Source organism: Chiloscyllium plagiosum, unplaced genomic scaffold (genome assembly GCF_037043375.1).
Source record: "Chiloscyllium plagiosum isolate Xiang-an unplaced genomic scaffold, Cpla_swu_hap1 HiC_scaffold_46, whole genome shotgun sequence".
Lineage (NCBI taxonomy): Eukaryota > Metazoa > Chordata > Chondrichthyes > Orectolobiformes > Hemiscylliidae > Chiloscyllium > Chiloscyllium plagiosum.
The window spans coordinates 31,718,963-31,863,141 of record NW_028270184.1 but is presented as its reverse complement, the minus strand read 5'-3'; positions in this window follow the sequence as shown (position 1 = coordinate 31,863,141).

The following is a 144,179-nucleotide window of genomic DNA, read 5'->3' as shown; positions in this document are numbered from 1 at the left end:
GAACTGGCTCAAAGGTGTAAGACAGAGAGTGATGGTGGACGGTTGTTTTTCAGACTGGATGCATGTGACCAGTGGAGTGCCACAAGGATTGGTGCTGGGGCCTCTATATTTTGTCATTTACATAAATGATTTGGATCCGAGCATAAGAGGTAGAGTCAGTAAGTTTGCAGATCACACCAAAATTGGAGGTGTAGTGGACAGCGCAGAGGGTTACTTCACGTTCCAACAGGATCTTGACCAGATGGGCCAGTCGGCTGAGAAGTGGCAGATGGAGTCTAATTCAGATAAATGCGAGATGCTGCATTTTGGGGAAACAAATCTTAGCAGGACTTATACATTTAGTGGTAAGGTCCTAGGGAGTGTTGCTGAAGAAAGCGACCTTTGAGTGCAGATTCATAGCTCCTTGAAAGTAGAATCGCACGTAGATAGGATAGTGAAGAAGGCGTTTGGTATGCTTTCCTTTATTGGTCAGAGTATTGAGTACAGAAGTCAGAAGGTCATGTTGTGGCTGTACAGGACATTGGTGAGGCCACTGTTGGAGTATTGCGTGCAATTCTGGCCTCCTATCTTTCGGACAGTTGTGAAACTTGAAATGGTTCAGAAAAGATTTACAAGGATGTTGTCAGGGTTGGAGGATTTGAACTACAGGGAGAGGCTGAACAGTCTGGGGCTGTTCTCACTGGAGCGTTGGAGGCTGAGGGGTGACTATATAGAGATTTACAAAATTATGAGGGGCATGGATAGGGTAAATAGGCAAAGTCTTTTTCCTGGGGTCAGGGAGTCCAGTACTAAAGAGTGTAATTTTAGGTGGAGAGGGGAAAGATATAAAAGAGATCTAAAGGGTAACTTTTTCACACAGGGTGGTATGTGTATAGAATGAGCTGCCAGAGGAAGTGGTGGAGGCTGGTACAATTGCAACATTTAAGAGGCATTTGGATTGGTATATGAGTAGGAAGGGTTTGGACGGATATAGTGGGTTTATTTTGTGTTGGGAAATGTGGTAGGCATGGATGGGTTGGAGTGAAGGGTCTGTTTCCTTGTTGTATGTCTCTATGACTCGATGACTCTAAATGAGAAAAAAGTCAGATTTTTACAAAGAGTGTTGTATCAGAAATCATTGATTTTTACAAAGAGTGTTGTATCAGAAATCATTGATTTTTTTTTATGTGTGATGATCTGAAATAAAATGGATTTTTATTTCACTGTATTAGTACAAGGGAACACTAGATTAAATTCAAATATGAAATTCACTATAATTGTTAGCCAGAATAAGTTAAAGTTTTGAGTAAATATTGTAATGCTGATGACTTATTAATTGCTGTTAGAATTCTGAAAAAAGAAAATGTTATACTATTTGTCCTAAGAGTCAATAAATTAAATTGATTTATGAACCACACTATACTTGTTGGCAAAACTAATTTAAATTATTATGCAATTATTGTCATGGCAATGACTTGATAGTTAGTGCTAGTATCTAAACAAATAAATTGATTCAATATTTTGAAAGCATTTTGCTCTGAAATTGATTGAATATTTATTTAGATCGGAAAACGGAGGGAATAAAATTTAATAGCTCGCTTGATAGGATTGAAAAAGAAAATGAGACAGTCCATGTCAGTGTCGGTGACCACAGCACAGTCCTTTTGGAGACAGGTCCCACCTTCAGATAGAGCTAAGCGATGCAGCATCCAACAGATCAGATCTAAACTCTACATTCATTCCACATCCAGTCGAGAATGGTGGTGGACAATTGAACATCTCACTGGAAGAGGAGTTTCCACAAATATTCATCATCAATGATGCAAGAGCCGAACACATCAGTGTAAAAGATAAGGCTGAAGCTTTCTGGGAGCTAAATATTGAAGAATGCACATCCAAATGAAAAGGCAGGCAGGTGGGCAGAGTGGCTGGGGTTGCCTAAACAGTAAGAAATGGAATTAAGTCAACAGCAATAGATGACTTAGGGTCAGATGATGTAAAATCTGTGTGGGTGAAGATGAGGAACCGCAAAGGTTACAAAAGCATAATGGGAGTTACCTGCAGAGCTCCAAACAATAGTCAGGATTTGGGCATAAGTTACATGAGGAGATAGGAAAAGCGTGTAACACTTGATAAGGGAGCTAAACGTAAATGAACCCTGAGGAGGCAGGGACCATATTATGATAGAATTTACTCGGCAGTTTGAGAGGGAGAAGATGGAATCAGATGTAACTGTATTACAGCTGAATAAAGGCAGCTACAGAGCCATGAGGGAGAAGCTGGAGAGAATTGACTGGGACAGCAGCCAAGCAAGAAAGACAGTGGAACAGTGATGGCTAGGGTTTCTGGGAGTAATCCGGGTGACACACTAAAAAATCATCCCGAGGAAAAAGCAGCATGGATCAGGGAGGGTGAGGCAACCATGGCTGACTCGGGAAGTCAGGGAAAGCATACAAGCAACGTATCGCATGGCAAAGGGCAGTGGGATGTCAGTGAAATGGGAAGCCGAAAAAGACCAATGGAGAACAATGAAGAAAGACATAAGGAGAAAGAAGATTAAGCATGAGAGAAAGCTAGTCAGTAATATTAAAAACATGATTGCCAAAGTTTCTTTAGTTATATAAAGTTCAAAAGAGAGGCGAAAATGGGCATTGTGCCGCTGGAAATTGAGGCTGGAAGAATAGTAATGGGGAACAAAGAAATGGATAAGGAACTGAATAAGTACTTTGCATCAGTCTTCTCGGTGGAAGACACAAATAATATCCAAAAACTTCAAGAGAGAGTCGGGGTGGGGGTGGGGGGTGGTTGTGGAACAGAGATGTGTGTGGAATACAAATCACGAACAGATCAGGCTTGGTCTTATTGAATGGTGGAGCAGGCTCGAGGGGCCGAATGGTCACCTTCTGCTTCTCTCTCACATGATCCCAGGACTGAGAGTTTTGATTAAAATTCATTCACTAGATGTAGGTGCCATTGGCTAGGGAAAAATGTATTACCCAGAGAGCAGTTAAGAGTCACCAAGGAGAAAATGCTCGAAAACTGAAAGATTTGAAAGTAGATAAATCACCTGGACAGATGGACAACACCCCAGAAGATGATAGCTGAAGGGATAGTGGAGGCTTTAACTGTGAGCTTTCCAGTATCACTGGAGTCAGGGAGGGTCGCAGAGGACAGGAACATTGCTAATATAACCCCCAACCACAAGAAGGGAGTATGGAAAAAGAATGGAAATTACGGGCTAATAATCCTGGCCTCAGTCGTTGGTAAATTGTTGGTAATATTTTGTCAGTAATATTTAACTAACTGGTTGTTTCAATTATAATGTAATCTCTACAAAAAGACCAAGTATTTTTTAGGTGACAACAAATTTTCTAACAACTTATCTCAATCTATCTCTCCTTCCTTTTCATTAGACAACGTAGGGAGGCATGGAAACATGACAGTGATGTAAGCTATACGTAATGCAGTGAGACAGGAAAGATGGTGTGGCTCATGTTGATTCTTGAAACCCAAACAGTGAAGCAACACATTCACTGCATAATAAACATAAGACAACATTTCAACCCCACTCATACCGGTATGACAGAAATAAAATGTGGATCGGTTGGACAGGCTGGTTTTGTTTCAGTTGGAGTGAGGGGTGACATGACTGAAGTATATAAGATCCTGAATGGTTTGATAAGGTGGATGTGGAAAGGATATTTCCTCTTGTGGGTCATTCCTGAACTAGAGGGAACTGCTTTAAAATTGAGTTCACACTTTCAGGACAGAGATAAGGAAATTTGTTTCCTCTCAGAAGGCTGTGCAACTTTGGAACTCTCTGCCCCAGAAGGTGGGTTCACTGAGTATTTTTTTAAGACACAGGTTGATAGATTCGTGTTAAGGGGCATTGGGACAAGATGAAAATTAAATCACTACAGATCAAGCTTGGTCTTATTGAATGGTGGAGCAGGCTCGAGGGGTCGAATGGTCACCTTCTGCTTCTATCTCACATGATCCCAGGACTGAGAGCTTTGTTTAAAATTCATTCACTGGATGTAGGTGCCACTGGCTAGGGCAACGTTTATTTCCCAGAAAGCAGTTAAGAGTCAACCATATTGCTGTGGGTCAGGAGTCACATGTAGGCCAGACCAGTGAAGGATGGCAGATTCCTTCCCTAAAGGACATCAGTGACACAGATGGGTTTTTCCTGACAATCAATAATAGTTTCATGGTCATCAACAGACCCATAATTCTAGATGATTATTGAATTCAAAGTCCACATCTGCCGTAATGGGATTGGAATCAGGGCCCCCAGAATATTCGCTGGGCCTCTGAATTAACTGTTCAGCAATGATAGCACGAGGCTGTTACGGAGCTACAAAGGGACAGTTTTAAGGGTGGAAACCAAAACCTTGGTAAAACTGGATTAAATAAAGGAGAGCTGATAGAATGGAGGGGAGTTGAAGGGATTGGGGGAAGAGAATGACCAAGTTTATGTTCAAACCAGCTGAAACTAAAGCCACCAACAGGGAGGAGATTAAAACAAGAAACTCACATGCAGCTGGAATTGGATAAGTGCAGATACCTCAGGGAGGTGTGGAACTACACAGGGAGGACAGGGTGAAGGCATGGGTAGGTTTAAAAGCAGTGAACCAAATTTTGAAATTATATTTCTGAACATAATGTAGATGAGGTTAAAATGGAGGTAGATGTCTTACGCGACTTGCTGTTAGGACACAAACGGTAGAATCTGAGGTGGTCATGAGCATATGGAGGTAGAATGTGGGAAACAAGCTGGGACTGTATTAGAATAGTCATGGTGACAGGGAACAAATGCTGGACGGACAGTTTCAGCAGCTGATGGACTGACGCTGAGGTGAGCCATCAGAAACTGAGCAAGTGACCACCATCTAATAGGACATTGAAACTGATCCATCAGCCTGAAACTGACTGACCACGTGGCTGTCAGTGACACTAACACAAGTGAGTGGAAACATTGGTCAGAGCCTGTTTCTGTAACATTCAACACAACCAGGAAATAAAAAGTGAATAATTAGCTGATAACAAGGCCACTGTTATGTTAGTGTCAAAATCATTCAATGTTCAGTTATTGAACATTATTGACTCACAGAATATTCTAACCTGCTGAATCACAGTATAAGGGGAAAGTAAACAACATTCTTGGCAAAGACAGAATGAACCAAGTGCTTGTATAAAAATAGTTCAAAACAAAGGGGCTAAATCATCCACAAACTGACAAATACAGATACCATCGGTTTATAGATATACAATGAAATTCTTCAGAAAAACACTTCCCTGCTTATGGTGTGTGTTAGAAACCATTATCAGTGTGAACTGTCACTTACTTCCTTTGAAAAGAATCTCTGTTTCCCCTCAGAAAATCAAGTGTGTCACGCATTTACAGACTGACTTACAAACAAAGGAAACCTGATCTGAGACTCGCAGGTTAATTAAGCTATTAGTGACAGTCCATTTCACACAACAATAGCTCAGACCACAACAGATTCTAGTGAAATCAACAATGCAATGAAAAAGGTGAATTAGTCTTTATAACCATGCAGCCTCTCTCAATCAAATAGTCCTAGTCAATTTACAAACATTTAAAAACTATTAATACCAATGTATACATATTTATTTCCTTTCCTAATTTTCCTCCAAAAAATATATCTGACTATTCTCTTCAAAATATATTTTAAATGGTCAATTCATAATCACTATTCATTTCCAATTATTCTTAGAGCAAAACAACTTGCAAACTAAAATAGTTTTCACGTCAATAATGACACTGGAAACTTTGTTATGTAGTTCAACCGTATTTCCAAATATTGTTTTGGTCCATTATTACAGTGAAGCTAAAATTAAAGTCTATTTATTTTCTGTGATATCCTTCCATTACTTTATTCCCTAATAAGAATGCATGGCGTAATGGGTGACAAGCATTAAATAAAATTGAATTTTCAATGCAAGAACTGGAACAAATAATCACATATTATTCAATTCATTCATTGTCATTGATTATCACGATTATGTTCACTGTATGATCACGTTAAATTCACTTAAATAACCACAGTACAATTCTCACTTCTATAGATATGTCAAGTGAATATCAAATTAATCTTATTTCAAGTAAAAGCAAATTTACATTTTGCTCTGTTTTATTCCAGGAATGATGGAATATGTTACATTATTATGAGAAACAGGAACAAGTCAAGATGGTGGCTCTCAGATGTGAAGCCTTAAAGCTAAAGGGCCAGGTGGTAGTTACAGTGGGTGGAGGTACCGAGTCTCCCACTCTCCTCAGAAGGCAGTGAGGAAGGTGACACTGACTGGAACGGGTTAGATGGTGAAGCGCCCACGTATGGACAGAGGGACGGCAATGGATGGGATGACCCACCGCCCTGTAAGGCCCAGAAGGCCGTGTGTAAGGCATCGCTGGGCATCAAAGCTCAACTTGGACAGACAGTAGTGAGCAACAAAGGGAACTGATAGAAACTAAACCTGAACCGTTCACCCGCTGAATGACAGATGTTGGTGAATGAACAACCAGCCTGATAGAGAAATGGTAATAATGGGTCTTATTGGGACAATATGGATGAATTAGTTGAGGTACAGTCTCACCGATGACGAAGTCAGGTCAATATCTTTCAGGCCAAGGTGCACTGAAGTGTACAGCAGAACATGTCCCTTCAATAAGAGGGTGAAGGTGCGAGCTGGTTCCCCCCAGTGCACAGCCAATCAGTGGCTCCAGGCATTTACAGATATTATAGGGACACACTCGGGAGTGGACAGGCTGAATGGGCTGAAATAACCTTGGTGACTCAGGGACCCAAGGGTAATATAGAGAATCATACAGCGAGGAAGCCTGGAGTGTATAAGGACCACGGGGAATTACCAAACCCCAGCCTGTGATGATGAAATCGGTTTGATGTATTTAAAAGATGACATGGGACCCTATTTAACTGTAATTATAAACTTGGGACTCCCAGTGGGACATAATTCTAACTACATTCTGAATTGAGCCATGAGAACTGAGGCAAACGCAGAAACACAGGGGAATAGCTGCAATACAGGGCGGGTAACAGACCGGCAATGTTACAAGTGAAGCAGGAAAGGGCACATAGCCAAGGAACGTAGGCAGAGAGAGGGAGATAGATGTTCACAATGTGTGTGGCCTGTGTTCACGTGCATATGCACGTAGGCACATGCATAGCCCATGAATATTCATTGATGCTGTGTTTGCTGTATTAATAAATATTAATACAGGAGCAGCTATATCGGTTACCGATATGGATTTGCCCCCACCCTCTCAGTTACTAAAATGAGAGCAGTTGGAGAGGGAATCGAGGAAACTGGATGAAATAAACCTGTCCCGATGCCGATCACCGATATGGCAAAATATATTCAGATATGGGAGTGTGAAACTGAGGAAGGGACCATTCTGGGAGTTGCCATTTTAGAACAGTTAGGAGCAACTATTGATGTAGAGACACGAACTGTAACATGGGAACAACCTGGCCAGGCCGGGGACAGGAAGCAAACGAGAGATGACATCTCCAGAGTAGTTACCTTGCAGGGAGACTGGAACAGTCACGGAATCTGGGGAGTTATAGCTTGGACCCACTCAGCGGTGTGAGTAACTCAAACAGGAGTTTGGGTTATTATCTGTAGATCCTGTAAAGGTCGAGGGCCCTCTCAGTCCCCACACAAACAGAATCACATCAAAGCTGGGGCTGAGGAGGCAGTAATTTTGACAGTAACAGATTGACAGAAGCAGGGAATAGTCAGACCGACAGTATCCCAGGCTCTTTCACAGAAGCCAGATGGCTCATCCCACCTCACTATTGATTATAACTCTCTAAATAAACCCGCCACTAAAGAGTATCCTGCAGTAGCGAACCACACCACTGTATGTAATGGATTGAAATCGCAACAGGATATAGTCTCAGCTCGTGATATTGTGAATGGGGTCTGGTCCATGCCTATGGATCTGGAATGGCAGAATAAGCTGGTGTTTAAACAGTACATCTGGATCCAGTTACCTCAGGGATCCCATAATATTCCAGTATATCACACCGATGTATGGCTGATGGAGTTAGTCACATTGATCTTACCAACACCTCATCACCTCAGTCGATGAGAAAGAACATATCCAGATATTAAACAGAGGTCAGGCAGGCTGGACTTAAAATTAACCCACAGAGAGTGGGAAGGTAGGAAGGGACATACCTAGGACATCATGTCAGGGAGAATAAGTCAGGAAGTGAGAGGGGACAATCCCAGCGGAACGAAAGACCATGATTTTAAAACTATCCACCCGCACACCGTGAAGGGGGTAAGGCAGACTTTAGGATTGTTTAATTATTGGAGGACTTTTGTGGAGAAGTATCTAGAATTGGCAGAACCATCACAAGCCCTGACAGAAGCATTGACATTAGCCAGGGGTCAGGGAGTCAGCATATACACAGACTGTCAGCATGCCTTTGGTATTGTTCATGACCATGTGTTGGCATGTGCTCGGTGAGGGTACATCACCCTGTCTGGAGGCCACATAGAGCATGAAGAACAGGTCAGAGAGTTAGTGATAGCAGCTAACCTTCCCAGTGAAATAGCAATAATGAAGATTAGAGCTCACAGGAAAGTAGAAACCCCACAACAACGGGGTAGTGGATATGTGTGTAAGGCAGGTAAAATACTGACTGAAACAGTGCAGACATTTGGGGAAGTGGCAGTAGCTGCAGGAGCGAGAAAGGAAAGTTTGTAGACATTCCAAGAAATAGTCCCACAACAGGAGAAACAGGACCGGGAAAAGGGTAGGTTAGTAATAGGACAAGACAGAGTCTGGATGATCCAGCAGTGCCAGTACACTGTATAAGACAAACATTATTAAAAACATATCATGGGCTAATCCATATTGGGCAGGATACAATGCAATATCAGATAATCCACTCCAGACGTGGCCTGGAACAGGGAGAGACACAGCAAGGTTTTGTCGAAACTGTGTAGTCTGTACACAGTGTGAGCCAGGGAAACAAAATCAGGATAAAATAGAGGCAGCGGCAGCGACTCAGGGGCTCATGGGAACAAATACTGATCGATTTTACCCACGCCCCCATCCCGTGGGGCGGCACGGTGGCACAGTGGTTAGCACTGCTGCCTCGCAGCGCCAGAGACCCGGGTTCATTTCCCGACTCAGGTGACTGACTGTGTGGAGTTTGCACGTTCTCCCCGTGTCTGCGTGGGTTTCCTCCGGGTGCTCCGGTTTCCTCCCACAGTCCAAAGATGTGCAAGTCAGGTGAATTGGCCATGCTAAATTGCCCGTAGTGTTAGGTAAAGGGGTAAATGTAGGGGTATGGGTGGGTTACGCTTCGGCGGGTCGGTGTGGACTTGTTGGGCCGAAGGGCCTGTTTCCACACTGTAAGTAATCTAAGTAATCTAATCTAATCTAATCCCATGGAAGGAAATCCTGATGGGTCTTAATAAATAGGCTCACTCAGTGGGTGGAAGCATTCCCCTGCAGATTCTGACCAAGGGAATTTTGTTTGTCCTGTTTAATACTGAACAGAAATCCCATCCCCATACCATCCCCAAGAGGTCAGGTACAGTAGAAGGAAGGAAGCAGACACTAAAGCCCTGACAGAGACAGGCAGGGATGGGTTATGATTTGGAGATGCCGGTGTTGGACTGGGGTGTACAAAGTTAAAAATCACACAACACCAGGTTATAGTCCAAAAGGTTTAATTGGAAGCACGCTAGCTTTCGGAGCGGCGCTCCTTCATCAGGTGAAAGTGGAGGGCTCGTTCGTAACACAGAATTTATAGCAAAAATTTACAGTGTGATGTAACTGAAATTATACACTGAAAAATCGATAGTCTATTAAGCCTTTCATCTGTTAGAATACAGTGATAGTTTCACTTCTTTCATGTGTAAATCACAAAACCCTTTTGTGATTTACACATGAAGTGGTGGGTTAGTATACTCCCCACCATCCTAATGAAACTAAGGTTCAGTATAAATATATTTAGAAATATATTTATAAATTTATAAATATGTTTGCAAATATTTTTATAAATCTATAAATACCTAACATTTTTGCATTTTTGAATTCTTGTTTCAAAGTGTTGTGCTTTGACCTGTGTTCAGGTTTCGATGTATTTGTAAAACAATGGTCCGAATTCAGGAAGGATTTTAAGCTTAGAAAGAACACAAACCCTGTTTTATTTATTCATTCTTGACATCCTTTGTTGCCCACTCTAGCATTTATTGCCTGGACAAGGTGACAGTGAGGTGCCTTCTTGAACTACTGTCATCCTTGGGGTATAGACAAACCTACATTGCTGTGAAACAATTCCAGGATATTCAAGTTGCACAATATATTCCAAGTCAAGATATTGTGCAACTTGAAAGGGAACTCAGAGGATGATGTCCTCATGGTCCAGCTGCCATTGTCCTTCGAGGTGGTAGAGATTATAGTTTCATGAATTGCTTTTGAAGGCGTGTGGGGAAGTTGCTGCAATGCATTGTGTTTTTCATACAACCTACTACCACTTTCCACCAATGATGAGTGAAGTGAATGTACCAGGTGGCTGATGGAGTAAGATTCACAGGTCGTGCAGTGCATAAGGAAGCCATTTGACCATTGTGTCTGCTTCAGCTGTCAGCCAGTGCAATCTCCTACCTCCTCTCTCTTAATCCGTACATTGCTCACTGTAAAGAAACAGTCTTCAGCCAAATTGCCCTTGTTATCTCCTGGAAAATCTGTCTAATTCCACATCCTCCAATTCTAAATAACCTGTACAACCTAAACCTTCCTGTATCTATAAACATCTACTGTCACGACTACCCTCCATAAGTCTGTATGTTCTTCCCATCTCTACAACCGTCTTTATCTCTGTCATCTGCTCCGTTCCCTAATCAATCCCTTCCTGTGTAAACCTCCCCAGCCTAACAACATCCTTATCTCTGTAAAGTACACCATCCTCCCAACGTCATCATCTCCATGTAACCAGGGCTCACCTCATCAAAGACTTCGTTTGGAATGTTCTGTATTTTAATATTTTTAAGTGGCAGTTACGTGAGATGCAGTAATCGGGGAGTTTCCATTTTGAGAGAATTAAGCTTTTATCATTGACCCTGACCCATGCAATGGAGTTTTGTGGATTCTGTTGTTATCTTCAGTCTGTCACTCGGAGGATTGTATTAGCAGGGAATCTGAGTGCATGCGGTCTTTGCTTGGACGAGTTTGAATTTACCAGTTAATGTCGCCTAGGACACAGTGTTCCTGGAGAATGTATAACTGTGTAAATACCACACCGACTGGTTCAGGGGTGAGTGCACTTGGCCTTGAACACCAGGATCTGGGAATCCTCATGCTGTTTGTATGTGGGGCTTGGCACCAGACTGGGTGAGAGTAGTTCCCTGAGTAAATGACAGGTACGGAGCTTAGGAGCTTAGGATCCTCCTGCTGTGTTTGACCTTGTGCCATATCGTTATCTCCCTCTCATGAGTGAGCGTGTCAGGTTCTCCAGTCCTGACAGTGTCCACTTCCTGTAAACCCTTCCAGCTGTTGAACATCTCCCTTCTCTCTCACTCCCTCCATCGCTTCTAACGTGGCCTTCTTCTCGTATCTCCTGCAGTCCCAACGGACCTTGCTCTTTGTTATCGCATTGTATTGCTTTGAGCTGTATGGGAACAAACCTGGAGTAGGTTTGGGCCAGTGAGAGAAAGATAACTCCCCTTTCTCCACTTGTGTCCAACAGAGGCTGCTTGTTTGTGTCTCTCCCATAAGAGGAAGGAGCATCCACCCTGTCCATTCCCCTGAGGATCTGTACATTTTATTGAGGACAACTGTATTCCTGATGACCCTCAGTGACACAGCACCAAAGTGACATGTTTACGTTCCTCTATTCTCTGCGACCACTTCCTTTTGCTCTGCCCCTCCTTCATTCTGAACCTTCCCCGAGTCTGGACAGTGCTCCAAACCACTAATTACTAAGAAGGCACCACTCTCCCTATCTCTGTAAACCCCTCATACTCCTACAATCCTCCTTATGTGTGTGTGTGAACCCCTCCAGCTTCTCCAGTGCTTCCAAATTATTGCATCGCCTACAGACCTCACCATCTCTGTTTCCTCCAGTTACTATATTTCTCCATGCCTCTGCAAACTGCTCCAGCCACTCCAAATCTGCCTATCTCTGCAAATTTCTGAAGTTCCACAAAACATCCCTCAATGTGGAACTTCCACCAGAGACCATTACCCTCCATATCTCTGTAATCCCTGCTGATCCCTGTATCTCTGTTCCCAGTTTCAGTCCCGACAATCCTACCTCCACGTTCAACTTCATCAAGTCCCTGTAATCCCCGTGTGGAATCACCAGCAGACCTTGTAACTCTCTCATGATCTCTGACTGCCTGCAGTACTCTTAAACGTCCGCAATTCGATAACATCTCCAGTCTCCGTGCCTCTGCTGATCATGGTGAACTACTCTAAACCCCTCAAACCTTCCTGCCTGTGTATATCATCAAGTTGATACAACTCTTCTCATATCTGTAGTGCCGTGCAGACTCTACAATCCTTCCCGTTTTTTTGAATTCTGCCTATCACTAGTACTGTCCCAATCTGTGTAAATGCCTCCAGTTACTAGAACTCCTTTACTGTGTAGCCCCCAACAGACCCAAAAGCCATCGCTATGTGTGTGTAACCTCCTTCAGGTCTATATCCTCCAACTTGCTGAAACCTGCTCTCAACATTGCAACCGCCATTATTTCTTCAAATTGTTTAGTCTCGAAATCTATCCATATCAGTGTGTTCTCCTCCACTGTGAACAACACTCCCGGTCTATGCAATGGGCGATGCGTGGTTTTATAAAAGGGGAATACTTCTAAATCTCTTGGATTCTATATTTTGGTGTGACCATAAATGGCAGAATAGATAAGGATGGGGGAGGCTAGTAGCGGTCGAAGCATATTTGAAATTTCGGAAACATTTTGACATGTTTCAACAAGGGCTAAAGATTAGTGAGGGAGAGAATAGGGCCCCTGAAAGATCAATGAGGTTGTCTGTTTGGAATCACTGCTGATGGGGGAGATCCGAAACAAATATTTTGCGTTCGGATTTACTGTGGAGAAAGACATGGAAAATACAAAGTGATGCCATGAACAGAGTTACATTTGAGAACAGGAGGTACTGGATGACTTAAAATCAAAAAGGTTGATAAAACCTTTGGGACATGATCAGATGTAGCTCAGCGCCTTGTGAGAAGCTAGGGAGGAAATTACAAGACCCCTCGCCGAGGTATTTATATAATCGACAGCACGACAGACCATTGAGTCTGATGGCAGCGGTGGGTAACTTGTTGGAGGAAATTGTGAGAGATAGGATCATCATGCATTTGGAAAGGCAACGGCGGATAAGCGATAACCAGCAGGGCTTTGTGCACGGGAAAACATGTCTCACAAACGGGATTGAGTGTTGGTGGAAGTAGACAAGTGATAGATCAAGTAGAGCAGTAGGTGATGTCTCCATGGACTTTAGCAAGGCCTTTGACAAGGTTCTGCATGGCAGATTGGTTAGTAAGTTTAGATCACACATTGCCAGGGAGCACTCACCAACTGGATACAAAACAGGATTGACAGTAGGAGACAGAGTGTGCTCGTAGAGGGTTACTGCTCAGCAACAGGTCTGGAACCAATGGTTTGCCATGGGGTTTAGTGCTAGTCCCTGTTGTGCATCATTTATATAAACGGTTTGGATGATAATACAGGAGCCATGGTTAGCAGGTTTGTGAGTGAGACTGAAATTTGTGGTAACGCGGACAGTGACGAGGGTTATCTGAGAGTTTAAAAATAGCAGGTGGAGAAATGCACAGTGTTGCATTCTGGTAAAGCAAACCAGGCTGGACTTGTACAGTTAATGTTCGGGCCCTGGGTAGTGTTGTCAATCAGAGAACTCGGGATGTAGGTACACAGTTCTTTGAAAGTGGTGTCGCAGGTAGACAGGCTGGTGAAGCAGGCGTTTGAGATGGTTAGCTTCATTGGGCAGAGCATTGAGAGTAGGGGTTGGGATGTCATGGTGTACCGTGACACTGGTGAGGCCATGATAAAGCATTGTTGATCTACCCGAACAAAGCCCTTCAGAATCTTGGACTTTGCATTCAATTTCTCTCATTTTTTCTAAACGTGAATGGGTTCAACCTCAATCTACGCCACCTCATATTGGAAAATTTATCCATTCCCAGGATGAACCGAGTGACCCTTCCCTGACCTGCCTCCAATAGAAGAATATCTTTCTTTCGGGCACTCACACTGTTCATAGTGTTCTGGGTGTGGTCTGTCTCGTATCTTGTATAGTTTTAGCAAGACCTTCCTAGTTTTAGACTCCATTCCCTTTGTAATAAATGGCAGCATTTGATTTGCCTTCTCTATTACCTGCGGATACTGCAAGCTAACATTTTTCAGATTTGATAAACAAGAAATCCCATAACGCTTTCAGCTGTCAGTCTGAAACCAAATAGTATTTGCCTGACACTAAGTCAGGAGCATGCTGAAATACGTTATAATGATCTGGTAATAAACAGTAATTGGACCCTTAGAAACACATTTTATAAAAGAGAGTATGTTATTGAACCTGTTGAATTTTATTTGTTTGTGTAAATATAAATGGCAGTATAGATTATGGTGTAGGAAGGGCGTGAATTTTCAGAAGCCTTTACATAAGGTCACGTATGTGTGGAACCAGGGGAGATGGGTGAGATCTTAAACAAAAAAAAATCTTGTCAGTATTTACTGTGGAGAAGGACATGGAAACTCAGGAACTTGGGGAAAAAATAGTGATGTCTTGGAAAGAATCCTCAACAGAGAAGAAACAAATGCTGGAATCTTAAGACAAATAAAGGTAGATCAATCCTCAGTAGCTCATTAGGTCTATGCTAGAATATTGTGGGAAGCTAGGGAAGAGATTGCAGTGTCCCTAACAGAGATATTTATATTATCAACAGACACAGTGAGATGTTGGAAGACTGGAGGGCAGCTAATGCTGTTCCATCGCTTAAGGACTGCAGGGAAAAGCCAGGAAATTACAGCCCAGTGAGCCCTGCGATGGGGAAGTTGTTGGAGGATATTCTGAGAGAAAGAAGCTGCGTATATTTGGAAAGGCTTATTACAGATAGTCAGCATGGGTTTGTGAGTGGAAAACCGTGTTTCACAAACCGGATTGACTCTTCGAGGGGATGGCCAAGAGATAGATGAAGGCAAAGCAGTGAACATTGTCCACATGGACTTTAGTGAAGCATTTAACAAGTTTCGAAGGGATGTAGAACATCTAGTCAAGAGGAAGAAGGAAGCTTTCTTAAGGTTGATGAAGAAAGAATAAGACACGGCTTTTAAGAGCTACATGAAGCAGCAAGGTGGTTCAGTGGTTAGCACTGCTGCCTCATAACACCAGGCACCCGATTTTGATTCCAGCCCCGGGTGACTATGTGGAGTTTTCACATTCTCCCCGTGTCTGCATGGTTTCCCTCCAGGTGCTCCAGTTTCCACCCACAATCCAATGGTGTGCATGTTAGGTGAATCAGTCATACTATATTACCATATTGTTCAGGGATGTGTAGGTTTGGCGCATTAGTCGGGGCAAATGTAGAATGATAGGGTAGGGAATGGCTCTGGTGGGATACCCTTCAGAGGGTCGGTATGGGTTTGTTGGGCCAAATGGCCTGTTTCCACACTCAGGGGACTCTTGAATGTAGCCAGGAAGGAACTGAAGAATGGACTTAATACAGCGAGAAGGGGGCATGGAAAAGCTTGGTTGGGAAGGATTAAGGAAAACGTAAGGCATTCTCCACTTATGTGAGGAACAAGAGGATGGCCAGAGTGAGGTTAGAATCGGTGAGGGATAAAAGAGGTAATTTGTGCCTGGAGTTGGAGGCGGTAGTGGAGGTCCTTAATGAATACTATTACTCAGGATTCACTCCTGAGAGGCGCATTGTCATTTGTGAGGACAGCGTGAAAAGGACTAATATATCTGAACAGGCTGATGTTAAGAAGGAGGATGTGCTGAGAATTTTGTAAAACATAATGTCAGATACATCTGTTGGACCAGACGGGACATATCCAAAGTTATACACGAAGCGAGGGAAGAGATTTTTGCACCTTTTGCCATAGCCTTTGCACGCTCACTATCCAGTGGGGTCCAGAAGATTGGAGAGGGCAAATGTTATTCTCCTGTCCGATAAAGAGAATAGGGTTAATGGTGGGAATTACAGACCAGCTAGTCATATGTCTGCGGTGTGCAGATTATTAGAGATGACTCTGTGAGATAGGATTTATAATTTCTTGGAAAACCCATAGCTTGATTAGAGAGAGGAAGCCTGGCTTTGTAAGGCCAGGTCATACCTCAAATCTCATTGAATCCTTTGAGAATGTGACAAAACATGTTTATAGCTCATTCAGAAAGTGTGGAAGCATGGGATAAAGGGAAACCTGGCTGTCTGGATACAGAACTCCTGGCTCACGAAAGGCAGAAGATAATGATGGATGGAAAACACTCAGCCTGTTGTGCAGGAATTGGTTCCGGGACCTCTGTTTTTTTATGATTATTAAAAAATTACTTGAATGTGGGATTGAAAGAGTGAGTTAGTAACTTTGTCAATGTCATGAAGGTTGGTGGAGTGGTGAATAGTGTGGAGGGCTGTTGTAGGTTGCAACGGGACATTGATATGGTGTCGAGCTGGGCTGAGAAGTGGCAGATGGAGTTCAATCTTGAAAAATGTGAAGTGATTGAATGCAGAATAGTGTTCAAGGCAGGATATTTAGCAGTGTGGGCGAACCGAGAGACTTTGGGGTCGACGTCCAGAGAGCCCTCAGAGTTGCCACACAATTTATAGGGTTGTGAAAGCGGAAGATGTTGAGTTGTATTTCATTAGCTGTGGGATTGAGTTTTAAAGCGGTGGGGCTATGCTGCAGCTCTATAGAGCCCTGGTTAGACCCCACTTGGAATATTGTGTTCAGTGCTGGTCCCTTCATTACAGGAAGGATGTGAAAGCTTTAGAAAGGGGAAAGAGGGGATTTACCAGGATGCTGCCTGTACTGGAGACGATGTCGTTTGAAGAAAGGTTGAGGTAGCTACGGCTTTTTTTCATTGGAGTGAAGAAGGGTGAGGGGCGACTTGGCAGAGGTTAACAAGATGATGAGAGGCACAGAGAGAGTGAATAGTCAAAGAATTTTTTTTCCTGTGGCAGAAATGGATATTACAGGGGGTGTAATTCTAAGGCGACTGGAGATTTCAGAGGTAGGTTCTTTGAACAGAGAGTGATGGTGGGTGCAATGCACTGCCAGCTGTGGTAGTAAAATTAGAAACATTAGGGACATTTAGTAGACTCTTGGATAGGCACATGGATGATAGTAAAATGAAGAGTATGTAGGTTAGTTTGATTTTCAAGTCATAGAGTCATAGAGATGTACAGCATGGAAACGGACCCTTCGGTCCAACCCGTCCATGCCGACCAGATATCCCAACCCAATCTAGTCCCACCTGCCAGCGCCCAGCCCATATACCTCCAAACCCTTCCTGTTCAGACACCCATCCAAATGCCTCTTAAATGTTGTAATTGTACCAGTCTCCAACACATCTCTGGCAGCTCATTCCAAACACGAACCACCCACTACGTGAATAAATTGCCCTTTCGGTCTCTTTTATATCTTTCCCCTCTCACCCTAAACTTATGCCTTCTAGTTCTGGACTCCCCGACCCCAGGGAAAAGAATTTGTCTATTTACCCTATCCATGCCCCTCATAATTTTGTGAACTTCTATAAGGTCACCCCTCAGCCTCCAATGCTCCAGGGAAAACAGCCCCAAACTGTTCAGCCTCTCCATGTAGATCAGATTCTCCAACCCTGGCAACATCCTTGTAAATCTTTTCTGAACCCTTCCAAGTTTCACAACATCTTTCCGATAGGAAGGAGACCAGAATTGCACGCAATATTCCAACAGTGGCCTAACCAATGTCCAGTAAAGCCGCAACATGACCTCCCAACTTCTGTACTCAATACTCTGACCAATAAGGGAAAGCATACCAAACGCCTTCTTCACTATCCTATCTATCTGCGACTCCACTTTCAAGGAACTATGAACCTGCTTTCCAAAGTCTCTTTGTTCAGCAACACTCCCTAGGACCTTACCATTAAGTGTATAAGTCCTGCTAAGATTTGCTTTCCCAAAATGCAGCACCTCACATTTATCTGAATTAAACTCCATCTGCCACTTCTCAGCCCATTGGCCCATCTGGTCCAGATCATGTTGTAATCTGAGGTAACCCTCTTCGCTGTCCACTACACCTCCAATTTTGGTGTCATCTGCAAGCTTACTAACTGTACCTCTTATGCTCGCATTGAAATCATTTATGTAAATGACAAAAAGTAGAGGGCCCAGCACCGATCCTTGTGGCACTCCACTGGTCACAGGCCTCCAGTCTGAAAAACAACCCTCCACCACCACCTTTGAGCCAGTTCTGTATCCAAATGGCTAGTTCTCCCTGTATTCCGTGAGATCTTGCTAATCAGTCTCCCATAGGGAACCTTGTCGAACGCATTACTGAATTCCATATGGATCACATCTACTGCTCTGCCTTCGTCAATCTTCTTTGTTATTTCTTCAAAACACTCAATCAAATTTGTGAGACATGGGTTCCCACACACACAGCCATGTTGACTATCCTGAATCAGTGTTTGCCTTTCCAAATGCATGTACATCCTGTCCCTCAGGATTCCCTCCAACAACTTGCCCACCACCGAGGTCAGGCTCACAGGTCAATAGTTCCCTGGCTTGTCTTTCCCGCCCTTCTTAAACAGTGGCACCACGTTTGCCAACCTCCAGTCTTCCGGCACCTCACCTGTGACTATCGATGGTACAAATATCTCAGCCAGAGGTCAAGCAATCACTTCTCTCGCTTCCCACAGAGTTCTCGGGTACATCTGATCAGGTCCTGGGGATTTATCCACGTTTACGTGTTTCAAGACATCCAGCACTTCCTCCTCTGTAATCTGGACATTTTGCAAGAAATCACCATCTATTTCCCTACAGTCTATATCTTCCATATCCTTTCCCACAGTAAATACTGATGCAAAATATTCAATTAGTATTTCCACCATTTTCTATGTCTCCACACAAAGGCTGCCTTGCTGATCTTTGAGGGGCCCTATTCTCTCCCTAGTTACCCTTTTGTCCTTAATATATTTGTAAAACCCCTTTGGATTCTTCTTAATTCTATTTACCAACGCTATCTCATGTCCCCGTTTTGCCCTCCTGATTTCCCTCTTAAGTATACTCCTACTTTCTTTATACTCTTCTAAGGATTCACTCGATCTGTCCTGTCTGTACCTGACATATGCTTCATTCTTTTTCTGAACCAAACCCAAAATTTCTTTATTCAGCCAGCATTCCCTATACTTACCAGCCTTCCCTTTCACCCTGACAGGAATATATTTTCTCTGGATTCTTGTTATCTCACTTCTGAAGGCTTCCCATTTTCCAACCATCCCTTTACCTGCGAACATTTGCCTCAAATCAGCTTTTGAAAGTTCTTGCCGAATACTGTCAAAATTGGCCTTTCTCCAATTTAGAACTTCAACTTTTAGAGCTGGTCTATCCTATTCCATCACTATTTTAAAACGAATAGAGTTATGGTTGCTGGTCGCAAAGTGCTCCCCCACTGACACCTCAGTCACCTGCCCTGCCTTATTTCCCAAGAGTACGTCAAGCTTTGCACCTTCTCTAGTAGGTGCATCCACATACTGAGTCAGAATATTGTCTTATACACACTTAAGAAATTCATCTCCGTCTAAACCTTTAACACTATGGCAGTCCCAGTCGATGTTAGGAAAGTTAAAATCCCCTATCATAACTACCCTATTATTCTTCCAGATAGCTGAGATCTCCTTACAAGTTTGTTTCTCAATTTCCGTCTGACTATTGGGGGGTCTATAATACAATTCTAATAAGGTGATCATCCCTTTCTTATTTCTCAGTTCCACCCAACTACCTTCCCTGGATGCATTTCCGAGAATATCCTCCCTCAGCAAAGCTCCAATGCTCTGCCTTATCAAAAATGCTACTACCCCTCCTCTTTTGCCTCCCTTTCTATCCTTCCTGTAGCATTTGTATCCTGGAACATTAAGCTGCCAGTCTTGCCCATTCCTGAGTCATGTTTCTGTAATTGCTATGATATCCCAGTTCCATGTTCCTAACCATGCCCTGAGTTCATCTGCCTTCCCTGTTAGGCCCATAGCATTGAAATAACCGCAGTTTAATTAATTAGTCCTACCTTGTCCCTGCCTGTCCTGACTGTTTGACTCACTTCTGTTCTCAGCTGTCCCCGCCTCAGATCGATCTCTTTTCTCACTACCTCCCTGGGTCCCCCCTCCCCCCACCTTAATAGCTTAAATCCTCCCAAGCAGTTCTCGCAAATTTCCCTGCCAGTATATTAGTCCCCTTCCAATTTAGGTGCAATCAGTCCTTCTTGCACAGGTCACTTCTACCCCAAAAGAGATTCCAGTGATTCAAAAATGTGAATCCTTCTCCCATGCACCAGCTCCTCAGCCATGCATTCATCAGCTCTATCCACCTATTCCTGCCCTCACTAGCTCGTAGCACCGGGAGTAATCCAGATATTACTATCCTTGAGGACCTCCTTTTTAAATTTCTACCTAATTCTATGTAATCTCCTTTCAGAGTCTCAACCTTTTCCCTTCATATGTCGTTGGTTCCAATTTGGACATTAACCTCCTGCTGCCCCCTCTCCCTCGTGAGAACATTCGGCACCCTCTCTGAGACATCCTTGATCCTGGCACCAGGGAAACAGCACACCATTCTGCTTTTCCTCTGCTGGCCATATACACGTCTGTCTGCACCTCTGACTACAGAATCCCCTAACACAATTGATCTCTTGGGAGCTGACGTACCCCTCGTTGCATTAGAGCCAGTCTCAATAACAGAAACTTGGCTGTTTGTGCTACGTTCCCCTGAGAATCCATCACCCCCTACATTATCCAAAACAGCATACCTGTTAGAAATGTGTATATCCACAAAAGACTCTTGCTGTAGCTGCCTACCTCTCCTACCCTTCCTGGAGTTAACCCATCTATGTGACTGTACGTGAGACTTCGCCCCTTTCTATAACTACCATCCATCACATACTGTTGGTGTGGCAAATTCCTCATCGTTTCTATCTGTCTCTCCAACCGATCCACTCGATCTGAAAAGATTCGCATCCAACAGCATTTGTGGCAGATATAATCCGCAGTAACCCTTAAACTCTCTTTAAACTCCCACATCTGACAAGAAGTACATATCACTGCAAAGGCCATTTTTGCTCCTTCACCATCTACAGACGCAGAAAATAACACTGTCTTATTCCTCTACAAACAATGCCCAGGTTAAATGAATAGTTATGGTTTATATTTTAAGTTTAATCAAGAGACTTATCTCCAAAAATATGTAATCAAGAAAGAATGCACTGTACCCACTGGTGCAGCCTTTCTCTTGGACAGACTTAAATCAACAATTAATTCAATTAATTTATCTGATTCTATGCTATAAACTTCGCCCAACAGCTCCTCCAAGATTGGATGTGAATTTCACTGTTTGTTAATTTTCCCAGATGCACTCCGATGTCCAGCGATACACGAATTCAAACAGCAAAGGGGTAACTGTGCAGGTTTTCTCTCTCTCTCTCTCTCCTGCACTGTCCTCACCATGTGCTTCCTTTGTCTGCTCTTCTCCCTTTTAAACTGCTGTTGTTTTAACTTTTTTTTCCAAAGTTCCAAAACAATGCAACAGCGTATAAAACAGTAACTGCTGCCCCGGGAATTCTAGGAAATCACCACCAATCCCCCAAAATTGCTCAAAAAATGGAGCAGCTCTAACAGCCAGAATTTTTGTTCCCATCCTCTGTCTTGGATTAGGATAAAAGATTGGCATGGCATCATGGCCGAAGGGTCTTCTGCTGTTCCGTTCTGTGTTCTACGTTCTGTATGGAAAACTGGGTAATAAGGCCAGATCATTGTAAAGGGATATGGCATTCAGGAGGAGCAAGTGAACTGGATACACAATTGGTTTGATGATAGGAGACAGAGGGTGATGGGAGACATGTTGTTTTTCTGACTGGAGGCAAGTAACCAGCGGTGAAGTGGGTCCCATGTTGTTTGTCATTTGGATAAATTTATGGATGGGAATATTGGTTTCCTGGTAAGTAATTTTTTTGAGTGACACTGAAATTGGTGGTAAACTGTACAGGGAAGAAGGTTATCTATGAGACAACAGGATGAACAGTACTACTGGGATAGTGGGCTGAAGAATAGCAGATGGAGTTTAATTAGATAAATGTGAGGTGTTCCATTTTGATGAAACAATCCAGGGTGGGACTTGTACAGTTAATGTTCTGTCCCTGGGAGTGTTGTCAGTCAGAGACCCGGGGATGCAGGTACCCAGTTAATTGAAAGTGGTGTCACAGGTAGACAGCTGGTGAAGCAGGCATTTGGGATGATTACCATCATTGGTCAGAGCATTGAGAGTAGGACTTGAGATGTCATGGTGTGGCCACAATGAAACCATTGTTGATCTGTAGGAAAAATTGATCTAGTTCACTTACCTCCTTTAATCTAGAACATCTGACATTCTAACATGGTGTGACTGACATGTGAATCCAGACACACAGTATGGCTGACTCTGAGCGACCCTCTGGATAATTAGCAGAAGGGCAAAGATTCCTGGCTCAATCACTGACATCGTCACCCCATGAATGAATAAATGAAAGTTACACACCTTCCTTTCCTACCTCTACAAACCCCTCCCTCTGCAGCAATCTTTACTGGCTTTGTAACACCGTTCAGGCCCTGACCACTCTCTGTAACACTCTCACCACCTCCAGCACCGTCACCTCTCCCTATTCCTGCCGTGTCAATGATTCCCGTTCCCACTGCACTCCTCCTGCTAGCAGACCCTTTGCAATCCCTTTAAAACTTACTCCTAAAACACTCTCACACTTCAGGATTTTAAGAAATGTTTGGTGATTTTCTCGGCCTGATAATCTAATATGATCCATTTTGTCTTGAGTGAGGGACAGGTGGGGATTTCTTGCTGAGGTTTGTCTGTTTCAGTGGAATATCCTTTTGTTAAATGTTTTACACTGTTTCTTCAAACGTTTTCTACTGTTCATTTACAGACACATTTTTCAGTCTGTTTCGCCTGTATACCTTGGTCAGTTCTCCTCTCAAACCCATGTCATTGGCTATTTTTGTTTCCACTTGTAGCTTGTCCTTTCTGTGAGTCACTTTAAAACTTTTTATTTCTTTAAACGACACTTTATCAAAATATCCCAGAAGGTTTTTCTGTGTAATATTACTCATTCACTAACTTTCATCAGACAACAGTTGGTCTGAGGTAGTTATGTCCCTAGCCAGTTGCACAATATGTTATTCAAAGATACACAGAAAAAAATCTCCGCACTCCCTTCCAATATCACTGTTATCATTGCGATTATCTCAGATTATATGAATATTGAAGTTTCCCAAAATTATCATAATGTGTTTATTTTTAAAAATTCCAATTGATTACTTTTTAATGCAGTGATGAGCAATAAAGTGTTGTTCGGTGGCTAAAACTGTTCTGCTTCTTGTGTCCTTGGCAAGTAGTAGCCAGAATTTACATTCAGACACGGTCTACTTCATGATCTGCAGCCAAATACTTTGACTGTAATGTCTTTGTTAACCATTACTGTTAACGTTGTCCATTTGCCTGAATTTGCACAAGATTGTGACCATTGAATATTTGTGTTCGCCCTGTAACCACGTCTCTCTGGTGTCTAGATCCCATTTATCTCTGTGTCATAAATCCATCTACCTTATTGATGAGACTTTGTGCATTTGACAAAAACACATGTTTTACTTTTCTCTACAATTCCCTGTCACAGCACAAGTCGCTGATTTGCCACTTTAGTTCAGCTTTGTCCCATCCTGTTCTTTTCTGATTGTTTTCAGCCACATTGTCATGCTGCACCGATGCTTCACCTTTTCTCTTTCGATTTGGAAAGCTCCTTTCACCTGAACCCTGTCCCTGCATCCTCTCTGTCAGTTTATAGCCCTGTCCATAAACCTACCAAAATGATTGGCCAGGACATTGGTCGCAGCACAGTTCCATTGGGACCATTCTGATGGATTATATTTTAAATCAAGTATGGGATTTTGGTGTCTCTGGCTGACCAGCCTTTCTTGCCCAGCCCTAGCTGCCCTTGAACTGAGTAGCTTGCTCGGCCATTTCAGAGGGCAATTGAGAGGCAAACACTTTGCTGTGAGTATGTGGTGCAGACCACGTGAGGATGAGCAGATGTCCTTCTCGAAAGGACAAGTGTTTGGGCTTTTTTTGTACATCAGCAATGGTTTCATACGTATTTATGGATTGTTAATTACCATTTTAAAAAATGTTGATTTCAAATTTCTCCATTTCTGAATGTGGGATTTAAACCTGCCGCCCCTGAACATTATCTGAGGTTTGGCATACAGGCTGTAGCAATAACACCACCAGGCCAGCACTTCACCTGCTCAGTGGTTGCTCATCCCTGAGCACTGATACATCATTAAGTGCATCATGAAGCTAAACCCGTTCTTCCTACTCACTCGTTTGATCCTGAAATTATCCTGAACTCTGGTGATATCACTCATGTCTCGACATGTGGTATCCCTCACTGTGTGGGTCTAATTGCTGCCTCTGTCAGCGTCTCTCACTCTTGTATCTACTCTAGATCCTGCGCCAACCGAATTCTCCACTCTAGAGGGACACAACAGCATAGGCCAGGGATGGAGACTGGGATTTTCCAGATATCTGTTGGACACAGCATCATTCTCCCTGTGTACCCCTCACTGCATCAGTCTAATTTCCCATTCTGTCTATTTCTCTGTCACCTGTAGGTACTCAGGAAAGTCCTGACTCAGTAGACTTCCCAACTGCTGGGTATCTCGTCCATCACCACATTGAAGACGGTTTGTCAGCCAGAGAGACAAAGGGCAGGGAGACCTGGAGCCTTCAGTAAATCCTGCAGTGAGGTAAGATCACTCACAGTGCACAGAGCAGAGAGCAATGAGAGGGCTCCAAACATTGGCTAACAAGACATGACATGGATACAGTGCTGGAGGGGGAGCACAGTACAGACACACCCCAGGCTCAATCACCGCCCCTAATCTAACTTACTTTGTACTAAGACAGCATCGGGAATTTACAGTTATCAATCCAGATCTGTGCTGTCTTAGTGAGCATCAGTATAACAAAGGGGAAAACAGGGATCCCACGTGAGGGGGGGACTGCTGCCTCGGATCTTTCTGTTCTGCGCTCCTTCTCCAAAACTATATCTATGGCATGTCTCATTGACCAGTGTCTTCAAAAGTGTGTAACTCCTACATCAGTTGCCATCCCTGTAACCTCCTCCCTTCCCTGTCGTCCCTCCCCATATTTGAAATGTTCTGCATACCAGCCTATCATCCCTGTCTCTGTAACTTGCTTCAGTGTCTATAACATGCCTTATCTCGGTAGTCTCCTCCTCCAATAACTGGAGATATAGGCATGCAGCACGGAAACAGAACCTTCGGTCCGACTAGTCCGTGCTGACCAGGTTTCCTAAACTGAATGATTCACTTTTGCCTGTGTTTGGCCCATATCCGTTCAAACCTTCTCCTCTCCATGTACCTGCCCAAATGTCTTTTCCATGTTGTAATTGTTCTTGTTTCTCCTTGTGGCCCTGGCAGTTCGTTTCGACTATGCACCATCCTCTGTGGATAATGTTGCCCCTTAGCTCCCTCTTTAAAACCTTGCTCTCTCACCTCCCGTTTATACCCTCTAGCTTTGGACTCACCTACCCTTGTCTATTCACCTATCTCAGGGCCCGCAAGATGTTGAAAATATTGCTAAGGTCACCCCATAGCCTCCTCTGCCTACGGGAAATATTTAGGACATTGTTACAAATATCTCCAACTCATATATCAAAGTGTGGCCAGTGACGGCAAATGTGCCAAATGCCGCTTTCACCACCCTGTGCCCCTGTGAAGCCACTTCCAAGAAACAATGTTCCTGCAGCCTTTGGACTCTCTGTTGGACAACACTGCCCAGGGCCCTGCCATTAACTGTGTTAGTCCTCCCTGGTTTGTCTTAACAAAATCTACCACCTGAATTCAACTCAATCTTTCATTCCTTGGTCCACTAGCCCAGTTGGTTGAGATCCCCTTTGATAACTGCCCAGTACAACATTAATTTGATCATCCACAAAATTACTAACAATGACTCCTATATTCTCAACCAAATCGTTTATGTAGATGATGCACATTAGTGGACTCAGCCCCGTTCCTTATACCATACTGCTGGTCACAGGCCTCCAGTCTGAACAACAACCTTCTCCCACTATCCTCTGTCTCCTACTGTCAAGCCAATTAAATATACAGTTGGCTAGCTCTCCCTGATCCTATGTGGTCGAAACTTACCAACAAGTATATCATGCTAAATCCTGCCAAAGGCTCTGCTGACATTGGTGTAGACAAAAAAGCAATCAAATTAGAGAGACCTGACTTAGAGAGACAAAACTGTGCTGCCTGTCTTTCATCAATCCTTGCCTTTCCAAATGAATGTAACTCCAGTCTGGCAGAATCACTTCCTCAATTTACCCATCACTGAAATCTGGCGAATTGGTGTTTAGTTCCATGGCTTTCAATTGCAGCCTTTCTTAAATAATGGAACAAAACCATACTCCTGTCATAGTTGTACAACATGGAAACTGACCCTTCAGTTGATACCAACCATAATCTCAAACTAAACTCAACCCAGCTGCCTGTTGCTGGCCCATATCCCTCTAAACCTTCCCTATTCCCGTACTTAAAGAAATGTCTTATAAACATTGTAATTGTACCCACATCCACCCCTTCCTCAGGAAGTACGTTCCACACTTCTCCCACCCTCTGTGCAACAATTTTCCGCACGTCTTTTTTTGAACATCTCTCTCCTCTAACCTTAAAAGTGTGGCCCCTCCTTTTGCGACTCCCCGATCCTGGGGAAAAGGCAACTACCATTAACTCTATCTATATCCCTCATCTTTTTCATAAACTTCCATAAGGTCATCTCTCAACCGTCAGGCTCCAGTGAAAACAGACTCAGCCTGTCCAGCCATTTTCCAGAACTCAAGCCTTCCATACCCAAAATGTCCTAGTAAATCTCTTCTGAACCCCCTGCAAGTTAATAATGTCCTCCCTATAACTGGGCGACCAGAACTGGACAGAGTAGTGCAGAAGAGGCCTCAATGTCCATACAATCTCAACATGACGTCCCAAATCCTCCACTCAATGGACTGAGCAATAGTCAGGCATGCCAAACACTGTCTTATCCATCCTGTGATGCAAACTTCAAGAATTATGTAGCTGAACCTGGAGTCCCTCTGCTCTAGAACACTAATTGTATAAGCTCTACCCTTGTTTGTTTTACCAAGTGCATTACCTCACATTTATTCAGATTGAATTCCATCTGCCGTTTTTCAGGCCAATCACCCACATCCTGAAGATCCCTTTGTAATGTTAGCAAACCTCCTTCACTGCCCACTATTCCACCCTCCAGTCTTCCAGCACATCACACATGGTTGTCAATGGTACAAATATCTTTGCTAGGGGCTCCACAATTTATTCCCTCACATCCCACAATGTCCTGCGATACACTTAATCAGGTCCCGGGGCTTTCCATACCTTTGTGTTTTAAAACTTCCAGCACCACCTCTTCTATAACATGCACTCTTTTAAAGTCATAGAGATGTACAGCAGGGAACCAGACCCTTCGGTCCAACTGATATACTGACCAGAAGATCTAAATAAATGCATCTCATTTACCTGCATTTGGCCCATGTACCTCATAACTCTTGTCATTCATATACCTATCCAGATACCTATTAAATGATGTCATAGCATCAGTATCTGTTACTTCCTCTCTCAGCCCATTCCATACACACATCACCATGTGCATAAAAAAACTGTTCCTTCAGTCCCTTTTCAACCTTTCCCCTCTAAACTTAAGCTTATGCCCTCTACGGTTGGGCTACACAATCCCTTGGAAAAATACCTGAATGTTTACCAAATCCGTGCCCTTCATGTTTATATAAACCTCTGTCAGGTCACCCCTCAGTCTCCGATGCTCCAGTGACAGTGACCCCAGTTTACTCACCAACAACCCGGGCAATATCTTGTTAATCTTTTCTGAGCACTTTCAAGTTTCACAATATCCTTCCTGTAGCAGGGAGAGGGGAATTGCAGAGAACTCCAATTGCGGTCTAACGTATTGCTCTTGTTCCCTGGGTTCCCCAGTCTTTGTCCACAGTAAGTTCTGGAGGGAAAAAAAATTGTTGAGGGTCTCAGTAAATGTCCTGCAGTTCCAATCATCAATTGCCTCATAGGCCTTTAAGGGCATCTATTTTGTCCTGAGTTACTCATTTACTTTAAATATATATATATATCATGACTTTTGGATTCTCCTTCTCCTTCTTTGCTGAGGCTATTTCATGTCCCCTTTCTACTTTCCTGATTTCCAAAGTGCATTCCTACAGCTCCTGTGATCCTCAGGGATTCCCTTGATCCAGCTGGCAATACCTGACACGTGCCTCCTTTTCCTTGACCAGACCCTCAATAGACAGCCAGTGTTCCCGAATGCTGTCAGCATTGACCTGCACACAAACAGGAACATTCTGGCGCTGAATGCTCACTTTATCTCACTTTAAAAATATTCTCACTTGCCAGACTTCCCTTTCGCTACAAATGGACTCCCCAGTCACCTTTTGAAAGTTCCTGGCTGATACGATCAAGATTGGTCTGGCCCCATTTTATAACTTGAACTTGTGGACCAGGCCTGTCCTTTTCCATCGCTGTTTTCAAAACTAACAGAACTGTGGTCACTTTGGCAAAATCCTTTCCCACTAACACCTCAGTCCCATTCCCTACCTTGTTTCTGAAGGGGACGTCAGGTGTTGCCCATTTCTGTTTTCAGGCCACTTACATATTGATTGGGAGTTTTCTGGAACTCAATTACCAAATTTCTCCCTTGCAAACACTGAACACTGGCAGTCCCAGTCTCAGTTTTGAAAGTTAAAAACCCCCTACCATAACAGCCCTATTATAATGATTGATATTTGAGATCTCCCCACATATTTGTCCCTCTGTCTGCCACGGATTATTCGGGGTCAGCAGTACAATCGTGTCGGTACAAAAGTGATGACCCATTCTTATTTCTCAGTTCCACTAACATAGCTTCACTGGGCGATACCACTGGAATATCCTCTCTAAGTACTGCTAGGATGATTCTTGCAATCAAAACCCACCACACGTCCTCTCTTGCCTCCCCTTCGATGCTTCCTGTAGCATCTCTACCTTGAAATAATGAGCTGCCAGCCCTGTCCCTCCCTCATCTGTGTTTCTGTAATCACTATAATCACTATAATCTTCCTGTCCCATGTTCAAATCCATATTCAAATGAGTTCATTTTCCTTAGCTGTCAGGCCCCTTGCAATGAAATAAATGCAGTTTAATCATCAGTTTTCCCCCATTCCCTGTTATGTTCTTGCCTGCATTGTCTGTTGAAATTGCTGTCTTTAACTTGTGTACCAGCCTCAAACTTCTTTCCGTCCTCTGACTGTTTCAGGTCCAACACCCTGCCAGACTAGTTTATATCATCTCAAGCAGCTCTAACAATTCGTCCCAACAGGATATGTGCCCCCCTCCCGCTCCCAGTTCAGGTGCCTTCCCCCACCCTTTCTCACTGTGCTGACACCTACAGGATCTGGGGACTTGTCCACTCAGGTCCCTGTGTTACTCAGTACTCTGCAAGAACCAACCATTCATTATGTCTGTCCTTCGCTTATCATCCTCCCATAAGGTATGACCTCACATTGTTCAGAACTAAACTCTGCTCAGATTATCATCTGATCGTCATCAGACTGTAGCGAGAGACCATCCCCCTCACTGTGAACAACATATTCATCTTTCATGTCATCTGAAAACCTGCAAATAATTTCTTTTGTTTTCACATCGAAGTTATTATTCCACAGACTAACCAGCAATGGTCCCTGCACAGATCCCTGTGGTACACCCGCTGGTGAATGAACATCAAAGATGAAGATATTTATCCACGAATTTTGTATCCAATTTGCCAACATGCCTTGAATCCATTTGGATCTTCCCTTTTGGACCAGCCTTCCATGTGAGACCTTGTCAAAGCCTTATTCAGGTCCACGTAAACCACATCATCTGAACAGCCCTCCTCAATATTTTGAGAGACCATTTAAAAAAAATGCAACTGAATTCCTCAGACAGTATCTTCCTCTGCCAAATCAATGATGACTCAGCCGAGTTGATCCCTGTCTTTTCAAGTGTTAATTAATTCTCAGAATTGTTCCCAATAATTTCCCTCCGCCTGCTGTCAGACTATCTGCTCAGTAATTACCTGGCATATCCCTGCTGCCCTTCTTGAATACAGGAACCACATTAGCGATCCTCCAGTGATTCGGCACTTCACCTGTGGCCAGCAAAGTGTTAAATATATCCACCACGGCCCCAGCAATCTCCTCCCTTACCTTCCATAGCAGCCTGCCATACATTTCATTGGGCACTGGGGATTGCTCCACCTTTATGCCTGTGAAGACATTTAATACTTGTTGTGGTTCTGTTCGCCGAGCTGGAAGTTTTTGTTGCAAACTTTTCGTCCCCTGTCTAGGTGACATCCTCAGTGCTTGGGAGCCTCCTGTGAAGCGCTTCTGTTGTGTTTCCTCCGGAGGAAACACCACAGAAGCGCTTCACAGGAGGCTCCCAAGCACTGAGGATGTCACCTAGACAGGGAAAGAAACATTTGCAACAAAAACTTCCAGCTCGGCGAACAGAACCACAGCAACGAGCACCTGAGCTACAAATCTTCTCACAAACTTTGAACATGTAATACTTGCTCCTTATTGGTCTTACCATGTTCTGGAACCTCACCATCCCAACTGAAATCCCCGGCTACAATGCCTTTCTCCTGTGTGAATACAGATGGGAAGTATAAATTGAAGACCTCACCTACTTGCTTTGGCTCAATGCACAGATTATCCCTTTGGTTTCTAACATGTGCAACTCTTTAACTGGCAATCTTCTTCCTCTAACTACACTTATAAAATACCTAATGGCCTTTCCTTAACAGTATCTGCCAAGGATATTTCATGCCTATTGTTTGCCCCTTATTTTTAAGACCCCCTTCCCTTGCATACACTATATTTTTGAAGAGCTTCCCCTGTTTATATCACACTGTACCTACTTTATCCAGCTCACGATATCGCTTGACCAGTATTCACTGGAGTTACTGCCTTTGTCATTCACTCATCTGGTAGCACACTGGCCCTGAATTCTCACTGTATCACTTTAGCTTTCTTCTTTTATCCGGATATGAACCCAACTGCAAATAGTTCCTCCCAGCCTGTATTTGTCAGATCCTGTCTCGTGATTATGATAATGCACAGTGACAGTAATATTCTAATGATTAGGGGGCTTCTCCAAATTTGGCACCTTCACTTCTGCACTATCCTTATCTCTTTCCAAAATGACTTTGAAACTTCCTGTTGTGTCCACTATCCCCAAAGCGCTGCAAAAATCCTTATGTCTGTCATCTTTTCCAGCACCTACAACCCTACTCTGTCTGTAACATCCATGCCTTGCTGACCTGCCCTTCAGCCTCTCCAGTACATGATATCACTGCAACCTTCTGCAGTCCCCACAGCACTTCTCCATCCTTTAATACAGCGCCTCATTACCTCTAACCATTCAGGAAGTACGGAGGCATGGGATACAGAGAAACCTGTCTGTCTGGATGCAGAATTCCTGGCCCATAGAAGACATAGGGTGATGATAGATGGAAAGCATACAGCCTGGAGCTCAGTGACCAATCGTGTTCTGCAGGCATCAGTTTCCGGAGCCATGCTCTTTGTGATTTTTATAAATGACTTGGATGTGGGAGTGGAAGAGTGGGTTAGTAAGTTTGCCGATGACACAAACATTGATAGAGTGGTGGATAGTGTGGAGGGCTGTTGTAGGTTGCAATGGGGCATTGATATGATGAGGAGTTGGGCAGAGAGGTGGCAGAAAGAGTTCAACCTGGAAAAATGTGAAGTTATTCATTTTGGAACGTCGAAATTGAATTCAGAATATTGGGTTAAAATAGGATTGTTGGCAGTGTGGAGTAACAGTGGGATGTTTGGTTCCACATTTAGATCCCTCAAAGTTGGCACACAAGCTGATAGGGTTGTTAAGAAGTAATACGTTGTGTTGGCTTTCATTAGCTGGGGGATTGAGTTTCAGAGCCGTGAAGCTGTGCTGCAGCTTTATGGAGCTCGGCTTAGACCACACTTCGATATTAATTTCAGTTCTGGTCCTCTCATTACAAGGATGTGGAAGCTTTAGAGATGGTAAAAAGGAGATTTACCAGGATTTTGCCTGGACTGGAGTGCATGTCTTATGAAGAAAGGTTGAGGGAGGTAAGGCTTTCCTCACTGGAGTGAAGAAGGGTGAGGGGCGACCTGATAAAGGTGAACAAGGTAATGAGAGGCACAGACAGTGAACAGTGAACGATTTTTTTCCCCATGGCAGAAATGGCTATCAGAAGGGAGTATAATATTAAGATGATAGGAAAAAGGTTAAGGGGAGATTTCAGAGAGTTTTAATTCTCCACACAGAGTGATGGGTGCGTCGAATGCATTGTAGTGGTGGTAGTAGAGTTGGATACATGAGGGACATTTAATAGACTCTTGGAAGAAGGATATGGATGATCGTGTAAAATGAAATGTATGTAGGTTCGTTTGATCTTAGAGGAGGATAAAAAGTCGGCATAACATTGAGGGCCGAAGGGCCTTGTTCTGTACTGTTTTATGTTTTACGTTCCGTAAGGAAAACTGGGTAATCCGATCTGATCAAGGTAAAAGGATACGGCATCCAGGAGGAGCTAGTCAACTGGATATACAATTTACTTCACGGTAGGAGACAGAGGGTAGTTGGAGACATTTTGTTTTTCTGACTGGAGGTGCAGTCAGTCCATTGTTGTTTGTCATTTGGATAATTGATTTGGCTGAGAATATTAGTTTCCTTGTAAATACGTTTGTGTGTGGCACTAAAATTGGTGATATACTGAACAGTGAAGAAGGTTAACTATGTAAAAACAGGATGAACAGTACTGCTGGGATAGTGGGCTGAAGAATAGCAGATGGAGTTTAGTTAGATAAATGTGACGTGGTCCATTTTGGTGAAACAATCCAGGGTGGGACTTGTACAGTTAATGTTCGGGCCTGGGTAGTGTTGTCAGTCAGTGACCCAGGAATGCAGGGACACAAAACTTTGAAAGTGGTGTCCCAGGTAGACAGACTGGTAAAGCAGGCATTTGGGATGGTTACCTTCATTGATCACAGCATTGACAGCAGGAGTTGGGATGTTATGTTGTGGTGGGCATTGGTGAGGTCACCATAAACGCATTCTTGATCAGTAGGAGAAATACATCTGGTTCACTTACATCCTTTACCGAAGGACATCTGACATTCTAACCTGGTCTGGCCAACATGTGACTCCAGAGCCACAACAATATGGCTGACTCGGAGCTGCCCTCTGGTTAATTAGCAGTGGGCAATTAATGCTGGTTCAGGTAGTGACACACAAAGCCCATGAATGAATAAACAAAAATACAAATGTCCCTCCCTTCCTCTGCAAACACCTCCAGCTGCAGCAATTCGTATTGACTTTCTAACGCCGTTCAGGCCCTGACTACTCTCTGTAACACTCTCACCACCTCCAGCACCTTCACCTCTCCCTGTTCCTAGTGTGACATTAAACCCTGACAATGATTTCCCTTCCCACTGCCCTCCTCCTGCAAGCAGACAGTCCACAATCCCTCTAAAACTTACTGCACAAACTCTCTCGCTTGAGAATTGTTTTTACTTTTTGGTGATCTTCTAAGACTGATAATCTAATATGGTCCATTTTGTCCTGAGTGAGGGACAGCATGGAATTTCTTGCTGAAGTCTTGACTGTTTCAATGGAATGTCCTTTTGTTGAGTGTTTTACATCATTCTTCAAGTGTTTTCAACTGTTCGCTTACAGACACATATTTCAGTCTGTTCATCCTGTTAACTCTTGGTCAGTTTGAGATTAGATTAGATTACCTACAGTGTGGAAACAGGTCCTTCGGCCCAAAAAGTCCACATTGACCCGCCGAAGCATAACCGATCCAGACCCATTCCCTTACATTTACCCTTTCACCGAACGCTTCGGGCAATTTAGCATGGCCAATTCGTCTAATCTGCACATTTTTGGATTGTGGGAGGAAACCGGAGCACCCGGAGGAAACCCAAGCAGACACGGGGAGAATGTGCAAACTCCACACAGACAGTCGCCTGAGGCGGATTCTCCACTCAAACCCATGTAAATGGGCTATTTTGTTTCCAGTTGTGTCTTGTCCATTCTGTGATTCATGTTAAAGCTTTATAACTATTTAAACGTCACTTTATCCCAATTTCCCGGAGGATCTCTCAGTGTGACATTACTCGTTCACTCAGCATCATCAGACAACGGTCGCTCTGGGATAGTTACATCCCTCGCCAGTTTCACAATGTGTTATTCAAAGAAACACTGAGGAAAAAAGAAAGTTCTTTGAACTCCTCTTCTCTTGTAATTGTGTGATTGTCCCAGATTATATGAATATTGAAGTTTCCCAAAATTATCACAATGCCTTTGTTAAAAATTCCAGTGTGTTCCTGTTTAATGCAGTGATGAGCAATGAAATGCTGTTCAGTGGCTAAACCTGTTCTGCTGCTTGTGTCCTTGGCAAGTAGTAGCCAGAATTTACATTCAGACTGACTCGACCTCATGATTTGAGGCCAAATACGTTCTCTGTAATGCCTTTCTTAACCATTTCTGTCAGCGTTACCCAACCATCCTTTCCCATTCTGCCTTAGATCCCGCAAGATTGTGAACAATTGAATATTTATGTTCCACCTTTTGTTCGTCCTGTAACCATGTCTCTCTAGTGTCTAACTCCCATTTATCTCTGTGTCACAAATCCATCTACATTATTGAAGATACTTCGTTCATTCCAAAAAAAATAATTTACTCTTTCCCATAATCTCCTGTCACAACCCTATTCACTGATGTACAGTTTTAGTTAAACGTTTTCCATCCTGTTCCTGTCTGCTTGACTTCAGTCACATTCCCATGCTGTTCTGATGCTTCACTTTTTCTCTTTGGATTTGGAAAGCTCCTTTCACTTGAACCCTGTCCCTGCATCCTTTAGAACATAGAACATAGAACATAGAAGAATACAGCGCAGTACAGGCCCTTGGGCCCTCGATGTTGCGCCGATCCAAGCCCACCTAAACTACACTAACCCACTATCCTCCATATACCTATCCAATGCCCTCTTAAATGCCCATAAAGAGGGAGAGTCCACCACTGTTACTGGCAGGGCATTCCATGAACTAACGACTCGCTGAGTGAAGAACCTACCCCTAACATCAGTCCTATATCTACCCCCCCCTTAATTTAAAGCTATATGTCAGTTTAAAGCTCTGTCCATGAACCTGCCGCCATAATTACCAGCACTCCGTTCTCATCATGATTCCATTGGGTCCCAGTGCAACGGGATTGTTTTTATTTACTTGTGGGATATGGGTGACCAGCTTTTCTTGCCCCCCTCCCGAGCCCTAGCTGCCTTTGAGCTGAGTAACTTGTTCGACCATTTCAGAGGGTAATTGAGAGGCAAACACTTTGAGTTGGGGATGTCGTGCAGACCACATGATGATGGGCAGATATCCTTCTCGAAAGGACCAGTGTCTTTTTGATGAACAAAAATTATTTTGTACATCAGAAATGATTTCATACTTATTCATGAATTGTTAATTGCAAGTTTTTTTAAATTATTGATTTAAATTTCCCCCATTTCTGATGGTGGGATTCAAACCTGTCTCCCCTAAACATTAGCTGAGGTTTCGGATACATGCTCCAGCAATAATACCACTCGGCCATCATCTCACCTGCTCACAGGTTGCTCATTCCTGACCAGTTATACCAGTGCAAAATGAAGCAAAACCCGTTCTTCCGAAACAATTGTTTGATACTGACATCTTCCAGCTCTCTGGTGATATCACTCAGTCTCTCTCCATGTGGATCCCTCACTGTGAGGGTCTAATTGCTACCTCTTTCAGTGTTTCTCACTCTTGCAGCTACTCCAGATCCTGAGCCAACAGAATTCCCCACTCCAGACAGACGCAGCAGAACAGGCCAAGGATGGAGCCTGGGATTTTCCAGGTCTCTGTGTGACTTAGTGCTATTCTCCATGTTTAACTCTCACTGCATAAGTCTAATTTCCCATTCTGTCTATTACTCTGTCTCCTGTCGGTATTTAGGGAGTTCCTGACTCAATCGACTTTCCAACTGCTGGGTGTCTCGTCCATCACCTCATTGAAGATCGTTAGTCAGCCAGAGAGACAAAGGGCAGGGAGATCTGGAGCCTTCAATAATTCAATAGACAATAGACAATAGGTGCAGGAGTAGACCATTCTGCCCTTCAAGCCTGCACCGCCATTCAATATGATCATGGCTGATCATTCCTAATCAGTATCCTCTTCCTACCTTATCTCCATAACCCTTGATTCCACTATCTTTGAGAGCTCTATCCAACTCTTTCTTAAATGAATCCAGAGACTGGGCCTCTACTGCCCTCTGGGGCAGAGCATTCCACACAGCCACCACTCTCTGGGTGAAGAAGTTTCTCCTCATTTCTGTCCTAAATGGTCTACCCCGTATTTTTAAGCTGTGCAGTGATGTAATATCACTCACAGTGCATAGAGCGGAGAGCAATGAGAGGGCTCCAAACATTGGCTAACAAGACATGATATAGATACAGTGCTGGAGGGGGATCACATTACGACACACCCCAGGCTCAATCCCCACCCCTACTGTAGGTTCTGTTGTACTAAGTCTCACTACTCTGTAACACTGTATCTCTGGCATGTCTTGTGGACCAGTGTCTTCAATAATTTGTAACTCCTATAACAGTTCCTGTCTCTGTAACCTCCTCCCTTCCCGATAGCCCTCCACATATTTGAAAAGTACTGCATTCCAGACTACCATCCCTATTGCTGTAACTTGCTTCAGTGTCTATAACATGCCTTACCTCGGTCGTCTCCTCCTCCAATAACTGGAGACAGAGCCAAGCATCACGGAAATGGTTCCTTCGATCCAACTAGTCCATGCTGACCAGAGTCCATGAACGAGTCGTTTTTTCCTGCACTTGACCCAAATCCCTCCAAACCTTCTCCTCCCCATGTACCTGCCCAAATGTCTTTTACATGTTGTCATTGTACTTTTCTCTACCACTTCCTCTGGAAACCTATTCCATGTCTGCACCATCCTCTGTGTGAAAAATGTTCTCCTGCAATCTCATCTAAGTCTTTCCTCTCCCATCACATATTTATGCTCTCTAGAACACAGAACATGACATTGCTGGCCTTTCGGCTCTCGATGTTGCGTCGACCTGTGGAACCAATCTGAAGCCCAAGTAGCTAACACTAGTCCATTCTCGTCCATATGTCTATCCAATGACTTTGTAAATGCCCTTAAAGTTGGTGAGTCCACTACTGTTGCAGGCAATGCATTCCATGCCCCAACTATTCTGAGTAAAGGACCTACCTACCTCTGGCATCTGCCCCATATCTATTTATTAATATTAGTATCAACCTCAATTTAAAGCTGTCTGCCTTCGTTCTCAGCATCGCCATCCGAGGGAAAAGGCTCTCATTGTCCAACCCATCTTACTCTCTGACTATCTTATATGTCTCAATTAATTGACCTCAAACGTCTTCTCGCGAACAGAAACAGATTCAAGTCACTCAGCCTTCCTCATAAGACCTTCACTCCAGACTCGGTAAAATCTTAGTAAGTCTCCTCTGAACCCTTCCCAAATCTTTCACATCCTTCCTGTAATGCAGTGATCTGAACCATAGGCACCACTGCAAATGCGGCCGCACCAGTGTTTTGTATAACTGCAGCATGATCTCATGGTTCTGAAATTCAATCCCTGTATCAATAAAAACTCACACGCTGAATGTCTTGTTAACAACTCTATCAACCTGGTGGCAACTTTCAACGATCCATGTACATGGACACAGTGATCTCTCTGTTCATCTGCACTACCAAGCTCTGCTTTACCCACAACCATCTGTTTGGTCACCTTCTCAAATACGTTAGTAAGGCGTGAGGCGGTGCAATGAGGCGTGACCTACCCTTCACAAAACGGTGCTGACTTTCCCTCATCAACGTATTCATCTCCAGATGATTATAAATGCTAGCCTCTTTTACAAGCCTTTCCAACACTTTACCCAGAATCGAAGTATGGCTCACAGGTCTATAATTACCCAGGATTGTCTCTACTTCCCTTCTTAGACAAGGGGGCAACATTTGCTCTCCTCCAGCCTTCTGGCACTATTCCTGTAGAAAATGATGTAATAAAGATCAAAGCCAAAGTTTCGGCAATCTTCTTACTGGCTTACCAGCGAATCCAAGGATCAATCCTATCCAGCGCAGGGGACTTACCTAATTTCGCACTTTCCAGATTTGCTAACACCTTTTCCTTTTGCAGTTCAATCCCATCTAGTTATGGACCCCACTACCCTGGGGTAAAGACATTGGCTAATCAACTTACCTGCACCTTCATGGTTTTCTAAACCTTTATATGGTCACACCTCAGACATCTACACCCAATGGAATTGCGAAAGACAATGACACAAATATCCCTGTTTGAGTCCCTGCCAAACTTTGTCACAATTTTCTGGGATACACCTGTTCAGGATCTAGGGATTTCTCTACATTTGTGTTCTAAGACCTCCAGCACCACCTCTTCTGTAATGGGGACTCGTTACAAGCCATCACTGTTTCTTTCCCTTTGATTCCTTGTCTTTGTCCACAGTGCGTTCTGACATGAAATGTTCATTTAGGGTCTTGCCCATTTCCTGCGGTTCTACACTTGGATGGCCTCACTGATCTTTAAGGAGCCCTATTGTCTCTCCAGTTGCTTTTTTGTACTTGTGTGCTGTAGACAATTATTTGTATTCTCCTTCACCTTATCTGCCAAAGCTATCTCATCCCCCCCCCCCCCCATGTTGCATTCCAACTTATCCAGCCTCTCCGATTGTGTCAAACGCACCAGTATCAGTAATAGCTTTGTCAATTTTTGCTCCATTTCCACTTTTAGGAAATGCTTCCTAGATCAGAAAGGTCAGAATTCGATGCAGCACTCCAAAGCTGTGCTGACTATCCCTAATCAATCCTTGCCGTTGCAAATGTAACTCCTGTCCCGCGGAATCGCTTCCAACAACGTACGCACCACTGGCATCAAACTAATTGGTGTTGATGTCCCTGGCTTTCCCTCGCAGCCTTTCCTAAATACTGGCACAACATTAGGCACACTCCAGGCTTCCAGCTCATCACCCGTGGTTGTCAGTGATAGAAAAATCTCTTTAAGTGACCCCACACCTTCTTCTTGAGCTTCCCACAATATCCTGATTAGTTCCCAAGGATTTATCCATCTTATACGCATTTTAGAACCTTCAGTACCTCATGGAAGACATGACTGTTTTTTTTTTCCCTGACCTCCCCAGTCTTCCTCCACAGTAGGTTCAAACGTGAAATTTTTGTTCAGGATCCCGCCTATCTCCTCTGGCTCCACTCATTCGTATTTAAGGAGCCATATTCTGCCCCAGTTAATCTTCTGCTGTTAATATATTTGAAGAATCTCTTTGGATTTTCCTCAGCCTGATCTGCCAACACGTTTTGTGGTCCCTCTTTGGGCCCTCCTAATTTCCCTGTGAAGTGAATTACTCCACGTACAATGTTCTTCAATGGATTCCATTAATCTAGCTGGCTATATGTGACACATGTCCCCTATTTGTTGACCAGAGCCTCAATACCCCCAGTCATCCAGTGTTTCTTACTTGTGTCAGCATTGTCAGTCACACTAATAGGAATATGCTCGTCCAAAACTCTCATTTTATATCTCTTTTGAAAGCTTCCCATATGCCTGATATCCCTTTTCCTGCAAATAGCGTCGTCAATCAATTGTTAAAACTCTTCACTCATAGCTTCTAGATTCAGGGAAGGCTCGTTTTGATCATTAACTTGTGGACCAGCCATGTTCTTTTCCATCGCTATTTTCAAACTCATACGATTGTGGTGACTTTGCCAAAGTGTTGTCCCACGAACACCTCAGTCCCTTTCCCTACCTTGTTTCCCAAGGGGAGGTCAGGTTTTACCCCTTCCTGTAGTCCGATCATTTACATTCTGACTGGGACAATTTTCTAGAACACGCCTAACAAATCCCTCCCATCCAAGCTCTGAACACTCTGGCAGGCCCCGTCTAAGTTTGGAAAGATAAAATCCCCAACCATTACTCCTCTATCATTCTTACAGATATCTGAGATCTCCCGACATATTTGCTACTCCTTTTCCCGCTGACTATTGAGGGCCTCTAGTGCAGTCATATCAAAGTGATGACCAATTCTCATTTCTCATTTCCACCATTACAGCATCACTGGGCGATCGCCAGGAATATCCTCTCTAAGTGCTTCAGTGATGCTTCACTGATCAAAAACTCCACTCCCCCTCCTCTCTCACCTCCTGTTCTCTCCATTCCATAGAATCTGTTCCCTCGAACATTGAGCTGTCAGCCCTGTCCCTCCCTCAGCTGTGTTTCTGTCATACTTATGGCATCCCAGTCCCATGCCCATGCACCAGGTTCATCTGCCTTACCTGTTGGGCCTGTTATGTTGAAATAAAGTAGTTTAATTGATGCGTTTTCCCTCATTGCCTGCTGTGCTCTTGCCTGCCTTGTCTATTTAAATGACTCTCTTGAAATTCTGTCCCAGCCTCAACCTTCAGACTGTATACTGAGACCACCCCCCTCACTGTGGACAACACCCTTAGCTATCATGTCATCTGTAAACCTAATAATTATACCTTCTGCTTTCACATTCAAGGTATTAATGTCCATAATAAACAGCAATGGTTCCTGCACAGTTCCCTGTGATACACCCACTGGTGAAAGAATTTCAAACACAAAACCAACCCTCCAAAAATTGTGGATCCAATATGCCAACTTGCCTTAAATCGCATTGGTCTGTTGGACCAGCCTTCCATGTGGGACCTTGTCAAAGGCCATAGTGAACCCCAAAGAATCCACATTATCTGCTCAGCCCTCATCAAAACTTTTATTCGTAATTTCAAAGAAAACTCAGCTGAATTAATCAGACAGGATCTTCCTTTACCAAATACGTGCTGACTGTCCCTAATTGTTTCCTGCCTTTCCAATTATTGATTCATCTGTCCATCTGAATTGTTTCCAATAATTTCCCTCCCCCTGCTGTCAGACTATCTGCTCTGTAGTTACCTGGCCTATCCCTGCTGCCCTTCTTGAACAAAGGAACCACATTAGCTATCCTCCAGTCATTCGGCACTTCACCTGTGTTTAGCAAAGTATTAAATATATCTAGCATGGCCCCAGCAATATCTTTCCTTCCCTCCCGTAACAGCCTGGGATACATTTCATTGGGCTCTGGGGATTTCTCCACATTTATGCCTGTGAAAACATTTAATACCTCCTCCATATTGATCTTAACATATTCTCGAACCTCACCATCTCAACGGAAATCCCGGATACAATGCCTTTCTCCCGTGTGATGACAGATGGGAAGTATTAATTGAAGACCTCACCTACTTCCTCTGGCTCCATACACAGATTGTCCCCTTGGTTTCCAACAGCTGCAGTCTTTACTGGGAATCCTCTGACTCTGACTATAATCACAAAATATCTTGTAGCTTTTCCTTCATAGTGTCTGCCAAGGATCTTTCGTGGCTATTGCTTATCCCTTATTTTTAAGGACCCCTTGCCCTCTCTGTTCTTGTGAAGAGTTTCACCTGTATTTATTGAACTGCATTTCCTCGATCAAACCCACGATATCACTTGATCAGTATTCAGTGGACTTTCTCCCTTTGTCATTCCCAGTTTATTAACACACTGGCCATGGATCCTCACTGCATCACTTTAAAATACTCCACTTTCCAAAAATAGCCCTGACTGCAGGTAGTTCATGCCAGTCTATGTTTGCCACATTCTGTCTCATTATAGGAGACTCAGTTGTGAGGGGGACAGACAGGAGACTGTGTGGCTGCAGAAGTGACCCCCGGATTGTGTGCTGCCTTCCGGGTACCAGGGTCAAAGATGACTCTGAGCTGTTACTGAACATTCTGAAGGTGGAGGGTGAACAGCCAGAGGTTATTATGCACATCGGCCCACATGACAGAGGTAGACAAAGGGATGGGGCCCTATGAAATGCGTATCGGGCATTAGGTCAGAAGTTAAAAAGCAGCATCTCAAGGGTAGTGAGCTCCAGATTACTCCCAGTGCCATGTGCCAGTGAGGATAGACATAGAAAGATAATCCGGATGGATGTGTGGCCGAGGAGCTGGTGTAGGGGACACAGGGCATTCAGTTCTTTTGAGCATTGGGATCTCTTCTAGGTTAGAGGTGACCTGTACAAGATGGGGGGTGGGGGGGAGCGACTTGGACTTGAAGCAGAGGAGCACCAGTATCCCTTGGTGGGGGGTTGGGGGGTGCAGATGGGCTGACTGGCAACGCACGAAGCCTGACTGGGAAGGCAGACGAGCTCAGAGCATGGATTGGCTCTGGATACTGGGATATTCCAGCCATTGCAGAAATATGGCTGAGAGATATAGGACACTGCTGAGCAAGGAACAGCTACATTCGAGGCCTCAATACCACCATCTTGTGAGGGCATTTCTTTACCCTCTGCTGTATGGTCCTCATTGAGACAACCCAGGTGGCCCCAGGTATCAATCCTGGCCCATGCTGTATTAGTGATCTCTGTAATACCCTCCATTCCCGATCATCTTTCCTCTGTTTGGAATCTTCTCTATTCCCCACAATGCTCTCTGTCTCTGTCAGGTTCTCCAATCCCTAACAACCTAATCCCTAAACGTCTCCGGTAAATACTAAATTCCTTCATCCCGGTAAACCCCGACAGTCCAGTCTATCCCTGTAAGCCCCTCCTACCAATACTGCCCTCCATGTCAATGTATTTGCCTTTAACCTCTCCATCCTTCCCTATCTAGGGAAACGTCTCCAGCTCCTCCAAGCCTTCCTTGTCTGTGAAAGATTATTCACTCCATTGAGCTGTCCCAATATGTGTAATTCCTTCCAGCTCTAAATACCTCCCTGTCTTTGTAACCATGTCAGGCTCCTACCTGAGAATCTCACTATCAGTGTAATCTCCCAAGGAACTGCTGACTTTAGGAACCCCCTCCACCTGATAACATCCTCCATGCCTGTAGAAACCTTCCATTTCAACCGTCCCTATCATGGAACTTAGTCTCTATAATCCTAATGATGACGATAAACTCTTCTTCTCTAAAGCGCACTCAATCTCTGTAAAATCTGCTGGTCCCTACTCCCCTCCCTATGTATGTAATCTGCTTCAGTCACTACATATCTTTATACCTTTAACGTCCTCCCCATGTGACTACACTATTTATTTCCGTTACCTTCATGAGCTTCCATAATTCTCACTATGACTCTCACCATGTCCCATCCCTACATCCGTCTGTTTTTCTGAAAGGTCCTCCTTATTCTTAAAACCCTCTCTAACTATGTCTCCTGTTCCAGCCTCCACATCTCTCTCTGGAGCAGTTAAAGCTGCTCCAATAACCTCAAGCTCCTGGTCTTTCTAATTCCCTTTAGTTGTGAAACTCTCCCCATGTCTGTAATATATCCTGCAGTGTCGAAAGCTCTCCCTATATTTGTGTGGTCCTCCAATCCCTACAATTGCGCCTGTTTTTGTAACATTATCCTGCACCTTGAAACCTGCTGATTGCTGAACCTTCTTCAGGCTCTGCACTTTCTCTATTTCTGCTACTTTCTCCTGCTCTTAGAACACTCCCTGTCTGTATGATCCCCTGCAGTCTCTGCAGCCATCCGTATCTCAAGCCACAAGCTGCCTCCACAATCCCACCCCCCACGCCCCACAGTCCCTTCAGCACCTTCTATAACTGAAAACTGCCCATTTGCCAAGGCTACTCCAGTTCCCACAATGTCTGTCAGAATCCGATTCCCACACTCTCTCTAATCTGCAAGTCTCTCTGTAATCTGTTAACATCTGCAGCCACCACTATTGTCCGTAACTTTCTGCGGTCTTCCAGTCCCATTAAGTTTCCCATTCTTGCATTAACTAAAGCCTGTGTGTGTTAGTATTGCCCAAAAACTTGCATGTCTATGTAAACTGCTCCAAACCCTCACTACCTCCATAACCCTAAATCCATCTCTCTTTGTATTACCTCTTCGAGTCCTGTCAAAACCCCCAATCTATGGAGCCCATTTAATCTTCCCTTGTTGGGTAATCTCTTGAAGTTCCTGGCGATTTCCCAATTTTAGCAATTTCCCCAAATCTTTATGACTCTCCAATTCCGATAAGACTCACTTTCATTGCCAGCTTATCTCTTCTCAAAACCTACCAATAATCTACTTATTCTTCTCCAATTCTTAGAAAAATATCTATTTAAATTCCACCCTGGTTCTCCCCCAACCCTCCCAACCACAAGAACCTCTTTCAGTTTGAGCAACCCTCCTCATCTGTGTAACTGTCTCTAACCCAGTAACCTCGCATTCTCCATTGCCGAGGTAAAAACAATGACTGCAGATGCTGGAAACCAGATTCTGGATCAGTGGTGCTGGAAGAGCACAGCAATTCAGGCAGCATCCGAGGACAGGCAAAATCAACGTTTCGGGCAAAAGCCCTTCATCAGGAATAAAAAAAGGCCTTTTTTTTTATTCCTGATGAAGGGCTTTTGCCCGAAACGTCGATTTTGCCTGTCCTTGGATGCTGCCTGAATTGCTGTGCTCTTCCAGCACCACTGATCCAGAATTCTCCATTGCCTTCCTATCTATGAGCCTTCAGAACCTAGAAGCCTTCGAATATCTGTCTTCCATCACTATAACCTTCCATATCTCTCTTAGGACTCTTCTCTTGGAAACACCCCCTGTCTGTCCCTCTCAGTCTGCCTGCCTCACCCTACACCCATCCCTATCCCTATCTCCAGAATTTAATCCAGCTCCCTCTATTTCTGTAAATTCCTCCAATCCCCAAACCCCATTTGACCCGCTGACATTCTTGATCAGATGTAACTCTGTTTAACTCTAACATCCTTGTGTTCCTGTAAGCCTCCCTATCTCTGTAACCTCTATCCATCTGTTCAGACCCCCACTACTGAGGAATGACTCCCTGTATTCGCCATAAGGCAGATGGAATGAGAGTGAATTGACATGACGGAACCGTCATTCCGGAGATGTAGCTGCAGAATGACCATCACGGAAGGGAATATTGAAGGGTTGTTGGGATCAATGGAAAAAGGCAACAAGTTGTGAAGAAAGGATGAGGTTAATGCATTAATGAGACAGTCATATGGATCTGAAGATCAAATGTTGGAGTCTATTTGGGTGGAGGAAGCAGCAACAACCGTTAGCAGGAATTATTTTATGGGCACCAGAAAGTGATGGTAATTTCAATATGGTTACGATCAGGACACTGAATATACTTGTAGCAAGGGCAGTACAATTACTGTGTGTGACGGTGGTCTCCATCCCGACTGGATAACTAATGAATATCAGGTCTATAATGGATGGAATCCTGGATTGTATACGAGATGGTTTTCCATGACATCATATCAAGGAGCCATCAACAAAATTGTCTATTGTAGATCAAATGCTGTGTAATAATAAATATCTAAAAATCCTAATCTAAAGGAGTTTTGTGAGCAGAGACCCACAATGTTATAATGTAGATGCTCAGTTTGAGGTAAGACCATGAGAAGTAGGAGTGAAATTATATCATTTGGCCCATTGAGGATGCTCTGCCCTTCAATCTGATCATGGCAGACCTGATACTCTTCAACTCTACTTTCCTGCCTTTTCCACAAAGTCCTTGTTTCCCTGATTCATTAACATCTGAGCATCTCTGCTGTAAATATTTTTAATGACCCAGCCTCTACAGCCCCCTCCAGTCAGGAATTCCCACAGAGTCACTATCCTCTGAGTGAAGACATTCCTCCTCATCTCCATCTTAAATGGGTGAGCCCTTGATCAGATTTTATGGCCTCTGGTGACAAATTCTCTCACAACTGAAACGAAGGGAAATGACAAAGATAATTATTGGAGATGAAATGAAAATTGGTGGAGATGGGGTTAACAAACAAGAATGTCCAAGGTTGCAGAGCTTTACAGATCAGTTGGAAAGATTTGCAGAGAAATGGCAAATTGAGTTTAATCTGGACAAGTGTGAGGTGATGTCAGATTCAAGTGGAAATTTAGGATACTGAGGGAAGTTGATAAACAGAAAGATCTTGGTGCAAGACATTAACTCCCTGAAAATGGCAACAGAAGTGTTTCAGACAGGAAAGAAAACAAATAGAACACTGGCCTTCATCGGTCACAACGTTGGTTATAGTGGGTTGCATCTGATGTTGTAATTGTATGAAACTTTGCTTGGCCACATTTCGAGCACTGTGTGCAGTTCTCATCTCCACACAATAGGAAGGATGTGGAGACATTGGAGAGGGTACAAAAAGGGTTTATCAGCACGTTGCCTGTGTTAGGTTTTTCATGGTGTGTTAGGTGGAAGAGGAACTTAAACAAAGTTGGATTGTTTTGCAAGAGTATCAGAGGCTGACAGGAGACCAGGTACAGGAATATAACATACGGAGAGGGATAGATAATGTGGATAGTCGGAATCTCTTTTCCAATGTGTAAGTTTCAAATACTAGAGTGCATAGGTTTAAGGTGAGAAAGAGGACGTTTAAACGAGATGTGTGAAGCAAGTTTTTTTTTAATATAGAGAGTGGAGGTTACTGAGGGAGGTCGTAGCAACAGATGGTGAATAAAGTTTCAAAGTGGCATTTAGACAGAAACATGAACAGGGATACGGGATATGGACCATGTGCAGGAAGATGGGATGAGTTAGAATAGCATCTTGCACAGCACAGCCATGGTGGGCCAAAGGGCCTGTTGCTGTGCTGTCCTGTTCTATTTTCTTACTTCACAGCATCTGCCTGATCAGAGCCCCTCAGAATCTTGGATGGTTCATTCCATTTCTCTCTCATTATCTAAACTTCAATGGGTTTAACGTTAATCTACTCCACCTCTTCTCACCAGAAAATCCCTCCATTCCCAGGATCAGCCGAGTGACCCTTCTCTGACCTGCCTCCAATGCGACAGTATCTTTCCTTCGGGCACTCAAACTGTTCATAATATTCTAGGTGTGGTCTGACTTGAACCTTGCCTAATTTTAACTCGATCTGCCTATTTTTAGACTGCATTCCCTTTGTAATAAATGCCAGCATTTGATTTGAATTCTCTATTACCTGCTGACCTTGGAAGCTAACCTTTTTAGTTGATGAACAAGAACTCCCATAACCCTTTCTGCTGCCAGTCTGAAACCAAATAGTGTTAGCCTGACATTAAGTCGGGAGCATACTAAAATTGTTAGAAAGGATATTTTAAAATACAATAACTGGCCACTTAGAAACACATTTTGTAAAAGAGAATTTGTTTTTGAGCCTGTTGGATTTAATTTGTTTGTGTGAATATAAATGGCTGAATTGAATGGGTATAGAAGTGGTGTAGTGGTACGGGGGATATGGTGTCTTTGAATTATCAGAAGCCTTTACACATCTTTCAATAAGGGCTAATGAGTAACTTGGTAGAGAATAGGGCCTCTGAAATATGAATAAGTGCGCCTATGTGTGGAACCAGAGGAGGTGAGTGAGATATTAGACAAAATAGTGTTGTCAGTATTTACTGTGGCGAAAGACATGGAAGCTCGGGAAAATGGGGAAGTAAATAGTGATGTCTTAGAAAGAATCCTCAACAGAGAAGAGAAAGTGCTGGAATCTTAAAACAAATAAAGTTAGATCAATCCTTAGTAGCTCATTAGGTGTATCCTATAATATTGTGGAAATCGAGGGAAGAGATTGCACTGCCCCAACAGAAATATTTATATTATCAACAGATGCAGTGTGGTGCCGGAAGACTGGAGGGAGGATAATGCTATTCCATCACTTAAGGGCTGCAGGAAAAGCCAGGAAATTACAGCCCAGTGAGCCAAGTGGTGGGGAAGTTGTTGGAGGAGAATATAAGAAAAAGGTACCACATATATTAACAAAAGCAAGGGCTGATTCGAGGTGGTCAGCATGGCTTTGTGAGTGGAAAACAGTGTTTCACAAACCGGATTGACTCTTCGAGGAGGTGGCCAAGAGATAGATGAAGGCAGACCAGTGAACATTCTCCACATGGACTGCGAAGCATTTAGCATGGTTCGAAGGGATTTCGAACATCTAGTCAAGAGGAAGAAGGCAGCTTATTTAAGGTTGAGGAAGCAAGGGTCAGACAGCTTTTTAGAGGGTAACATGGAGCAGCATGATGGCCCAATGGTTAGCACTGCTACCTCATAGCACCACGGACTCCATTTTGGTTCCAGGCACAGGCGACTGTCTGTATGGAGTTTGTACGTTCTCCCCGTGTCTGCGTCGGTTTCCTCCAGGTGCTCCGGTTTCCCCCCACATCCCAAGGATGTGCATGTCAGTTGACTCAGCCAAGATAAATTACCCATAGTGTTCACGGATGTGTAGGTGTGGTGCATTAGTCAGAGCAATTGGAGAGTAATAGGGTGGAGGAATGAGTCTGGGTGGGATACTGTTTGCAGGGTTGATATGGAGGTGTTGGGCCAAATGGCCTGTTTCCACATTGTAGGGATTCTCTGAAAGTACAAGGAAGGAACTTAGGAGTGGACTTAGGACAGCTAGAAGGGGACATGAAAAATCATTGTTGGGAAGGATTAAGGAAAACCGAAAGGCAGTCTCCACTTAAGTGAGGAACAAGAGGATGGCCAGAGTGAGAGTAGGGCCTGTAAGGGATAATGGAGGGAACTAGTGCCTGAAGTCGGAGGAGGTAGGAAAGGACCTTGATGAATCCTATGCCTCAGTATTCACTGCTGAGAGGGACATTTGTGAGGACAGCCTGAAACAGGCTGATATACGTGAACAGGTTGATGTTAAGAATGAGGATATGCTGAGAATTTTGTAAAAGATAAGGATAGATAAGTCCGCTGAACCAGATGGGGTGTGCCCAAAGTTATTGCATGAACGAGGGAAGAGATTGTTGCACTTTGGCGATGACCTTTGCACCCTCAAAGTTAACTGGAGTCGGACCAGATGATTGCAGAGTTGCAAATTTTATGCCCTTGTTGAGGAAATGGAATAGGGATAATCCTGGGAATTACAGACCTGTCAGTCTTATGTCTGTGGTGTGCAGATTATTGGAGAGGACTCCGATACAGGATTTATGATTCCTTGGCAAACCATAGTTTGATTACAGATAGTCAGCATGGCTTTGTAAGGCTGATCATGCCGTATAAATCTTATTGAATCTTTTGAGAATGTGACAAAACACCTTTTAGGCTCGATTCAGAAAGTACAGAGACATGGGTTGCCGGGAAACCTGTCTGTCTGGATATGAAATTAATGGACCCCAAAAGACAGAGGGTGATGACAGATGAAAAGCATTCATCCTGGAGCTCAGTGACCAGTGTTTGTCTGCAGGGAGAGGTTCCAGGACCTCTGTTCTTTGTGAGTTTATGAATGACTTGGATGTGTGAGTGGGAGAGTGGGTTAGTAAGTTTGCGAATGACACAAGCGTTGGTGGAGTGGTGGATAGCGTGGAGGGCTGTTGTAGTTTGCAACGGGGCAATGACAGGATGCAGAGCTGGGCTGACAAGTGGCAGATGCAAGTCAATCTGGAAAAGTGTGAAGTCATTCATTTTGAAAGATTGAATTTGAATGCAGAATGCAATGTTAAAGGCAGGGTCTTTGGCACTGTGGAGGAACGGAAGGATCTTGGGTAACAGGTCCAGAGATCCCTCAAAGATTGCCACCCAAGATGATAGGCTTGTTAAGAAGGAATATATTGTGTTGAATTTCATTATCTGGGGGATCGAGTTTTAAAGCTGCGAGGTTATGCTGTAGCTCTATAGAGCCCTAGCTGGACCCCACTGGTAATATTGTGTTCAGTTCTGGTCTCTTCATTGCAGGATGGATGTGGAAGCTTTAGAGAGGGTAAAGAGGAGATTTACCAGGATGCTGCCTCGTCTGAAGAGCATGTCTTATGAAGAAAGGTTGAGGGAGCTAAGGCTTTTCTCATTGGAGTGAAGATGTGTGAGGGTGACTTGGCAGAGGTGGACAAGATGATGAGAGGCACAGAAAGAGTGAATAGTGAGAGACATTTTTTTACCTCCCTTTATAGCCTCTAGTTTTGGAATCACTTCCCCTTGGCTATTCACCATTCTTAGGAACCGTATGGTTTTGTAAAACTTTATAACATCACTCCGTAGCCTCCTCTGCCCAAGAGAACTATTTAGGACAATGTTACAAATATCTCCAAAGTATCTAACAAAGCGCTGGACAATGACGGCAAGTGCCCTAAATGCCACTTTCACCACCATGTCCACCTGTAACTGTACCACTTGGTCTCTCACTGGCCAGGGCCCTCCCATTAACTGTGTCATTCATCCCTGGTTTGTCTTAACAAAATCTAAAACCTGAATTAAACTCCATCTTTCATTCCCTGGACCACTGGCCCAGTTGGTCAGTGTATTCACTGTATTCGATAACTGTATTCACTGACCACTGCACCATTAATTTGATCATCTCCAAACTTACTAACAATGACTCCTATATTCTCAACCAAATCGTTTGTGTAGATGATGCATATCAGTGGACCAGCCCTGAACCTTATGGCACACCGCTGGTCACAGGCCTCCAGTCTGAACAACAACCCTTTCCACCGCCCTCTGTCTCCTATTGTCAAGCCAATTTTGTATCCAGTTGGCTAGTTCCCCCTGATCCCATGTGAACTAATCTTACGAACCAGTATATCTTGCTAAATCTTGTCAAAGACCCTGCTGACTTTAGTGTAGACAATGTATGGTCACCACTTCAACAAAAGTATCAAGTTAATGAGGCCTGACTTTGTACGCACAAAGCCGTGCTGACCATCTTTCATCAATCCTTGCCTCTTCCAAATGAATGTGACTCCTGTCTGGCAGAATCACTTCTACAACTTACCCACCATTAAGCTAATTTGTCTTTAGTTCCCTGGTTTTCTATTGCAGCCTTTCTTAAATACTGGAATGAAATCACAATCTTGTCATAGAGCCATAAAGCATGGAAACTGACCCTTCACTTGATACCCACCATAATCTCAAACTAAACTCATCCCAGCTGCCTGTTGCTGGCCCAAATCCCTCCAAACCATTCCTGTTCACATACTCATGCAAATGTCTTTTAAACATTGTAATTGTACCCACATGCACCCCTTCCTCAGGAAGTTCATTCCACACTCAAACCACCCTCTGTGTAACAATTTGCCCCCATGTCTTTTTTTTTTAAATCTCTCTCTTCTAACTTTAAAAATGTGGTCTCTCTTCTTGAGAATCCCGCACCCTGAGGAAAAGGCACCTACCATTAAATTGGTCTACATATCTTTTTTTTCATAAAATGGACTCAGTCTATCCAGCCATTTTTCGATCTCAAGCCTTCCATACCCAGCAACATACTGGTTAATCTCATCTGAACCCCTGCAGCTTAAAATATCCTCCCTATAACTGGGCGGCCACAACTGGATGGAGTATTGCAGAAGAGGCCTCACCAATGTCCATACAATCTCAACATGACGTCCCAAATCCTACACTCAATGGACTGAGCAATAGTCAAACATGCCAAGCACTGTCTTATCCATCCTGTGATGCAAACTTCAAGAATTATGTAACTGAACCTGGAGGTCTCTCTGCGCTAAAACATTAACTGAGGCCCGAACATTAATTGTATAAGCTCTACCCTTGATTGTTGTACTAAATGTATTTGTTGCATTTATTCAGATTGAATACCATCTACGGTTTTTCAGCCCATTCACCCATATTATCAAGGTCCCTTTGTAATCTTAGCAAATCTCCTTCACTGTCCACTATGCCACCCTCCAGCCTTCCAGCGCCTCACACTTGGCTGTCGATGGTACAAATACCTTTGCTAGGGGCTCCACCATTTCTTGCCTAGCATCCCACAATGTCCTGTGATACACTTAATGAGGTACGAGGGCTTTCAATTCCTTTGTGTTTTAAAACCTCCAGCACCACCTCTTATAAAACATACACTCTTTTCAAGTCATAGAGATGGACAGCATGGAAACAGAGCCTTCGGTCCAACTCATCCATGCTGACCAGGAGATCTAACACATCTATCTCATTTATCAGCATTTGGCCCATGTACCTCAAAACCCTTGTTATTCATATTCCCATCCAAATACCTTATAAATATTGTCATAATATCACTTTCTTTTACTTTTTGTCTCAGCTCATTCCATACACGCATCACCATGTGCATGAAAAAGCTGTCCCGTCAGTTCATTTTAAACCTTTCCCCTCTAACCTTAAACCTATGCCCTCTAGTTTTGGATTTCCTAACCCCTGGGAAAAGACCTTGAATGTTTACCCAATCCATGTCCGTCATTTTTATATAAACCTCTGTCAGGTCACTCCTCAGTCTCCGATGCTCCACGGAAAATAACCCCAGCTTATTCAGCAACAACCCTGGCAACATCTTGCAAATCTGTTACGAGCACTTTCAAGTTTCACAACATCATTCCTATAGCGGGGTGACTGGAATTGCAGAGAACTCCAACTGTGGTCTAATGTATTACTCTTGTTCCCTGAGTTCCCCAGTCTTTGCGCACAGTAACTTTTGGAGTGAAAAATCTGTTTAGGGTCTTAATAAATATCCTGCAGATCCACACATGAATTGCCTCATTGATATTTAAGAGCCCCAATTTTGGCCTGAGGTACTCATTTACTTTTACTATTTTATACAATCACTTTTGGATTCTCCTTATCCTTCTCTGCCGAGGCTTTTTCATGTATCTTTTCTGCATTACTGATTTCTACCCAAAGTGTATTCCTCCAGCCTCTGTGATCCTCAGGGATTCCCTTGATCCAGCTGGTTATACCTGACATTTGCCCCCTTTTCCATGACCAGACCCTCAATAGACAGCCAGCATTTCCAAATGCTGTCAGCATTGTCCTACACACAAACAGGAACATGTTGGCCCTGAACGCTCAAATTATCTCACTTATAAAATATTCTCACTTGCCAGATTTCCCTTTCCCTGCAAATACACTCCCCAGTCACCTATTGAAAGTTCCTGGCTAATACTACCAAGATTGGGCTGGCCCCGTTTTATAAACTGAACTTGTGGATCAGGCCTGTCCTTTTCCAGAGGTATTTGTAAACTGGTAAAACTGTGGTCACTTTTGCAAAATGCGTTCCCACTAACACCTCAGTCCCTTTCCCGATATTGTTTCCCAAGGAGTGGTCAGGTTTTGTCCCTTTCTCTTTTCAGGCCGTTTACATATTGACTGGGAGTTTCCTGGAACGCAATTACCAAATTCCTCCCTTGCAAACGCTGGCAGTCCCAGTCTAAGTTTGGAAAGTTGAAAAAAATCCCTAAAATTACAGCGTATTATTATGATTGATATTTGAGATCTCCCGACATACTTGTCCCTCAATTTGCCACTAGTTATTCGGGGTTAGTAGGACAATCGTATCAAAGTGATGACACGTTCTTATTTCTGAGTTCCACATAGCTTCATTGGGCGATCCCACAGGAATATCCTATCTAAGTACAGTTGTGATGATTCATGCGATCAAAACACACCACCACCACGCGTCCTCTCTTGCCTCCCCTTCGATGCTTCCTGTAGCATCTCAACCTTGAAACAATAAGCTGCCAGTCCTGCCCCTCCCTCAGCAGTGTTTCTGTAATAACTATAATATCCCAGTCCCATGTTCGAATCCATGTCCTGAGTTCATCTTCCTTAGCTGTCAGGCCCCTTGCAATGAAATAAATGCAGTTTAATCATCAGTTTCCCCCCATTCCCTGTTATGTTCTTGCCTGCCTTGTCTTTTGAAATCACTCTCTTTAACTTGTGTACCAGCCTCAATCTTTAACGTCCAATACCCTGCCAGACAAGTTTATATCCTCTCAAGCAGCTCTAGTAATTTACCCCATCAGGATATGGGCCTCCCTCCTGCTCCCAGTTCAGGTGTCTTCCCCAGCCTCTCTACCTGTGCTAACCCCTTCAGGAATCAATGGATTTATCCACCAAGGTCCCTGTGTTCCTCAGTACGCCGCAAGGACTGACCATTCATTATGTCTGTCCGTTTCTTATCATACCTCCCACAAGTTATTACCTCACATTGATCTAAATAGGCTCTGCTCAGATTATCATCTGATTGACATTAGACTGCAGCCTGAGACCATCCCCCTCACTGTGGACAACACACTCACCTTTCATGGCATCTGCAAACCGACAAATGACACCTTCCGCTTTCACATCCAAGTCATTAATGTACATCATAAACAACAGTGGTTCCTGCACAGATCCCTGTGGTACACCCGCTGGTGAAAGAATTTCAAATACAAAGACATCTGTCCGCTAATTTTACATCCAATTTGCCAACCTGCCTTGGATCCCAATGGCTCTTTACCTTTGGATCAGCCTTCCATGACGGACCTTGTCAAATGCCTTATTTTGTCTAGTCCTGCCAACCATCCCTGTCCCTTGAACCTTGCCTCATCCCCAGTATTCTCCTTACCACTGTAATCTCCTCCAGTCTCTAAGACACTCCTTTCCGATGTTAACTTCTCCAGTCCTTACAAAGATCCATATGACTGTCACCTCTTCCTGTTTTTAGAACCCACCCTATAACTACTGCCATTTGTTACACCACTCCCAATCACTGTTCCCTCCTGAAACTCCCATGAACATTCACATCTCTGAAACTCATTTGGACTCATTTGGTCTGTCTCAGTTATGTGCTGAGACTTGCTCTACATCAGTGAAGTAATTAAGTCTTGGTATCCCTCATTAGTGTAACCTCCCTCAAGCCTTACAGCACTGAGGGTCTGTGGAAGCTCTTTTCAACCGGACATTCATCTCTGTGTCTGCAATCTCCTCCACTCCCCATAATACATTCTCTCTGAGCTCCTCTGTCGTCCATTAAACACTCCCTAACACTGTCTTTATCAGTGTAACCTTCACCAAAACACAACCTTCCCTATCTGTGTAAATCCCTACACCAGTCCCTGTCCCTCTCAGCTCCGTCTAACAATATAACCCTCCATGTCTGTGTATTCACCTTCAGTCCCTACATCACTCCCTATCTGCGTAACCTTCTGCATGCATTTTTGCTTCACTCTCTTCAACGGTCCCTGTCAGTGTAATCTCTTCCAGATCTGAACACTCTCCCTCTCTTTAACTTTCTCAGGCCACACAACCCTCACTATCTGTGACCTACTCCGTCGGAGAACCCTTCCTCTGTAAACTGCTCCAACTCTTCAACTCTCGAAAATCTCCTGCAGCTCTTACAGCCCTCTGTATCTACAAAACCTCTTCCAGTCCCTTAAGCACCAACAGTCTGTGGATACCCGACCACTATCCCTATCTGTGTAATCCTCTCAGGTCTCTGCGGCACCACTGATCTTTAGAACTCACTTCAATGCCTATGACTCTCCCAATCAAGTTTCTACGAAACCCACTATCTATTTAACACCTTCCCGTCACTATCACCCCCCCCCCGACAATGTAAGCTCCTCCACTGTCTCCACCATCTACCCATCTCCATAACCTTGTCCAGCTCTTATACCCCCATCTGCGTAAACATCACCCTCCTCTACAACCTCCTCCTGTTAGTGCTGTACTCCCTTATCTGTGAAACTGTCTCCAATCAAACTTCCTGCACCAATCTCTGAAAAATATTCCAGATTCCACATCCTTCATGTCTAAACAACCTGCAGAATCTAAGCCTTCCTATATCGAAAACCATCTTCAGTCGTGACTACCCTGTATATCTCTGTATGTTCGTCCAGTCGATACAAACATCGTTATCTCTGTAATTTGCTCAGCTCCCTAAAACACTCCCTGTCTGTGATCCAGCCCTGTCCTACAAACATCCTTATCCCTGTAAACATCTCCATCCCTCTCAAATTTCCACCTTCATGAAGCCCTGTCATCCCTGTAATTCTCCACATTTCTGTAATCTCCTGTGGTTCAAAGGTCTTCCCACCCTGTGAAACCACTTCTCCTACTCACATCCCTCTCAGTCTGGGTCCTCTGCTCCAGATCAGACCATTGATATCGCTGTAAACACCTCCACTCCTGAAAACTCTTCCCATTTGTGTAACCTCTTTCAGACCCCATACTCTCCAGCTTCCTGCATCCTCTTCCTGCCATTGCAACCAAAACCACGTGTTTATGTAATATCCACCAGTGTTTACACCCTCCCCAACTCAGTAACCTCTTGCAGTCCTAACAAAACACCTAAACTGTGAAACCTCTTAATTCCCTACAGTCCTCCCTCCCTCCTTCCTCAAATGCCTTCATCACCATGAAACCTCATAATTACTGAAGCCTCCTTTTGAAACTGCAAACCTCCTAATATCTGCAAAATCCTCCTGTCCTGAGATTCGTCCCTATCTCTGTAACCCCCGCCACCCTCCAGTTCCCTTCTGGGGAACATAGCAGAGGAGGGAAGATTTGTGGAGTCCGGGCCATGTTACGGAGGTAGAATCCTGGGAATTATAGATTTGGTCTAATGTCTGTGGAATACAGATTATTGGGGAGGACTATAACGACAGGATATATGACTACTTGGAAAGCCATAGTTAAATTTTAGACAATCAGCATGGGTTTGTGTAGGGCAGGTCATGCCTCACAAACCTTATTGAATCCTTTTAGGATATGACAGAATACGTTGATGGCTCATTTAGAAAATGAGGAGGCATGGGATACAGGGAAATCTATCTGTCTGGATACAGGATTGGATGGCCCCGAGAAGACAGAGTATGGTAGCAGATGGACAGTATTGAGCCTGAAGCTCAGTGACCAGTGGTGTTCTGTAACAATCAGCTCTGGGACCCTGTTCTTTGTGATTTTTATAAATGACGTGCATGTGGATGTTTGAGAGTGGGTTAGTAAGTTTGTCAATGAAGGTTAGTGAAGTGGTGGGTAATGTGGAGGGCTGTTGTAGGTTGCAATGGGATATAGACAGGACGCAGAGCTGGGCTGGAAGTGGCACATGGAGTTCAATCTGGAAAAGTGTGAAGTGATTCATTCTGGAAGGTTGCATTTGAATGCAGAATACAGTGCGAAAGGCAGAATACTTGGTAGTGTGGAAGAACAGAGAGATCATGGGGTCCATGTCCATAGATCCTTCAAAGTTGCCACGCACATTGATAGAGTTGTTAAAAAGGCATATGTTGTGTTGGCTTTCCTGAGCAAGTGGATTGATTTTAAGAGCCATGAGGTTTTACTGCATCTTTATAGCAGCCTGGTGAGACCACACTTGGAATATTGTGTTCAGTTCTGGTCCCCTCTTTACATGAAGGATGTGCAAGTTTTAGAGAGCGTACACTGGAGATTTACCAGGATGCTGCCTGGAATGGAGGGCATTTCTAAAGAAAGGTTGAGGGAGCTAAAGCTTTGCTCGTTGGAATGAAGAAAGGGGCGGGGCGACTTGGTAGTGCTCAACAAGATGATGAGAGGCACAGAGAGAGTAAATAGTGAGAGACTTTTTCTCCTATGGCATAAATGGCTATTACAAGGGGGTACAATTTTAAGGTCAATGGAGGATGGATAAAAGGATAGAGAATGGTATGTGGTTGGAATGCGTTGACAACGGTGGTAGTAAAATTAGATACTTTCGGGACATTTAATAGACTCTTGGGTTGGCACATGAATGATAGTAAAATGACTGGTATGTAGATTAGTTTGATCTTACAGTTGGATAAAAGGTTGGCATGGCATCATGGCCGAAGGGTCCTGTGCTATACTGTTCTGTGTTCTACGTTCCGTATGGTAAAGTGGGTAATAAGCTCAGATCAATGTAAAAGAATATGGCATTCAGGAGGAGCTAGTCACCTGGATACAAAATTGGCTTATTGGTAGGAGACAGAGGATGATGGGCGACATGTTGTTTTTCTGACTGGAGGCATGTGACCAGCGGTGTAGTGGGTCCCCTGTTGATTGTCATTTGGATAAATGGTTTGATTGGGAGTATTGGTTTCCTGGTAAGTAAGCTTCTTGGGTGACACTGAAATTGGTGGTAAAGTGGTCAGTGGAGAAGGTTATCTATGATACAACAGGATGAACAGTACTGCTGGGATAGTGGGCTGAAGAATAGCAGATGGAGTTTAATTAGATAAAGGTGAGGTGTTCCATTTTGGTGAAACAAACCAGGGTGGGACTTGTACAGTTAATGTTCGGGCCCTGGGTCGTGTTGTCAATCAGTGACGTAAGGACGCAGGTACGCATTTCTTTGAATGTTGCGTCACAAGTAAACAGGCTGGCGCTTTGAATGCTTACCTTCATTGGGCAGAGCATTGAGAGTAAGAGTTGGGATGTCATGTTGTATCTGTAAGACATTGGTGAGGCCACCATATTGCTGATCATTTGGAAGAACTCATATGTTTAACTTACCTGCTTTAGGCAAGGACATCAAATATTCTAACCTGTTCTGGCCAACATTTGACACCAGACCCACAGCAATATGGCTGTCTCTGAGGAGCCCTCTGGGTAATTCGCAGTGGGGTCAAAGAATGTTAGTCCAAGCAGTGACAGCCACATCTCATGAATGAATAAATAAAAATACATATGTCCCGCCCTACCTCTGCAAACCCCTCCAGCTGCAGCAATCCATACTGGCTTTGTAACATCGTTCAGGCTCCGACCACACTCTGTAACACTCTCACCACCTCCAGCACCTTCCCCTTCCCTGTTCCTGCCGTGTCATTAAAGCCTGACAATGATTCCCCTTCCCACTGCACCCCCTCCTGCTAGAAAACCCTTTGCAATCCCTTTAACTCTTATTCCTAAAACCCTCTCTCACTTCAGAACTTTAAATGCTTTTCGGTGATCTTCTCAACCTCATACTCTATTTTGTCCTGAGTGAGGGACAGGTGTGAGTTTCTCGTTGAGGTTTTGTCTCTTTCAACGGAATGTCCTTTTCTTGAGTGTTTTACACTGTTCCTTCAAATGTTTTCCACTGTTCATTTACACACACGTTTCAGTCTTTTTAGCCTATTTACCTTGGTCAGTTCTTCTCTTAAACTAATGTAATTAGCTATTTTTGTTTTTAATTGTAGCTTGTCCTTTCTGTGATTCACTGTAACATTTTATATTGATTTAAACTGCACTTTATCACAATTTCCCGGAGGATCTCTCCAGGTGACATTACTCATTCACTAAGTTTCATCAACAGTCGATCTGACATTGTGCAACTGGCTAGGGCTGTAACTATGTGTTATTCAAAGAAACACTGAAAACAATTGTCCGAACTCCCCTTCCAATATCACTGTTGTCAGTGTGATTGTCCCAGATTATACGAATTTTGAAGTTTCACTGAATTGTCATTATGCCTTTATTAAAAATTCCAATGAGTTCCTGTTTAATGCAGCGATGAGCAATGAAATGCTGTTTGGTGGACGAAAACTGTTCTGCTGCTTGTGACCTTGGCAAGTAGTAGCCAGAATTTACATTCAGACTGACTCTACTTCATGATCTGCGGCCAAATGCTTTCTCTGCAATGCCTTTGGTATCCATTATTGATAGCGATGTCCATTTTTGCCTGAATTTCCGCAAGGTTGCAAATCATTGAATATTTATGCCCACCTGTTGTTCACCCTGTAACCACGTCACCCTGGTGTCTAACTCTCTTTTATCTCTGTCACAAATCCATCTACCTTATTGCAGAGACGTTGTCCATTCCAAACAAAAACATAATATACGTTTCCTACAACTTCCAGTCACAAACCGACTCCCTGATGTACAGTTTTAGTTAACATCTGTCCCTTCCTGTTCCATTCTGTTTGTCTTCAGCCACATCCCCATGCTGTTCCAATGCTTCACCTTTTCTATTTGGATTTGGAAAGCTCCTTTCACCTGAACCCTGTCCCTGCATCCGCTCTGTCAGTTTAAAGCCCTGTCCATCAGCTACTAACATGATTGGCCAGGACACAGGTCCCAGCAGGGTTCCAGTGGGACCATTCTAATGGATTATATTTTAAATCAGGTATGGGGTGTGGGTTTCTCTGGCTGACCAGTCTTTCTTGCCCAGCCCTAGCTGCCCTTGACCTGCTTAACTTGCTCGGCCATTTCAGGGGGTAATTGAAAGGCAATCACTTTGCTGTGGGTATGTCGTGCAGACCACGTGAGAATGTCAGATGTCTCCAAGTGTCTTTTTGATGAACAAAAGTTATTTTGGACGTCAGCAATAGTTACGAACTTATTAATGGATTGTTAATTGCAATTTTAAACAAGTATTGACTGCAAATTCCACCACTTCTGATGTTCGGATTCAAACCTGTCTCCAGTGAACATTGGGTGATGTTTTGGATACATGCTCTAGCAATAATACCACTTGGCTATTACTTCACCTGCTCAAAGGTTGCTCATTGCAGAACACTGATACCAGTGCATCAGGAATCTAAACTTGTTCTTCCGACATAATTGTTATGAAAACTTCCTGCACTCTGCGGGTATCATTCAGTCTCTCTCCATGTGGTATCCCTCACTGTGAGGGTCTAATTGCTGCCTCTGTCAGTGTCTCTCGCTTTTGCAGCTACTCCAGATCCTGAGCTAACATAATCCTCCACTCCAGAGAGACGCAACAGCACAGTCCAGGGGTGGAGACTGGGATTTTCCAGATCTCTCTGGGACTTGGTGCCATTCTCCCTGTGTAACCCTCACTGCATCAGTTAATTTCCCATTCTGTCTATTTCTCTGCCACTGTCGGTACTCAGGAATTTCCTAACTAGTAGACTTCCCAACTACTGGGTGTCTCGTCCAACACCACATTGAAGGTGGTTGGTCAGCCAGAGAGACAAAGGTCTGGGAGACCTGGAGTCTTCAATAAATCCTGCAGTGAGGTAAGATCACTCACAGTGAACAGAGAAGAGAGGAATGAGAGAGCTCCAAAAGATGACATCGGCTAACAAATGATGACATAGATACAGTGCTGGAGGGGGAATATAGTACAGACACACCCCAGGCTCAGTCACTGCCCCTACTGTCAGTTCTGCTGTTCTGAGACTCATGAATCCGCAACACTCTATCTGTGGCAAGTCTTGCGTACCAGCGTCTTCAATAATTTTTAACTCCAATAACATTTCCTGTCCCTGTAACCTCCTCCTTTCCCAATAGTCCCTCCACATATTTGAAACGTACTGCATTCCATACTAAAATCCCCATATCTGTAACTTTCTTCAGTGTCTACAACATGCCTTATATCGGTAGTCTCCTCCTCCAATAACTGGAGGTAGAGCCATGCTGCACAGAAAAGGTTCTTTGGTCCAACTGGTCCACGCTGTTCAGAGTCCCTGAACGAGTCGCATTTCCCTGCATTTGATCCATATCCCTTGAAAACCTTCTCCTCTCCGTGTACCTGCCCAAATGTCTTTCCCAAGTTCTTATTGTACTTTTCTCTACCACGTCCCCTGGAAGCTCATTCTAGAAATGCACCATCCTCTGTTTGGAAAATTTTCTCCTCCAAACCCTTTTAAGTATTTTCTCTCCCATCTCATACTTATGCCCTCTAGGACACAGAACATAGAACATGGCAACGTGGTACAGGCCCTTCGGCCCTCAATGTTGCGCCAACCTGTGGAACCAATCTGAAGTCCATCTAACCTTCCCTAATCCATTCTCAACCACATGCCTATCCAACGACCGTTTAAATGCCCTTAAAGTTGGCGAGTCTACTACTGTTGCAGGCAATGCATTCCATTCCGTGACTATTCTGAGTACCACTGGCATCTGTCCCATATCTATTAATTAATAATAATATTAATATCTACCTCAATTTAAAGCTATCTCCCCTCGTGCGAGGCATCGCCATCCGAGGGAAAAGTCTCTGACTGTCCAACCCATCTCACCCTCTAATTATCTTGTATGTCTCAATCAATTGGCCTCAAATGTCTTCTCTCAAACAAAAACAGATTCAAGTCCCTCAGCCTTCCTCATAACTGGAGGTTATGAACTCCTTCCCTCCGTACCAGGTAACATCCTAGTAAATCTCCTTGGAACCCTTTCCAAATCTTTCACATCTTTCATCTAATGCGGTGATCTGAACCAGAGGCATCTCTCCAGATGTGGCTGCACCAGAGTTCTGTACAACTGCAGCATTATCTCATGGTTCTGAAACTCCATCCCTGTAACAATAAAAGCTCACATGCTGAATGCCTTCTTAACAACCCTATCAACCTGGGTGGCAACTTTCAAGGATCTATGTACATGGACACAATGATCTCTCTGTTTATCTGCACTGCCAACGTCTGCTTTACGCACATCCACCTATTTGGTCACCTCAACGAAGTCAATAAGGTTTGTGAGACATGACCGACCCTTCACAAAACCGTGCTGACTATCTCTCATCAACTTATTCATCTCCAGATGGTTATAAATGCTAGCTTTTACACACCTTCCCAACACTTTACCCAGAATCAAAGTAAGGCTCACAGGTCTATAATTACCAGGGTTGTCTCTATTCCCTTTCATGGACAAGGGGACAACATTTGTTGTCCTCCAGCCTTCTGGCACTATTCCCGTAGACAATGACGACATAAAGATCAAAGGCAAAATCTCGGCAATCACACTCCTGGCTTCCCAGAGAAGCCAAGGAAAAATCTCATCTGGCCCAGTGGACTTACCGATTTTTACACTTTCCAGAAAAGCTAACACCTTCTCTTTCTACAATTCAATCCCATCTAGTTATGGACTCCACTACCCTGGGGTAAAGACGTTGGCTAATCAACTTACCTGTGCCAGTCATGGTTTTCTAAACCTTTACAAGGTCACCCCTCAGCCACCTACACCTAATGGAAATGCGAAAGACAATGATATAAATATTTCTGCTCGTGTCCCTGCCACTACTTTGCCACAATGTTCTGGGATACATTTGTTCAGGATCTAGGGTTTTCTCTACATTTGTGTGCTAAGACCTCCAGCACCACCTCTTCTGTAATGGGGACTCTTTACAAGCCATCACTGTTTCGTCCCTTTGTTTTCTAGTCTTTGTCCGCAGTACGTTCTGACATGAAATTTTCATTTCGGCCCTCGCCCATCTCCTGTGTGTCTACACTTGGATGGCCTCACTGATCTTTGAGGAGCCCTAGTGTCTGTTCAGTTATTTTTGTGTAGTTGTATGCTGTAGAAAATTATTTGCATTCTCCTCAGCCTTATCTGCCAAATATATCTCATCCCCCCATGTTGCTTTCCAGCATATCCAGCCTCTCAGATTCTGTCAAACCCTCCAGTATCAGTAACATCTTCTTCAATATTTGCTCCATTTACAGTTTCAGGAAATGCTTCTTCAATCAGGATGATCAGAATTCTATGCAGTACTCCAAAGCTGTGTTGACTATCCCTAATCAATCCTTACCGTTGCAAATGCATGTAACTCCTGTCCCGCGGAGTCGTTTCCAACAATGTACGCACCACTGACATCATGCTAATTGGTGTTTATCTCCCTGGCTTTCCCTCGCAGCCTTTCCTAAACACTGGCACAACATTAGCCACCCTCCCGGCTCCCTGCTCATCACCCATGGCTGTCAGTGATAGAAAAATCTCTTTATGGGACACACAATTTCTTCCTGAGCGTCACACCATATTCTGGGATGTGCTTGATTAGTTCCCATGGAATTGTCTCCCTTATATGTATTTAAAAACCTCCAGTACCTCCTGTTATGTGGGGTCTTGTGAAGACATTACTGTTTATTTCCCTGACATCCCCTGTCTTTCTCCACAGTAAGTTCAAATATGATATTTTCGTTTAGGATCTCACCCATCTCCTGTGGTTCCACACTTGGATTGCCCCATTCATCTTCAAGGAGCCATACCCTGTCCCTAGTTAATCTTCTATTGTTAATATACTTGCAGAATCTCTTTGGATTTTCCTCAGCCTGATCTGCCAACGCTTTTTGTGGTCCCCTTTGTGCCCTCCTGCTTTGGCTCTTAAGTGAATTACTCCACCCACAATGTTCTTCGATGGATTCCCTTAATCCAGCTGGCTATATGTGACATGTGTCCTCTTTTTGTTGACCAGAACCTCAATACCCCCAGTCATCCTGAGTTTCCTACTTGTGTCAGCATTATCATTCACACTAACAGGAATATGATGGCTCTGAACTCTCATTTTAACTCCCTTTTGAAAGCTTCCCACCTGCCTGTCGTCTCTTTTCCTGCACATAGCCTCCACAATCAATTGTTAAACGCTCTTGACTAATAACATCTGGATTGAGGAAAGGCCAGTTTTGATCTTTAACTTATGGACCAGGTTTGTCCTTTTCCATCGCTATTTTCCAACTAAGACGATTGTGATCACTTTGCCAGAGTATTATCCCACTAACAACTCAGTCCCTTTCACTACTTTGTTTCCCAAGGCGAGGTCAGGTTTTACCTCTTCCTGCAGTCCGACCATTTACATTTTGACTGGGACAGCTTTCTTGTACATGCCAAACAAATTCCTCGCATCCAAGCTCTGAACACTCTCTAGCAGTCCGAGTCTAGGTTTGGAAAGTTAAAATCCCTGACCATTACAGCCCTATCATTCTTACAGATATCTGAGATCTCCCGTCATATTTGCTGCTCAAATTCTCGCTGACTGTTGGGGGCCTGTAGTACAGTCATATCAAACTGATATCCCATTCTCATTTCTCAGTTGCACCATTATATCTTCACTGGGCGATCCCCAGGAATATCCTGTCTAATTAGTGCAGTAATGTTTTCACTGATCAGAAATTCCAATAACCCTCCTCTCTCATCACCTGTTCTGTCCTCAACCTTCAGATTGTAGCCTGAGACCATCCCCCACACTGTGGACAACAGCCTCACCTTTCATGTCATCTGCAAACTTACAAATCATACCTTGTGCTTTCACATTCAGTTATTAATGTACATAATACTGTTCAAAATAATTAGAGTAACAGATAGAGTCAATAGCCAGACACATTTCCCCAGGGCAGGATTGACTGGCACGAGAAGTCATAGTTTGAAGATATTAGGAGGAAGGTATAATGGAGATATCAGAGGTAGGTTCTTTACGCAGAGCGTTGTGAATTCATGGAATGTGTTGCCAGCTGAGGTGGTGGAAGGAGAGTCATTGGGGACATTTTCGCAACTGCTGGACATGCACATGGATAGGAAAGAGTTGAGGGGTGCATAGGTTAAGTTACTATATTTTACATTAGGATTAAGTCTCGGTACAACTTCGTGGGCCTAAGGGCCTGTTCTGTGCTGTACTTTTCAATGTTCTATGTTCTATAATAACCAGCAATGATTGCTGCACAGATCCCTGTGGTACACCCGCTGGTGAAAGAATTTCAAACACAAAACTTACCCTCCACCGTTGTGCATCCAGGTTACCAAATTGCCTTGGATCCCATTGGTCTGTTAGACCAGCGTTCCATGTGGAACCTTGTCAAATGCCTTAATGAACTCCATGTAACCCATATCTTCTGCACTGCCCTCATCAAAATCCTCAATCGTAATTTCAAACAAAAATCTCAGCTGAATTTGGGAGAGGATCTTACTCGACCAAATCCGTGATGAGTATCCATAATCGATCTCTGCCTTTCCAAATGTTGATTCATTCTGTCCCTCAGAATTGTGTCCAATAATTTCCCTCTCCCTGCTGTCAGACTATCTGCTTGTAATTACCTGCCTATCCCTGCTTCCCTTCCTGAATAAAGGAACCACGTTAGTTATCCTCCAGTCATTCGGCACTTTACCCGTAGCCAGCAAATTATTAAATATATCCACGAGAGTTCCAGCAATCTCCTCCTTTACCAGAACAAGGGGGGGGGCGGGTTTGACTTGAACTCGAGGGGCATCAGTATCCCTGGGGGGAGATTTGCTTGTCTTACCCCAGAGGGTTTAAACTAGTTTGGCTGGGTTTTGGACTCTGAGTAAGAGAAGGCCCATTGACCAGTCAAGTGAAAAATGCATCAGCCATCGAGAGCACGTTTTATATCCAGGACATCGAGGGGCACTATCAAGGGATGGAAAAGACTTTTGATTTAACGCGCATTTATTTCAATGCACAAGGCCTGACTGGTAAGGGAGATGAGCTCAGAGCATGGATTGGCTCTGGGTGCATGGATATTATAGACATAAAAGAAACATGGCTGAGAGAAGGGCCGGACTGGCAGCTCAGTGTTCCAGGATACAGAAGCTACAGGCGGGACAGAAGGACAAGTAAGTGAGGAGGAGGAGGTGCCCTTTTGATAAGGGAGGACATAACAACAGTGCTTCGAGAGGATACTCTTTCGGGGTGATCAAATGAGGCCATATGTTTAGAAATTACAAACAAAAAAAAGGATGGTCAGTCTGCTGGGATATTGTTCTGGACCCCCAATTAGCCAGTGGATACTAGAGGAGCAGATGTGAAGAGAGATTGCAGGTACTGAAAGAAATAATAGGGCAGTATTGGTTGGAGATTTTAACTTCCCCTTTATTGACTGGACCACCCAGACTGTAAAAGGTCCATATGGGGAGTAATTTGTCAAATGTGTCCAACAAAGTTTCCGAGATCAATATGTAGAGGGCTGCACTCTACTCAGGCGGCTTCAAATGAGATCTCCCCTCAGAAAACGGGGTTGGGCAAGTGACTGAAGTGGCAGTCGCAGAGCACTTGATGTCCAGTGACCACAGCTGTCTTAGTTTAACATAGTTATTGAAAAAGATCAGGCAGGTCCATATATTAAGGTCTTAAACTGGAGTGTGGCCACTTTTGGGGCCATTTGGCAGGATCGAGCAGAGGTTGATTGGGTGAATTAAAAATCACACAACACCAGTTATAGTCCAACAGATTTATTTCGAAGCACCAGCTTTTGAAGTGCAGGTAATCATTCTTAAAGATTTGATATTACATTCCATGACATTGAAATCCTGTTGTTATAAATTCTGTACCTTATGATTGTGCTGCACCTGATGAAGCAGTGCTCTGACATCTAGTGCTTCAAAATAAATCTTTTGGACTGTAAGCTGGTTTTGTGAGATTTTTAAGGTTGTTCATCTCAGTCCAACACCGGCTCCACCACATCATGTTCCCATCAACTGGGTGAGTCTGTGTGAAGGAAAAGGAATGACTTGCAAATGGGAGGCTTTGAAAAGTGTGATCTCAAGAATCCAATATGTCTGATTGAGTGAAGGGAAAAGCTGGCAGGTTTAGGGATCCCTGTCTGATGGGGGATATTGAGGCTCTGTTCAATAAAAAGAAGGCACATATTGTCTTCAATGTTTCTGTATCTATGTAATCTCTTCTAGTCCTAATGACACGATTACTCGGTGGAGACTTTACAATCCTCAGAGGTCCCTTCAGCACTCCCGATCTGTAGAATCCACTGAAAGCCTATGATTCTCTCGATACAGTTCTGACAAGACTCACTGTCTGTGTAACATCATCCCATCGCTAACACACACCATATCAATGTGAGCTCCTTCTGTATCTCCATCCAGTTACTCATCTCCATAACCTTATCCAGCTCTTACACCCCTATCTGTGTAAATGTCATCCTCCCATACAACCCTTCCCACTTTGACCAAACTGGAGGAAGTTACTAATGCTCCCTTATCTGTGAAACTGTCTCCAACCAAAGTTACTGCCCTTCTGGAGTATCTGTCAGTCTCCACACCCTTCATATCTAAATAATCTGCAGAAGGAAACCTTCCTATAGTCACGACTACCCTCCATATCTCTGTTTGGTTCTCCAGTCTGTACAACCCACTTTATCTCTGTCATCCGCTCCATTCACCGAAAACACTCCCTGTCTGTGGTAAACCGCTCCATCCTACCAACTTCCTTCTTCCTGTAAACTGCCCATCCCTCCCAACCTCCCCATCTCCACGAACTCCTGCAGGCCCTACAGCTCTCCACATTTCTGTAACACCCTGTGGCTCTATGGTCTTCCCTCCCTGTGAAACCACCTCCAGTCCCCACAACTCTCCCAGTCTGGGTCGTCTGCACCAGATCAGACCATTGCTGTCTCTGTTACCGCGGACAATCCTAGTAAACCTGCCTAATGTATCTATTCATTCAGATACCATCCTCTCCAGCTTCCCGAAACCTCTTCCTGTCATTGTAACCCTCCCTATTTAGAACACAAATAGGGAGGGTTACAATGTAACCCTCCCTATTTGTGTTATAAATAGGGAGGGTCTCCCAATGAAGCCCAACAGTACAGCATAGTACAGGCCCTACAGCCCTCAATATTGTGCCCATCTTTTACCCGTCTCTAAGATCAATCTAACCTGCAAACCATTCAAGGACCAAAAAAATCACAGCACAGGAACAGGCTTTTCAGTCCTCTAAGCCTCCGCCAATCCAGATCCTCTGTCGAAACCTGTCGCCTATTTTGTGAGGATCTGTACCCCTTTGCTCCCTGCCTATTCATGCATTTGTCTGGATACATCTTAAGTGATGTTATCGTTCCCGCCTGTACCACCTCTGCTGGCCCCGCGTCCCAGGTCCCCATCACTCTCTGCATAAAGATCGTTCCAGCGTATCTGTCCTAACCTTCCCCCTCTCGCTTTGAACTCGTGACCCCTTGTAATTGAGTTCCGCATTTTGGGGCAAAAAGCTTCTTGCAATCCATCCTGTCTATACATCCCATGATTTTGCAGACCTCAATAAGGTCCCCAGTCAACCTTCATCTTTCTAACGAATATAATCCGAATATATTCAATCTCCCCTCATTACTAGCGCCCTCTATACCAGGCAACTTCCTGGTGAATATCCTCTGCACCCTTTCCAAAGCATGTACCTCCTTTTGGTAATGTGGCGACCAGAACTGTATGTAATATTCTACATGTGACCGAATCAAAGTCCTAGACAACTGTAACGTGACCTGTTAACTTTTGTACGCGATAGGCCTTCGAATAAAGGAAAGTATGCCATATGCCGCCATGACCAATTTACTGTCCTGCGTTGCCACATTTAAGGAACAATGGGCCTGAATACCCAGATCTTTCTGTACATCAATTTTCCCCAGAACTTTTCCATTTACTGTATAGTTCACTTTCCAATTAGATCATCCGAAATGCATCACCTCGCATTTGTCCGGATTGAACTCTATCTGCCATTTCCCCGCCCGCCTCTCCAATCTATCTATATTCTGCTGTATTCTCTGACAGTCCCCTTCTTTATCTGCTACTCTACCAATATTAGTGTCAACTGCAACCTGCTAATCAAGGAACCAATACCTTCGACCAAATCATTGATATGTATCACAAGCAACAGTGATCCCAGCACGGATCCCTGTGGAACACCACTGGTCACAGGTCTCCATTTTGAGAAAATAATTTTGCTATCATTCATGTGTCTATCTAAAAATTACTTAAGTGTCCCTTATGTATCTGACTCTACCACCCACACTGGCAATACATTCCACTCACCCGCCACACTCTGTGTAAAGAAGCTACCTCTGACATCTCACCTCAACCTTCCTCCAATTACCTTACAATTTTCCCTCCTAGTTATAGCCATTTTTCGCACTGGGAAAATTCTCAGGCCACCCACCCTATGTCTGCCTCTCATCATCTCGTACCTCTATCAAGTCACTTCTCATCCTTTTTCATTCCAAAATGAAAAGCCCTGGCTCCCTCAACCTTCCTTCGTTAGACCTCCCCTCCGGACCAGGCAACATCCTGATAAATCTCCTCTGCAACCTCTCCAAAACTTCCAGTTTTCCTGTAATGAGGCAACCAGAACTGAACACAATATTCTAATTGTGGTCTAACCACAGGATGTATCGAGCTGCAACATAACCTCACAGCTCTTAAACTCAAGGCCCCTGAAAATGAAAGCCATCATTGGCTTTCTTAACAACCCTAACAACTTGGTTCGCAACTGTGAAGGATCCCTGGACATTGATCCAAGATTTCTCTGCTACTCCTCACTGTCAAGAATCCTGCATTAACCCTGTAAAATTTTTCTGCAGATTCCTTCAAACATAAATCCTCCCTATTTTGGTATTTTCCTCCAGTCCCCTCTACACTCTTAAACTGTGAAACCTCTTCCAGTCCCTACAATCCTCCTTAGCTCTGTAACCTCTGTAAGCATGTAGTTGTCGTCATGTGGTTTAGGCGATGGGTTAGAAAACCATTGGGGCTTGCCCACACAGGTTCGAATCCTGCCCAACAGGGCGGTGGGACTGATTGGTGCGGTGTCCGGAGGTATTCTCTAACCTGCTCTGTGAGAAGGTGACCCATGTCCTCAATGAGGAGACTGGGCGCCTTCTCACAGCGCATTTCACAAAACGTCTCCAGGATACCTGAAAATCAACCCAACGACCTGTTGCCAAACATTTCAACTCCCCCACCCACTCTGCCGAGAACATGCATGTCCTGGGCCTCCTCCAACCGCCACTCCCTCACCACCCGACGCCTGGAGGAAGAACGCCTTTTCTTTTGCCTTGGGACCCTCTAACCCCATGGCAGCAATGTGGACTTCACCAGTTTCCTCATTTCCCCTTACCCACTTACCACAGTTCCAACCTTCCAGCTCAGCACCACCCTCATGACCTGTCCCACCTGACAATCTTCCTTCCCACCAATCTGCTCCACCCTTCTCTTTGACTTAGAACTCTTACCCCATATCCAAACACCTATTGAACTCTCAGCTACCTTCACCACAACCCCACCCCCTTCCCATTTATCTCTCCACCCCCGAACCTCCCAGCCTCATTCCTGACGCAGGGCTCCTGCGCGAAACGTCGTCTTTCCTGCTCCTCGGATGCTGCCTGACCTGCTGTGCTTTTCCAGCACTACACTCTCAACTCTGATCGCCAGCAGCTGCAGACCTCAACGTCTCCTGTTTATCAGATGGGTCAATGGAGTGAGGAATGGCAGATGGAGATTAATTTAGATAAATGTGAGGTGCTTCATTTTGGAAAAGCAAATCCTCACAGGACTTATACACTTAATGGTAAGGTCCTAGGGAGTGTTGCTGAACAAAGAGGCCTTGGGGTGCAGGTTCATAGTTCCTTGATAGTGGAGTCGCAGGTAGATAAGATAGTGAAGAAGGCGTTTGGTATGCTTTCCTTTATTGGTCAGAGTATCGAGTATACGAGTTGGGAGATTATCTTGCGGCTGTACAGGACACTTGTTTGGCCACTGTTGGAATATTGCGTGCAACTCTGGTCTCATTCCTATCGGAAGGATGTTGTGAAACTTCAAAGGGTTCAGAAAAGATTTACAAGGATGTTGCCCAGGTTGGAGGATTTGAGCCACAGGGAGAGGCTGAATCGACTGGTTCTATTTATCCTTGGAGTGTCAGAGGTTGAGGGGTGGCCTTATAGAGATTTATAAAGTCAGGAGGGGCCTGTATAGGATAAACAGACAAGGTCGCTTCCCTGGGATGGGGGAGTCCAGAACTAGAGGGCATAATTTCAGGGCGGAGAGGTGAAAGATTTGAAAGGGACCTAAGAGGCAACTTTTTCACGCAGACGGTGCTGTGTGTACGGAATCAACTGCCAGAGTAAGTAGTGGAGGCAAGTAAACTTACAGCATTTAAAAGGCATCTGGATGGGTATATGAATAGGAAGGGTTTAGTGGGATAAGTGCCGGTAAATGGAACGAGAATGGGTATGATACCTGGTTAGCGTGGATGAATTGGACCGAGGGGTATGTTTCTCTGCTGTGCATCTCTATCACTCTATGATTCTATTTTTTTTCAACTGTTCATTTACAGCCTGACATTTCAGACTGTTTCCTCTGTTTACCTTGGTTCGTTCTCCCCTCAAACTCATGTAATTGGCTTTGTTTCTGATGCTTGGGTCTGCTTTATGGTCATTTGAAAAATTAATAATCTCTTTGAATTCCACTATATTGCAATCTCCTGGAGGATCTCTGTGTTGCACCACACCTTCACTCAGCTTCATCACTCAACGGTCAATCTGAGATCAGGATATCCCTAGCCGTCTGCACAATATGCTATTCAAAGAAACACTGACAAAAAAAAACATTCACAGAGGAGCTCTGATCATATGACTCTTGACAGTGTGACTGTCCCAGATCATGCAAAGATTGAAGTCTCCTAAAACTATCATAATGCCTTTGTTACAAATTCCAATGAATTCCTGTTTAATGCAGGGAGGAACAATGAAATGCTGCTAGGCAGCTGAAAACAAAAGTTTTTCTGCTTGTGTTTGTGACAAATGTGACCCAGAATTCACATTCATGCTGATTCAGTCACATCATCTGAGGCCAAATGCTTTCTCTGTAAAGCCCTTGTTATTGATGACTGTCAGGGTTACCCATCCTGTACTCCCATTCTGCCTGAGATCCCACAAGGTTGTGTACCTCTGTATATTTATGTTCCACCTTTTGTTCACCCTGTAACCACATCTCTGTGCTGACTAAATCCCATTTCTCTCTGTGCCACAAGTCTATTACCTTATTGCAGATACTTTGGTAATTCCAAAAAATATACATGCTTTATTCTTTCCCACAATGTCCTGTCGCAAACCAATTCACTGATGTACAGTTTTAGTTAAACTCTGTCCCTTCCTGTTCCTTTCTGCTAGTCTTCAGTCACATCCCCATGTTGTTCTGATGCATCACCTTTTCTCTTTGGATTTGTAAAGCTCCTTTCACCTGAACCCTGTCCCTGCATCCTCCATGTTAGCTTAAAGCCCTGTCCATAAAACTACCAACATGATTGGCAAGGGCACTGTTCCCAACGATGTTGTTTTTAATTCACTCGTAGGATTTTGCTGTCTCTAGCTGGCCAGCATTTCATGCCCATCCCCGAGCTGTCCTTGAACTGAGTGCCTTACTAGACTAATACAATAGGGCAGTTTAAAGTCAACTCCATTTTTCTGGGTCTGGAGTCATATGTAGGTCAGACCAGCTGCCTACCACTGATTTACTTTCTGAACGAATATTGAGCATTCAGATGTTTTTTCCCTGCAACTGGCATTAAATTCTGGATGAACAGGCTAGTGAGAGTAATGTTAGACAATCGCCTGGCCCACTGATAGCTCCCTCATCCCTGAGCACGAATCTCAGTGCACCGTGAAACAAACCTCTTCTTCTTGACCCTGGTTTGATCCTGACACCTTCCAGCAATCTGGTGCTATCATTCAGTGTCTCTCCATGTGATATCTGCCACTGTGAGGGTCTAATTGCTGCCGGTGACTGCAGCGTTTTTAGTTACTCCAGATCCTGAGCCAACAGAATTCTGCACTCCAGGGAGACGAGGCAACGCAGGAATGGAGACTGGGATTCTCCAGATCTCTGTGGGACTCAGTGCCATTCTCTATGTGTCACCATCACTGGATCAGTCTAATTTCCCATTCTGTCTATTTCTCTGTCTCCTGCATATATTCAGGACAATCCTGACTCAATAAACTTTCCAATTGCTGGGTGTTTCATCCACTATCTCATTGAGCACAGTTGGTCAGCCGGAGGGCAGGGAGATCTGGCGTCTCCAAAAAATCTGCAGCGAGGTAAGATCACTCACAGTGAACAGCGCAGAGCGAATTTAAGGGATCGAAGTTTGGTCCAGAAGACCTGACACAGATACAGCGCTGAAGGTGAAGAAGATCATGAAGGGCCCAGGCTCAATCTCCACTCTCGTGCTGACTTGCATCACTGCAGTTCTGAGCCTTCCTATGACAATATAGGAAGATAACATTTATCCATCCAGGCCTGTGCTGTCTTAATGAGCATCAGGACAACATCTGGGAAAGGAGGCCTCCCTTAAGAATTTGGTGTTGATACCTGGGATCTTTCTGTTCCCTACTCTCCCTCTCACACGGTTACTTGTCATGTGATAGAGTCATAGAGCAAGGAAACACACCTTTTGCTCCATCTCATCTGCACCAATGCCTTGAATGGTTGTAATTGCCAGAAAAGTTCCTATTTCTGTAACCTCCACCCCTCCCATTATCCTGCTGTATATTTGAAACCTACTCCAATGCTGGCGACTCTCCCTATTTGTAAATTGCTGCAGTCTCAATAACATGCCCATCTCAATAATCTCATCCTGCAGTCAGTACAATAATCTCTATTTCTGTAGTTTTCCACAATAACTGCAGTCCATCCTGTCTCTGTAAAATTCTCCAGCCCGGACCAAAATACCCCCCCCACCTATGTACCTTCCTCAAGCCCCAGGAGAACATGATATCACTGTAATCTTCTGCAGGTCCGATCCCATTCCTGTCTCCTGGCCTACAGCACGACACGACCTATGTAACCATCTCCCATGCCTACCGATCTTCTTATCTGGGTAAACACCTCCCCAGACCCTTTTCCAGCGGAAACAACACTCCCCATCTCTGTGCGCTCCTCCCTGCACCTCAAACACCCTCTCTGTGTGTAACTCTGCAGGTTAGGTGACATGGCAGTTCAGTGGTGAGCACTGCTGCCTCACAACGCCAGGGACCCAGGTTCAATTCTAGTCTTGGGGGACTGTCTGCATGGAGTTAGCACATTCGCTCTGTGTCTGCATGGGTTTCCCCAAGGTGCCCCGTTTTTCTCCCACAGTCCAAAGATGTGCAGGTCAGGTGAATAGGCCATTCGAAACTACCCATAGCGTTAGGTGCTTTAGTCAGAGGGAAATGGGTCTGGGTGGATTACTCTTTGGAGAGTTGGTGTGGACTTGTTGGGTCGGAGTGCCGTTTCCATACTGTCGGGAATATAATAACATCTAAACTCTCCCTCTGCGTTCCATATTACTGACCGTAAAAATATCCCTCTAACAATTAAACAGCTCCAAAACTCCCAATCTCTGTAAACTACGACAGCTCCAACATCCCTCCTTATTGGTGTAACCTCTTCCATAAATCCTCTCAACATGTGGAGACCCCACAATCCTCCATATCTTTGTAATCCTCTCAGGTCACTGCAATGCTCCAAACCTGTAGAACCCAGTCCAATGCCTGTGACTCTCCCAATCCAGTTCCTACAAGAGTCATTATCTGTGTAACATTCTCCCACCACTATCACCCACCCTGTCAATGTAAGCTCCTCTAGTATATCCATCAATCTAGTCATCTCCGTAACCTTCTCCAGCTCTTGTAGCCCTATCTGAATAAATGTCACCCTCCTCTATAACCCTCCATACAGCAGGAACCATTCTACAGATTCAATACCCTCTGGTTGAATACATTCTTCCAGATCCCCATTCTAAATTGTCGTGCCTTCATTCTGAAGCTGTGCCCTTGGCTCCTAGTCTCTCCGACTAGAGGAAACATCTTCCCCCCCGCCATGTCCAATCCATCCAGGCACCTCAGTTCTGTAGGTTTGAATGAGATCCTGCCACCACCACCGCTGAAAATTCATCAAGTACAGACCCAGAGACTTTACCTGCTCCTCATATGGCAAACATTTCATTCTTGTAAGACTCGTTCTTGTACCCACTCACATCCTTGTTCCAGACTGTTAATGCATAACATGTACAGCGTGGCCCCAACACTGACCCCTGCGGAGTTCCCTTCGTCACCAGTTCCCATCGTGAAAACGACCCATTTATACCTACTCTCTTCTGCTTATCAGCCAATCCTCTATTCATATCAAACATGTTGTTCTGAAACTGAAATTTCACAAACCCTGCTGGGTTTGTTTTCCTGTCTGGCTGTGAACAAGCAGCGTAGATAAAAGGGAGGAATGGTTTGTCGGGGTTTTCAGAAACCTTTCAACAAGGTCCCACTGAAGAGGTGGATAAGCAATATTGGCAAATGTGGGATCGGAGGGAATGTACTGGCATGGGTTGGGAATTCTTTAACAGAAAACTAAGTGGTAATAAATGGATTAGTGCTTGACATCTAACTATTCACAAAGGGGTTTGATACATTTGATGGATGGACAAAATCTACTGATTCCATGTTTGTTGCTGACACAGAACGAGATGGGAATGTGGGTTGTGTGGATGAAGCAAAGGAGACATAAACAGTCCATGACTTTCCCTTGTACAAATTCATTGATGGGATGTGGCCATCAATTGGTTGGCCATCATTACCTTCCCAGCTGTAATTACCTGGAGAAGGTGGTGGTTAGCTGCCTTCCTCACCCATTGCGGTCCTTTGGGTGTAGGGACAGACACAGTGCTGGCAGGATGGAGCGTGGTTTTGAGGGCACCTTGGAAATGCTGGTATTCCCGTGCAGCTGGAATCCTGTCCTTCCAGGGTATAGTTGCTCCGGGTTTGTGAAGTGGTGCTGAAAGAGCCTTCCTGAGTGACCTCAGTGCTGCTTGTAGATTTTTTATTTATTTGTTCATTCGTGGTCATGAGCATTGCTGTATGTATTGTTGATTTGGAGTTGTCCCTGAGAAGGTGGTGGTGAGCTGCCTTCCTGAACCACTGCACCAGCTGTTGGAACTGTTGTTATCTGTGTCCCCTCCAGCAGGTGCGACAACACTCATGTCTGTAAATGCATACAGACAATGCAGCTCTTCCTGTATATGTGGCATCCTTCTGTGCCAACAACACTTATTGTTCATCAGAATGTCACACCATCTCCATTCCCATTTGTGCTAGTAATCTCTCAAATTTAATTATTCTTGTTTATACTTCTGATCACCTAAACCTCTTCTGTTCTAAATTTGTAACCCCTTAGTACATGTAAATCGCCATATAACTATATTAAATGACAGCACAGGTCGCCTTCCTTAAATCTCTGTGAATGTCAGCGGCTGGTTGTGCTGTTTTGGTACTTTTCATCCTCCTTATCCATCTTAGATCTTCCAGCCCCTGCCATCCCATTAATTGCAAGGCTCCCATTCTCTGTACCTCCTTATGCCCTGAGTGTCCTTGCACACCACGAATGCTTCAAACATCTGTAACCCCCAAGTTACTGCGAGTCTTCTAACTCTGTAACATCCAACAGTCTCCAGTACCTTACAACACTTACTGGCTGTCAATTTGCATTTGTTGAAGTCTTCACATCTCAAGAAACAGCTCACAAAAAGCCCTTTAGACTTTCCAAGGCTCCGTCACCAACAACCCACATGTATCTATTTTCTTTGCCACCCTCAGTGCCTGCAACTTTCCCTGTATCTTCCAATAACCTGCTATAGACACTTCAGGTCTGCCTACCTCCGTAGATAACCTGTTCCACCCCTGACAGATCGCTCAATCACTGTAACACCCTCTGCACACTCTCATCCTCCTCTTTTCGACTGTCTTCCACGCACAGCGGGGATCCTATGGGGAGCAGCGTGGAATGGGATGTTACACATCTCAGGGCTTTTGCCCGAAACGTCTATTTTGCCTGTCCTCGGATTTTGCCTGTCCTCGGATGCTGCCTGAATTGCTGTGCTCTTCCAGCATCACTAATCCAGAATCTGTTACACATCTCAGCTGAGGCTTGAGGCCTACTATTACCTGGGAGTCACAAAGGGAGAGAATCTAACAGTGAGCAGCACAAAGCAGGAGAATATAAATCAGCAGCGAGGATCAAGGCCTAGCAGAAATTGACGTTGGAGAAACAGCAGAGCAGGAGACTCTGAATCAGCCTCACAGGAGAAGGAGCTTAACCCTAACAAGAGACATCCTGACCGTGTCCAAGTCCAAGACTGGGATTTGAGAGTCCCCTTGTCTCACTACCGGGTACGGTGACTGACTGTGGACAATGATATTCAGCTTCCGGGGTTTGTTTCTGTGCTAAACACCAAGACAATGTAGCAGGCGGCTGAGACTGGTAGTTCTGGCTGAGGATAAACACTGTTGAGGGCAGGGTAAGGTAAAGCAATAATTCTGTGAACGCTCAAGGCATACCAAAGTGAATGTGTACAAACACGGAGTGAGCAGCTCAGAGGGACAGGCCATGAGCTGGGTGTGTGTCCCTGAGCACAGTGTCCTTGCAGCAACATTGAGTGTATACAAACACGGAGTGAGCAGCCCAGAGGGATAGTCCATGAGCTGGGTATATGTATTCCTGAGCACAGTGTCCTTGCAGCAGCATTGCAATGAGAGTTGTCAGTGCACCCTGAGCTGCAGCATTGAAGTACAGAAGTGTATTGTAGTGGGTTGAAGATGTGCTGGGATGGCATGTTGAGGCTGGCATGTGACAGATGCCAGCATTGGAGGGTGTGGAGTACAAGCAGCTACTATCAGTGCAGTATTCCCCAAGACGTTGCTGTCCAAGATAGAAGGCTGCAGGATCGAAGGGCGAGGTGGAGTCACCAGTTACCAGCTCTGACTTTCATGTCAAATTCTCCATATTGAGTTTCCCTACTGTGGGAGGGAGGGTATGAAGCTGAAAATTGATGAGGAGCGACCTCCATGAATGTGGTTGTTGATCATCAGTAATCATTCAGTGAGCATCTCGCTACTGCTGCACTCAAATCTTGTCTTAAAGAACAGTCCGGCAGAGGAACAGGCCCTTCAGCCCAGCAAGTCCGCACTGACAAATGATGCCCTTTGAAAGTTAAAACGAAAGTTTATGCTTCTACACATTCTATGTCATTCTGTTCGCTGCTGTCTCGTCTCTGTGTCAAGATCCCTCTTTAACCTTGCTATATTAGCTTTTTCCCTCTATCAGTGTAGTCCAGGCACTTTCACATTCTGTCTGGAAAAGCAAAAGAAAACTTACCTATCATACTTTCTCCCTTTTACTTAAAACCTATGGTCCCTAGTAATTGATATTTCTACTCTGGGAAAAATTTCTCCTTCTGGCGAATACCCTCCAAACCAGACAACACTCTGGTAAAACTTTCCCATACCCTTTCCAACACTTCCACATCGTGTGGCAATCAGTAATGTATACAAAATTCCAAATGTGCCCGAACTAAGTTTCTCTACAGCTGCAGTATGACCTGCTAATGTTCATACTCCATGCTCGGGGATGCCTGTCTGCAAGTTTGCCGTCAGTCTTCTTGATCACCCTATCCACCCGTGTTGTCACTTTCAGGGAACTGTGGAGCTGTACACCTCGATCCCTTCGGATGTTGATGCGGCGAGTAGTTTATCCATTCACCTTACACCTCTCTCCCGCACTAGACTGTCTAAAACACATCACGTTGCAACTGTCCAGAAAAAGTTACATCTGTGTTTTCCCTGTCCTGCTGTATTTTCTGGCAATCATCCTCACAATCTGCAACTCCGCCAATCTATTTACAGATCTCCAGTCACAAAAACACTGTTCCACCACCACTCTGTCTTCTATGACCAAGCAGTTCTCTATCCATCTTACTAACTAACGGCGGATCCCATTTCACTTCACCTTGCGTATGAGCCTGTTATAAGGAACCATATCAACGGCCTTGCTAAGGTCCAGACGGCCAGCGTCCAGCCCCGTGCCCTCATCAATCAATTTTGTCATTTCCTCAAAATAATCAATCAAGTTTGTGAACATGATCTTCCCCATTCAACTGTGTTGCCTGTCGCTCGTAAGTCCATACTAGAGTACTTTTGGAGCTGCACTCATTCAGACAATTGATTATTCCATCATAACTATGACTTCAACCTTGGAGGTAAGATTAGATTCCCTACAGTGTGGAAACATGCCGTTTGGCCCAACCAGTCCACACCAACCCTCCGAAGAGTAACCTACCCAGACTCATTTTCCTCTGACTAAAGCACCTAACACTATGGGCAATTTAGTATGGCCAATCCACTCTTGGACTGTGGGAGGAAATCGGAGCACCGGGATGAAACGTACACAGACACGGGGGAATGTGCAAACTCCACACAGACTATCACATGAAGCCGGCGCTGTGAGGTAGAAGTGCTAACCACTGAGCCACAGTGTCGCTGTTGACGGTTACTGTACAGTGGGAGGTATGTTGGGCCGTGATGGTTACTGTACAGTGGGAGGTATGTTGGGCCATGATGGTTACTGTACAGTGGGAGGTATGTTGGGCCATGTTGGTTACTGTACAGTGGGAGGTATGTCGGGTCATGATGGTTACTGTACAGTGGGAGGTATGTCGGGCCGTGATGGTTACTGTACAATGGGAGGTATGTCGGGCCGTGATGGTTACTGTACAGTGGGAGGTATGTGGGGCCGTGATGGTTACTGTACATTGGGAGGTATGTTGGGCTGTGATGGTTCTTGTACAGTGGGGGTTATGTTGGGTTGTGAGGTAGCAGACTGTATGAGTTGTACAGAGTATGATTCTGCTCCTGACTGTGGCCCACTGCACCTCATGGATGCATCATCATTAGTTTCTCAATCTCTTTAAAGCCCAGGGGGCTGCATATCATGGTGAGGGGAGTCTGTAAAATGTGAAGTTAGCCCCTGTTCCCCATAAGGACTGTGCAGTGACCATTCTTACTGATATATGAAATGGAGAGGTGCATCTGCAGCAGGCAGATCGGTGATGATGTGGTCAATTATATGTTTCCCTTTTATTGATTCCACCATAACCTGCCGCAGAGCAGTCCAGCAACCACAGGATCCAGCATCAATTCTGAGCACGATACTGACTATATACAATGGATCTGTCCCCCTCTGCCTGGCTTGTCCTATCAGTGTGACATACCCTAACAGAGAGGATGGCGATGTTGCCTGGTATTAGTCCTGTTCACAGACTCCTGCTTCACAGATAATATCTGATTGTTACTTGATATACAACAGGTCACTTTTACATTTTGTATAATGAAGAGTTAATTTCACTTTGGTTTATTTTAAAATCTGTAAGAAACAAACATCATTTTTTTTAGTTGAAAACCATTGAAGTGAACAATAATTGAATTACCAGAGCACACAGCTAACTATTACACAATTCAGTGACTGTAGTAAACAGCTGATTGATGTTCAGATGAATGAACACACCATCTTGCAGGCAGCAAAGCTGTGGAAAATGACTTTGAGGAAAAGCCTGAAGTCAGACACAGTGTTACTGGCCCTCACCATGACCTCCACAACTCTGGCCATCTCCACAATCTGTCCAGTGAGTTTCCAAACTGGAGCTGAGCAGTTATAATCCCTCACAATAGACTAATTAGAGACATACCTGAACAACGGAGAGATGTGAGTGGGGAGAACTGGTCAATGGACTAGCACATGGCGCTGATCCAGACGCAGTTCAACATTTGTAACAATGACCTGTAAACAGCCATGTCCTGCAAGTATATCTCTTCTGGTATGGCACCTAAACTCTGTAATTCTGCACCTTGGACCTGATCCTGAATGAAGGTGTTATAAAGGCTCCTGCAGCACATGGCAACTTACATTGAATCCCTCATAAACCATATCCAGTGTATGTTAGTCCTAACAATGTCAGTATCGAAATAGAATTGTACAGCTCCATTGATGGCCAGCATCATCCCAGCCCAATGATCCTATGTGTGAATTGAGTTCGAAATCTCTGTGTAAATGTTTGCAGCATTGTTCTAACCGTTAACAGCAAAGTGTCTTTCCTGAAGTTTCGATAACCTTTCATAATACCAACTTTTAGATAGTCCAATAAGCACAAAAGTCCTTGTACTTAATAATAATTTGGTCTTGGTTGTGGGAATGAGATTTATCATTTCAATGCTCCATACTGTGAGTTGTGCACTGTTTTCATCATAATGTTGTTATAAAAGTGAACGGAATAAATGGGTGGATTTTAGATTAGATTACGTTTCCACACTGTAATGTAATCTAATCTAAAATCCACCCATTTATTCCGTTCATTTTTATAACAACATTATGATGAAAACAGTGCCCAACTCACAGTAAGGAGCATTGAAATGATAAATCTCATTCCCACACCCAAGACCAAAATATTATTAAGTGCAAGGACTTTGAAAATATCCAATTATTTTCTCTTGTATTAATATTTTGAACTAATAGTCGACTCTCTTGCTCCTCGGTTGCTGCCTGAACGGCTGTGCTTTTTTCAGAACCACACTTTTTGACTCTGATCTCCAGCATCTGCAGTCCTCCATTTCCCCCTGCTAATATTCATTCATAATCATTTTTGTGGCAACAATATCACTGTGTGATTAAACATGTTAGTCAGATATGAGTATATTTTCAATTGCCTCTGTCTGTCTCAGAGCTCAGTGATGTGTGGTGTGACTGTCAGTGTCTGTCTGATGCTCGGTATGTAGGCCATGCCTCTGAGAGACTGTCCGATTGTTTCAAACAGCACATCCCTTCAGCTGTTTACAACAAATAGGTCACTGCCTGGACCCAACCAGCCAGAGCTCACAAAACCCAAAGTACAGTGTCCAGAATTGGGCAGGTCTGGACAATATTTTTGATGCCTGTCCCTTGTTGCCCTTGAGAATGTGGGCGTGAGCTGTCACATTGAACCGCTGCAACCCATATTCTGTAGGTAGACGTACAATACCATTAGGGAAGAATTTGAAGCAGTGACACTGAAAGAACGGCAATATGCTTCCCAATCAGCTCGGTAAATGGCTTGGATTGGAACGCGAACATGGTGGTCCCATGTATCTGCTTCCCTTGTCCTTCTTGATGGTCGGGGGTTCAGAGGTACGTTGTAAGGAGCCTTGGGAAATTTCTGCAGACCACCGTGTAAATGGCAGACATTGCTGCTTCTGAGTGTCAGTGGATGAGAGGTGAAGCTGCACTCACACAGGCAAATGGAGGTATTTAATCACACACACATTCAACATGTGAGTCTTTTTGATGGGAGACAGGCTTTCCGAAATTTTGAGGTGAGTCATTCCCGTAGGATTTCTTGCCCCTGACATATTCTTGTAGCCAATGAATTAATATGTGTCAAAGTGTGGCGCTGGAAAAGCACAACAGGTCAGGAAGAACATGAGGTACAGGGGAGTCAACGTTTTAGCATAAGCCCTTCACAGGACTGGGTAATGAAATTATATGGTCTGCCCAGTTCTGGTTAATGGTAATCCCCGGGATATTGCTAGGTAGGTGGTTAGTGATGGTGGTGGCATTGAACATTAAATGGTATGGTACACTTTTCTATTGTCAGAGGTAATCGTTGTCTGGCATGTGTGTAATGGAAATGGTACTTCTCACTGTTAAGCACACACCTGCATAGTTCCAGGACCTGTTGCATTTGGACAAGGACTGCTCCAGTATCTGAGTAAATCACGAATAGTGTTGATAATTGCCCAATCATTGGCAAACATCCCCAGTTGTGACTTTACTTGAGTAGGAGTGCTCATTTATGAAGCAGCTGAAAATTATTGGGCCTAGGGCAGAGAGAACTCTTACAGCTTACTGATGCTGTCCCTCTCTCTGAGCTAGGAAGCTTGCTTCTAGTTCCACCTGCTCCAGAGGTGTCTAACAACATATCTGAACAAAATAATGTTGCAGTATCTTCCTGACGGACCTGAGCGAGGACTTGGTTAGCTCAATCAGTTGGATGGCTAGTTTGTAATGCAGATTAATGCCAACAGTGTGGGTTCAGTTCCAGCACAGGTGACTGAATAGGGCTGTCTTACTCACCCTCTCACTTGCTTGAGGCATGATGACTGTTCAGTTAAACTGCTGCTAGTCGCATCTATCTAACAAGAGAACAATCCTATCATCCTGTTGGTGTATGGTGCCTTGCCTTTCCATTTCTGGTCTACAGGTTTACTCGGAAACCCCTCTCCTGGGGACCTGCGGCGGAGCTGAGATGACTGCTCCCCACCAACCCCAGCCACCTTCCTTTGTACCAGGTATAACTTCAGCCAGTGCAGGCGATTCCTATTTGTTCCAATTTTGCTGTTAATCCAGGATGTGACACTTGGTCAAATGCAGTTATGATGATGTTAAGTGCAGTCACTGTCACCTCAACTCGAGAATTCAGCTGTGTGTTCTCTTGTTGTACATCGTTAAACCAAGGCTTCAATGTGCCCAAGGGATGAGAGCCCAAACTGAGCTTCAGCGAGCAGGTTGGTGTTGAGGCAGTGCTGCTTGATCCCACTGTAGATGACATCTTCCATCACTTTATCAATGTTGGGAATTAGAGCAATGGGGCAGTCATTGATTGTCTGATGTTTTGTCTGTGTGTGTACAGGACACATCCTGATAATTTTCCCACATTGTCAGGTAGGTGCCAGTGCTGTATCCCAGCATGGAAAGCTTGAATGGAATGTTCTCAGGACCCACAGCCTTTGCATTCCCCATCCCTTCAGCCGTTTGGAGTTACCTCACACAGTGAATAGACTTAGCTGATGACTGCCATCTGGAGAAAACTATAATAGATCATCCCATCGACACTTTGGTCTGAACATTTTGGTGAATGTTTCAGCCTTAGCTTTTCTATTGTTGTACTGGGCCCTTTCATAGTTGAGGAGGGTGATATTTGTGGATCCTACTCTTCCAGTTAGTTGTTTGATTGACCACACAATTCACGCTGATTGCATGCGTCAGGATTACAGAAATTGGGTATGATTTGTTGGTTAGATCTGTCTGTCACTGGCTGTTTACGCTATTTGGGAAGTAAGTGGTCCTGTTTGGTAACGTCGCTTCATTGTGAGGTATACCTGGTGCTGCTCTTGACCGGTCCTCCTGTGTTCCTCATAGAACACGGGTTTAACCCCTGGCCTGATGGTCAGGGTAAACTGGAGCATATGCCAGGCAGTGACAGTGAAGATTGTGCTAGAGTACAATTCTGCTGCTGTTGGAAATGACCAGAATCACGTCACACAGGCCAGTGCTGTGTTCTAGATCTCTTTGAAATCTTTACCATTTAGCATGGTGATAATATTTCTCACATGTGCGCTCATGCATGTGTGTGCACACACACTATTGACAATGTAAAAGTGGGACTTTCTCTGTAGAAATACTGTATGCCCTGTCACCATTCCCAATATGGTCCTCGATCAATGTGTCTGCAGCCGGTAGTTTGGTGCGGATGAGGTCAAGTATGTTTCTGCTTGTCAGTCGTTCCCTCCCGATTCGGTGCAGCCCCAGTCCAGCAGGTATGTCCTTTTGGACCCGACCATCTCGATCAGCAATGCTGCTGCTGAGCCCCTCTTGGTGGTGGGGTTTGAAGTGGCCCACCCAGTATACATTCCCCAGCTCATTCACTCTGTCAGTGCGTCCTCCAAGTGTTGTTCAATGTAGAGGGACACTGATCCACTAGCTCAGGCAGGGGAGTCATCATGAGGTTTCCATTTCAGTGTTTGATCTGACACCATGAGGTTTCGTTATGTCACATTGTTGCTTGAGGAGTCTGTTGAATGCCTCTCCCACATCTCGCCGTAGTCCCCAGACATTAGGAAGGAGTGATTTCCAATGTCTACAGTGCTTTTAATTTTTGTCACTATCAATCGAATGGCCTCTTCTGTACTGTATGACACTCACTCTATGACTCATGTGATTTGACAGTCCAGGTCTCACGACTTCAGTTCCTCCAAGTGCCTTGTCTATTCCACAGATTTCTACAATTTTTTCTCTATTAAGACATTGCATAATTCCGTTTTTAAAGTATCTACGTGTATCTCTGTATCTTTCCCTGTCATCTCCTCCACCCGCTACACCCATTTGTATCTCAGTAACCTTCCATATCTCCACAATCTTTATCTCATACTCCAGCTCCACCTCACACTGTCAATTCCGCCAGCCCCTGCACCCCTCCCTATCTCTCTAATATCCAACCACTACATCTCTCCCCATATCCTGTGAATGAATTATAAAATTTCTCAATAACATGTTCTAGCATGCACAGGCCACGCTATCTCTCGACCACCTCTAGCCTTGCTTTCGCACCTCTGTAACATCTCCAGCCTTGCTTTCCTCTCTCTGTAACATCTCCAGGCTTTCTTTCGCATCTCTGTAACATCTCCAGTCTTGCTTCCCTCTCTATCTGTAACATCTCCAGCCTTGCCTTCCTCTCTATCTGTAACATCTCCAGCCTTGCTTTCCTATCGCTGTAACATCTCCAGCCTTGCTTTCCTCGCCCTGTAACATCTCTAATATTGTTTTTCTCTCTCTCTGTAACATTTCCAGCCTTGCTTTCCTATCACTGTAACATCGCCAGCCTTGTTTTCTTCTCTCTGTAACATCTCCAGCATTGCTTTCCTCTCTCTGTAACATCTCCAGCATTGCTTCCCTCTCTCTGTAACATATCCAACCTTGCTTTCCTATCTCGGTAACATCTCCTGCCTTGCTTTCCTCTCTCTGTAACATCTCCAGCCTTGCTTTCCTCTCTCTCTAAAATCTCCAGCCTTGCTTTCCTCTCTCTGTAACATCTCCAACATTGTTTTCCTATCTCTCTGTAATATATCAACCCTTACTTTCCTCTCTCCCTGTAACATCTCAAACATTGCTATCCTCTCTCCCTGTAACATCTCCAGCTTTGCTTTCCGATCTCTCTGTCACACCTCCTGCCTTGTTTTCCTCTCTCTGTAGCATCTCCAGCCTTGCTTTCCTCTCTCCTTGTAACATCTCCAGCCTTGTTTTCCAATCTCTATAACATCTCCAGCCTGGTTTCCTTCACACCTCAGTGAATTGGTTTTTACACACCCCAGTGAATTGGTTATATATTTGCTCCTGCATTTTCATCTTTCTGGGGCTGTATAAAATATCCCCAGCAGTGTGCCTGTCATCGTTTGGAACCTCACCTCGACCCATAATGCCTCATTTGAAGACACGTCCAAGATATCGTCCCTCCTTACTGCAGTAACTGTTCCTTAATTAATAATGCAACACCACCTCCACTTTAGCATCCTCTCCTGTCCTGGCTATAATTCCAGTACAACAGAACACTGAGTTGGTAGCGCTGACCTCCCTCAAACACGTCTCTGTGATGGCAAAAATATTCCACCTCCACATGTCGACTCATGCCATTGTCACAACAGTCTGTCGGATAATACTCCCAGCATTAATGTAAGCTGGAATATAACAGCTGGAATACTCTGTGTATCGGAGTTCCTCAATCATTCACTATTTGTTACCAGGCTGCCCAAACCATGAACCAAACTTGTAACTCTGGGACTGAATGAATATTTGTTGAATTGTATTTTTTTTTAAAAAAAGAATGTATTCATCAAGTGCAACTTTCCAGAACTGAGCAGTCAGCTCCACATAGAATGGGTTTCTGATGGTTATTTCCCCCCCCCCCCCACCCCCCACACCCCCCCCCCCCCCCTCAGTGTGCAGAGGGGCCAGCCCTCAGTAATGGAGAAAGTGAGGACTGCAGTTGATGGAGATCAGAGTCGAAAAGTGTGGTATTGGAAAAGCACAGCATCCGAGGAGCAGGAGAGTCGATAGTTCTGGCATGAGTTCTTTATCAGGAAGGCATTGGTGCATTCCTTTTTTTTTGATTCTGTGATTTGCAAGACGTTGGGAACCATACTTGCTCAGCAAGGCAGCACTGTATATAGCACTGAAATTGGTTGGACAGGGTGTAGACAGGTTGAGGGGAAATACAGACTGATTGAATTACAAGCATAAGGATGGATAAATACCCTGGTCCAGATGGGGTATATACAAGGTTACCTCAGGAGTGATGGAAGAGATTGGTGTGACTTTGGTAATAATATATGCGTCTTCACTGTTCACTGGAGTAGTGCCAGATGTTTGGGGGGGAGTGGCAAATGTTACCCCCTTGTTCAGGGAAGGGAATAGGAATAACCCTGGGAATGATAGAACAGTCAGTCTTACACCAATGGAGGGCAAAGTATTGGAGACGATTCTGAGAGACAGGATTTACAATTACTTAAAAAAAACATAGTACGATCAGAGGTAGTCAGCATGGCTTTTTGAAGAGCAGGACATGCCTCACAAACCTTATTGAATTCTTTGAAGATGTGAAAAAACATGTTGATGAAGATAGACCAGTAGATGTGGTGAACACGAATTTTAGAAGGCATTTGATAAGGTTTCCCATTGTGCGCTTATTCAGAAGGTAAGGAGGCATGCGACGCAGGGAAATGTGGCTCTCTGGATACGGCGTGGCTGGCCCATAGAAGACAGAGGGTGGTAGCAGATGGAAAGTATTCAGCCTGAAGCTCAGTGAGCAGTGGCATTCCACAGTGAACGGTTCTGGGGCCTGTGCTTTTTGTGATTTTTATAAATGACTTTGATGAGGAAGTGGAATGGTGGGTACGAAAGTTTGCCAATGACATGAAAGTTGATGGAGTTGTGGATAGTGTGGTGGGTTGTTGTAGTTTGCAACAGGACATTGATAGTAGACAGAGCTGGGCTGATAAGTGGCAGATAGAATTTTACCAATAAAAGTGTGAATTGGTTTAATTTCGAAAGGTTGCATTTGCAAACAGGATACAGGGTTAAAGGCAGAATTCTTGGCAGTGTGGAGCAACAGAGGGATCTTGGGTTCCATGCCCATAGTTTCCTCAGTGTTGCCACCGACGTTGATAAGGTTGTTAAGGAGGTGTATGGTGTGTTGGCTTTCATTATGGGGGATTGCGTTTAAGAGCGGCGAGGTTAATGCTTAGGTCAATAAAGCTGAGGTTCAACCACACTAGGAGTATTGTGTTCAGATCTGGTTGCCTCAGTATAGGAAACATGTGGAAGCCTCAGTCAGTGTGTAGAGGAGATTTACCAGGATGCTGCCAGGACTGGAGGACACGTCTTAGGGAGACAGTTTGAGGGAGCTGGTGCTTTTCTCCCTGGAACGAAGAAGGATAAGAGGTGACTTGATAGGGGTGTACAAGATGTTGAGAGACATAGGTAGATTGGATAGCCAAAGTCTTTTCCCATGGCAGAAGTGGCTATCAACAAGGAACGTAATTTTAATATGATTGGAGAAAGGTTTCGGGGGCTGTGAGAGATAGGTTCTTTACACAGAAAGTGGTGGGGGCGGAATGCACCGCCAGTGGTGGTAGTGGAGTCAGATACACCGTGGGCGGCACGGTGGCACAGTGGTTAGCACTGCTGCCTCACAGCGCCAGAGATCCGGGTTCAATTCCCGCCTTAGGCGACTGACTGTGTGGAGTTTGCACGTTCTCCCCGTGTCTGCGTGGGTTTCCTCCGGGTGCTCCGGTTTCCTCCCACATCACAAAGATGTGCAGGGTCAGGTGAATTGGCCATACTAAATTGCCCGTAGTGTTAGGTAAGGGGTAAATGTAGGGGTATGGGTGGGTTTCGCTTCGGCGGGTCGGTGTGGACTTGTTGGGCCGAAGGGCCTGTTTCTACACTGTAATCTAATCTAAAAAAAACATTAGAGATATTTAAGAAGACTCTTGGATAGGCACATGGAAGTTAGTACATTGAAGGTTATGTAGGTTAGTCTGATCTTAGAGTAGGATAAAAGGCTGCCAAAACATTGAGAACTGAAGCGCCTGCACTGTGCTGTACTGTTCTATGTTCCAAGTTTCACTCAGTTTGTGGATTCTCGTCCGTTGGTGAATGTGGGAGGAAGTGAGGCGGGTGAGGGAGTGAGGCAGGTGAGGGAGTGAGGTGTGTGAGGTCAGGAATTTTGTGGTGGGGCGTTAGACCAAGACTTCCAGTTTTGATGTGCTTTGTTACATTCACCTGAATGTCAGCACAATATGTGAGGTTTCCAAAACCAGACAAAATCCACCAAGTTCAGTTATTGAAACGATTCCTGGCTTGCCATTTGCTCCCGGTTTCTTCAGATACATTCTGTTGGATGACCTATAATTAGTATCTGAGCATCCAAAGGCATGTACAATTTTATTTTGATCCTGGTTAATGTGAAGGTACATTTAGTGGATATAGTTTCAGAGGGTTCACTGTGAGGCACAAGATGCTGCAATAGACTGTCAATTGTGAACGTTTTCACCCAGTGTCTGGTCCAGGGGGCAGATGTATGGAATCTGGAGGTCATGCCAGATGTCATCACCATAAGTAACGTGTGCGATGTGATTATGACACTCCATGCCATACATCTGCTCTCTGGGCCAGGCTCTGACTGATGATGAATTTATAAGGCATTGTTCCTGGTCAGTCATTGGTATCTAATTTAGACAGCATTTGTACCTACACTGAGAGTAGTGATAGACTGTTGGCTAGTTTCCTCCTGCTCAAGGCGGATCCCAAATGAATCTCTGCCAGATAATGTTTGAATGATTGCCCTGACCCAGGTTGGAAACTGTCTGGTCAGATTCAGGAGCAGGCCAGTGTCTCACTCAGTGCCACAGGCAGCTGTGAGGTCCAGTAGCACTGTACCCGAATTCAGGCTTTTTGGAATCCACTTTTAATGTTGGTCATAATGCAGAGTCATGGGTTTACTGATCTGAACAATGATCAGGAGTTTGCCATGTTTGTGAATTGGGCAATTATAAGATAAGAGCTACAATTATTCAACTGAACAATAACTGCATCATCTCTGAAAACAATTAAGTTGATTCTATATTTATGGAATTAAAATATAATCACGAAAAACCTTTTATTATACCAAAGTAAGGAATCACATTTTGTTTTGTATCGAAAGCGAACATGTCTGGCTATTTTGGTGATCACAATTACACATTGAATCTCAGTATTCAAATACATACATTGTCGCTCTATCATTTACAAAGTGGCTGACCTCTAACTGCTTACATATTCAGATTGAACAAATGATTGAAAAATCAAATAGACTTCCAACTCTTACACATTTAAATATAATCAATCGGTTTAATTTCTCACCTGAAATACGTGAGCTTCAGCTATTTTCCAACAATTCTATTAGTTTTAAAATAATGATGGAAAATGATAGACTAGATGTAAAGGTTAATGTTCTAAATTGGAGAAATGTAAAATTTGATGGTATTAGGCAATAACTTTCAAAAGCTGATGGCAGCAGATGTTCGCAGGGAAAGGGATGGCTGGAAAATGGAAAGTCTTCAGAAATGAGAGAACGAGTGTCCAGAGACAATATATTCCTGTTAGGATGAAAGGAAAGGCTGGTAGGTATAGAGAATGCTGAATGACTAATGAAATTGAGGGTCTGGTTAAGAAAAAAGAGGAAGCATATGACAGGTACAGGCAGCATAGGTCGAATGAATCCTTAGAAGAGTATAAAGGCAGGAGGTGTATACTAGAGAGGGAAGTCAGGAAATCAAAAAGGGGACATGAGCTATTTTTGGCAAATAGATTTAGGGAGAATCCAAAAGGACTTTACAAATACATTGAGGACAAAAGGGTAAATAGGGAGAGAATAGAGTTCTCAAAGTTCAGCAAGACAGCCTTTGTGAGGAGCTGCAGGACTTAGGGAAGATACTAAATGAGTATTTTGTATCACTGTTTACTCAGGAGAAGGACATGGGCGATATAGATATACAGAGAAATAGATGGTGACATCTTACAAAATGTTCATATTACAGAGGAGGAAGTGCTGATGTCTTGAAATGCATAAAAGTGAATAAATCCCCAGGACCCGATCGATCAGCTGCAGCCTAGAACTCTGTGGGAAGCTAGAGAACTGATTGCTGAGCCTCTTGCTGAGATACTTGTACCATTGATAGCCACAAGTGAAGTGCCAGAAGACTGGAGGTTGGCGAACGTGGTGCCACTGTTTAAGAAAAGTGGTAAGGACAAGCCAGGGAACTATAGACCAGTGAGACTAACGTCAGTGGAGGGCAAGTTGTTGCATGGAATCCTCAGGGACAGGATGAACATGTATTTGGAAAGGCAAAGACTGATTAGGGATAGTCAACATGCCTCTGTGTGTGGAAAATGATGTCTCACGAACTTGATTGAATTTTTCGCAGAAGTAACAAAGAGGATTGATGAGAGCAGAGCGGTGGCCGTGGTCTATATGGACTTCAGTAAGGCATTCGATAAGGTTCCCCATGGGAGACTGTTTAGCAAGGTTAGATTTCATTGGAGTACAGGGAGAACTAGCCAGTTGGATACAGAACTAGCTAAAGGTAGAAGACAGAGGCTAGTGGTGGATTGTTTTTTTTTCAGATTGGAGGCATGTGACCAGTGGAGTGTCACAAGGATCGGTGCTGGGTCCACTACTTTTTGTCATTTATATAAATGATTTGCATGTGAGTATAAGAGGTATAGTTAGCAAATGTGCTGATGACACCAAAATTGGAGGTGTACTGGACAGCAAAGAAGGTTACCTAAGATGACAAGAAGATCTTGATCATCTGGGCCAATGGGCTGAGGAGTGGCAGATGGAATTTAATTTAGATAAATGTGAGATGCTGCATTTTGGAACAGCAAATCTTAGCAGGACTAATACTCTTAATGGTGAGGTCAAATGGAGTGTTGCTGAACAAAGTGACCTTGGAGTGCAGGTTCATTGTTCCTTGAAAGGAGAGGAACAGGTAGGTAGGTTAGTGAAGAAGGCATTTGGTATGATTTCATTAATTGGTCAGAGCATTGCGTACAGGAGTTGCAAGGTCATTGCAGCTGTACAGGACATTGGTTAGGCGACTTTTGGAATATTGCGTGCAATTCTGTTCCCCTTCATATCGGTAGGATGTTGTGAATCTTGAAAGTGTTCTAAAAAGATTTACAAGGATGTTGCCAAGGTCGGAGGGTTTGACAAGGTAAAAACAATGACTGCAGATGCTGGAAACCAGATTCTGGATCATTGGTGCTGGAAGAGCACAGCAATTCAGGCAGCATCCGACGAGCAGCAAAATCGACGTTTCGGGCAAAAGCCCTTCATCAGGAATAAAGGCAGAGAGCCTGAAGCGTGGAGAGATAAGCTAGAGGAGGGTGGGGATGGGGCGAAAGTAGCATAGAGTACAATAGGTGAGTGGGGGAGGAGATGAAGGTGATAGGTCAGGGAGGAGAGGGTGGAGTGGATAGGTGGAAAAGGAGCTGGGCAGGTCGGACAAGTCCGGACAGGTCAAGGGGACAGTGCGGGTTGGACGTTTGAAACTAGGATGAGGTGGGGGAAGGGGAAATGAGGAAGCTGTTGAAGTCCACATTTATGCCCTGGGGTTGAAGTGTTCCGAGGCGGAAGATGAGGCGTTCTTCCTCCAGGCATCTGGTGGTGAGGCAGCGGCGGTGAAGGGGGCCCAGGACCTCCATGTCCTCGGCAAAGTGGAAGGGGAAGTTGAAATGTTGGGCCACGGCGGTTTGGTTGATTGGTGCGGGTGTTTCGGAGATGTTCCCTAAAGCGCTCTGTGATGAGGCGCCCAGTCTCCCCAATGGAGAGGAGACCGCATCGGGAGCAACGGATACAATAAATGATATTAGTGGATGTGCAGGTAAAACTTTGATGGATGTGGAAGGCTCCTTTAGGGCCTTGGATAGAGGTGAGGTAGGAGGTGTGGGCACAGATTTTACAGTTCTTGCGGTGCAGGGGAAAGTGCCAGAATGGGAGGGTGGGTCGTAGGGGGGCGTGGAGCTGACCAGGTAGTCACCGAGGGAACGGTATTTGCGGAAGGCGTAAAGGGGTGGGGAGGGAAATATATCCCTGGTGGTGGGGTCTTTTTGGAGGTGGTGGAAATGTCGGTGAGCACCAAGGGCGTTCTGTCCTTGTTACGGTTGGAGGGGTGGGGTCTGAGGGCGGAGGTGCGGGATGTGGACGAGATGCGTTGGAGGGCATCTTTAACCACGTGGGAAGGGAAATTGTGGTCTCTAAAGAAGGAGGCCATCTGGTGTGTTCTGTGGTGGAACTGGTCCTCCTGGGAGCAGATACGGTGGAGGCGGAGGAATTGAGAATTGAGAATACTGGATGGCATTTTTGCAAGAGATAGGGTGGGAAGAGGTGTAATCCAGGTAGCTGTGGGAGTTGGTGGGTTTGTAAAAAATGTCAGTGTCAAGTCGGTCGTCACTAATGGAGATGGAGAGGTCAAGGAAGGGGAGGGAGGTGTCAGAGATTGTCCAGGTAAATTTAAGATCAGGGTGGAATGTGTTAGTGAAGTTGATGCATTGCTCAACCTCCTCGCGGGAGCACGAGGTGGCGCCAATGCAGTCATCAATGTAGCGGAGGAAGAGGTGGGGAGTGGTGCCGGTGTAATTACGGAAGATCAACTGTTCTACGTAGCCAACAAAGAGACAGGCATAGCTGGGGCCCACACGTGTGCCCATGGCTACCGCATTGGTCTGGAGGAAGTGGGAGGATTCAAAGGAGAAATTGTTAAGGGTGATGACCAGTTCGGCCAAACGAATGAGAGTGTCGGTGGAAGGGTACTGTTGGGGACGTCTGGAGAGGTCTGTGTTTGAGCTATAGCTGGTGGTTGAATGGGCTATGGCTATTTTCCTTGGAAGATTGGAGACTGAGGGGTGACCTGAAAGAGGTTTATAAAATCATAAGGGCCATGAATGGGGAGATAGACAAGGTCTTTTCCCTGGTATGGGAGAGTCCAGAACTAGAGGGCATAGGTTTAGGTTGGGAAGGGAAAATATAAAAGAGATGCAAGGTGCAACCTTTTCACACAGAGGGTGGTTTGTGTATGGAATGAGCTACCAGAGGAAGTGGTGGAAGTTAGTACAATTGCAAGATTTAGATGGTGTCTGGATAAGTATATGAATAGAAAGGATTTCGAGGGATATGGGCTGAGTGCTGGCAGGTGGGACAAGATTGGTTTGTGTTATCTGGTCGGCATGGACGAGTTGGACCGAAGGAACTGTACCATGCTGTACATCTCTTTGACTCTGTGACTGTAATTTAGAAATGACAATAATTTGATATGTACTGTCAAATAAATGGTTTATATCATTAAATTGTAGCATACAATAGTTGAAATCTTGCTATTTTTAGAATGAATGATAAAGAACAAAGAACATTCCAACACAGGAACAGACCCTTTGGCCCTCCCAGCCTGTGCTGATCCAGATCCTCCGATTTTCTTAACGTGCCACCTATTTTCTAAGATAATGTATCCCTTTGCTGCCTGCCCATTCATGTATCTGTCAGACACATCTTAGATAACGCTATTGTACCTGCCCCGATCTCCTCTGTTGGTAACACGTTCCAGGCTGCCACCACAATATGTGGAAAGAACTTCCCACATATATCTACCCTAAACCCTTCCCCTCTCACTTTGAACTCATGACGCCTAGTAATTGAGTTCCAACATCTGGGGAAAAAGCTTCGTGCTTTCCACCCTGTCTATATCTCTCTTGATTTTGTAGACCTCAATCAGGTCCCCCTCAACCTTTGTCTTTATAATTAAAATAATCCTAAACTACTCAATCTTCCTTCATAACCAGCACCCTCCATACCAGGCAACATTCGGGTGAACCTACTCTGCACTCTATTCAAAGCATCCACATCCTTTTGGTAACGTGGTGACCAGAAATATATGCAGTATTTCAAATGCGGTTAAACCAAAGTCCTATGCAACTGTAACATGACCTGCCAACGTTTGGACTCAACAGCTGATCCAATGAAGGAAATCATGCTTTATGTTGCCTTGACCAGTTTACTGACCTGCGTTGCCACCTTCAGGAAACAATGGACCCAGGTCTCACTGTATGTCAATTTTCCCCAAGACTTTCCCATTTACTGTATTGTTGCTCTTGAACTGGATCTTCCAAAATGCATCGCCTCGCATTTGCACAGTCTGAACTCCATCTGACATTTCTGTGCCCATCTCTCCAATCTATCTATATTCTGCTGCATTCTCTGACATTCCCCTTCACTATCTGCTACTCCACCAATCTTGGCGTCATCTGCAAACTTGCTAATCAGGCAACCGATACCTTCCTCCAAATCATTGACATATATCTCAAACAACAGTGGTCCCAGCACAGATCGATGTTGCATACAACTGGTCAAACGTCTCCATTTTGAGAAATCCCCTTCCAATACTACTCTCCGTCTCCTGTTGGCCAGCCAGTTCTCTATCCATCTAGATAAAACATCCTGGACCCCATGCGGCATCACCTTCTCCATCAGCCTACCCTGGAGAACCTAATAAAACACTTTACTGAAGTCCCTCAGTATCTTCTCCAGAAGCTTCCCTACCACTGATCTGAGGCTCGCCGGTCTATAAATACCTGGATAATTCCCGCTATCCTTCTTAAACAAGGAGACAGCATTAGCAATGCTCCAGACCTCCGGGACCTCACCCATGTATAAGGGTCCTGCAAAGATATTTGTTAAAGCCCCAGTTATTTCCTCACTCATATCCCCCAGTAACCTGTGGTAGATCTCATCCAGACCTGGGAGCTTGTCTACATTTCTACCTTTTAGAATATCCAAAACTTCCTCCCTCTTTATGTCGACTTGACCCAGAGTACGCAAAGATCTATCCCTAACCTCAACATCCATCATGTCCCTCTCCTTGGTGAATACAGATGAAAAGTACTCGCTAAGAATCTCACCCATTTTCTCTGACTCCATGCATAACTTTCTTCCTTTGTCCTGTGTGGGCCAAACAGTTCTCGAGTTACCCTCTTGTTGCTTATATATGAAACGTAGTCTTGCTAAAGATATCTCATGACCACTTTTACCCCTCCTAAGTCCTCAATATTTACTGTGAAATGTGGTTCGTGTAAAGAAAATAAACATTTGTTCGTGCGAGTGGGAACTCAGACCTTTTCAAACTGTTTTGTGCCAAACAATATTTGAAATCCGTCTCAGTGCAAATAAAAAGCAAGAGAAGAAACATCTTGGGAAGTGTAATTTTCAGCCACTGTCCCCCCAAAGTACTTCTGAGGTAGAATATAGTGAGGGCTTGTCACAGGAGCACAATCTTAACTATGGGTGTTTTGAACATGCAAATTGACTTAATTAATCAACTCGAGAACTCGAATAAAAATTCATAGAGTGTATGAGAGATTATTTCTGAGAGCAGGATGGCATGGACACCAACCAGAGAATGGGCTAACTTAGATTTGATATTATGTAACAAGGAAGGATTGGTGGATGAGCGTTGACTTGGAAGGAGTAAACACAACATGCTGGAGTTTCACATTCAGATTGAAAGAGTGAAGACTGAGTCATACATGAGAGTTTTAGTGTTATGCAATGGTAATTATACTGGCCTAAGGAAGGATTTGGGGGGTGGGTGGGGGTGGGAGAAAAGAATAGTCAAAGGCAGGCAGATGAAGAAATTTGGCAAATAATTCGGGAGATACTGAAGACCGAACTGGAGTTGCATAACGGGGAAAAAAAATCATCCATATCTTGATAAGGAAGTCAAGGATAACATGAAGGCAAATCCTAGTGCATATCATACTGCACATGTTAGTCACACTATGGAGGATTGGGCAAGTCAGTGGCCTCGTGGTGTTATAACCGAATTCTTATGTGATAAGCCCAGATAATGTTCTGGTGACCTGGGTCCAAATCCTGCCACAGCAAGTAGGGGAGCTTGATTTCAAATCTGGAATTAAGAGACTGATAGTGGTTATGAATCGATTGCCAAGAAAAACCCACCTGGTTCACTCATGTCTTTTAGGTAAGGAAACTGCCATCCTTACTATGGATTCACCACTCTCAGGCTGAAGGCCTTTCTGACCGGACGGGCCACCAGAAAGAATAATCTTACAATGGGCAATAATAAATTTACCATGGAGTTACAAAACTGAACAATTATTAAAACATGCTGTGAAATGGACCCCAGCTTTGACTAAATTATCTGTGCTAATCCACATGCTGCAGAATCCCGACAGGCTGCAGATACCCACAGACAGTTTGCAAACAAACCTGAAACTCCAGATCCTGTAATACTCACCTGAAGTTGGACCTAAATGGGACAGTGGAATGTTGCCCTTGAGCCAACCCATGGTTGAGTCTGATTGATCAGGGTAAATAAACCTGATCATTCCATTGACAGATCCTCCTTACCTTACCAAAAGGGAGTGAAGACTTGGAAGGATAAGAATCACCACAAAACCCCAGACAGTGCAGTAACTGGAGAATAACCACGGAAAGAGAAGACGCCTCCAAGATCATCAGAAGAACAAGAAGATATCACCAAGTCGAGCCCGGTCAACTTCTATTGGGGTGGTTTGTGATTATCCAAAGTTAAGTTAAAGCATTAGATAATGTGTAGCGTTTATCATTGCGTTATAATACTGCTCGGCTCCTCTCCCAGTCAATTCTATCCAGCTCCTTCCTTGTGTCTTTGAAGGTGTATTTAGTTAGCTGTAATATTAACTCCGATTCTACTTTCTCCCTCTCAAGTTGAAGAGTAGGTTCAATCATAGTATGATCACTGCCTCCGAAGGTTCCTTCACCTTAAGCTTCCTTATCAAGTCTGCCTCACTGCACAGCTCTAAATCCAGTATTGCCCGTTCCCTAGTTGCCTGCACCACAAGCTGCTCCAAAAAGCCATCTTGTAGACATTCCACAAATTCCTTTCCTTGAAAACCACTACCACTGATTTTCCCAGTCCTCCTGCATATTGAAATCCCCCCAGTCACTGTAACTTTGCCTTTCGTACATATCGTTTCTATCTCCTCGTCTATCATGCGCGCCAGCTTCTGACTACGATTTGTCGACCTGTACATAACTCCAACCACGGGTTTTCACCTTCAGGGTTCTTCAATTCTACCCAGACACATTCCACACCATCTGACTCTATTTTAAGTCATGGAACTGAGTGATGCGACTGCAAAACACTTTAGCATTGTCTCCAATTTATAGTTTAGACATGAAGTAACAATATTTCATTGTCAATTACTTTGCAATATGGCCACAGTATATTTCTTTGGCCAAATATTCTGTCTTTATTACGGAATAATACAAACTTCAGCGTGGGTTTCCTCCGGGTGCTCCGGTTTCCTCCCACAGTCCAAAAATGTGCAGGTTAGATGAATTGGTCAAGCTAAATTGCCCATAGTGTTAGGTGAAGGGGTAAATGTAGGAGAATGGGTCTGGGTGAGTTGCGCTTCGGCGGGTCGGTGTGGACTTGTTGGGCCGAAGGACCTGTCTTCACACTGTAACTAATCTATAAAAAATACTTGAAACTGTTCGAGAAGGAAGATATGAAGATGACATGAGTCTATAAGGAGATTAAGGTGGGTCAAGTGAACAGGCAAATATTGGTATATGGAACATCGTAGCAAAAATGTGTCTGTACTAAAAGATATTGGCGGGTTGAATGGAAGCGTAGTGTATTATTTCAGTGGAGAGATTGGCTTTAGGCGCAGAGGAACCGGGCACTTGGATTACAAAATAGTAATTTTACGTGTACATCAAATTTTTAGGGAGGTAAGACAAATGTTGAAACTTTCTGAAACAGAATACATTTAAAAGTTGGAACGATTTTGTACAGATTTACAATGTAGTGGTGTAACCACATCGAGAGGGCGATGGCCACAATGATATGAAATGCAATCCAGAGAAGATTCACTCAGCTGACTCTTGTGAGGAGCGTTTATTTCAGGAGGAAATCTTGAAATGACTGGCTCTGGATCTGTTGGGGTTTAGGTGAACAACATGTGGTCTTGCTTAAACTCAAAATATTCCAAGTAGTCTTTCAAGTTGAATTCTAAAACAATATTTCAGCTTGTGTGAGAGATTACCATGAGTGGATGGAGAGTAAAACAGAAAAATGTCTCTGTTAAGGAGATGGCGATTAGGTGTCATCCTCTCAGAGTGTTGTGTCTTTGTACAATTCTCTTCCCAGATAGCGATGGAGGATAAAGCATTGAATATTCCTAAGGCAGAGGCTGGCAGATTCTTGACTAAGAATGATGCACGAACATTGTAAGGGCAAATGAGGAATGTGCGTTTGAGGTCACAATCAGATCATCCACGACTTATCACATGATGGAGATGTTTTGATTCCTTACTCCTGATGCTAGGTTTTACATTTCTGTTGTCTTTAGATACTGAAAATAAAATAACACAGTTCTCACAATTTCAAAGACAGCGACAAACTCTTCAGATCAACAAAATGCCCTTGTTGTTTAAAAATTATTAGAAAATCGGATTGTCTTTTTAGTTCATTTGGGATTTTAATGGAGCGAGACCAGCATTAATTGCCCTTGAGAAGTTCCAGTCCAGTTGATGTTGGTCCATCCAAGTGGCTGTTGGGAGGGAGTGCCAGCAGTGCATCTCATGTGCCGGTTCAACTGGGAGTAAATATTACTGCTGAGAAACAGGTCGCAGGATAACAGACTCTTTGTCAATACGAATATATGGGAAGGAACTTATTAGCCTTCAGAGAAATAACAACCTTAAACGAGAAGTCTATATAATAATGAAACAAAGTCTGTTTCTATGTTATTGGTGAACTTAAAATAATGGTGTCAAACAGCTGGAATAATGTTGATGTTGTGTTGGACGATTCTTACACTGAGCATGTGAATTATCCTGGATGATTTCAGAGATGGCTGAGCTGTCCTAGGTTGAGTAAGTGCTGATACTCTATGGGATGATGCTTGTTTGTAATCTCGCCACTTACTGAGCACAGTTCGTTGGAAGAAACCAAGTCCATTTGGTTGCTGCTTCAGAATATATCAGACATTTCATGGCTGCCACCACATGGAATCATGTAATAAAGACAAGGCCCGTCGAGTCTGCACCACCCAGTGCTGATACAAGTGTTTTATAATGTTTGTGAGGTTACCTTCCTGAACCATCCTCCCAGGCAATGCATGTTTGACACATATCATGCTCTGGGTTCGAAACAGATTTCACAAATCCTATGTTAGTATATTCTCTTTGACTTCAAACATACTTCCCATTGTTTTTGACTCTTTGACTAAGGGGAATAGTTATTGTCTGTTCACTCGTCCCATACCTCTCATGCTATAATACACCTCTGTCAGGTTGATCCTCACCTTTCTCTGCTCCAAAAGCAAATCTAACCTATCTTCATGGTTTGTGTTCTCCCTTGTCTTGTTACATCTTCCAAAGTGCAGCATCTCACATATTTCAGTGTTACCTTTTATCAGTCATTGATCTGGCCATTTGAAAATCTGTTTGTACCCTCCTGTAACCAACACGTTCCTGCTCACTGTGACCCACCTGGATAATCACTGCGTCATCTACAACATTGTTTATCATCGTCTAACATCCCCCCCCCCCCCCACATATACCACATTCTTATCATCACAATTTATGAATTTCAGAAACAAGCCTTGATTTTCTTCCTGTTCTACCGATGTGGTTGAAGAATTGGGAATTCCAGTCTCATTTTTTTTCCTATTTTGGTGAATTTACACCGTGAATCAGCTGTGGTATTTTGTGAGGGAGCCACAAACAGTATTTTGGACATGGAACTGAATTCTGCTTTTATACTCCGCCCCTCTGCATGTATTATTCATAATGCTTGGACATAATTAATCTTGGACTAGCGTTTGGCACCTTGCCCTGCAGCATTTTCATTTTACGTGGGCCTGCAGCTTATTCTTTATAACATTCGCTGCAATAGTCAGCTGAAATAACTGCAGGATGGACACAGGCTCATTCATTATTTTTGTTTCAAAGAGCTAGAGCTATGATGATAAAGATTGAATTAAATTCTGGATTATAAACACACTATAGAAGATCAATTCACATTCTCATGTTTACACTGAATTGGAAGCAAATTAAAAGAACAAACACCCACGGTTCAGAATATTGTTTGAAAAGTGATGTCATGTTGAAATAATGCATTAAGGAAGACCATGCATCAATTTTCTTTTAAATATTGTGAGGACATTGTTCAAACAAACAGTGTTCTTGTCTTTTGCTCTTTATTCTTCCAACTGATCTGCCCGTGTAGTTTGAGGTGAGATCAGAGTGACTTCCCTTTCAATCGAAGCAGGACTTGACTGAGGGTGGAATCACGGACCCTGAGGAAAACTGTGATTAATGGGAATTAGAGAACATTCTGTACTGGGAATGGGAACAAGAGAAAAATCAGTCTCTGAAAGGTATCTTCCAAGTTGCATGTCATCCTGACTAGGGATTAATTTGCTGGTCCTTCACAAGTATTTGTTAAAAATCTTGGAATGCCCCTACAAACAGCTCTGTCTGGATTTGCATCACTTTGGATTGGAGAAGTAAAACAGGGCAACTCTGTGTCACTTATTCCAGAGCCATTGATGATGACAAATAAAGTCTGCCCTTGCTCGTGCCTTCCAAAACCCTGGATAAATATGTCTTGTCAAAATACAAAGATATTTTATGTTTTCATAGATATATGGAAACTCTCAGAAAGGTAAGATCTTGCTGGATGAGTACGATGCCAGTGACATCAGGAGCATGATAAGACATTGTTAACAGTTGGGATCAGTACTTCAATCAATTACTTTCAGAGAATTTATCATGTGATGTCATGACCACCAAGTTCAACATTTTCATAATGCATTATGACAATGGTAATAAACTATCGGTATTTGGGGAGCTGTCAGGCACATAGTTTTTCATTTTTCATTCAAAAACCATAACCAAGTTCTTGAGCGTCCACAGAAATGGCAGTTTTCTGTTCGCTTTCCGATCAGACAAATATCCACTGTCCAGAAGAGTAACTAAGTTGAAAGTGCAGGAAAACATTTGCAGCTTCTGAGCAGAGAGAAACACAATTAACTTTTTGATTCCAATATGAGTTTTTCAGAAGAGGATCACATCAGACTCAATATGCTGCCTCTGTTTCTACCTCTAGATCCTGACTCATCTGTGGCGTTTTGTCACTGTTTACTGTTTAGAAATTAGAACATAGAACAGTACAGCACAGAACAGGCCCTTCAGTCCACGATGTCGTGCCGACCATTAATCCTCATGTGAGGTAAACCTAATCTACGAACTCTCAAATTTCTGTGACCATATGCATGTCCAGCAGTCTGTTAAATATCCCCAATGACCTTGCTTCCACAACTGCTGCTGGCAACGCATTCCATGCTCTTACAACTCTCTGCGTAAATACCCCACCTCTGACATCTGCTCTACACTTTCCGCCAAACAGCTTAAAACTGTGACTCCTCGTGTTAACAATTGCTGCCCTGGCAATAGGTTTCTGGCTATCGACTCTATCTATGCCTCTCATTATCTTGTACACCTCAATTAAGTCCCCTCTCTTCCTTCTTTCTTCCAACGATAACAGTCCAGGCTCAGTCAACCTCTCTTCGTAAGATAAGCCCTCCAGTCCAGGCAGCATCCTGGTAAACCTCCTCTGAACCCTCTCCAAAGCATTCACATCTTTCCTATGATAGGGCGACCAGAACTGGACACAGTATTCCAAGTGCGGTCTAACAAAAGTTTTATAGAGCTGCAACATGATCTCACGACTCTTAAACTCAATCCCCCCGTTAATGAAAGCCAAAACACCATATGATTTCTTAACAACCCTGTCCACCTGGGTGGAAATTTTAAGGGAGCTATGTACCTGCACACCAAGATCCCGCTGTTCCTCCACACTGCCAAGAATTCTGCCTTTAATCCTGTACTCAACTTTCAAGTTCGATCTTGCAAAATGCATCACCTCGCATTTATCCAGTTTGAATTCCATCTACCACCGCTCAGCCCATCTCTGCATCCTGGCAATGTCATGCTGCAGCCTACAACAGTCCTGTATACTGTCAATGATACCTCAAACCTTTGTGTACTCTGCAAACTTGCAAACCCATCCTTCAAACTCCTCATCCAAGTCATTAATAAAAATTACAAAGAGTAGAGGCCCAAGAACAGAGCCCTGTGGAACACCACTCACCACTGACGTCCAGGCAGAGTATTTTCCTTTCACTACCACTCGCTGTCTTCTGTCGACCAGCCAATTCTGTATCCAGACAGCTAAATTTCCCTGTATCCCATTCCTCCTGACCTTCTGAACGAGCCTACCATGGGGAACCTTACCAAATGCCTAACTGAAGTCCAGATACACAACATGAGCTCGACCCTCATCAACTTGTCTAGTAACATCCTCAAAGAACTCAATAAGATTTGTGAGGCATTACCTGCCCCTCACAAAGCCGTGCTGAACTGCCTTTAATCAAGCCATGCTCTTCCAGGTGGTCATAAATCCTATTCCTCAGAATCCTTTCTAACACCTTGCAGATGACAGACGTGTGACTGACTGGTCTGTAATTTCCGGGGAGTACCCTATTTCCTTTCTGAAGAGAGGAATTGCATTTGTCTCCCTCCAGTCCTCTGGTACGAATCCAGTGGAGAGCGAGGATGCAAAGATCTTCGCAAGTGGCGAAATAATCACGATTCTCACTTCCCATAGCAGCCGAGGACAAATCTGGTCTGGCCCTGGCGACTTGTTAATATTAATGTTTGTCAAAATTTTCAACACATCCGCGTTCGCAATCTATCAGTTGCTGCATGATAACCTGCTCCTCAATAGTTTCATTCACAACAAGGTCCTTTTCTTTCGTAAAGACAGAAGCAAAAAACTCATTTAGGGCTTCCCCTACCTCCTCAGACTCTATACACAAGTTCCCTATGCTATACCTGATCGGCCCTACTCTTTCTTTGATCATTCTCTTATTCCTCAGATATGTGCAAAATGCCTTTAGATTCTCCCTTATCCTTCCTACCAAGCCTTTTTCCTGCCCCCTCCTGGCTCTCCTCAGACCATTTTTGAGCTCCTTCCTTGCCTGCCTGTAATCATCTAGAGCTGAGCAAGACCCATGCTTCCTCCACCTTATGTAAGCAGCCTTCTTTCTTTTGATGAGAAGCTCCTCCGCTCTCGTCATCCAAGGTTCCTTTATCTTACCCCTTCTTGCCTGTCTCAAAGGAACACATTTGTGCATCACTCGCAACAACCGTTCCTTAAACCGTCTCCACATGTCTATAGTGCCCTTTCCATGGAACAATTGCTCCCAGTCCATGCTTCACAACGCAGTCTGTTAGTATCATAGTTTCCTTTTCCCCAACTAAATAGCCTCCCATTGTGCCTGTTTCTCTCCTTCTCCGTAGCTATGTAGAATATGAGGCAGTTGTGCTCACTATCACCAAAATGCTCTCCCACCGCAAGATCTGACACCTGCCCCAGCTCATTGCCGAGCACCAAATCCAAAATGTCCTTTCCCTTCGTCGGCCTGTCAAAATACTGAGTTAGGAAACCCTCCTGAACACACCTTACAAAAACAGCTCGTTCCAAACCATCTGCTGGAAGGAGGTTCCAATCAATATTGGGAAAATTAGTCACCCATTTTAACTACCCTATTCCATTCACACTTTTCCAAAATCTGCCGACCTATGCTTTCTTTAATCTCCCTGATTCTACTGGGGGCCTGTAGTAACCCGTAATGAGGTGATGGCTGCCTTACTGTTCCTAATTTTCACCCATACTGACCCAGTAGGCAGACCTTCCTCGATAATGGTAACTTCTGTAGCTGTGATACCCTCTCAGATTAGCAGTGCTACACCCCCTCCTCTTTTTACCTCCTCCCTATTCTTTTTAAATGTTCTAAACCCTGGAACAGTCCACAACCATTCCTGCCCCCGAGAAACCACGTCTCTGTTATAGCCACAACATCATAACTCTAAGCTCATCACTTTTATTTACATTTTCCCCAGTACTACAGCGCACAGTGACTCCGTTTCGGGGGAGGGGGCGGGGACGGGGGAATGGTGTCTCAGTGGTTAGCATGGTTGTTTCACAGCACCAGGGACCATGATTGGGGGGCAGGGGGAGGGGGAGGGTGCATGGTGTCTCAGTAGTTAGCACGGCTGTCTCACAGTACCAGGGACCCGGTTGGAGGGATAGGGTGGGGAATTGGGACATGGTATCTCAGTGGTTAACACAGCTGTCTTAAAGTACCAGGGAGCCGGTTTGTGGGGAGGGTATGAGGGTATGGTGTCTCAGTGGTGAGCACGGCTGTCTCACAGTACCAGGGACCCGGTTTGGGGGGGAGTGGGAAGGGGTGCATGGTGTATCAGTTTTAAGCACGGCTGTCTCGCAGTACCAGGGACCCAGTATTGGGCGAGGGGGACAGGAGCATGGTGTCTCAGTGGTTAGCACGGCTATCTCACAGTACCAGAGACCCGGTTTGTGGGGAGGGTATGAGGGTATGGTGTCTCAGTGGTGAGCACGGCTGTCTTACAGTACCAGGGACACTGTTTGGGGGGAGGGGGAGGGGGTGCATGGTGTCTCAGTGCTTAGCATGGCTGTCGCACAGTACCTGGGACCCAGTGTGGGGGGAGGGGGAGGGGGGAATGGTGTCTCAGTGGTTAGCACAGCTGTTCCACAGTACCAGGGACCCGGTTTGTGGGGAGGGGGAGGGGGGGGTGATGTCTCAGTGGTTAGCACGGCTGTCTCACAGTACCATTGGCACGGTTTTTCAAATTTCTTGTCATTAATTCCTGAATAATCGACTTTAACAATATTTCTTAAATTTGAACAGTTTTCTCACTACTATATATTCCATCGTGAAGGTGATAATTCTAATCTCTTTGTTCACTCCATTCCTGTATAATTGGCACATGGCGTGAAATGACCTGCTCTGATTGCTCTGTAAGAGTCTGAGTTGCTGAATGGCATCATTCTCTTCCTTGTGCACAAAATCGATGGTCTGATGTTTTTCTGGTGTTCCACATCACCATCTCGATGGTCTGCCTGTCCTCCTCCTGTTGATGCGTAAGAGTCGTGAGGGCTTATGCAATCTTCCTGTTGCAGTGTAACTGTTTGAGGGGCTGAAAAAACCTTCTCATATTCCTCCATCACAGGCTGGAGATACTGAACGGTCTCTCCTGAATCACTGATATAGGACTGAGGGAATGATTGGCCTTCTTCTGTTCCCACATACGAGACATGTGAGGTAAACTTCTTCCTCCTTTCCCATAAGAAATCTTATCGTTTGCATCCTTCTCCAATTCCCGTGCAACAGGCTCGACGGGACTGAATATCCTCCTGGTATCCCAGTGCACCAATCTCCAGTCTCTATGTGACGTCTTCCAGTTCCTATGTTACAGACTTGAGGAGGCTGAATAGACTGATCCTATTGCTGCATAACAGGGTACTGCGATGCATGGCCTACTCTGGGCCCAGTGTTATTGACTCGAGGAGCTGACTGGCCTCCTCCCGTAACTGTATATCAGGCTCCAGGGGCTGAATAGTCTCTTCCTGTTCTGGTGTAACAGGGTCAATGTCCTTCGAGACACTACCACCGAATAAATGACAGAAGGTGCTGAACGAGAGAGTGCCCATGTTCTGAAGCACTCTCATCTCCATATCTGACTTAAAGAGATTATATCCCATTCTCCCAATTCCTTCGTCTCCGCCGCATCTGCTCCCAGGAGGACCAGTTCAAAATACGTACAACACAGATGGCCTCCTTCTTCAAGGACCGCAATTTCCCCCCCGACGTGGTCGACGGTGCCCTCCACCGCATCTCCTCCACTTCCCGCTCCTCCGCCCTTGAGCCCCGCCCCTCCAACCGCCACCAGGACAGAACCCCACTGGTCCTCACCTACCACCCCACCAATCTCCATGTACAGCGCATCATCCGCCGTCACTTCCGCCACCTCCAAACAGACCCCAGCACCAAGGATATATTTCCCTCCCCTCCCCTATCAGCTTTCCGTAGAGACCACTCCCTCCGCGACTCCCTTGTCAGATCCACACCCCCCACCGACCCAACCACCACTCCCGGCACCTTCCCTTGCAACCGCAGGAGGTGCAACACTTGCGCCCACACCTCCCCCCTCACTTCTCTCCAAGGCCCCAAGGGAAACTTCCATATCCGCCACAGATTCACCTGCACCTCCACCCACATCATCTACTGCATCCGCTGCAGCCGGTGTGGCCTCCTCTATATTGGGGAGACAGGCCGCCTACTTGCGGAGCGATTCAGGGAGCACCTCTGGGCCACCCGGACGAACCAACCCAACCAACCTGTGGCACAGCATTTCAACTCCCCCTCCCACTCCACCGAGGATATGCAGGTCATTGGACTCATCCACCGCCAAACCACAACAACCCGACGGTCGGAGGAGGAGCGTCTTATCTTCCGACTGGGAACCCTCCAACCGCAGGGGATGAACTTGGACTTCACCAGTTTCTTCATCCCCCCTCCCCCCACCTTGTCTCAGCCGGATCCTTCCAGCCCGGCACCGCCTTCCTGACCTGCAGTCTTCTTCTTGACCTCTCCGCCTCCACCCTACTCCGACCTATCACCCTCACCTTGACCTCTTTCCACCTATCACATTTCCAACTCCCCTCCTCCAAGTCCCTCCTCCCTACCTTTTATCTTCTCCTGCTGAACACTCTCTGCTCATTCCTGAAGAAGGGCCTGTGCCCGAAACGTCGAATCTCCTGTTCCCTGGATGCTGCCTGACCTGCTGTGCTGTTCCAGCAATAAAGTTTCAACCTTAAAGAGATTAACCATTAATATAGTCTTTTTTCTGGATAAAGTCCTGAAGCTGAAAGTAACAAAAGAGGTCCCTCCCAGATACCTTATATTCCTGGCTCAGTTGCTCAAAATTCATCATGACCTCCCTGTCAAAAAATTCTCCCAAACAGGAAACTCATCTGGACTCCCAGAGACTAAAGCCAGAATCCATCAATCCCGGCTGGAATCCTACCAATCCTACAATGAGAGTGAAAGCCGAAGTGTTTGTTTTGTAAAGTGCCCTCAACTTGTCCCATCATTCTCCATGCTTTCACTGTGTTAAGGACAATGGGTTTCTGCAATTCTCGATAACAGTCCTCATCTTGTCCATGAACAACAGATTAATGAGGGGACAATTTTGCTGGAAGGCCTCGACTTCCAGCTAAATTGACCATGGGTCCTGGCAAGCCCAATCAGCCACATCGGAAAGCAAGGAACTTAGCTGGTATTTCTTAAAGTATGGAAAACCAGCACACCCCCATTCACTGTGGAAGCTACAATTTGTCCAGCTTAATAGGAGGCCATCTGTGATGCAAAATGAAAGATCAAAGCCAACTGTTAAGCCTCCGTACCGCCTGCCTGGGCAGAGTCAAAGAGAGCATTGTCATGGGGTATCATAAACAAGGAAGGGCATTAATTTTAACCAGAGCTAACTCAAACTGGATATTGGAAGATTATGTCTTATCTTCTCTAGCAACTGCACGAAGTTAGCTTTATATAATTAATCGAAGGCTTGGATGTTAAAAATACCTAAACCTCATTGTGACCATCTGGAAGGGAATCAGATTCCACCCCAAGGTCGGGTACCCTAATAAGACCCCCAACAAGGATGGCCTCTGATTTCATAAAATTGATTTTATACCCTGAGAAAGATCCAAATGAATTAATCATTCGTATTAAACAGGACACAGATATCATTGGGTTAGTTAGAAAGAGAGGAACGCCATCTGCTTAAAGGGTGATCTTATGCCTTCCTGGTCCTACCTCCTTGCCAGTGATATTGGCGTCCCTCCAGATGCCAACGGCTCAATCATTAATGTAAATGGTAACAATGAAAGAGAGCAACTTTGTTGGTTGCCACTGTCAATGCTAAAATGGTCAGATCTTATACCATTGGTGAAATTCGCTGCTTTTGGGTCACTATATAACACTGCCACCCACCAGGCGAAGACCCCTCCAAGACCAAACCATTCAAGGACATAAAAGGCGCACATCCACTCCATCCGGTCAAGTGTTTTCTCTGAATCCAGGAAGATCTCCGAGCCTGGAATCGAACCTTACTGGCAGACTGGAACCATATTTAGCACTCTTCCAATATTATCAGAGGACCTACGGCTCCTAATAAAAATGGTCCTCTTTCACAATGGAACTTTAAAAACAGCGTTTTCGACAAAATTTTAAAGTCCACGTTTAATAATGAAATAGGCACATACAAAGTGCAATCCTCTGGGACGTGCCCTCTCTTGAGAATAAGATGAATATTTCCTTCTCTCAGAGAGGATGGGAGGCAGTCCTGACTGTACGAATAATTGTACATATCCAACACTGGCCCAGCCAGCATGTCTATGAACTCCTTCTAAATCTCACTCTGAAAGTCCAGCTGGGCCAGAGGCTTTACCACTCTTCTTTCTGGCCAAGTACGCCTAATATCTACCTGGTTATCATCATGCTGGAATATCTTCTGTTTCGCAAAGGAAATCTCTCTCTTTGCTCTCTGGGTGAGTGCAGCAATTCAGTGCAGTCCGGAGGGCTGTAATCTGCTGCAATGAAGTTATAGATGGTCTGACAAAATGTGGTGTCTCAGCTCTCTTCAGCCGAGCCTCAAGCATCTGCTGCTGCTCTCCCTTCTGCCACTTCTGAGTCGCCGAGTAAGAAATAATCAAATCCCTTGTATAGGCTTTGGCAGTCTCCCAGAGCACCGTCGGATTACTGGTCGTACACAAGCTAATGTTCCAAAAAATATAAATTCCCCCGAAAAATACTCAATCAATTTGCTTTCTTAAGGAGGAAAGGATCCACGTGCCATTGCCGTGAGCCTGTCCCATCGCCACCATCCTTGACCTCCATGTCCACTGCCACTTGATCAGAAATGGCTATGTTCCCAATTCTACAGGACAGCACCGAATTTTAAAAAAAAGACCAATGGGGCAAACAATATGTCAATCCCAGTATAGCATTTATGTGGGTTAGAAAAAAAGGTGAAGTCCCTGTCTTCAGGCTGAAGACATCTAACACATCCACCTGTTCAGATCTACCAGCTGGCTGGGTGGTGGGGAAATACCCGCAAAACCCCTCAACATCCTATCCACCTCGGGGTCTCTACGCCAGTTAAAGTCTTCCCTTAATTGTATGGCTTGCCCCAAGGATCATCAACCTGGAGAGCGGATCTATGTGTAATTTGAGGGGGTGTGCTGGGAGCAATATTAATCAAGGTCCCATATTCCTCTCCATGTATTAAAGCTTTAAGGATCAGAGACCACCCACATTCATTCTTAATTTGTTCAAACAACTGAAGTGGAAGGTTCTTATGATTGAGTATAGAAACTCCTCTACTTGTTGAATTAAACGATGAGAAAACACCCGGCTGAACCTTCCCTGCTGTAACATTAAATGCTTCTTATCAGTTAGATATGCTTCTTGCAGCAAGGCTACAGCAACCCTTTCCTTTTTAAGACTTGAACGTATATTCTTTTTCTCTTAATCGGTGAATGGCTCCCTTTAACATTCCAGGTCCACCATTTAAACGAGCAGTTAGCTGAACCATCCAAAGCAGCCGATGACCCACTTAGAGAAGAACCCAATTTATAGCGCGCCGAGTGAAAGCTGTAAACAATTCGTATAAACGTGAAAATATAACGACAAAAAGAACCAAATCAAAACTTCTAACAACTACTTCTACCATGAACCAACATAGAACACAAATAAGCAGAGACTTTCCCCCTTGCCCACAGGGGACGCTCATACTACCCATTAATCCCCCATGGCTCCTCCTAGCTGAAGCCACTCCCAACCCAGACAAAAGAAAGTTAGAAAAACGTTACACGGGGCCTACAACAAGAAAATTAAAAGTGGACATTCAACCCTGTCCCATCCATACTTTCACCCGAGGCAGTCCAGGTGAAACAAAATGTAACCTCGCCCAACCCCCTTTTCCATTCCGTACTAAGAGAGAGAAACTAAAAGCAAATGATAGAAAAAAAACCAAAATATAATGGGGGGTGAGGAAGAAAGGAGGAGAAAGTAAACGGAAAAATGAGACTTCCACATACTAAAAAAAAACCCAAAACGAGGTAAACCAGGCAAACCCCAGAGAAAACAAAGGGAACACATTTGTCCATATTATTTGAACCAGACAGTCTATTTTAATGTGTACAGCAAGTCCTTTGCGTTTTCTAGTGAGGTAAAATTAAACACAGACCCGCTATGACTGCACGTAATATTGCTGGATATCTTACCAAGTACAGAATATTCATGTCCCTCAGTCTCCCTTTTTGCCTTACCAAAGGCTTGCCTCTTTCGAATCACAGCCGTAGAAAGGTCTTGGAAAAAAGATAATTCGTGATCCTTTGTAGATCAGAACCTATGGATCCTTCCGCAGAGCTCGATAAACATCCAGCACCTGTTTTTCTCTATCGTGCTGGGGTTGCACTCGGACCAGGCGAGGCGCTGGTCCAATCCGGGCCTGCACACTGCGAACCAGTGGGCCCGCTCGACTCGCACCCTGTTTGCCCTGACGTGGAGCTTCAAAAATTGTGTGAGCCATTGTTCCAAGAAGCTGACGAGCTGGCTTTCTTGTTCCCGTTCCGGCAGCCCGACCAAGCTGATGTTCTTCTGACGGCTCCGATTTTCGAGGTCCTCGACCTGCTCTACCTAACATTCCAGGGCTTTGACCTGACCCACTGAGGATTCTGCCATGGTTTCCAAAGCCACGATTCCCTCTTTCACCTCCACGACGTGTGGCCCAAGACGCTGGATCTCCTGGTCATGCTTCTGCAGCATGGTTGAGATCAGTTCCAGCATGGTTCAGGTCTCCTCCATTGTTGAATCATTCTTCTCTCTCAGGCTCCTGCACTCCGAGACCAGGATCTGCTCCACAAATAAGATCCCTGGGGTGCTCGGGGAGGCCGACGTCACAGCAGCGGGCGTATCCATTGCTGCAGTGCCCTGCTGGTTGTGATACTCGTGGTCATTTTCCCTTAGAAATTTTCCTTAATCACTTAGAATGGCATAGAGCAATACTGGGGATCAAAAGCGACCGATGTTTACCACAATAGGGAAGAAACAGAGGATGAACGCATCACTCTGTCTGGGTTCTGGTGCAGAGATCAGCAGGGCAGTCCCACTGGATCGCTGCCATCTTGGATCTCACGCGAATAATCACTGTTAACAAAATGTTTTTGAAATGGTTTGAAGATGTTTCTTGTAGGGGGAGACAATGGAGAACCATCGGATGTAATATAGTTAGATATTCAGGTGTATGTTTAAGATTTCAGAACGTGAATAGTAAATAAAATTAAACCAACGCACATCAGGAGGAACATTGGAAATGGAAAGGTAAAAGTGAAGTTGGCCTTCATTTAAAGGAAATTGGAATACCGAAGTAAAGGCGTTCTGCACAGACTGCATGCAGTGCAGATGAGATTATACCTGTGTTCTGTACTGTTTCAAAGAATGAGAGGTGATCTCAGGGGATCTTAGAAAATTCACGCACAGTAGATTGACTAATACAGGGGCATGGAGAAGTGCAGCAGGAAAGGTTAGGGGGAAATCCCAAAATATTCTACAAAAAGATCAATCAGAACAGAATAACCAGGAAACAATTTCGAAACCAATGGGGCTATCTGTGTGTGAAGCTGGTGAACATTGATCGATTGTGACACGAGAGCTTCACACCTGCTTTACTTGGGAGAAGGAGGAGGCATGTAGAGAATTCAAGAAGATGCATTGTGAAGCTCTCGAACAGATTGATATAATATGCAAGTTGGGATTGATGGTTTTGGGTCATGTAAAGTCCAGATGAGTTGTATCTCAGGATGCCGTTGGAGACAAGAGAGGAAATGATCTGACCTAAATGTTTAAGTCGAATCTGACCGCAAAGAAAATGCCAGAGGACTAGAGAACAGCGATGTGTTCCCAAGTTACTGGAAAGGTGGTGGAGATAGACCAGTGTCTGGTGGTGTACCACAGCGAAGGCCTTATTTTACAGGAAGATATAAATGGAATGGTCAGATGGACAGATCAATGGCAGATGGAATGCAAACCTGATAAATATGAGGTGATGCAGTGTGGAAGAAGAAGAGTCATATGGGAGTAGGCAATGATAGGAAGCACACGAGGAAGCTCAGAGCGTGTTTCTCCACATATCCCTGAATGTGACTGGACAGTGTAATATCTAGTTAAGAAAACACATGGGACTGTAGGCACAGAGTTTATTCATCGAGGCAAAATAATATGAGCTAAACATGCGATTGGTTAGGCCATAGATAGAATACTGTGTGCAGTTCTGGGTGCCACATTACAGGAAGCGTTTTACTTTCTCAGTAACATCAGAAGCTATTAGGGTCTCAACAGAATTGAAGGCTTCAGTGGAAGTCTCCTGGCTGCAACTCTCTCTGAATTTTCACTTGAGTTTTTTCTGTACTCGATTGGAGAACTGCATCTGAGAATCTGTGACTGAACTTTCCTTTTTGCCAAGTATGTGTTTATGGGATATTACTGTATCAGACCTCTTAATTAATAATGGTTGCTCTCTCTATCATTGTGATAAGATTTCCAAAAGACTTATTTTTCTGAATACCTGTTTGTTTGCCTGTATTTTAACTTTAGTGTTTAAATAAATTGTGTTTTTCTTAACATCTTGTAGTTTGACCAGTCACATTGCATCTGGAATAGACACTTCACATTTCGTTTAAAATAAGAAAACATTATAGTCTAGACCACTGTATCCAAATAGTTTTGAGGGGCTTTGGTTTTATCCGAAACATATGATTCTTTCCCATCCTGTGTAATTGGTTGGCGGCACTAAATGGGCTATCTTTACTCTTCTTCAATCATTTCATAGAGCGGCATGACTTCCTCATATTCCTGTGAAACTAGCGTGAGGAGCTGAATAATCTCCTCCTTTTAACTGTGGAAATGTGCAGTCTCTGGCCGTGCTGTTACATGAATGTTACCGATACTTCAACAGCACAAGCCTGAATGTTGTCCAGGTCTTGCTTCACATGGGCACAGACTGGTTCAGGAGCTGAAGGTGACTTTTTTTATGAATATTGCATGATTTTCAGTAAACACCCCCACTTCTAATCTTATGGTGTGGACAAGACATTTATGAAGCAGTTGAAGATGTTTGTTCTGAGGAAGCTACCTTGAGGATCTTTTGCAGACATGTCCAGGACTGCATGGACTTTTGTACACAAACCACAATCATTGTGCTTTATGTTTTAAATCATTCTAACCAGGAAAGTTTACAACTCAGTCCCATTCAGTGCAATCCTGCTCAGGCTCCTTGAGACCGTCCTTAGTTAAATGATGCCTTGATGTCAGGGCCGGTCACTCTTCCCTGAGCCCTTGTGTTCACGTCTTTTGCTCATATCAACAGGTCACGGTGTGGGGGCAGGGAGTGTTTTTTTGACCAGTCAGAGCGTTGAGGGCTGTGAAGAATTCGACATGAAAGAGGAAATTAGACATTATGATCTTATTGTAGGGCAAGGCAGGCTTGCGGGGGTGGGGGTGGGTGGGGGTGGTCGGGGGGGATGAGGATAAATGACATACTCCAGTTTGTGATGTTATCACATTCTGCTATTGGAAAGTAGAGGCTGTTATTTTCCTGCAAGCTCTGTAATTGAATTTTACCAGATTAGCTGCACCATCTCTGAGTGAGGAATGGGGGCTGAATTCATAGCGAAACTGGGTCTACAACTTGGCCAACAAACGAAGCACAAGTTGCAGAAAGGGGAAGCTCAGTTAAGAGTGATGAGGAGCCTCTTTCATACCCCTGCCTGGTTTTCCAATTACACTTTCCAAACCAGCCCAAACTGGGTTTGACAGTTTTGAGGGGCTGAATGGTCTACTCTGTTTCTGTGCACGCGGTGATAGGAGTAAATAGTCTCTAATTGCTCCTGTCTAGCAGGTTTGATGGGCTGAATGGAACACAGTAACATGGGACTGAGGAGCAGGAGTGGGTTATTAGACAATTTGAGCCTTCCTTACCAGGGACTAAGATTGTGGCTGATCAGGTTGTGGTCTCAGCTCCACTTTCCTGTCAGTGTGCCACTTCTCTGTCCAATATTTAACTAACTCAGCGTTGAATAAATGTAAACAAAGAGACATCTCAAACTTGTGGGGAAGAGAATTCCCACTTGAATTGCCTGTTTAGAATTTCTGCTCATTCCTCTTATTGAGTCATATAGCATGCAATTGTGTAAGTGCTGACCGACATCCCATTATGATCGAGTTTAATTTGACAGCATTTGGCTCATATTCTTCTAAACCTCCTTATTCAGATACCCATCAAGATGCCAGACTTCACCACTTCGTCTGGCAGATAATCCCATATGGACACCTCCCTCTGTATGAAAACAATGCGTCTAAGTTCCCTCTAAAATATTCCCCTCGTACCTTAAAACAGGCCTCCAGTCTGAAAAGCAATCCTCTACCAACCTCTGACTTCTCCCTTCAATCTAATTTTGTATTCAATTGGCTTGGGTGCGCTGGTTCATACATGACCTAACCCTACTAATTTGCCTAATATTCAGAATCTTGTCGAACAACTTGTTCCAGTCTGTATGGAAAACATTTACAACACTGCCTTCATCAATCTGCTTTGTCACCACTTTAACAAACTCAGTCAAATTCGTACAACGCGATTCCTCATGCAAAAAGCTATGGTGACTATCCCCAATCAATCCTTGCCTTTGAAAATGCATGCAATTGGCTATCCCTCAGAAACCCCTCAAACAACTCACTCACCACTGATGTCTGGCTCACTGTCCAGAGTTCCTTGGGTTGTTGGATAACTGTTTTCTTTTCTACAGCCACTCCTCCATTGGTCACAGCAAATTATCGGTGTAACCAGGTTGATGATATGGCCAATGATATAGGTCTCACATAGGATCAGGGTCATCCTCGGAAGAGGTCAGGTTGATTTCCGTCATTTGTTAAAATAACAAAATCATGACGAAAACAAGTTCCTCAAACTATGAAGGAAAGGTGAATGTCAAACAGAATAGAAATTACAAAAATGTACATTGATATTTCCATTTCTAAAAATACTGAGGAACACAAACATACACAGACACACATACAGATACATAGACAGACAAGCACACTCAGACAGACTCAAATACAGACACACTCAAACACACACAGACATGTACACACAGACACACTCAAACACAGACACAAAAACACAGATACACACACAGACACATGCGCAAACAAGTATGCGCACAAACACAGCCAAATGCATGTACTATAGACTGTAAAAAAGTAGAGCAGAAAAAAAAGACCATTTGGCCCATCCAGTCTACTGAGCTATTGATCATGGCTGACATGTTTTACAGGCCAATTCGCCTGCCTTCTCACAACAAGTCTTGATCCCATCATTAAGCATAACTTATCTAGTTATATCCTAAAGACACTAATGTGTCTGTGTGTGTCTACGCGTGTATGAGCGTGAGTGTATATGTCTTTATGTGTCTCTCTTTGTGTATCCGTGTGTGTCTGCGTGCATGTGTTGTCTCTGTGTGTGTCTGTGCGTGTGCATGTGTCTGTGTGACGCTTTGTGCGTGTCTTTGTGCGTGTGTATCTGTGTATGTGTTTCTGTGAGCGTATGTGTGTCTCTGTGCATGTGTCTGAGTGTGTGCGTGTGTCTGTCTGCCTGTGTGTGTCTCTGTCTATGTGGTCTGTATCTCTGTGTGTTTGTGCGCGTGGGTCTGTGTACGTGTGTGTGTGTGTTTGCCTAATAGCAGGAGACAGCATTATTGAGGAGAGTTGTTTTTCAGACTGGAGGCCTGTTATGGACTAGGCCAGCTCACTCAAAACATTCTTAAGCAGGCAGCGGAGACCATAAATTTACAATTTGTTTCAGTAAGTGAATAGTGAAAATTACCCAGAGTAACCGAGCTAGGTTGACTATCAGATTTTAAAATAGACAAAAAGTAATTCACAAAATTACACAATGAAAGACAAAGAACAGAATATAGAACCCTACAGAAATCAATCTATTGAAGCTAGACCTAATTAACTGTTCTGAATGTACACAACAGTCCCAATAAGCAAACCCCCTTAAAAACTGTAAAAGTGGAACATATGCTTACCAGTTGAAGTTGGAAGGGCAAAAGGAGAGAGAGATAGAGAGAGAGACAGAGAGAGAGAGACAGAGAGACAGAAAGAGAGAGAGACAGAGAGAGACAGTGAGAACGACAGAGAGAGAGAGACAGAGAGAGAGAGAGAGAGAGAGAGAGAGAGAGAGAGAGAGAGAGAGAGAGAGAGAGAGAGAGAGAGAGAGAGAGAGAGAGAGAGAGAGAGACTGTCCACACAGCTGAACTCCAAACTGTTTCTGGACTGAACAGCTCACTGTTGCCTCATAGTACCAGGGTGACTGACTGTGTGGAGCTTGCACATTCTCCCTGTGTCTGCATTGGTTTCATCCCACAGTCCAAAGATGTGCAGATTGGGTGAATTGGCCATGCTAAATTGCACATAGTGTCAGGTGCATTCGTCATGGGTCAATGTGGATAGATGGTTCTGGGTGGGTAACTCTTCAGAGGGTTGGTGTTGACTTGTTGGGCAAAAAGGCCTGTTTCTACACTGTAGGAAATCTGATCTATTTGCTAGCAATTTGCCCATATCCTTCTAAATCCTTCCTATTAATATACCTACTTGGATGCCTTTTAAATGTTGTAATTATACCAAGCTCCACCACTTCCTCCGGCAGTTCATTATATACACGCTCCACTTTCGAGTGCAAATGTTGCCCCTGAGCTCCATTTCAAATCTTTCCGCTCTCATATTAAATCTATGCCTGCTAATTTTGGACTTCCAAACATGGGGAAAAGATCTTGTCTACCCACCCTATCCATGCCCTTAATGAATTTATAAACCTCTAGAAAGTGCAAATGTGACTCCAACTCAGGGCCTGTGGTTTCAGTCATCTGGGGCTTAAATTCTGAAATTGAATACTGAAACCTCTTCCATCTCGATAAAATCACAATTCTAAACTCATTTTAGTCAACGTGTTCAAACATATTATAAAACACCTCTAGGAGGATTTGAACCCAGAGCTTTGTGGCCAGAGATAGGGACCCAACCACTACTCCATAATAGTCCCTAAACTTCCATCATTATTCTCCTGTGTGTTTGTTCATCAGCCTGTTCTGACATGCTGTGACACATATCTGCACCTGAATCCAGACTGTCTGGTCTCGAGCGAGGGACACGTTTAGACAAATTCAGGAATTGGAATAGAATCCAGAGCTCTGCATCAGAGGTAGGGACACTACTGACTACACAAGACATAAACCATGCCCAAATTTTTAATTTTAAGTGCCAGCTTTCAGTTTGGTATGGATTCATTGAAATCTGGTTCACTTTACTGAATAACACAGTGAGAATAATAACATTGTTTAAAAATGCAAGGTACTTGCCTCAATTGTAGGATGTCGAGTTTATGTGCTCTGCCTTAGAGATAAACTACAAACATCTTTAAATTCTTGCCTATTATTTCCAGTTTAAATAGCTATTATCTGTAGTCTGCAATATGAGGGAATGAAATCCTGCAGACACACTCTGCACTATGAAGGCTCTCGAATAGATATCAACACTGAACACCAGAGACAAAGAAAGCACATACTTTCTGGCCTCAAACACCGATCACTGTTTCCCACCTCTAACGTGTCATTGCCCTCTTCCTCATACCATTAAATGTTACAAGACAGCTGATTACTTTCCAGCCTTTCTTCCCAAGTACTATCACTCACTGGGCTAAAGAATGGCAGATGGAGTATAATGTTGATAAATGCAAGGTATTGTACTTTGGTAAAACAAACAAAGAAAGCACATATACAATGAAAAGTCGAGCCAATGTAGTGTTGCAGAACAGAACGACCTCGGGTTTCAGGCATAACTCTTTGAAGTTTGCATCATATGTAGACAGGGTGGTGATGAAGGTGTTTCGCTTGCTGGCCTTCATTATAGACACATAGAGTCATAGAGATGTACTGCGTGGAAACAGACCCTCCGGCCCAACTCGTCCATGCCGACCAGATACCTTAACCTAATCTCGTTAAATTTGCCAACACGTTGTCCATATCCCTCTGAACCCTTCTTATTCATTTACTCATCCGGATGACTTTTAAATACTTTAGTTTTACCAGCTTCCACTACTTCTTCTGGCAACTCATTCCATACGCGCACCATTCTCTATGCAAAAAAAACCCCTGAGGTCCCTTTTAAAATTTCCCCTCTCACCATAAACCCATACCGTCTAGTTGTGGACTCGCCCAACCTAGGGAAAAGACATTGTCTATTTATCATATGCATGCCTCTCATGATTTTATGAACCTCTATAATTCACACACAGAGAAAACAGCCCCACCCTATTTAGGCTCTTCCTACAGCTCAAATGCTCCACTCCTGGCAAAATCCTTGTCAATGTTTTCTGAACTCTTCCAAGCTTCACAACATCTTTCCAATAGGAATGAGACTAGAATTGCACATAATATTCCAAAAGTGGCCTAGCCAATATACTTTACAGCCACAACATGACCTCCCAACTCTTGAACGCAGTGGTCTGAACAATAAAGGAAAGCATACGGAACACCTTCACTGTCCTATCTACCTGCAACTCTACTTTCAAGTCACTATGAACATGTACTCCAAGGTCTCTTTGTTCAGCAACATTCCCCGGGAATTTACCATTGAGTCTATGCGTCCTGCTCTGATTTTTTTTTTCAAAAATACGGAACCACGCATTTATCTAAATATATCTCCATCGGCCACTCCTCAATCCATTGGCCCATCTGATCAAGAAACCATTTTACTCTGAGGTAACTTTCTTCATTGTCCACTACATTTCAAATTTTGGTATCACCTGCAAATTTGCTAACTATATCTCCTATGTTCACATCCATATCATTTATATACATGACAAATTGCTATGGACAGTCCTTTGAGTGCAGGACTTGGGACGGTATGTTCAGGTTGCACAGGACATTCGTGAGGCATGTCCTAGAGGACTGTGTGTAGTTCTGGTCGCCCTAATATATAAAGGATATTATCAAGTTCGGGAGCGTTCAGAAGAGATTTATCAGGATGTTGCTGAGAATGGAGTGTTTGAGTTATAAGGACAGGCTCGATAAACTCGGACATTATCTACTGGAGTGTAGGAGGCTGAGAGGTAACTTATAGAGGTTTATAATATCATGAGGGGTATCGATAATGTTGAATGGTAGGTGTCTTTTCCCTCGAGTGGGGGATTGTTTTGAGGTAAGAGGAGCACGTTTCTAAAAAGACATAGCGTCATAGAGCTGTATAGCATGGAAACAGGCCCTTTGGTTCAATACGTCCATGCAGACCAGATAGCCAAAATTAATCTCCTCCCATTTGTCAGCATTTGCCCCATTTCTACCAGAACCATTCTCATTCATCTGCTCATCCAGTTGCCTTTTAAATGGTGTAATTGTGCCAGCCTCCATACCTTCCTCTGGCAACTCATTACACACAACCACCCGCTACATGAAGATGTTGCCCATTGGATCCTTTTATGTCTTTCCCATCTCACCTTCAATCTTTGCCATCTTGTTTTCGACTGCATTACCCTAGGGAAAAGACCTTGGCTCTTCACTCTAACCATTGCACCCATGATTCTAATAACATCTAACATCGACCCTCATCCGCTGATGCTCCAGGGAAAACAGCCTCAACCTATTCAGCCTCTCCCTGTAGCTCAAACACTCCAATCCTGGCAACATTGTTGTAAACCCTTTCTGAAACCTTTCAAGTTTCACAACATCCTTCCTACGCAGGTAGATTAGAATTGCATACAATATTCTAAAAGTGGTCTAAACTATGTCCTGTACAGATTCAATCCAGTCTCCTAACTCACATACACAATGCACAGATCAATAACATACCAAATACTTTCTTCACTATTCTATCTACCTGCAAATCAACTTTCAAGGATCTATAAACCTGTACTTTGAGGTCACTTTGTTCAGCACCACTCCCCATGACTTTACCATTAAGTGTATAAGTCCTGCCCTGATTTACCTTTCCCATATGCAGCATCTCACATTTATCTAAATTAAACTCTGTCTGCCATTCCTCGGCCCATTGGCCCATCTGATCAAGATCCCGTCGTAATCTGAGGTAAACTTATTTGTTGGAAATTACACCTCCAATTTTGGTGTTATCTGCAAACTTACGAACTATACCTCCGATGTTCATATCCAAACCATTTATATACATGATGAAAAGTAGCAGAATCAGCACCGATCCTTGTGGCACTCCACTGGTCACAGGCCTCCAGTCTGAAAAACAACCCTCCACCACAACCCTCTGTCCTCTACTTTTAAGCCAATTCTGTATCCAACTGGCTAATTCACCCTGTATTCCATGTGACCTAACTTTGCTAACCAGTCTCCCATACGGAACCTTATCGAATGCCTAACTGAATTCAATATAGATCACATCCAGCGTTCAGCCCTCATCAATCCTCTCCGTTACTTCTCAACAAGAAATAATCAAGTTAGTGAGACATGATTATCCAGGCACAACCCCATTTGACTATCCTGATAAAGCGCTTTGCCCAAAACCTCTATTATCCTGCACCTCAGATACTGCCTGACCTGCTGTGATTTTCTAGAACCACTCTAATCTAGACTCTCATCTCCAGCATCTGCAGTCCTCACATCTGCCTGTCCATAATCAGTCCTTGTCTGTCCAAATACATCTAAATCCTGCACCTCATGATTCCCTTCAACAACGTGCCTACCACTGATATCATGTTCGCCAATTTATAGTTCCCTACCTCTTCCTTTCCATTTTGTTTAATAGCACAACTTTAGTCAATCTCATGACTTCCAGCATCTCACCTGTGGCTATTGATGATAAAAACATCTCAGCAAGGGGCCCTGCAATCACTTCCTTAGTTTCCTACAGAGTTATTGGGTCCAGCTGATCAGCACCCATAAGCATTTTTTTACACAGCATGTGGTTCATGTAGAGAGTGTACTTCCTGAGGAAGTGATGGAATGTGGGTAAAGCTACAACATTTAAAATGCATTTGACTAAGTACAAGAGTAAATGAACGTTTGGACAAATGTGGGCCAAGCGCAGGCAAATGGGACTGGTTTAGTTTGGAATTATTGTCCACATGGAGTGTATGGACCGATAGGTCTGTTTGCAAATACCCTGTATAACTCGCTGAGTCTATGTGTATTTACACAACCAAGTATACATCTGTACGTTTCTGTTGGTGTTTGTCTATTTGCGTGTGTCTATATATATGTCGCTGTGTACCACTGTGTGTATGTCTATCTCTCTGTGATTGATACTTTGTTCCTGCATTAGTGTGTGGATCTCTGTGCAATGGGAACTCTTGTTGTTTTTGGTGTGAATCACTGAAACGGGGTCATAACCACTCTCTCTTCCTCTCCCTTTCCCTCTTTTGTATGAAGTGATACAAGCCCACACTCTGCTGGTCTGGTTTAGGTTTTTTCGATTCTTTCTCAACTATTAGGTTACTTCTAAGAGTAAAACATTAAAAATTCCAAGTTACAGGAAGTGCATTAAAATTAATCTCATCGCCTTGCAATGTGGCTCACTCGGAATTGCTTGGATATAATTGCAATGGAAATATGCTTTAATGAGTACAGTGTGTGTTGGAAATACTACCCAGTGACAAACCATTTCCACATTGCAGAAGGAGCGCAGACATTTCTGCACATGGACATGTTCCACTCTGAGGGCTTCCGTACAATGACAATACGTGTGTGTGTGTGTGTGTGTGTGTGTGTGTGTGTGTGTGTGTGTGTGTGTGTGTGTGTGTGTGTGTGTGTGTGTGTGTGTGTGTGTGTGTGTGTGTGTGTGTGTGTGTGTGTGTGTGTGTGTTGCAATCAAAATGTAGACTAGATTGTGCTGTGAGCTGCTTCCCTCCCTCTCTCCCTCCCAAACTGAATCCCTGATGGTGTACATACTTTACCACCACGATTACAGTGCCGTGGAGGGGGAGGGGGGGGGGGGTGAGGGATGAGGTTTGGGGTGCAACAGAGACTTCTTCAGGAATCAGGCTTATACCCGATAAGTCGACTCTCCTGCTTCTTGAATGCTGCCTGACCTGCTTCGCTTTTCCAGCAACACATTTTTCAGCTCTTATCTCCAGCATATGCAGTTCTCACTTTCTCCTCGTGCAACAGAGATTGACAACAATAGAAAGCCCAGCAGCTCTGGAAGTATCTTTGGACAGAAATGAAAGTTGACGTTTTGGATCAAGTGATCCTTACTCAGAACCCATATCGGGGGAAATTACATCACTTTAAACACCACAGAGACTGCCAGACCTGCCCCACAAGATACACATACGAATACAGACACATAGAGGCACTCGCTATACATTGACAATAACACAGACATGGAGAGTGTGTCAATATTTCTCTCGCTCCATTGTAACCTTGTCAATATTTCAGTTGTTCTGTCTGATGTGTGTCAGTATTTCTATGTGGAGTGTGACTGGAGGACAATTTCAATGTTTGCAGATATCAAACCAGGAAGAATTGTAAAGTTTGTTGAGGACGGTGTGGAACTCCAACAGGAAAGTTATATTTTGGTGTAGTGTTCAAGTGTATGGCAGATGCCGATCAAAGCAGAACAGTGTAGGAAGGCAATATTAAACAGGCTGTACCGTTATAAAGGAGGTGCAAGAGCAGAGGGTGCTATATGTATATGAGCACAGGTTATTGAATATGTCAGGACAAGTAGGGTTAGCAGTAAATCTCACAGATTAGTTTCAGTATCTGAGCTGTTTACAGGAATAGGGAGTCTCCGTGCTCTCTTCCCGGGAGGTGGTGTAGATGGTGTGTTGTGAGTCCAACCTCCTGCCCACCGAAACCGTGGGTATTCTATTTGTACCAGCTCAACTCAAAGGAAGATTGCATCAGGGGCACGGCTTCTACGTTATGCCAGGGGAAACGGAACTGACAGTGGTTTTAAAGTGAGAATTGCCCATCACTGAACATTGCTCCTGACTTGGTTGATGGGAGGTGGATGGTTCAGAATCTCCTTACGCGGCATCCCAGTCCTCTACGGATCGTAACAATGTCCTCCCCACATGGCAGGGGAAAGAAGGTGCTGGGGGAATGGATGTCAGGCACTCCACCACCCGACTTGGTCATTTCTGTCCTATTCCAGGCTGTTTCTCCTGCAATGGAGAAGGGAAGGGAGTGAGGGTAAGAGTGGGTGGCCCTGCTGTTAGTGCTGGTGTAGGTGGGGGCAGATATGGTGAGCCGCCTGGAGAGAGTCCACAGTGCTGTATTAATGCAGTGTTATTAGTGTTGGGAGGGGATTGTGGGGAGAGAGAGAGGGGACGAGAGAGAGAGAGAGGCGGGGGAAGGTACTGCATGCAGCAGTGAGAGTGGTGAAGCATGAGTCTTGTTCGGGGGTCGCTACTGCAACAGATATACAGTGAGTGTGAGGGAGCAGAGAGAATACATTGACCCTTATCCCGACAGAGCAGGGAAGGTCATTGATGCTTGTCCTGTATTGCTGGGCATTTCTTCAGACCGCAGATACTGCACTGTGCTGGGTGGTGAGCTCAGACCATGCTCGGTGGTCTGGTGGCGTGGCCTCCTCTGGGAAGGGAATGGTCCCCCTCAGTAATAGCCCATCCACCAAGACTTCGTGCCCCTGTCGACAAACCGTGGTGTAATTGCCCCTTATTTGCCATGCTCGGGGTAAACTGTGCAGGGCTGCACCAAACGGAGAAAGCTCAACCGTGTGCCCATTGGGCTTTTAAAATGGTACCACTGCTAGGGATAACGCAATATCCAGGGATATCTGGGCGATGGTGCCGACCTCCAGCCATGATGAGTGGGAGAATCGGGCTGGTATTGAATGAAAGGGACACCATGGGCTGGGCGTGTAGTTAATCAGATGAGTTCAATAAGATAGCATCAGGAAAGTAGCTCGGCTTTGTGCATTCGATCCCTCTGTCACACTCAGTGAAAATGGCTTGGAGACAAATTATTGTTGGATTCAATCCAATGAGTCGAATACATTGCTGACCCCACTCCCATTTACAAAGCTGCAGTTGCTTATCCAATACTCTCCATCACAGAAAACGAGCTAAACATGACCTACGCTTGGGAAATAAGGCTCGGTAGGTGACTGAGGTATCAGTGGGGAAGCACTTTGCGACAAATAATCATAATTCGATTAGTTTTAAAATAGAGATGGAAAAGAATGAACTGGTTCTAAATGATAATGTTCTAAATTGAAGGAAGGCCGATTTTGATTATATTAGCAAGAACATCCAAACAGGATTGGGACAGATATTCGTAGATAAGGGGCCAGCTGAGAAGAGGGAAGCCTTCCAAAAATAAGATATCAAGAGCACAAAGACAGTATATCACTGTTTGGAATTAGGATAAGGCTGGTAGGTGTAAGGAATGCTGGAGGAGTGGAGAAATTAAGGTTCTAGTCACGGATAATAGGGAAGTATATGTCAGGTAGAGAGAGCAGGCATCGAGGTGTTTTCAGTATTCATTCATGGGATGAGGGTATCACTGGTTGGGCCTGCATTTATTGCCCATCGCCAATTACCCAAAGGGCAGTTAGTGTCGCTCTGGAGTCACATGTAACCAATGACAGGTGAGGGTGGCAGTTTAATTCCTTCAATGACATCAGCGAACCAGATGGGTTTTTTTTCCAAAAATCGAAAATGGATTCATCATCTTCATTAGCATCATAATTCCATATTTAAAGTCAATGTCTAGTGAGTCTAAAGCCGGTAGAAGTATACTTAAGCGGGAAATAAGGAGGCCATGATGGGGACATGAGATAGTTTTGGCAAATAAGTTTAAGGATAATCCAAATGTGCTCCACACGTACATTAAGGACAAAAGAGTACCTCAGGAGAGTTTTGGGCCACTTAAAGATCAGCAAAGTTGCCGATGTGCGAAACCACAGGAGATGGAGGCGGCACTAAACAAGCATTTTGACTGTGCAGAAGGATATGGAAGCCAGAGAACATTGGAAATGAACAGTGATATCGTGAAAAGTGTCTGCATTACAGAGGAGGATATGCTGGACTTCGCAAAGCCTATAAAGGTGGGATAATCCCCAGGATCTGATCAGGTGTACCCGAGAACTCTGTAGGAGCGAGGGAAGTGATTCTTGGGCCCCTTGCTGAGATATTTGTATTGTCAATTTTCACAGGTGAGATACCGGAAGATAGGAGATTTGCTAACTTGGTGCAATTACTAAAACTATTTAAGAAGGATGGTAAGGAACAGCCGGTGAGCCTGACGTCAGTGGAGTGCAAGTTGTTGGTGAGGATAATGAGGCACAAGGTTTGCATGTATTTTGAATGGCAAGGACTGACAAGGGATAGGCAACATGGCTTGACGCATGGGGAATCGTGTCTCACTGAATTGACTGAGTTTTTTTGAAGAAGTGACTAAGATGATTCATTGAGGCCGAGAGGTGCACATTGTCGATATGGATTTTAGTCAGACATTTGACAAATTTCCACATGGCAGACTGGTTAACAAGTTTAGTTCACATGGGATACAGGGAGAACTAGCCATGTGGATACAAAATTGGCTCGAAGGTAGGAGACAGAAGGTGGTGGTGAAGGGTTGCTTTTTCAACAGGACGTCTGTGACCAATGGTGTTTTACAAAGATCAGTGCTGGGTCCACTGCTTTTCACGATTTATATAAATCATTTGGATGTGAACATAGCAGTGATAGTTGGTAAGTTTGCAGATGACACCAAAATTGATGGTTTAGTGGACAGTAAAGAAGGTTTACCCAGAGTACAATGGGATCTTGATCAGATAGGCAGATGAACTGATGGGCTGAGACATGGCAAATGGTGTTTAATCTAGATAAATGTGAGGTGCTGTATTCTGGAAATGCAAATCAGGGCAGGACGTATACAATTAATGGTAAGGTCCTGCGGGGTGTTCCTGATCAAAGAGACCATGAAATCCAGGTTCATATTTCATTGAAAGTAGCATCGCAGGTAGGTAGGATAGTGAAGAAGGCATTTGGTATGCTTGCAGTTACTGGCTAGTGCTTTGACTGAATGAATTGGGAGGTCACGTTGCTGCTGTACAGCACCTAGTTTGACAACTTTTGCAGTACTGCATTCGATTCGCGTTTCCCTCCTATCGGAAAGATATTGTGAAACTTGAAGGGACTCAGAAAAGATTTACAAGGATGTTGCCAGGATTTGAGCTCAAGCGAGAGGGTGAGTCGGTTGGGGTTTTTTTCCTGGAGCGTGAGGGGCATGTATAGGATGAATCGCCAAGGTCTTCTCCCCAAAACTAGAGGGTATGGGTTTCCGGTGAGAGGGGTAAGATTTTAAAATGACCTAAGGAGCAACTTTTTCCAACAGAGAGTGGTGCATGTGTGGAATGAGCTGCCAGTGGAGATGGAGGAGGCTGTTACACTCACAACACTTAAAAGAAATTTGAATGGGTACATGAAGAGGAAAGGTTTACATTGATATGGGCCAAATTTGGTAAATAGAACTCGTTTAATTTGGGATATTTGATCGGCATGGACGAGTTAGACTGAAGGGTCTGTTTTCGTGCTGCATATCTTCAAGACTCTATGACTCTGTGTGACCTCACACCAATATCCCATTAATTATTCATTCCCGGAAATACCAGTTTATGTTGTGAGATGCCATCCAAATGTCTTCACTTCAGCATTCTGAAACCTGTGAACACATCCTCCCATAACACTGTGTCTGAGTCTCTCTCTCTCTGTCTATTTCCAAAATCCCTCCCATTTGTTGCTATTTAAACTGTTGTTATTTAAACCCTGACATCCAATTTTAATTGTTCAGTTTTAATGTGAATAACTGTCCCATATCTCCCTCTTGCCTTGAATGTTGGTCACCCGAGAGCATCAGCTTCCAACATTAAGAAGCTTAGAAACAATGTTCACAATGCATCGCTTGCATTTTCTTTGACTTAACGGTATCCTGCCCTGTTCTCGATGTTGGACAGTGGGGTTTAAGCAATTTTCAGGCACATCTTTGTAACTTGCTCTGCGCCAATCCATTGAACGCCTGTGTTAATCATTCTGTGCTGATCGTGTGCTTAGTAACATGAGGAATCCCCTCAACTGCTACTGATTCATATCAGGCTTCCGACTTGCATTTGAGTGACATTTGACTTAATTCTAATTTTGGTACCTTCGTGGAAATGTTGGGGACGGTTTCCTGGAGACTGTGCTTTAAGCTGCTTTGGGACATTTCGGAAGACCAGCGGCTTTGGTGACCTACTCTGGATGAGTCTTGGGGACTGCAGTTAGAGCATCTGGGTCTGCAACATGAACAACGAATGGAACAGAGGCTGCAGAGAGGGGGATCTTTGTAAAATGAAATGAGGAAATCACAATCACAATTGCCGTGGTCTTAGAGAAGGTTGGAGCAGGATTGAAAGGCTCGCCCATTCAACTTATTCAGATATTTCTGTCAGAAACAAGACAATTCCCCTTCTCTCCCAGTGACCCAAACTGATCGGGAGTGAGTCACCTCCTTGTGTTCCTGCGTAACAGGATCCGGGGCCTCACTCGCTGCCTGATCTCCCCCATTCCAGTCTCGAACAGTGGAGTGACTGCCTCCTGTTCCGGTGTCCCAGTATCGAGCAGTTGAATGACTCCCTCCTGTTCCTGTGTCCAAGTCTCGAGCAGTTGAGTGTCTCCTTCCTGTCCCTATGTCCCAGACTCGAGCAGTTGAGTGACTGCCTCCTGTTTTTTCCCTATTTCTGAGCAGCAGTTTCAATGCTCTGCATGATGCCTCAAGGTTATGCATGACTTGATAACATGACATTTCAAACTAGGAGCAGCCTTACAGAAAGGTATCTAGAAACTTCCTGACCAGACACCTTTTGCAGCCGTCTGTTATTTTATTCCTGTCTTCTAAAGAAACAGGGCAAAACATATCCAACCCAGCAGTGTTCCGGCAATGCTCCCACATACAGGGAAGAAAGATTAATAAGATTGAACGATTTATAATCGATCCCTCAGCAAACCTTATCCATTGTATTCAAACTGAGTAGATTCTCCCTTTCATTGTGACATATAACATGATGTATGGAATTGGTTAACTGAATCTGTTTGTTTGGTGATTGTGATTAATGTCAGTCTCAGTGAATTACAATTATCCCAGTGGAGTGTGTCCATCTTTTAATAATAAATGGGTTCTGTTCGATATGTCATCCCATGGTATGAGTGGGAGCAACACGGACAGCACGAACAAGGATCAGCAGCTCCAAGAGAAGGGGAAGAGAAATCAGAATCTGAGAACATTAAACTGAAATGTTCCAACAATGGACAGGAGTTTATCTGGTTACGTTTCAATTCTTCCTACATATTATTAGTGGCCATTATCACCGCGGATCAAATATGCACTTTACTTTATTCAATATTTTTATTATCCTATCCTGGCTATTGTTGGAGTCCCCGGTAAGTTTCACTGTCCATTTATTATTTGCATTAACCATGTGCAACTGCATTTCTGTTCTTTGCAATTACTCTACTGTGCAAACATTCATTCTCCAAACCACCAGGAACAACAACAGTAAACTTGTTTCATTCTTTCTCTCCTTCTTTAGTTCTGACACTGCACCTTGTGGGGTGAACTACTCAGTTTCAGCTAAGAAACAGGATTCATTGTATCACTGCCCTTGCTGCTTAAATATTGAGAGCTTGGAGGACACTATCTTCTGTTCTGGTTCAAATTCCGTTTCCTTCCCCTGACTCCATCTCACCCCTGGCCAATTACTGAGGCTGAAACAGATGAGTCACATCTATGATGATCCCTTTAGCCACGAGCTGATTACTGACATCATATCCTGACCAGTTTTAATTTTAACTATGAACACCTGCAGAATATAATTCACTGGTTCATCCCATCTCCTATTTGAACTTTGAGCTATGAAATACAGTCTTAATGAAGCCAATAATCTGCTGCTGACTCTCTCAGCTTCAAACCTGCTAAAGCAAATCTGAGTCCAATACTCCATGGCTTGTATCTAAACGCAGACGGTCTCTGGGATGGTTCTGTGAGGCAGATTCACAATTTGAAGTAACTCGCCATTTCAACTGATCTGGCAATAATTGTTCAAGAATCTGGAAATAATGAATGTTTCCATTCTTGTGATTGGACCCACCATTGTCTCACTTCTCCAATTACTCCAACTCCTCTGTCTCCTTATCCATATTTTCACAACATGTTATCAGTTAATTCATTGTTTGTTTTTCTGTACCTTTCCCTGGTGTTGATTTTTTGGCTCCCGAATATATCAAGTGTTGGTATTATGAAGCTCAGAAACAATGAAATGGTATGTGTCGGGCTGTTGCTCCATGTTGTGTAATGGGGACCAGCAGCTTTGAGACATGCCTTTGAAACTTGTCTGTGCCTGTCCACTGAAAGCCTGTTTGTCCCTCTCAGATGATCGTGTGGTCAGGAACATGAGGACGCCCCTCGGGTATTATTGCAAAGGACCAGGCGTCTAACTTGTAGCTGAGGGGTCCTGACTGGCTCCTGTTACAGAAAAGTTAGTGGAGGTGCTGCTGATGGTTCGCTGGAAGTTGTGCTGTGAGCTGCCTCAGACATTCAGGGAGACCTGAGGATTTTGTGACACAACTCTGGATGGAGTAAGGGGAGTGTAACATGACATTTGGGTCTGTAACATGAACAACAAATGGAGCAGAGGCTGCAGAGAGGGGAAGCTCTAAAATTATGGTGAGAGTGTGTGTGGAGAAGTGAATCTGCCAAATCTGTCTGTGTTTTAACAAGGATACATGCATCCTCTCGCTCTCCCCCTTAAATACACCCATGCACTCTCTCCCTCTCCTCCCCGCACACAAACACAAACCCCTCTCTCACATGCACACGCACATACTCCCCTCTCTCACACGTATGTTCACCCTGTCTCTCTCCCCCTCACGCAGACACTCCACCTCGCTCTCAAACACACATATCGGCGTGTACGCAAACACACATGCACACATAAATCTGGGGTGAATTTGCATTTGCCGATTTGTAGTTGCACATACATTATATTTTGCCAAAATATGTATAATTTGTATACAGTCAGTCAATGCGGTATTTTATAAACTCCTATTTTGGAAATGAAATCAGACTGAATCCAGGTGAAGACACAGACAGACTCCAAACAAGACTTCACCGTAAAATACATTGCCTGACCGGAGGGGTCACCTCCTTTACATCGATAACACCTGAAGGTGTCTCCAGGCAGTGATTTGAAATAAATTCTCGGATTTGCATATTAATCAATCAAAACCTTCATCTCCATTCTAACTAATTAATGATTTAGAAGCCATCTTTGATATATTCAATTCATGCATGTGAGTTGTACAACCCTTTGATCTTTCCTCATAAATTCTGTTTTTAAGGTATTCTCTCTCTAACACCTGATGAAGGAGCCGCGCTATGGAAGCTTGTGTTATGAAATAAACCCGTTGGACTATAACCTGGTGCCATGTGATATTTGACCTTGTCCAACCCAGTCCAAAGCCAGCACTTCCATATCATGCTTTTTTATTGGTTAGCGAATATTTTCGCCAAGCAAATAAGTGTTCCTAACCCCATGTGCTCTTGTATTTGTTATTAATCTTTTGTCAGGCACTTTGTGCATTGCCTTCTAAAAGTCCAGATAATAATACATCATTCGGATCCCATTTGTTCATCTTGCTTGTTGCATTTAAAAAAATATAAGCAAATCATTCAAACATGATTTACCCTTAATAAAACCATGTCGACTGTGATGGATTGTGCTTTTACTTTGAAAGTCTCCCTTCAATTTCTTTATAGCAGAAATAAACAATTTGCCTTCAGTCCCAATCATTTACTCATAACTTTTTATTTCCGAGTGAAGTTGGTTATTCGAAGTTATTCCCTTTCTATAACCTCGACGTTCCCTTTCACAATTCCTGTGTGACAAGCACGAGGCTGTAAAAGATCTGCTCCAATTGCTGTGCAACAAGCATGGGTGGCTGATGGTACTCAATCTGTTCCTGCTTGACACACTCGATGGGCTGAATGTCCTCCTGGTGTTCCGACATTATAAACTCAATGGCTTGCATGACCTGTGCCTATTCCTGACCAAACCACTCAAGATCTAAATGTCCTCCTCCTGTTGCTCAATGACAGGTTTGAGATGTATGGAAGCTCCCTGCTGTTATGCCACGTTTCGAGGGTTGAATTGTGTAGGCAAGTTGCATTGCCCACAAAGGTAGCTCAGTGGTTAGCACTGCTGCCTTCAAGCACCAGGTATATGGGTTCAATTTCAGTCTCAGTAACTGTCTGTGTGGAGTTTGCACATTCTCCCTGTGCTTGCAAGGGTTACGATCGGGTACTCCAGTTTCCTCCCACAGTCCCAATATGTGCAGGCTAAGTGGAATAGTCATGGAGAATGTCAGCTTGCAGAGACTGGGTTGGAGGGATTGGGGTTTGCATGTGATGGTTTTCAGCGTATCAGTGTGGAGTCGATGGGTCAAATGGTCTGCTTCTACACTATAGCGATTCTATGGATAACACCTTTGTTGCAGAAATCATTTGAGGTAATAATCTCTGAGTTCATTCCAATGTCGTTTCCTCAATGAGGAGATTAAATCTAAGCACATTACTCCAGATGTGATCTTACTAACTTACTGTACAGCAACAGCAAAACATTACCAGGCTGCTGTAATGTTCCCACTAAGGTTATAGCAGGCTCAGTTGTCTGGGGTAATACACAGCATTGTTGAAAACATATGGTGTGTTGACCTTCACTTCAATGGGATTTGAGACCAGGAGTAAGTGTGTCTTTACTACAGTCATACATGGCCTTGGCGTGACCCAATCTCGAACATTGTGCAGTATTGTGTGCAGTTTTGGTCTCCCCTTACCTAATAAAGGACAAACCTGACATTGAGGGGGGAAAATGAAGAGTGACCTGACTGATCTCTGGGATGATAGGCTTGTTGTGGGAGCAGAGTTGAGTTGACTGGGCCAGTATTCCATACGGTTTAGGAACATGGTGAACTATGAACATCTCCGACAGGGCGAGACAGTATGGAAGCAAGGATGATAATTCCCTGGCTGGGATGGCTAAAACAAGGGCCCCCATCATTAAGTACAGACAGGCCAAACTGCACTGAGATGAGAATAAATGTGTGAAATCAGAGACCGGTGAACCTGGGGAATATTCGACCACATTAGGCTGTGGAAGCCGAGGCGCTGAATATAAATAAGGATTTCTAGACACTAAAGGAATAGGAGGAGAGCAGGAGTATGGTGTGGAGATAGAGGATCTGCGGTCATTACAGGTACTTCTCCGATTATGCGGCAGCTGCAATCCTGTGGAACACTATTATAGAAAACGATGCAGTATAAACAAGGAGACCAATTGGAAATAGAGGGTAAGCGGCGAACTTCCAATAATATCAGTAAAAATCAAAACGAAAATAATAGTCAGTCGAACACAAACAATAGCACAGTCTACATAAATCTGTAAAACATATATTGCAATGAATTAGTTCAGTAAATGTAACAAATTAACACTACAGTCACTGACTGCAGCAATGTACCTTTCGAGGAGAAAGTGAGGACTGCAGATGCTGGAGATGAGAGCAGAAAGTGTTTTGCTGGAAAAGCGCAGCTGGTCAGGCAGCATCCAAGGAAAAGGAGAATCGACGTTTCGGGCATAAGCCCTTTTTCAGGAATGAGGAAAGTCACTTCCATATCCGCCACAAATTCATCTGCACCTCCACACACATCATCTATTGCATACGCTGCACCCGATGTGGCCTCCTCTATATTGGGGAGACAGGCTGCCTACTTGTGGAACGTTTCAGAGAACACCTCTGGACACCCGGACCAACCAAGCCAACCACCCCATAACCCAACACTTCAACTCCCCTCCCACTCCACCAAGGACACGCAGCTCCTTGGACTCCTCCATCGCCAGACCATGGCAACACGACGGCTGGAGGAAGAGTGCCTCATCTTCCGCCTGGGAACCTTCCAACCACAAGGGATGAACTCAGATTTCTCCTGTTTCCTCATTTCCCCTTCCCCCACCTTGTCTCAGACAAATCCCTCGAACTCAGCACCGCCTTCCTAACCTGCAATCTTCTTCCTGACCTCTCCGACCCCACCCCACTCTGGCCTATCACCCTCACCTTGACTTCCCTCCACCTATCGCATTCCCAACGCACCTCCCCCAAGTCCCTGCTCCCTACCTTTTATCTTAGCCTGCTGGACACACTTTCCTCATTCCTGAAGAAGGGCTTATGCCCGAAACGTCGATTCTCCTGTTCCTTGTATGCTGCCTGACCTGCTGCGCTTTTCCAGCAACACATTTTCAGCTCAGCAATGTACCTTTCACCAGGCTCTTCACCGGAAAGCTCGCGAGTTGACTGACCATGTGATGCCGACGCAGAATTCCAGTTCTCTCCAAGATTCTCCCCCCGTTTGAAATAAAATTCCTTCTAAATGTAGACTACAAATCCCACTTTCAGGCTCAAGTTCAAGTCTTGCAGACTGGATTACATTCCTGTTTTAGCTGAACTCACGGAGGGTGCATTTTGCAGAAAGAGGATCCTGAGGCAGGATTTTGCTGTTCAGCTGGTGCCGGGGATGGCATCACGTCACAATGAGCAGGAGCTTACTTTATGAAGAAAGGTGCGCAATGAAGAAGGCTCAGTGTGCTGAATGACCTGCTCCTTTCCCGATGTTTCTGTGCAGTCTGTGGGAAAGCTCTGTAGATGTTGCCACCAGCTCTCAGATGTTAGGAAGAAAGCCTCTGCAGGGTCAACAGGACTGTATTTTCGTTCTGATACTGAGGCTGGGGCCAAGTGGTCTGTCCGGTTTTACCCTTTAAGACCTTGGAGCAGTTTGATAAATTGAGTGTCTTGCTTGGCCATTTCAGGGATCATTAATTATTTATCAAATGTCTGTGCGTCTGGAGTCACTTTTAGGCCAGAGCAGGAAAACATGGGAGATTCACTTCCTGAAAGTACGCTGGGGAAGGAAATTAATGTTTATAATCGACATTGGCTTCAAGGTCACTATTACTGACACCAGATTTTAGATATCGATATTTTATTAATTGTGTTTAACTTCCACCAGCTTCCAGAGCATTAGCCTGTTCTGGAATAGTAATCCAGTGACATTTCCACAACAGCACCATCTCCACATGGGGACCTATTGGAAACCACACTGAGCTGGTTATTTCTGTGCTGTTTGACAGCTCTGTCAAAAAGAACTCCAACCAATTTGACTGTCGTGATGGGACTGAGGAGGTGGTAATTGGTCAGATTCTAATTTTTCCTCTCTTCGGGAACTGGACATAGTTGAGTAATATTCCACATTGACAGGGAGATGTCAGAGTTGGAGCTGGTATGAAACAGCTTCCCAGGGGCACGGCTTGTTGTGCAGCACAAGTCTTCAGTCCTATTACAGGAATGGTGTCAGGGCCCATTGCCTTTGTCGTATCTATTGTGTTCAGCTGTTTCTTCATGTCATATACAGTGAATCAGATTGATTAAAGACTGGCATCTGTGATTCTGGCGAGGGTGAGTTGGATCATCAACTCAACACGTCTGGCTGAGGACGGTGAAGATACTACATCTTTGTCTTTTACACTGATGTAAGGGCTGTTCTATTAAGTAGGATAGCAATATTTGTGGAGTCCACTCCTCCAGTGAGTTGTTTAATAGTCCATCGACATTTATGTCTGAATGTGGCAGAACTGCAGAGCTTCGATATGATCTCGGGATCATTCCGCCTTCTGTATCAGATGTTAGTTCTGCTGTTTGGAATGTAACAGTCAAGTGTGGTACATTTAATGGGTTGTCATCAGGATTCAGTACAAATGGTTCTGACCCTGGCATGTTCACCCACACTCTCACTGAACCCTAGATTGGCTTGATGGTCATGGTAGACTGAGGGTTGTCCTGGGGGAAAAGTTACAGATTGTGATTGAATACAGTTCTGCGGCTGCTGTGATTCTACAGTACCACATGAATGCCCAGTTTGAGCTCCAATATGTGCAATTCAATTCTACTGACTATCCCCCTGTTCACATCAAGACCCATTCACCCATCAGCACTGTACTTAGTGACCTAACCTGATTTCTGTTGTGGTAACACTTCCAGTTTCATATTCTCATTCTGCTCAGAGTTCTCCCTGGTGTCACGCCTCCAATTTGTTACATTACTCAAGTCTTTAACATATTTATCTGAATCGCATCCATTTCTGTAATGCCATCATCTGAGTTTGAAGTGAATGTATTTCCCTCTGTTTCTCTCCCTGACCATGATTAAGAGCTTTGTAGTCTCAATAGTGCCACTCTTATGTATTTTCAGAACCAAAGAATGTGGGCACTTTGTGTTATCGTTTACTTCCAGGTGTCAGGTGCTCCGTATTGGACGAGACGTTTCAGCAGCTTTGCCACACACCTTTGGAACTTGTTCAAAAACAGAAATTGCTGAAGAAACTAAGCAAGTCAGGCAGCAGCTTGTGATGTGAAAGCAGAATTAATCTTTCAGGTGCAGTGACCCTTTCAGAATGTTCCTAGTTTATCAAGCCATATCTGTATTTTTATTTCCAGTATCCAGTTATTCGTTTAATTGAAAATTTGTTCTGTGCCCATTCATTTCTGGAGAAACTCAGCAGGTGTGGCAGTATCTGCAGAGACAGAGAAACAGAGTTAGCGTTTCCTGTCCAGTGTGGCACTTCCTCAGAACTGAAATGGATCGCAAACTGAGCTTTTAAATCCCTTGACGGAGTTAGGGAGTGGGTGACGGGGAAATGAGAGTGTTGCAAAATATAAACGAGCTTTGAGGAGTGGTGAACGAGAAGATGATGTGAAAATGGCTTTAAATTAAGATGTGAATGGGGGAAAGAGGTTCACTCCATTGAGTGAAGATAAAGAAGATGCAACCACACAAGGTCATAGAGAAGACAAGAGGGAGAATGCATGAAAAATGGAGAACTGCCATAATAAGGTCAGGCTGTGAAGTTATGGAATTGTATATTAACCCCTACAGGCTGTAACATACAAAAGTGTAAAGTGAGGGTTCTGTAAAGTGAGCTTGGGTTGTGCTGCATTGGAACTTTGCATCAACCCAGGACTGAAATGGTAGCAAGACAGCAAGGTATGTTATTGAAATGGGAAGCAATGTGAGGGTCAGGGTTATTCATACAGACAGAGTGGGAGTGTTCCTGAAAGCAATTTCTTCTTTCGTTCCCCCCAGTGTAAAGGGGACTGCATTCGAGCAGGAATGATAAGAGACTGTTTGGAAAAAGTACAAGTGAAATGTTGCTTCACCTGGAAGGTGTGATTGGGGCCTTGGACAGTGAGAGGGAAGAGGTGAATAAGCAAGTGTTGCAGCTTCTGCAATTGCATGGGAAGGTGCAATGGGAGGAGTGGGGAAGTGTTCGGGAGGATGTCACAGAGGGAATGGTCCCTGTGAAATGGTAGCAGTGGACGGGAAGGGAAAATGTGTTTGATGGTGCTGTCCTGCTGGAGGTGATGGACGTGGCGGAGGATGATTCTGTGAATGTGGATTCTAGTGCAGTAGAAAGTGAGGACAATCTTTGTTCGGGGAAGGAGGTGTAGGAGTAAGGGGAGAAGCGAGGGAGATGGGACAGCCATAGCTGAAGGATCGGTCCATCAGAGTTAGAAGATTTCTCGTTTGAGAGAAAAGGTGGTCATGTATGAAGCTTCCCACTGGAATGTTGCTTCATCGTATAGAAATGATAGACCCAGAGAAACTGTGAGAATGGCGTCACTCTCAGCTGATCATGTGTTCAGCCACATACGGAGGTCCCCCAAAATGATTGAAAAGAGCAAGGCATTTCAATTGTAGAATTATGTCTTATATCTGGTCAAAAACAGAATGTGAAAATAGACCCAGTTGAAGGTCAGTAGATGTGTTGGGGAGACATGCAAGCAGATACTTCATAACGCTCAGCATTGATGGACTCTGGTCAAAAAGAAGATGGTATGAAGATGTGAAGATGAACTACCCATGATGCACTTAAGCTCTGAAGGATAACTAATCAATCACAAGCTAACGAATTCAGATTGGTGAGCTCTAGCATCGGCCACATTTGGGATGTTTAGTTTTGGAACCCGAAGCAGTTAGTATAAAGCAAAATATAAACAAAACATTCCAAAACTGGGAAGAAATATTTCTTTTTTAAAACTAGCCGCAATAGTTTTTCCAAATCGATTTAAAAATGCGTTCATGATGTGTGTGTGACCCTTGGAAGAAAGGCAGGAAATTATATGTGGGACACCTGTAGGTGACATCCTGTCACTTCCAGCATTGGCTGCAAGTTTCCCCACGTAGAGCAATGATCTAACACAGTGTTACTCAGCAATGCAGTGGTTGGTGTGGACAGCTGTACATGCTTGGAAGGTAACTGCTCTAGATTAACGGATAACTTCATTACTATTCACTGCCGAGCTCCATATGCTGGAAAGATACCCAGTCCTTGTTTATAGAACAATACACTTGTGTGTTCTGCAGGTTTATATATCAATGCACTGTTGGACGGATAAGAAGTGGACTGGTGAGCTCTGAACATTGTTCAATCCTGGACGAATTGCTGAGCAATACACTGGCCTGGTTTACGCTTAATCATGAACAGATATCTCATCTGGGCTTATACGTGTGTGGGCATGATTTGTGAAGTGGATTGAGTATCCAATATAATTCCTTATATAACTATCACTCCTCCAGCTCGGCCCATTCCGCTATTTAACCCCATATATCTGCAACACGTTGTCGATTAAGTAATTACCCAAGTAAAACGTGAATATCTGTCGCTCTTGTTATGAAAATGGAGAATTTTATTTTATATTTTGAAGTTAAATGTGAGGGGCTGTGTTTCAGATACAAATCGCTTGGTCAAGATATTCAAATTAAGCAAAACACAATTTATTCAAACACTGTTTGATTGAAAGGACCACAAGGAATGAACCGTATCGACACTGTCAATGGCACTGTAGGAGCCTCTCAAAAATGCCTAACCCCACCTAAGCCGTTAAATTATGGTATGATAAATATCAAATTAAACATAAATAAATCAACCGAAAGGATGCAGCAGGCCTGGTGATCAGACACAGACGACCTCGGGACCCCAGCAATTTCTACCTTGCCGAAACACAGTAGAATCATCAAGCTTGTGAAGAGAAAGCATCATCTCTCTCCCTTAGCTCTATTTTTACCACTGGAGATGTGCCAATATTTCAATAGTCAGCGATGTCAACATCCCACCCACACCAAGTATTATTGTGTTATATCAGGGTTATCGTGAAAGGGGTTAACTGGAGCTGTTTGTTCAGTGACTTGATTAATATCAGTCTTCCTGGACCTAACTGGGTCACTGGAGGGCTTTCCTTTTCCATAATTAGGGGCTTCCTTCAACTTGTTATGCCGTAGTATTTGGCGCAGCATCATCCTCAACACGATTGGGGTCAGCAGCCACAGAGAGAGGGAGAGATCAAAATCTGAGAACATTAGACTGGAATGTCCCAACAATGGGACATTGGGTTGGGTCTTACCGTTGGGTCTTTACTATCTTTCTCTGGATTGGGCATGGTTACAGTTGCGGATACAAGCCATATTCAAGCTGGGTACTATCCCATCCTCGCTATTATTGGTGTTCCTGGTAAGCCTATCTCTGTCAATTCTATAACCTATGATGAAGGTTATTGCTATTCCAGTTAATTATGCTTTACAAATATATGAAATTTTAGTCACAAATTTCACTTCCTTTGCATGCATTTCCAAACTCCGTAAACATAAACATCTAAGAAGGAACAAGACTGTTCGGAAACTGAAATCTCCTTTTTGCCCTGTACTGTTTTATGTCTCTATATTCTCTCTGTCATCAAATCTGCCGGCACCCCAGTCTCCAGCCATGCCTCAGTGCTTTTGCCGAATTGGCTACCATTTCCTCTTTCGTTAATGACAGATTTTACGGCTCCAGTTCTCTTCTGACCACTCTTCCAGTTACAAATATTTTGACCACAAGCTTCTTCTTGTCTCTACAGTTACTTCACAACAGGGACTCTGCATCAGAGTAGTAGTGTCACTGACCGTGTAATTCAGAGGCATAGGTTATGACTCTAAAAACATGGTTTGAAATCCGACCACAGCCGATGTCTAAACATAAATTCGAATAGCAAAAGTTGGAATTAAACCTAATTTCACTCATGGCAACCATAAACCACCAGGATTTCTTTTCTTATTTTAATGATAACCTTTGGTAAATAAACTTAAATTTTTTGCCCTGTTTGGACGAAGTGTGGTTTCAAACCAACAACAATGTAGTTGGCTCCATATTGCCTTCACAAATGTCCGCGTGGTCAACGGCAGTTACTGATAGCCAACAAATTCTGCCCTTGCCAGTGATGCTGGCATCCCGGGAAACAACAACATTAAAGGTGACATTACCATAGAAACGTGGATGCTGGAGTTCTGAAATACCATTCTCCAGCGTCTGAAAGAATGTTGGAGATTCTCAGAAGGTGTGGCAGTCTGTCGGATTGGAGAAAAATAGATAATGTTTAGACTTCATTGAACATATCAAAACTAAATGCAACTAATAAAGAATATTATTTATATCAGGGATGGTTGGAAGGGTGAATGGGAGGTTTGTGTTGAATGGGTGGAGAAATGTCCAGCATGAGGGAGAGAGAGAGAGAGAGAGAGAGAGAGAGAGAGAGAGAGAGAGAGAGAGAGAGAGAGAGAGAGAGAGAGAGAGAGAGAGAGAGAGAGAGAGAGAGAGAGAGAGAGAGAGAGAGAGAGAAAGAGGTAGAGAAAGGGAAAGGAAAAACAAACAAAAGAATTGCTGATGATGGACTGGAAGGAAAAAAGGATGGGAGGTTATTCGAACATTTCACTTTTCCCATATTCCTGAATATCACATCCATCTCGGGATGTCCCTGCTTGAATTGAGTAATGTACCCCGTGTCTCTCTTCTCTGAGTGTGGTAATCAACTCCATCGGCAATACTAGTGCTGAGATACAGGGAAATACAATATTACATTGTCAACTGCTTCTTTGGAAGGTGGGACTGTTACTGTGGGACTGTGAAGAGATGCAACGGCTTTCTCAGCTAGGAAGAGAAACTGAGGTGACAGAGGCATTTTCAACTCTGAATGGGTGCACCATGGGTGTGGGGAATTGACTTGCATCTGTCATTGGAAAGTCAGTGGAGTTTCTGTGGATGGTGTTCTCAGGTTTGTATTGTCAGTTGCTGCGTTCATTCAGGGAGACCCGAGGGACTGTTGACCACACTCTGGACACTGCACTTTCAGTGCATCTGTGTCCATGGTAAAGAAATGGAGCTGAGACTACAGAGAATGGAAGCTGTGTAAACAGGGTGGGGCTGGACACTGCACATTCCTCCCTGGGATTTCCAGGAACATTTGTCTAAGCTGGACCATTCCAAGTGTAAAGTGCGAAACCAGTTTGTTTCAAAAATGAGGTGGTCACTGAACTGTATCCCCTCCTTCAGTATCACCTGTAGCCTCACACCAGCGACAGGACTGTACGGACTCGTACCATGAAGTGAACTGGATTGATTCTGGAACTTTCCAGGCAGGAGTGGTTAATACATCCACCATCTCTGAAGTGCAGTCCTCTGATGTATTCACGAGCTGTCAGAAACCACCTGCCTGCTGAGAAGAATTCATTGGTTCCATCTCAACTGTGGAAGGTACAGAAACTAACTTCCAGAAATACAAGGGAACGGGGGACGAGTAAAAATGAGAAACTGCAGGAAATTAGAATTAATGAAGAGTATGTTATTGAAAATAAAAAATAAATTGAAGTTTTATGAGTTACTGAATATGATGAGCTGCATCCCAGAGTATTGAGGAGGTGACAATAGAGCTAGTGAAATAATTACTGATTATTTTTCAAAGCTGGTGAGATTCTGGAAGGATCCTGCAGACTGGAAAGCAGCTGTTGTAAACTTAAACATTTAAAACAGGATGGAGAGGGCAAACAGAAAACTAAATAGCTTGATGTCAGCTTGATGTGAGAAAAATATTGTAACCTTTTATAAGGAATGTGACAACGAGGCACTTGGAGAATAGTGATCTGATTTGGTAGAGTCGGCCTAGATTCAGTAAAGGGAAATGATCTTTGATAAACGTATTGGAATTTGTGGAGATTGTCCGCTGTGACTTCGACAATTGAGAACCAATGGGAATGGAATATTTAAATTTTCAGCAGAGGTTTGACATAGTTGAATACAGTTGAGTGGGGAATGTTAAATTCCTTGGATATGTAGGTGTGAAATAAATACCATATGGATTAATAATTGGAGATTGGAGATAATGAAGGGAGTAGGATCTTTCTCTGGACTGAAGGCTTGTTGGGTATCAGAAGGATCAGTGTTTGGGCAATAGCTGTTCACAAGGTATAAAAACTGAATCAGATGTGAACAAATATTTTCGTTCACATTTACTTTTTTTTCAATGGTGAGAGATCGGGACCTGTTTTTGAAAAGGACCTGGATGACCTTGGTCATAAGTCACTAACGTTGTGGGAAGTAAGTTTGGCTTTTCATGCAAAAATGATTGATGTACCAGAGTTGGTATATCTTTCCCAATGGTTGTGTTTTGTTGAGAGAGTATTTGGTGCATTGTGTACAGATTTGGTCTGTTTTTTTTAAGTAATGATTTCTTTCTCACAGAGAGAGTGCTAAGGAGTTTCACCAGACTAAACCCTGGCATGATGGTATCATGAGGAGAGAGTGCAGGATCTCTGTGTTTAATTTGCAGCGCTGTGAGAGAATAAGAAGTTGAAACTTGATGGTTACGGATGGGCACTCTTTACATCCCAAACAGCTGAATAGGGTCAAAATTCCACCTATTCATTGGGTGTTTGATTCTCAAAATGTATATGCCTCTGCAGAGCCCCCATTTCGATTAGCAGAAAGTTACAGGCTCTGAACGAACTCTGGACACTTGAATGCACAGTTAATGTGTGACACTGTACTGAACGTAACTTTGTACACAATCCTGTCAACCGTCACAATACCTTCATTCTGAAAGAGTTAACAATTCTGCACCAGCTTCGGATCTCCACAGAGACCATGGGTCTGCTTTCATGAAGATGGTTAATAAAGTTGGCGTCATTCCTACTACCAGAAAACTATATGAAAGTAGCTCATAGGTAGCATGAGTAATTAAGCCATGTGGACCAGTCCATCTGTTCAGTCACTGCTCCATTTGTTTGTGATGTTGGAGCATCTCTGAACCTTCCTGTTCCTGTATTAGTGACTTGAGAAGCTGAATAACGCCTTCCTGTTCCTTATGTAAGGGACTCCGGGTGTGAAATGGTCTCTTTCTGATCCCATTTAAGTGACGTGTGGGAGTGAGCATATTCTTTATATTCCTGTGCAATAGACAGGAGGGACTGAATCAGTTACTACGCGTCCTGTCCAATAGTTTGATGGACTAAATAACTTCACCATATTCTTGTGAACACAGATTGTGGTGCTCCGTTTACTGTGGAAATGTGCAGTGTCTGCCATTGCTGTTACATGAATGTTATCCAGGCTTTAATAGCATGAACTTGAATGGTGTTCAGTTCTGTTTGCACATGGACACTGACTGAGATGAGTAGGGACAACTTGTTCTGAACATGATGTAAACTTCTGCAAATATCCCCACTTCTGCTTAGTTTGGACTCA